General features: G+C 53.1%; 3 protein-coding genes across 5 annotated transcripts; all 3 read right to left on the bottom strand.

Moving 5' to 3' along the window:
- Window positions 1-5,866: 5,866 nt before the first annotated feature.
- On the bottom strand, window positions 5,867-37,995 carry DNAI2 (dynein axonemal intermediate chain 2). The gene is made up of 13 exons (XM_014789212.2): window positions 37,930-37,995; window positions 32,534-32,727; window positions 30,885-31,046; window positions 29,751-29,872; window positions 26,433-26,575; window positions 25,358-25,471; window positions 18,050-18,189; window positions 16,822-16,944; window positions 14,110-14,333; window positions 10,320-10,455; window positions 9,688-9,834; window positions 8,641-8,862; window positions 5,867-6,587 (listed from the first exon to the last, which is right to left on the bottom strand). The coding sequence occupies exons 2-13, from the start codon at window positions 32,714-32,716 to the stop codon at window positions 6,501-6,503; spliced, it is 1,803 nt and encodes a 600-aa protein (XP_014644698.2). The 5' UTR covers window positions 32,717-32,727; window positions 37,930-37,995; the 3' UTR covers window positions 5,867-6,500.
- A 7,420-nt stretch (window positions 37,996-45,415) lies between these two features.
- Window positions 45,416-86,393, bottom strand: TTYH2 (tweety family member 2). Of its 3 annotated transcripts, XM_004432713.3 has the most exons (14): window positions 86,228-86,391; window positions 78,302-78,474; window positions 72,227-72,338; window positions 67,068-67,288; window positions 62,133-62,228; window positions 61,491-61,563; window positions 57,265-57,334; window positions 56,921-56,976; window positions 56,315-56,407; window positions 56,012-56,104; window positions 54,281-54,423; window positions 53,392-53,577; window positions 52,818-52,896; window positions 45,416-47,401 (listed from the first exon to the last, which is right to left on the bottom strand). In XM_004432713.3, exons 1-14 carry the CDS (start codon window positions 86,354-86,356, stop codon window positions 47,321-47,323), a joined length of 1,605 nt encoding a protein of 534 aa, XP_004432770.1. In that variant the 5' UTR covers window positions 86,357-86,391; the 3' UTR covers window positions 45,416-47,320. The 3 variants fall into 3 exon arrangements, with proteins under 3 accessions (XP_004432770.1, XP_087297634.1, XP_087297633.1); XM_087441507.1 differs by lacking the exons at window positions 45,416-47,401; window positions 52,818-52,896; window positions 53,392-53,577 and adding an exon at window positions 53,655-54,003 and having other exon boundaries at window positions 86,228-86,393; XM_087441508.1 differs by lacking the exons at window positions 67,068-67,288; window positions 72,227-72,338; window positions 78,302-78,474; window positions 86,228-86,391 and adding an exon at window positions 64,191-64,373.
- Window positions 86,394-91,312: 4,919 nt separating this feature from the next.
- RPL38 (ribosomal protein L38) lies at window positions 91,313-97,770 on the bottom strand. Its single transcript, XM_014789210.2, has 7 exons — window positions 97,688-97,770; window positions 97,096-97,168; window positions 95,994-96,085; window positions 95,749-95,785; window positions 95,553-95,613; window positions 92,259-92,381; window positions 91,313-91,544 (listed from the first exon to the last, which is right to left on the bottom strand). Exons 1-7 carry the CDS (start codon window positions 97,768-97,770, stop codon window positions 91,519-91,521), a joined length of 495 nt encoding a protein of 164 aa, XP_014644696.2. The 3' UTR covers window positions 91,313-91,518.
- Window positions 97,771-120,601: the final 22,831 nt, after the last annotated feature.

Raw genomic sequence — 120,601 nt, 5'->3', positions numbered from 1 at the left:
CGTGGCTGTGGCTGGCGTCTCTGCCGTGGTGTCTTTACCCACTGCCCAATGACAGAGGGGTAAAGAGTTGTCCCTGCCCCGGCTGCCCACCTGAGTGGTGCAGGGGAGCTTCTAATATTACTTGGGGTGTGTCACACAAGAGCCGCCTCCGTGTACTCCACGGGCAAACAAGGCCCTTTCCGTAAACCCAGAATCTAGGTCAAGATGGTTGGGTCTGTGTGCCCTCCTGGCTCCCTGCCTGCTGGAAGAGCCACAACGCTGTGCCAGAAAGCGTAGGTCAAACGCAGCAGTCTCCATTGTCGGTGCTGATGACGGCAGTTACACACTCAGGGAGCACGCTGGAAAGATTCCTGGCCCCAGGAGGCCCCGGGAAAATAGGATTCTAGTTCCAGCTCTGCATCCAACTTGTCAAACCACCTGGAGCCAGCGTTTTCTGTCCCCCTCTGGGCCTTAGTTTCCTGGGTGATGGTGGGGTTCCTCTCACTTCTGATGGTCCATCTTTCTTGTCTTCTCCTACCCCCACTGAAGTGAGCCAGGCAGCCCCTGCAAAGAGTAGGCAAGGGGAGCCCAGTGGGGTTCACTTCTCGTGGAAGGAGCTGCGTAAGGAAGAGCCGCTCCTCCCCCGGGGTGTCTCAGACGGCCTGGCACACATCCAGAGGCCCAGCATGATGCCAGCCTGTGCCCTGGGACTGGCTTCCCCGGCTGCCCCTGAGGAGCTCCTGTCAGGTGTAGCTATTAATAAACAGCAGCAGGAAGCTGTCTGTGGCCTTGGATTTGATAAATAGATAAACCAAGTGAAGCTTGCTGGAAACCATACCCTCCCACAGGGGTCCCAAGGTTTTGTCCTGTTCTCTGGTCCAGGCTGCCCCGGAGGCTGCTCACTGAGGCTGGCTGGTTTGCAAACAGGTGTGCTGCAGTGAGAATCAGGTAAGTTTGAAGATGTGTCATTTGTCATGTGTCATCGCCCTCCTGGCTTACGTTTCAGACCCTGAATCTAATCCGTTCGGATCAGCCACAGGAGGCCCCTGGTCAACTGGACTATAGCTGTTTTTCTCTTTCTTTTCTGTTCCTCCACGTGCATAAATCCCACCCAGGATGGCCCATGGTGGTGAAAATAAGAGAAGCTCTAGGCAGGAGGTCCCAGCCCATCTTACTTGGAGACTCCTCACAAAGACCTCCCTTTCCCAAACCATTTCCTCTGCTTCACTTCTGTGTTTTTGTCATGACCCCACCGTCACCTATCGCCCCGTCCCTCTAAGGCATTTTTGACTTCCTTTTTCCCCTCCTCTGCATTCAGATCTGGGAGGTTCCACCTCGGTAAGTGTTTCTCCTCGTCCTCGTCTCCCGGCCACACCCCGGCTCCACCTTTTACCCTTCCCACCTGGGCAAACGCCACGGCCTCCTGCTGGGCTCCCCGCCTCGGCCTCCCCCACTTTCGAAAGGTGTTGCTCCGACATGGAAGTAAAAGCAGACACCTTGCTCTTCACCACCTCCTTTCAGCCCCTGCCCCCTCATCTCGCACCGTTCTGCTCTGCAGACTCAGGTGCCCCGCCACCTTGGCTGGTTGTTTGTTCCCAAACTCATGCTGCCGCTGGGTCCTACTTTCGGGCCTTTGCTCAGGCCGGTCCCTCGGCCTGGTACACCCCTTCCAACTGCCGTCAGACTTCTGTTCATCCTCCATATCAGACCTCTCTTCTCCGTGAAACTCTTACTTATGCCCTTAAAGAGCCATCAAAGGAAGCCCCAGAAGGGCAGGGACCCAGGCAGCTGATGAGTGCTCAGTACATTCCCTCTGTGTACTAGTACCGCCCTGGAGTCTGATCCCTCATCCAATCCCCTTGTTTCTGTCCCTCCTCTGCATCCCACTGCCACTGCCCGCAGGCTGAGACCTCACAGTGTCCCATCTGGATGGCCACAGCAGCCTGCGTGGTCTCTCTACCTTCCACTTCCACCGTCATCATTCTAGAAGACAGATCGGCCTCGTTCCCTCACTTGCCGTGGCTCCCATGGCCTTCTGTATGGTGTCCGCTCCTTGGCCTGGAGTCCTGGCCTTCCCGTCCCCCCTTTGGCCCGTCCCCCCTTGCCTGCTGCTCTGGCCGTGCTCAGCCACGTGCAGCCTTCTGGATGCGCCGCTCTCGTCAGTCATCCCTGGGCTCTGTTCCTGCCTCTCTGTCCTGGAGATCCGCCTTCTGCTTATTTGTCTGGCTAACTCCTTCAAAACTTATCTTACACGTCCCCTTCTGAGCTCATTGAGGGCTTCATTCATTTATCTGAAGTCTCCAGCAGGCAAAAGCTCCCTTACCTAACAAAAACGCTGCTGCTGCCCTCCTGAGTGTTGACGTCATCAATGACCATTATTCCCATGGAGCAATGATATTTTCAGTCAGAGATACGTGGTGTTCTCCACCTCCCTCCAATCCCACCCACGGAGCCCTGAGCGCTTTCTAAAGCCCTGTGACCCTCTAGGGCCCAAAGGACCAGTCTTCCCCTGCTTATGAGCTGGACATGGCTGCTTATAGTTTGGGAGTTGAAATGAAAGAGGCTCATTGGGAAACAAAGCATCCATTGAAGATTTTTCTCTTCAGAAGCCCCAGCATCCCCTTCCAGGTTTGGGGTTCAGATGCTGAAGGGCTCCTCCTGAGAAACCAATTCACACATCATCCTCGTAGCCCCTCTCACTAACCTAGAGCTTGCTGCCCATGGTGAAGGCTGTCTTGGATGGCCACCAGATGCTTCTAAGCAAGCGAGGTAATAGACCCTGATTGAGCATTCACTTTGAACTCAATTGTGGTGGTGTCATGTGTTATTTCATTTACTCCCCTAAATGATCCCCCAAGGTAGGTAAGAGAGATAAGTAACCCCATAGCCATTGCCTGGCTCCAAGCTGTCACCTTCTCTCACCCTACACCCCGACGTCCTCCCAGCCGGTCTCTGTGCTGCCTCCCTCCAGGCCATCATCCAGGAGCAGTCCAGTGATTTTGTAAAGATACAAATCTGATCACATCACTCCCCCGCTTCTCAATGATCTTAGAAGAAAGGTCAAAATCCTTAATGGGACCTTCACGGCCCTGCCCACCTGGCCCCTTGCGTTCTCCAGGCTCACTTCCCGTCTCTCCAGACTTCGCTCACCACACTGACTTCTCCCACTTGGTCAAACACAGCAGCACCAGCTGTCTTCTCTCCTCTGCCTGGAACGCCCCCTCCACTGTACATCCCCATAATCACAGGTGTGCATACACGTGCACACAGATGCACACGCACGTGCACACACACCACCTGGCTGCCTCAAACTCGTTCTGGCTCTCAGCTTCATTGTCACTTTCTCGCCAAGGGCTCCCCGACAGCTCCTTCCCCACTAGAGTCTAGGTTAGTTCCTCCTATTATCCCTCTCATAGCACCTTGTGCTTTCCCTTAAAATGTGACTTTGCACAACTGTCAATCTATATTTGTCTGTGTATTTGTCAGCTCTCTGTCTCTCCCATTAGTGTACAAGCTCTGGGACAGCAGAGTCTGTGTCTGGTTCATTCGCCACTTCATGGCCAGTACCTGTGGCTCTGTGGCCGGTACCTGCCATTCTGTGGCCAGCACCTGGCACAGTGCTGAGTGAGGGCACCGTTACCCCGAGGGCAAGTGCCTGAGCTGGACGCAGGCTTCAAATCCAGACCCTTTCGCCTGCCTGTAAGCTCCATAAAACCCCGCCTCTGTCCACCGTTCCCATTTCCATCCCGCAGGCCCTTAGCACACAGAGGTGTGGCTCCTGGGTCTCTGGTTCTAGGGACCAGGGAAGAGCCAAAAGGGGGTGCTGATTTGACCCTGTGGGTAACCAGCAGTCACCTTTTCCTCCCCCCAGGGGTCAGCGTCATTCTAGGGGTCTCTGGACCCCAGGGAGCGCTTTATTTTGTTTGTAACAAAGGCAAGGGGGCCCTTCTCCAGAGTCCTGCCCTAGGCTGTACCCAGTTGCCACACAGAAGGGAATGTGGGACGGTGAGTCCCGTCGTAGCCCACTGGGCTGTCACGGCTGCATGCTGAAGCATCATCAGCTAAGAGGCATATTTGTGAGTGAAATCAGCTGAGCAGAACAGGTCCAAGAGAAGGAGCACGCTCTCACCCAGGTGCACATGGTCAGGAGGGACCTAACGGTGCTGTGGACGCTCAGGTCTGGCCGCTGCTTCCACCACTTTTTGACCCTGCTTGGATGTGTCGCTGCACCCAGGCCCTGTCCACGGCATTCCACAGTCCACGCCCGCGGCGGTGGAGTTTTCCTGTGGCCTTTGGTTCTCCAATGATGCATTGTGGTTTTGTTTTGCTCCCCTTGGGAGAGACTAAGCAACAGGTTCCTGGTGAGGCTGGTGAATGAGGAGGTGAAGGTCATGGCTGTGAGGATGGGCAGCGAGGGCATCGCATCCACAGAGCTCACACCCCTCTTTGCCCAGCGATGTCTGCGGGCCCTCCTCTCCTCTCCCACGCCCATTCCTCAAATGCCATTCTGGCACAGTGGCGCTCTCTGTACCCACAGCGAAGGGTTTGCAGGCCCAGCAGTGGCCCGCCTTTGCAAGCACAAGCCAAAGGCCAAAATTCTAGTACAGCAAAAGAATGTTCCCTCTTGGAGCTCATCGTCCCAGCAGCTCACTGAGGGGTCCACTGGTGTGCCCGTGCTAACGCAATAGGGAGCTCTGACTTTCTCCTGAGACATTTCACTTGGATAGATTTTCTCTCTAAGTCAGGTTTCTCCACCTCAGCGTTAGTAACATTTTGGGCCGGATCATTCTTTGTGGTGGGGCTATCCTGTCTGCTGTAGGATGTTGAGCAGCATCCCTGGCCTCTACCCACTGGATGCCAGCAGCACCCTCCAACCAGTTATGTCAATCCAAAATGTCCCCAGACACGGCAAAGTGTCCCATCAGGGGCAAAAATCACCCTCAGTTGAAACCACCGATCCATGGAAGCTCTGGGGCTCCCTGTGTCCTCGCACAGTGAGGCCTATCACAGGAGACTGTGCAGAGCAGGATGTGTGATGTGTGGGCATCCTCTGCTTGGGTGGCAACGCGGGGCAGGGAGCGGAACCCCGGCCGGCCCACCCCTCTTCCCGGGAGACCCGGGAACGGAGCACGTACGGGCGGAAGCTCTAGGGCCAGGACTGTGGTCTGAGGTCCAGCTCTGCCACTCGCTCCCAGGAGATTCAGGCAACTTACTCCCTCTCTCTGGGTCTCGCTTGGCACATCCGTGACTCAGGGATTAAGACGGTGATAGCATTCCTTCTGGGGCTATTGAGAAGATCGAATGCTCAATAAATGTGACCTGCAATGATTATTTTATCAAGGTTTAGTCACAGTGGCAACTCAATGTTTTTTTTTTTTCCGTTGGGCACAAGGGGTGGCTGGCCCTGGCTCCCTCCCCAGTAAGATTCTTAACACAAGCATTTTTAAAAGGACACTTTGGGTCCCTGTCAGGACCACCTGACACCCACGGAATGAAGGTGGTCAGAGGACTTCTGGTGCAAAGCTGGTCTGAGGTGCCCTCTTGCCCTACCAACAGTTCTGGCAATGGTCACCGAGTGCCCTGCTGTGCCATGGTTTCAGGGCAGCTCACTGCCCATCCTGGAGCCCCCATGGGCCCTGCACAGCGCCCGGCCCACCGTTGACTGTGTAGGGGCAGCAATGAGCTTTCTGGGCTCCTGTACCCCCTCTGCCCTTCACTAGCTCTGTGACGTGGGCAGGTCCCCACACCTCTCCCGGAACCGGTTTCTTCCTCTGTAGAGTAAAGATCGTCAGAGTACAAACCTTCCAGGGACTTTAAAGAGACTTACATGGGATAACATGAGAAGCTCTTAGCGCAGGATGCGTAGTAAGCACTAATTGTTAGCACTGTTGTCATTAATTTAATGTTACAGGGATTAAGGTAACAGAAAGCTTGCGGTGCACAATAACAACCAAGCTTGGTTCACCCCCTTGGAGGTAAACATGCCCGGGGAAGTTACTTGGGAAGACATTTCAGAAGTGGACAGACTTTCTGTTCCTGAGGTGTATGTGGGTGGGAGGGTCACTAAGGAAGAAGGAGGGACCCCTTCCCCACCCACAGGTCTTTCCAAGGCCCCGCCAGGGCCGTGGTGAGCCCAGCCCAGGCTTCGCAAGCTTGTGAGAGAAAATGATTGCTGGGGAAGCTCTCGAGAAGCTGAATCCAAGAGACCATGCAGGGCCAGCCTGAAAGGCCGTGTGGGACCGAGTCGGCCAGGGTGTGCCCGGGGTGTGCTCGGGGTGGCTGAGACGAGGGGCTCCAGCTGAGGGATGAGCCCTGCCCCTTCCCTCCCTCCAGGGGCTCACTGGGGACTCGGCTCAGTGAGTCAGTGTGAGCCAGCGATCTGTGGGGCGTGAGGGCTGAGTCAGGGCCCTCCCCGCAGTGACACTTGGAGGAGCTCAGCCCCTACTTGTAAAACCAGGGCAGTGCCAGGGGTGGGAAACGGAGGCACGTTGGTGAGTGGGGCTGCAGTCAGGGCTGACCTTCTAGGCTGGAGTCTCCTCATCACCTCCTTCTTCCTCCCCTTCGTCCTGTCCCTCCACCTCCTGGTCTGTCTCCAGACTTGGCTGTTCCTGCCAAGAAAAGACAGCGCAGAATTGTGTGTGGGGTGGGGGCAGGCCTCCCCTGCACCCCAGAAAATTAACCCCTTGAGGCCAAAAACAGCTAACGGGCCAAGGCCTGGATTGCCGAGCGCCCAGAAGACCCTGCGGCCAGCGCCATGGCCGTGAGGGCCTAGTGGGTGCTCAGGGCCAGCGGGTGTGGACAGCGGGCACGGCCTTGGGCGTCCAACAGACTTGGGTACAAGTCCTGCTTCTGTCGCTTGCTGACTGGGTAACCTCGGGCTAGCTCCTCCTGGGTCTCCTTGGTCCCCTCCCCTGTAAAATGGACATGATTCTTCACAGGGCTGTGGCCGGGATGAGACATAATGGGTGTAAGGACCCAGTGCTGCTTTATCAGCTCTGACCCCAGAATTTCTGGCCAACTGCACAAAACTAGGAGAGAGGCGGGACTTGTGTGGCTGGCAGAGAGGGAGGGGGCCAGTTCTGTGAACCTTAACCCCTTCTGAGGCTCGGCTTCTCCGTCTAGAGAGTTCAGGCTGCTGTGAGGAGCACGTTCAGGACCTCCAGCATCAGCATGGTGTCTGTCAGCCGCAGCGCACCGCAGAAGGGGGTCAATGTCGGCATCATCCTCTGGGGGCTGGAGGGCCCAGAGGTGTGGGTGGGAGGAGCCCGCAGCTGCGGGTCAGAAAGCCAGGACAACAGTCTCGCCTCTGCCATAAACGGAGGGAACTCCCTGCCCCGCCTGTGTCACACAGATAGCATGAGAATGGAGCTGCTCGTCTCCAAGTACTTCTGGCAGAAATCACAGCCTGGCCCTACCCCATTGTGGGGGTGAGGGGGACAGAAGAGGGAAGAAGTCACGAGATGAAACTGATTATCTTCCCCATGTGCTCACCCGTCTTCCGTCACCCTGACCACTCCATTAGTGCCTGACAACGTGCCACACAGATGTGCAAGCAGGGCTGGTGTCGTGGGGTGGGGGGGTGGCCCATGCGGTCACATGGGGCCTGTGCTCACAAGGGCCCCACACTTGCTTTAACGTTCTGCTGCCATTATCTTGAACTTCTCAATCCTTTTTGTTTTTTCTTTTTTTTTGCTGAGGAAGATTTGCCCTGAGCTAACATCTGTTGCCAGTCTTCCTCTATTTTGTATGTGGGTCATCAGCATGGCCACTGATAAGTGGTGTAGGTCCACACCAGGGAACCAAACCCAGGCTGCCAAAGCAGAGCGTGCTGAACTTAACCACTAGGCCACAGGGCCGGCCTCCATCAAACTTCTCAATACTTTTTGAACACGGCGCCCCACATTTTCATTTTGCACTGGGCCATGCCCCCAAATTATGTAGTCGGTCCTGCTCACAAGGGTAGATACTGGCATACACTCGCTTGTTCTTTTCCTTCCGTGCTGTTCTCTCACTTGTTCACATCTTAGCATCTTGTCTGTGGGCCCCTAAAGGCGATGGCCCAGACTGACAATGCCTTTTCTTCCTCTGTCCCCTGGTACAGAGGACGGCCTGGGAAGTGACCAGACACCATCTTTATAGCTCAATCTCCTCCTTCTCCAGATGAAAATTCAGGAGCCGAGAAGTACAGTGACCGGGCCAGGCGTTACAGTGAGAAAGTGCTTTAAAGCTGGGGCCATGGGGATGAGCTCAGCACAAACCACCCCTGACACCAGGCAGGGTGAGCAGCACGCCCTCCACACGCCACACCACAGATTTCACAGTCCCTCCTCTGCGGGCCCCAAGGCTCACTCATCTGACAGCTCACTTAGCCCGGGATCCTCATTCAGGCGGTCACACGCATGTTCAAGGTGCCCACTGGTGGGAAGAGCATTCCAAGAAGCAAGGAGCACGACTCCTACTCTCACAGAGCCTGAAGTCTGTTTGGAGACTGAGGATTCCTCAGGAGGAAGAGAGGAATTCCTCCCATTTGCCAGGTGGACAAATGAAGGTCCACCTGGTAAGGCTACTTGCTCAAGGTCACCCAGGAGGTCAGCAAGCAGGCAGAACTCAGGCGCCCTGGCTCCCACCCGGCCCACCCAGGCCCCCGCTCAAGGCCCCTACAAGCTTGGACTTCATGGCTTCCGCCTCCTTCTTCTTCAGCTCCGTGAAGATGATGTCAAAGAACTCCTCCTCGGCCTTGGAGACCAGCTCCTCCAGGTTGACGGCGGGCTGCTCCTCCCTCAGGTCGTCATCCCTGCCCTCCACTTTGTCTTTCTCCTTCAGCCGCATCTCTCGGTGCCTCGCCTCCAGAATCTTCTCCCGCCGGGTCTCGCGCTCAAATATCTGGGGTACACGGGGAGAGAGAGGCTCGTGGGAAGAGGGTGGGCAGCCAGTGGCTCCCAGCACAGGGGCCAGGCTGGAGTCTCCCAGCTCTACTCAAGGCAGCCCCCAAAGAGGTCTATACTCAGGGCTAATAGCGAGAAAGGAGGGCTAAATATTGGGGTCAGAAGGCGGGAGCAGGGACGCCAAGTTACTCAATTCCAAGGAGTTCCCAGAACATGGACGACAGCGTGAAGAACGTCCTCTGGAGTTGTGCAACATGGCGGCCGTGGGCCCACGAAGGACCAGCTCCGCAGTGGGACCACAACCTCAGGCGGAGCCAGGGCTGTCAGCTCCACAGCGTGCCCCACGGTTCTGGGGCCGTGACGCCCCAGGGCTACCCGCCAGGGTGGGGTGCAGTGGCGGATCTCAGCCCCTGGCGCCCCGTCCCCAGGGCAGCCCCCTTCCCTCTGTCCTCTCTATTGCCATTCTCCCAAGCCTTCGTTTGACAGGTTCTGCTGCAAAAAAATATATTGTTTGCAACTAGACCAACTGACCTAGTCAAACCACTTTGATTTGCAGCTGAAAAATGGAAGCCTGGAGAGGAAAGGCGACTTGTTCAGGGCCACTTAGCTGCTTAGTGGCTGAGCCAGGGCAGATTCAGACACTCCTAACATCCGCTTACTGTGCTCATTTCAGGACACCACGCTGCCTCCCCGACAATGTCCACCCATTTCCCAGGAGGGGAAAGGGAGGGGCCGTATGTTTTTCTCTGACTGGCCTGCTCTGCCATGGGGCCAGGTCAAGACGTGACTGGAGTGCCCCTCGCCCCTGGCACCAGGCACTCACGGAAGAAGCTGTGTTCTTCTCATTCCTCTGGAGGGTGCAGAGCCCGTGTGAGACCTCCAGCAGTGTGGCTGTCCCGAGCTGGGAGCCACAGGCGATGAAACACCCGTTGTCCTGCACCCGGAGGCAGAAGAGGGCCTCGTCACACACCTGTTGGAGGGGTCAGGCAGACCCGGGTGGGGGAGGAGAGAGGAGCAGAGTAACCCTTTGTCTGATTACCTGCCCCTGGGGAGGCTTAGCCAAGCAGCCCCATTCAGACACCCTGGGTGACTCCCCCAGACCCACAGGATGAAGTTCACACTCTGAGATTGGCTGTCAAGACCCTTCGCCCCCAGCCTCTTCTCCCACCTTACCCCACCCCTTCAGTCCAGCCCACATTCTTCCCGCAGTTTCCCAAACCCCCTGCCCTCCATGGCCCCGGCCAGCGGGTCTAGGCTCTGGTTATGATAACTAATATGATAACATTAGCCCTGGCTGGAAGGGTCAGCTGCCAGGAGCCCAGGCCCAGGGCTTCTGAAGGAATAGGCCTGGTGGGAGGAGAGGCAGGCATCTGCTTTTTTAATTTCCCCCAGGTGATTCTGTCATGCCACCAGGGCTGGAGGGCCTGGATGCATGGGGAGGGAGGTGTACATGACCTTCAGGCTGAGGGCGGGGTCACACTGCTTGAACACAAAGTCCCAGATGTCCAGAGTCCCGTCCATCTTGGTGGTAAAGAAAACTGCCGGCCTTACCGGGCTCCAGGCGCCATCGGTGAGGTAAGCCATGTGGTACCTGTGGGGAGCCGGGGGCCACCAGTCAGGGACCGCTGTGGCTGTGGTTGGATGGACAGAGAGGCCGCGGAGCCTGCTCACCCAGCCTGCTCACCCAGCCCCTCTCAGGCTCCTGGGTCTCATTGCTGGGCAGGAAGTTCTTCCTTGTGTCTGACTTCTAGCCTTGCCAACCTCACCCACCCACAGCTCATGGTACGCACTTTAAAGGGCTCTGGGTATGGTCCTTCTCATGGGCTGGCCACTGGCGTTTCTCCACAGCTAACTTGAGGGAACAGATACTTGTTGCTGGATCTGGGCCCAGTTCCCCAGCTGTGGGACTCACTGAAAGGAGTCAGAGGAAAGACGTGCCCAGAAAACTTCATAATATTGAGATTAGGGGAGTGTTATACTTCCTACTTGATTTAATCTAGATTTCAAAGATTTCTGCAGTGGAGAATGAAATTGGACCCTTATCTTACACTATATACACAAATCAACTCATAATGAATTGAAAACTTAAATGTACGACATAAAACTCCTAGAAGAAAACATAGGGAAAAAGCTCCTTGACATTGGTCTTGGCAATGAATATTTGGATATGACACCAAAAGCACAGGCAACGAAAGCAAAAATAAAGAAGTGGGACTACATCAACATAAAAAGCTTCTGCACAGCAAAGGAAACAACTGACAAAATGAAAAGGCAACCTATGGAATGGGAGAAAATATTTGCAAACCATCTATCTGGTAAGGGGTTAATATCCAAAATATATAAGGAGCTCATATAAATCAACAGCAAAGGAACAAATAGCCCAATTAAAGAATGGGCAAAGGACCTGAACAGATGTTTCCCCAAGAAGACATACAAACGGCCAACAAGCACATGAGGAGGTGTTCAACATCACTAATCATCAGGGAAATGCCAATCCAAACCACAGTGAGACACCACCTCACGCCTGGTAGAATGCCTATCGTTAGAAAAACAAAAGACAAATGTTGGTGAGGATATGGAGAAAAAAGGGAGCCCTTGTGCACTGTGGGTGGGAATGTAAAGTGGTGCAGCCACTATGGAAAATAGTACGGAGGTTCCTCAAAAAATTAAAAATAGAACTGCCATATGATCCAGCAATTCTACTTCTGGGTATTTATCCAAAGGAAATGAAAACAGGATCTTGAAGAGATACCTGCAGTCCCATGTCCATTGCAGCATCACAATAGCCAAGATATGGAAACAACCTAAATGTCCATCGATGGGTGAATGGATAAAGGAAATGTGGCATATACATACAATGGAATATTATTCAACGTTAAAAAAGGAGATCCTGACATTTGCAACAACATAGACGAACCTGGAGGACATTACAAAGTGAAATAAGCCAGACTCAGAAAGACAAATACTGTATGTCTCACTTATATGTGAAATCTATAAAAGTCAAACTCATCGCGGCAGAAAATAGGTTGCCAGAGGCTGGAGGGAGGGAGAAATGGAGAGGTGATGGTCAAAGGGTACAAAGTTACAGTTATACGCGATACGTTCTTGAGATCTACTGTACAGCCGAGTGCCTATGGCTAACAAGACTGTGCCGTATAGTTAAAATTTGATAAGAGGGAAAATCTTATGTTAAGTGTTCTTAGTGCACACAGATAATTATAATAAAGGAGGTGGGATGGAGGTGATGGATGTGTCTCTGGCCTCCATGGTGCTGATGGTTTCACAGGCGTGTGCTTACCCCAGGCTCATAGAGCTGTACGCGTGGAGTATGGACAGATTTTTACATGTCAATTATACTTCAATAAAATGGTTTAGAATATATATATATATACATGAGATGAGACTGTCAGGACTTGGATTTAGATGGTGAGGCAAGAAAGATGTGAGAATAAGTCCTAGATTTCCTCTCATACAGCTGGATGGTAGAGCAGGAAATGGACCGGGCTCGGGGGCTGATGGTAGTGGGAAGCGGATATTGCAAAGATACATAACAGAGCCTGGTGCTTGGCGGCTGAAATTTCTTCTCAAGCATGTTTTCTGATATATCTTCTTGTTAATGCCACCATCCTCCTTGGAGCATAAAACTCTCAAAAAGAGAATGAGTATAATAAACATAATGATGTCTATGTCTAAAATTTGCAGTGATGCAGCTGGGCCCGTGGTGGCCGAGCCAGAGACCACATTTCCCAGCCTCCTTTGCAACTAATTGTGTGAACAGCTAGGCCACAGGGGGAGAAATTATCAGGACAAAAGAAACTATCTGGAGATTTTTGACGAACAATGAATAATTTTTGGTGTAAGTATGTCCTCAATATTGCATGGGACATAATCAAAAAATCAGTCTTTGTTTTTTCTGAAATTCAAGTTTAACTGGGCATCCTGTATTTTATTTGCTAAGTCTGTTCAGTCCTACACAGGAGGAGAGGGAGGGAGCCACACAGGCTGTAGGACACAGGCCCACCAACGCCCTCCAGGAACCGGCCTGGAGAAAGGCCGAAGGCGAGGGAGGGTGCTCTGCTCATCATCCACGGCTCTCCCCTCTCCTTAGCACATACCCTGAACACCTGCAGGATCCAAAGAGTGTTGGGAAGGCTCCACTTTCACCCAGACCCTGGGTAGGTGACACAGAGCCCTTTAACTTGCTATGTGACTTAGAACAGAGCGCTGCCCTCTGGGCCTCCATTTCCACCCCTGCAGAATGGGGAGATTGGACCAGATTTCTGCTCCAAAAGCAAAATTGCTGAATCATAAGCCTGGGGGAGCTCCTTAACACACCCATTCCTGGGCCAAACCCAAGATCCAATACAGCAGGACCTCCATGGCTGGGGATCTGGAATCTGGATTTAAATAAAGAACTCCTCCCAGGAGATCCTGATGCAACCAGATTTGGGAACCACTAGAACCAAAGAGGTCCATTCGGGTCCACGGCGGCATGGACATTGCAGGAGAGTGATTGCATGAGCTGGAAATGAACCCCAGATTCACACACATGAAGGCTAGGAGGGCACCCGTCCCCCAGCCCCACACCTCTGCTCTGGTCTCTTGGTTCTGCCAGCACTGCGGCATCTATGTGAGGTGTGGCTCTCTCCGGCTCACCCAGGGGCAGTGGGACTGTCCCCAGGGGTCTCAGTCTCACGGCATCCCCTTGGCCTCTCTCTGGGCAGGCTGGGCGAGAGCCCCAAGCTTCTCTGTTCTAATTACAGTCTCACAGCTCTGTCCCAGACTCCCTCTCTGCTCCTCTCCACCCACTCTCATAGGAGAGGAGACCCACCAGGCTGTCCTGAGGAGGTGCCCAGATTCTCAGTTCAAGCTGCCTGGGTTCAAACCCCAGCTCTGCTCCTCGCCATCTGGGAGACCAGGAGCAAGTGGCTTTGCCTCCCCGTAGTTCAGTTTCCTAACACAGTGAGGTGGTGAGAAGAGCGAGGCTACCTATGGCTGTCTTGAGGGTTACGAAAATTATCCCATGGCTGTTATCATTACTAACCCAGGCGGTTTGAAGCATATTCCTTTGTGAAGTGGCTGAATCAAGCCATTTCCTAGCATAAACTCAGGTGTTTGTGGAGGGGGCTTTTCTCCATTTTACGGGTGGACACATGGAAGCTCAGGGCGCTCTTGGGCTGGGCTGGGCCCCCTCTGTCCCCTCCACTCCTCACCTCCCCCTCCCATCCCCAACCTCCTCCATTACTTGGTCCACATGATGGACGACTCCCGGCTGTCTTCCGACCAGATGCGGGCAGTCCAGTCGCCGACGGTCAGGAAGTTCTTTGGGTAGAAGGGGTTTCTCTGGAGGGCATAGATGGGGCCGTGGTGGCCCGAGAAGGTGTACAAGATCTTCTCAGCCGACGTCTTGGCCTTGCGGTTGCAGGAGATGACGATGCCCTGCTCGGTGCCCACCATGAACTTGGTTGGCTGTGGAGGAGGTGACATAGGAGTGGAAGCCTCCATGAAACATCAGCTCAGGGCTTAGCCAACGTGGTGAGCGGCCCGCTGGGGAGGGGCAGGGGTAGGGGTTGCGAAGGTGCTGGAAGGACCCTCTGTTTAAGCCTTTGCTCAGGATGTGCCCCACCCCCTCCTAGGGAACCGCCCCACTCTTCCCAGCCTCGTCAGATCCCACCCTTCTTTAGAACCTATGGGCCCCATAGTTAATGAAGCCCTCCATGACTCTTCTAGTCCCTGGAGAGTCTCATCCCTCTCTTCATGTAGCACCACTGTGCCCACTAGGCATTTTGCCATAAAGATCCTGAATGTCTGGGGGCTGGTCCCACGGTGTAGCGGTTAAGTGCGCGTGCTCCTCCGCTGGCGGCCCTGGTTCGGATCCCAGGTGCGCACCAATGCACTGCTTGTCAGGCCATGCTGTGGCGGCGTCCCATATAAAGTGGAGGAAGATGGGCACAGATGTTAGCCCAGGGCCAGTCTTCCTCACCAAAAGGGGAAGATTGGCATGGATGTTAGCTCAGGGCTGATCTTCCTCACCAAAAAAAAAAAAAAAAAAAAAAAGATCCTGAATGTCTGTTTACAGATAAAGTAAATGATTGAATGAATGATATAAAACATGCATCTAGAAGAGCTCCCCCCAGCCTCTAGCTACTCCCTGCAACACTGGGCTACACTGTACACCTGTGTTCACAGCATCTTTATTCACAACAGCTAAGAGGTGGAAGCAACCCAAGTGCCCATCGACAGATGAATGGATAAACAAAATGTGGTAGGTCCATACAATGGAATATTATTTGGCCTTAAAAAGGAAGGAAATTCTGATGCATGCTATAATGTGGATGAACCTTGAGGACATTATGCTAAGTGAAATAAGCCAGTCACAAAAGGACAAATACCATATGATTCCACTTATATGAGGTACCTAGAGTAGTCAAAGTCATATAGACAGAAAGGAGAGTAGTAACCAGGGGCTGAGGGAGAGGGAGAGAAGTGGGGAGATGTTGTTTAATAGCTACAGAGTTTCAGTTTTGCAAGATGAAAAACTTCTGGAGATCCGTTGCATAGCAATGTGAATATACTTAACACTATTGAATTGTACACTTAAAAATGGTTAAGATGGTACATTTTATGTTATGTGATTTTTACCACAATTAAAAAGAAAAACAACTGGGTTACAAGTTGAAGATCAAAGGGAGGTGAAGACACAGCTTGAGAAGCCCAGAAAAGTAAGTAATGAACTACAGGGCTCCTGCAGGCTAGTAAGGGAGATGAGCTACCCAGATCTCGACGGCCCGTCATGCCTCTGGCCTCAGACTTCTTGGTGGGGTTGGGGTGGTGAGCCTGGGCCTTCGAGTTGAGCCCCAGCTCCACCGTGTTCTAGAGCACGTGACTTACCTCACTAAGACTCATTTTATTCATCTGGAAAGTCGAGATAATAATGTTACCTCACAAGATGGTCATGGATGTTCACACAAGCTCATCATGTAAGGCAGTTACGAGTGTCAAGCACACAGGGTGCACTCAGTGACAGGCGTCGGGGAGGTGGGGACTAGTGGTGGCAGGGTCATTACATCTAGCACTTGGCCTAGAAATCCATGATTCCGGAACAGAATGTTTTTCTGAGTCCTCCCATCCCGACCACATCTAGGGTTGGGGTCAGTTAAATTGTCTTCCATTTCACCCCATCAACACTCATCCCCCAGCCTAGGGTGAGGACTCCAAGGGCAGGGGGTGAGGCCAGAGCACCTCCACCTCCCAAAGGTCTAGGAATGATGTCACATGGCCCGGAGGCAAACCAGTGACAATCCTAAGGGGGAGCCAGGCCTGGGCCTCAGTGAGACATAAACCAGGAACTGGCCCAAGCCAAGAGCCATCTGGGAAATTTGTTTTCTTGCTTTGGAGGGAGTCTTCATTTGCTGCTTCTAGGAGCTTCCCTCCTCTAACGCATTCACATTACTGCTTTCATATTTCTTTACTGTTCCTTCTCAGTTACTAAATGCCTTAATTACGCCCGTGCTCTGGTTTTCCAAGGAGCCCCCTCTGATTTCATTTCCCTCTCCATCACCTCTTTCTTTCCCTACTGGAAGTGAAGGGACCAGCACAGGGTCCCACATGAGGCAGGGGCAGAGGCAGGGTGTGGCCTCCTGATGTTGGTCCTGGGCAGGCCTCTTCCCAGAGAATGAGGCTTTTCTGGAATCCTGTCCTGTCAGCAAGTGACTTTGTGGGACTCAGAGTGGCTTCTTTCCTCAAGAAGCTCTGCTGCCCCCTGCTGGCAAGTTGTTGTAAAGACCACAGAGGTCCAGGATGACCACAATGCGGATGGCCCTCCCTGGAGCAGTCCGGTGCCCCAGGTAAGAAGCAGCCCAGGGTCCACAGCATCTGATGCACGAGCCACAGCCTGCCCTTGGCTCCAGCTGCTCCAGCAGTGGAAGTCAGGGAAGGGAGAGGAAGGGACGCTCACCAAAGTAGACTCGAACTCCAGGGAGATGGCCCCCAAGGCATTTTCCAGCTGTTCCTTTTTGGTGATGTCCATGATCACCACCTCTGTGGGCTGGCTCAATTTTCGGATATCCCACCACATGACCTGATGGGAGGAGGGGGCGACTTTGAGACCTGAGGTCCCTTAATTCTCCTGGCTTTTGCCTCCCCCACCACCTCCAACTTCCTGGGGTCAGTCACTGGGGCCAAAAGAGTGTGTGACAGGGGCTACCAGCAACCTGCAGGAATAAACATGCTTTGAGAATCACTGTCCACGGTCCAAGCCCAGCTGATCATCAGAGTCGTGGGCAAGCTTCATAAAATCCAGATGCTGGGGCCTCACTCCAGACAGACTAAATCAAAATCACCAGGGGCGAGCCCTGGAATCTATCTTCTTAAAGGCTCCCCACAATATGGCAATAAATAGCAATGTTATAAATGCATATATACTTTGACCCAGAAATCCCACTGCCAGGAATGTATGCTGTAGATGTACCTTCACAGGTGTGCAATCATCTCTATACGAATACACTCGTTGCTACATTTTTTTAGTAACAACAAAATATTAAAACCTACTTAGGGGCTGGCCCGGTGGCATAGCGGTTAAGTGCATGCGCTCCACTTCGGCGGCCCGGGGTTCGCAGGTTTGGATCCCAGGTGCGCACCAACGCACCGCTTGTCAAGCCATGCTGTGGCGGCGTCCCATATAAAGTAGAGGGAGATGGGCACGGATGTTAGCCCAGGGCCAATCTTCCTCAGCAAAAAAAGAGGAGGATTGGCATTGGATGTTAGCTTAGGGCTGATCTTCCTCACACACACACACACACAAACTCCTTAAATAAATTATGGCATAACCAACGTAGTCCTTAACAGGTATGGGGCTGTGCTTTATGAAATATGAAATCATCTTCAAGAAATGCTAAATGAAAAACATCAAGTGCAGATCAATGTGTAAGGTGTGCAAAAAGAGAGTGAGGAAGACAGATTGTTTGCTTCTGTATGCAGAGACTATTCCTGAAGGCAGACTAAGCAATGGATGCAAGTGGGTACCTATGGGAGGGGGATGGGAGGCTTGCGGGCAGAGGTGGGAGGAAGGCGTTGCACTGTCTGCCCTTCTGTACCTTTTGGATTTTGGTGCATGCGCATGTGCTGTATTACCTGTTACTGTGCTCCCCACCCCCTCACCCCTACAGAGACTGGCCTGTCAGTACCTGCCCGTCCGTGGATGCTGAGAAACACTCAGTGCCCGTCTTCGACTGCAGCCAGATGGTGCTGTACACAGGGTCTCGGTGGCTGAACTCAATGGTGGACAGCTCCGCCACCAAGCTGCCCTTCCGGGTGTCCCAACAGGCTGGTGGGGGAGAAAGGGAGGGGGAGGTGAACGGGGGCACAGGCTCCCTTCCCTGGTGCAGGGAACAGAGGATAGAGGGATGCTGCTTCTCTTGGTTTGGGGGGTATGTGGTTTTTTAGAATCAGGGCTAGGTTCAAACCAGCCTGAGTTTCCAACCAGCACCCAGAGCCCGCTCCAATCTCTGTGGGAAGACTCCCTGAGTACACGCTTCCTTCATTCTGTTGAGCCCCTACCATGCGTTGGGTACCACACTGGGCCCTGGAGAAGCCACTGGGAATAGGACAGGCACGGTCCATGGGAGGCAGGGAGGGGACCTGCCAGTACTGTGATTGCTCTGGCTGGGGACACAGGGGGGTGGTCAGGTAAAGCTTCCCGGAGGAAGTGAGAGGGAACTAAGACTGAGGATGAGCCTAGGATGGAGTGCCAGGTAAAGAGAGGAGTGCCTCCACCACAGGGAGAGGCTCGGGAAGTAAGAACATTGGGGCAAATCTCTCCTGCTGCACCGACTCCCTCCTTTTATCCTCTGTACCTCTGCTCCCTCTGGTGGGAAAGAAACTCACAGAGGAAGCTTCGCCCTCTATTGCAGTCCATTATCAGTGCCCCACCTCTTCGGCTTCACCAGAAAGACTCGAAGCTTATCTATTTTTTATCCTGATAGATTTTGTTCTCATTTTCCCATAGTGTACAGTGAGGACCCACCCTCTTACTCAGAGCTGTTTCTAGGAAAGCTGGTTTTGTAAAACCACAACAAAATTACTGGATCCATAAGTCTTGATCTATGGAATCCAGGTCCAAGGAATTTGGCCCTGAACCAGCCTGGCCCAGAGATGGGTTTTTTTAGCTCAGTTTGCTCTGCTTGGGCAAAGCAGTGCTCAGGGGCGGGGCCCACTGTGGTCCATCTTACAGCTGCAGGGCCTGAGCCTGGGCTCGTCTGAGCTTGCATGAAAGGCCACTGAGAGGGGTTATGGATAATGAGCGAGGCAGGGCTCCTGAATAAATCATGGAAAAGTGGCTCTGCCTCAGCCTTTTAGAGCCCCAGCACCTAGATAATTTGGCAGGGAGATTTACGGGAGCCCACATCTATTCCACAGCCTGACAGCTCCCCTAGAGAGGAGGCAGCAGGTCTGAGAGGGAGATCAGAGGCCTCAGAAGGCCAGGAGGCAGCCTGGCCACAGAGAGTTTCTGAGAAGTTTCCTAGCCATTCTGGTTCCTACTCTTGAAGGAAAAAGGGGAAGTAGGACAGTGTGTGAAGGTAGGAGGGGTAGGGAACCCTTTTCATGCCTGGTTGAGTCTGGCCCCGGGGTGCAGACAGGAGGATTGAGTGTCTGGCTGCTTCAGGGCCAGAGGTGAAGGGCAGGCAGGAATGTTCAGAGCCCATGTGGGCAGGTTTCTTCTGAGTTCACTAGGGGTCAAAAAAATCATGGGGCTGGCCCCGTGGCTTAGCGGTTAAGTGTGCGCGCTCCGCTACTGGCAGCCCGGGTTCGGATCCCGGGAGCGCAGTGACGCACCACTTGTCCGGCCATGCTGAGCCCGCGTCCCACATACAGCAACTAGCAGGATGTGCAGCTATGACATACAACTATCTACTGCGGCTTTGGGGAGAAAAAGGGGAAAAGAAAAAGGAGGAGGATTGGCAATAGATGTTAGCTCAGGGCCGGTCTTCCTCAGCAAAAAGAGGAGGATTGGCATAGATGTTAGCTCAGGGCTGATCTTCCTCACACACACACAAAAAAAATCAGTTTTTTGCGTGTGCCATCAGTAAAAATGGTGGAGTAAGGACCTCCGAAAATTCTTTCCTCCATAAACCCAATGAGAAAACTAGCAAAAATCGTCAGAATCAGTGCCGGCCTGGTGGCGTAGTGGTTACATTCACATGCTCCACTTCAGTAGCTTGGGGTTAGCAGGTTTGAATCCTGGGCACAGACCAATGTACCACTCATCAAGCCATGCTGTGGTGGCATCCCACATACAAAAAAATAGAGGAAGATGGGCACAGATGTTAGCTCAGGGCCAAGCTTCCTCACCAAAAAAAAAAAAAAAAAATTTAAGTTAAAAAAAAAAGGTCAGAATCAACTTTTTCAGAACTCTGGAAATTAGCCAAAGGCTTGCTCAATCCAGAGAACGTTGATTCAAGAAAAACAGCAGAATCTTGGTGAGAACAGTGAGTTTTGTGGCATTTTGATCTGCCCTAGTTAAGATCTCGCACTCTCCAGTTCCACAGTAGCCTTGAAAAATAACACTTTGCATTCCTGGTGAAGACCAGTAGCCTGGCAGCCACAGGTGGGAGCAGAATGGGGCTGGAGCTCTTTCAAAGTCTCCTGTCCAAAGAACTGTCATTATCTGACCTGTCTGGTGGCTCCCCAGAAGATCCCACTTGCAAGGTTATCTGTATTTGACTTGACTCAGAGCTTGCCCAGTGAAAAAAGTCTTTTTATTGAGGTAATTGTTAAACATAATTATAATTACAGGCAATTGATTAACTTTGCAGCTTCCTAAAGTGGTGGATAACAGGTGGGGCAAACAGTAGGCCAACCAAAAAGCTTAAAAGGAAAAGCTGGAGAACAAGATGCCTATAGGGGCTTTGAAAAGCTCTGACATATTCCTAGGGATCTAGAAGGCCACATGCATGGGGAGGGATGTGTGCATGCCCAAGGCTCTGCACATGCTTAAGAAAGAACTGAGAAGGCCCGAAGCTCTCTCCTCTGGCTGACCTTGAGGCTCTGCACAGAGGTGAAGGCAGAGTGGACAACTGCCTGCCTGAGTGTTGAAGGCATACTCAAACACACACACAGAGGCCTTCAGCAAAGACTGGCAGAGTTATTGGCTCCAGGTGTTTAAGAGAATCTCTGTCCAATCATTAACTGACCACTAAGCTAACCAAGCAGAGACTGTAGTGGTCACACATGACGAAGAATACAGACTTCACAGAATTAGTTCAGAAAATGCACTGAAGGGCCGGCCCCGTGGCTTAGTGGTTAAGTGTGCGCGCTCTGCTGCTGGCGGCCCGGGTTCGGGTCCTGGGCGTGTACTGACGCACCACTTCTCCGGCCATGCTGAGGCCGAGTCCTACATACAGCAACTAGAAGGATGTGCAGCTGTGACATACAACTATCTACTGGGGCTTTGGGGGAAGAGAAGTAAATAAATAAAATTATAAAAAAAAAAAAAAAAAAGAAAATGCACTGAAGAAACCAACAATAACTACAAAAAACAGCAATACCTGAGGAGGTATGAGTATCTGGTTTCCAAAGTTACTACATTATATTATACGAGAAGAGCAGTTTTCAACAAAAAGTTACAAGACATACAAAGAAACAAGAAAGTATGGTCCATACACAAGGAAAAAAGCAATAGAGACTGTCCCCAAGGAAACCTAGATGTTGGACTTACTAGACAAAGACTTTAAAATAGCTATTTTAAATAGGTTCAAAGAACTAAAGGAAACCATATCTAAAGAACTAAAGGAAAGTAGGAAAATGATCTCACTAAATAAAGAATATCAATAAGAGGATTGGAATTATTTTAAAAAGGATGAACAAAATAGAAATTCCAGAGTTGAAAAAACACATTAACTGAGATAAAAATTCAGTACAGGGACTCAATAGCATATTTGAGCAGGTAGAAGAATCACTGAATCTGAATGTGTCAATTGAGATTATCCAGTCTGAGAAACAGAAAGAAATGAGAATGAAGAAAAATGAAAAGAGCCTCAGAGATCTGTGGGATACCATCAAACATACCAAGAAACACATGATGGAAGTCCCAGAAGGAGAGGAGAGAGAAAGGAGCAGAAAGAATATTTGAAGAAATAATGGCTGAAAACTTCCCATATTTGATGAAAACCCTTAATATACATATCCAAGAAGCAAAATGAATTCCAAGTAGGATAAGCTCAAAGATACTCCCACCTAAACATATTATAATCAAAGCCAAAGCCAAGGAGAGAATCACGAAAGCAGCAAGGAAAAATGACTCATTACACACAAGGGATCCTCAATAAGAGTGACAGCTGATTTTTCATCAGAAACCATGAAGGCCAGAAGGCAATGGGATGACATATTCAAAATACTGAAAGAAAAAATCTATCCACCAAGAATCCAGTAAAACTATCCTCCAACAATGAAGGAAATTAAGACATTCCTAGATAAACAAAAACTGAGAATTTGTTGCAGGGAGACCTCCCCTACAAGAAATACTAAAGAGAGTCCTTCAGCTGATGCAAAAGGACTCTAGAGAGTAACTCAAACCTACATGAAGAAACAAAGAGCACTAGTACAGATAACTACATAGACAAATAAAAATGTAGTGTAAATGTACTTGTTTTAGTAACATTTTTCCTCCTATCTTATTTAAAAGACAACTGCATAAAGAAATAATTATAAATATGTGCCAATGGGCACACAATGTATAAAGATGTAATTTAAATGAAGATAACAGCCTAATGGAGGGAGGGAGGGAACAGAGCTATATAGGAGCAAAGTTTTTGTATACTACTGAAATTAGTTCATAGTAATCCAAACTAGATTGCTACCAATTAAGATGTTAATTGTAACCCCCAGGGCAACCCCTAAAAATATTACTCAAAAATATTTAATAAAAGAAATGACAAGGGAATTAAAATAGTACACTAGAAAATATCTAACACAAAAGAAGGCAGTTATAGAGGAATAGAGGAACAAAAAAAGATATGAGACACATAGAAAACAAATAGCAAAATAGCAGATGTACATCCTACTTTATCAGTAATTATGTTACATGTAAATGGATTAAACTCTAATTAAAAGGCAAAGAGTGGCAGAATAGATTAAAAGGAAAAAAAAAGCATAATCCATCTATATACTAACTATACGCCATCTACAAGAGACATACTTTAGATTCAAAAACACAAATAAGTTGAAAGTAAAGGTATGGAAAAAGATATACCATGCAAACAGCACCAAAGAGACCTAGAATGCCTATATCAGAGAAGACAGGCTTTGCAACAAAAATTGTTTCTAGAGACAAAGGACATTATATACTGATAAAAGGGTCAATTCATTAGGAAGACAACAATTATAAACATGTATATGCACCTGTTAAGAACTGATGTTTGTGTCCCCCCACAAATTCACATGTTGAATCCTAATCCCCAGTGTGATGGTATTAGGAAGTGGGGACTTTGGGAGGTAATTAGGTCATGAGGGTGGAGCCCTCGAGGATGGATTAGTGCCATTACACTCATATGCTGCATAATGATGTTTCGGTCAATGACGACTGCGTATATGATGGTGGCCCCATAAGATCAGTACCATAGAGACTAGGTGTGTAGTAGGTATACCATCTAGGTTGGTGTAAGTACTCTACAATGTTCCCACAACAAAGAAATCACCTAACAACGCATTTCTCAGAATGTAGCCCCATTGTTAAGCAATGCATGGCTGTATAAGAAGAGCCACGAGAGAGCCTCTGTCCTCTCTCTGCTCTCCACCATGTGAGGATACAGCAAGAAGACAGCTGTCTGCAAACTAGGAAGCAGGCTCTCACCAGGCCCCAGATTTGCTGGTACCTTGATCTTGGACTCCCCAGCCTCCAGAACTGTGAGAAATAAGTGTTTGTTGTTTAAGCCACCCAATCTATGGTATTCTGTTATAGCAGCCTGAACCGACTAAGATAGAACCTAACAACAGAGCCCTAACATATATGAAGCAAAACCTGACAGAATTAAAGAGAAAAGCAGACAATGCAATGATAATAGTTTCCAACTTCAATATCCCACTTTCAATAATGGATAGAACTACTAGGTAGAAGGTCAACAAGGAAATAGTAGATTTAAACAAAATTAAAACCAACTAGTCTTCATAGACATCTATAGAACACACTATCTGAAAAGCAGAATACATTCTTCTCAGGTGCACATGGAACATTCTCCAGGATAGACCACATTTTAGGCCATAAAACAAATCTCAGTAGATTTTAAAAGATTGAAATCATGCAAGGTATCTTTTCTGACCAAAATAGAATAAAACTGGAAATGAATAATTGAAGGAAAACTGGAAAATTCATGAATACATAGAAATTAAACAACATTCTCCTAAATAACCAATGGATCAAAGAAGAAATCAAAAGGGAAATTAAAAAATACTTTGAAACGAACGAACACGAAATCATAACATACCAAAACTTATGAGGTGCAGCCAAAGCAGTGGTTAGAGGGAAATTTATAACTGTAATCACCTATATTTAAAAAAATCTCAAGACAAGAATCTAAACTTCTGCCTTAAGAAATTAGAAAAAGAAGAGTAATAAAGATTAGAGTGAAACTAAATGAAATAGAGAATAAAAAACAACTGAGAAAATCAAAAGTTGGTTCTTTGAAAATAAAATTGACAAACTTCTAGATAGACAGACCAAGTGAAAAACAAAGACTCAAATTACTAAAACCAGCAAAGAAATAGGAGACATTACTACCAATCTTACAGAAATGAAATGATTATAAGAGAATACTATGAACAATTATATGTCAACAAATCAGATAACCTAGATGAAATGGAAAATTTTCTAGAAAGACACAAACTACCAAAACTGATTCAAGAAGACATATAAAATGTGAAAAGACTTGTAACAAGCAAACAGGTTGAATTACCAATTTTTAAACTTCTAATAAGGAAAACCCCAGAACCAAATGACTTCACTGGTGTATTCTGCTGAACATTTAAAGAACAATCAATACCAACTCTTCACAAACTCTTAGAAAAAACAGAAGAGAGAACACTTCCCATTCATTCTGTAAGGCTGGTATTACACCCATTATCACAGAGGTTATATAGTCAGGACTGCCTCCCCCAAGATGGAGCCCCACAATGGTCTCATCATCCTTTGCCTCTGGCTCCCCTAGCCCAGCTCAGGGTAGGCACATAGTAAACGTTCCTTGACTTTACTTGACCTATAATTTTCTTAACTTTTTATTTTGAATGAATTTTAGACCTACTCAAACTATTACAACTGGAGACACTGCTGAGGTGTCAGCAAAGCCTGACTCACCTGGATGATTGGAATTGGTCATCTGCTGGACGTCCCCACCCTGCTTTGTCCTCCCTGGCAATGCCGGGGACAGCAGCAGGGGCCGGGCTGCCTCAGAGCCCAGGGGGACTTGGGTTGGTCCTGGTTAAGCACCCGGGTCCCCCCTTACCGATCTGCCCGTTGTAGCAGCCTCCCAGGAGCACGTGGGAGTCTTTGGGGTTGTACTCCAAAGTGACAAGAGGAGAAGACGGCTTCAGGGCAATTTCAGGCCTGTTGGGGTTTTCTACAGAGAAAAAGAATACATCCCACTAGGCCTGGAAAGAAAAAGACAGGGCCACACAGTTTAACCCCCTTGACAGGTGGGGTGGCACGGGGAAGCCCAGAAACCTTCTCCAGGCTGCAACCTCTGGTCCCCAGTGGCCAGAATGTAGCCCCAGTGGCTCTTCTAATGGTTTTATTTTTGAGGAATCTGGATTGTGTGTGTGTGTAATTGTAATTCTAGTCCACTTCTCAGGTTTGGTATAAAAAGAGGTTTTGACTCTAAGGTTTTTACATAAAGTCAACTGTCTCCTGACTTCTCCAAACCAGCTTCCTTGTCTGTGTACTGGCGACAATGACGGAGCCCACCCCAGGGGGAGGCTGTAAGAACTCGTTGAGCTGCTCAGGAGTGTAACGTGTTTAGTTCTGCGCTTGGGACCTACACCACACCTACTAATAACGCTAACGTTAATTTTCACAATGACAACAATGAGGGACGTCAGCGAGCCTGAAGCCCACATTGCCAGCTACCTGCCAGGCTTTGCCCTTAGAGTGAGCCCCTCTGTCAGCAATGGTCCGAGCTCCCAGGTGGACTCACTGCCCCTACTGGCCGTGAATTAAGGACAAGCGCCTGGAAAGGGGGCAGACGTGAGTCCCCCCCCCGTCCACCTTGGGTCTCTTCTCAGTCTGCGGGGGGCTCCTTCCGATACGCTTCTCAGCAGCCCAGGATTCGGACTCAGGGTCCGGTCTTGAACGCCCTGATCAAGGATCTGGAAATGAAGGGAGTTTTCTGCTTCTGATTTGGCTCCGCTTGGCTGTGCCTGAGCCCCAACAGGGGAGGGATGAGACTATGGCTTCCTCCTGGGTCCCTGGTGCCTCCCTGTGAGTGTCCCCTGCCTGCTGCTTCTACCTTCCTCCCCTGTGCTCTCGCTGGCCTCGGCCCTGCTCCCTCAGCCTTCCCTGACCACCGGGGCCCTGCTTCTCACCCAGGTCCCAGATGTATGATTCGTGGCTCATGCCCTCAGGCGCCCGTTGAAAATCCAAGCAAGAATACGCAACTGCCAACTTTCTGTTACCATCGGGGTGCCAGGACAGGTGCGTGGCTGGTCGCTTGATTTCCTGGGGATCCCTTTAGGGGAGAGCAAGACGGCATAAGACTGGAATGCAAGACCCTCCAAATTTCTGGTTTACTAAATTCTTTCTTAAAAGAATTCAAATATATTTAAGCATTTTTAAATATTCGCTAAGAGAAATTTATTTTAAAAAGAAAGTTTACAAGACTCCCTTAATTGGAAAACCTATCTCACCAGCCACAAATAAAAAGTAATAATAAAAATTAAGACCATGGAAACAAAATATTACAGTCTAGTCTGATGTTTTCATTTGCTGAAAGTTTTGAGCCTGAGGCTTGATTTCTCATTAATACCAAGATGAAAGGGAGGGCAGAGAAACCAGCAATTGTGCTCCTTGGTATTTACCCAAAGGAGTTGAAAACTCATATCCACACAAAAATGTGCATACAGATATTTATAGCAGCTTTATTCATAATTGCCAAAACTTGGAACCAACCAAGATGTTCTTCAGTAGGTGAATGGATAAATTGTGGTCCATCCAGACAATGGAATATTATTCCGTGCTAAAAAGAAATGAGCTATCAAGCTATAAAAAGACATGGTGGGGGCTGGCCTGATGGCGCAAGTGGTTAAGTGCACGCCCTCCGCTTCGGCGGCCCAGGGTTCGCAGGTTCGGATCCCGGGAGCACACCGATGCACCGTTTGTCAAGCCATGCTGTGGCAGCGTCCCATATAAAGTAGAGGAAGATGGGCACAGATGTTAGCTCAGGGCCAATCTTCCTCAAGAAAAAAAAAAGGGGGGGGGAGGAGGATTGGCATTGGATGTCAGCTCAGGGCTAGTCCTCCTCACACACACACAAAAAAAGGACATGGTGGAAACAATGCACATAACTAAGTGAAAGAAGCCCATCTGAAAAAGCTGCATACCGTACAACTCCAATATACGACATTCTGGGAAAGGCAAAACTATGGAGACAGTAAAAAGACAGCTGTTCCCAATGGTTTGGGGAAGGGAGGGATAAATAATGGGAGCACAGGGGTTTTTAGGGCAGTGAAACTACTCTGTATGATACATTTGTCAAAACCCACGGAATGCATGACAAGAGTGAACCCTAATGTAAACTATGGGCTTTGGGTGTGCTCTGGGCTAAATGTTGACATCTCCCCTAAATTCATATGTTCAAACCTAATGTCCAAGGTGACGGTATTAGGAAGTGGGGCCCTTGGGAGGGATTAGGTCATGAGGGTGAAGCCCTCATGAATGGGATTAGTGCCCTTATGAAAGAGGCTCCAGAGAGACCCCTTGCCCCTCATGCCATGTGAGGACACAGTGAGAAGATGGTATCTATGACTTAGGAAGTGGGTCCTCATCAGACACAGAACCGACCATGCTGGCATCTTGGACCTCCAGCCTCCAGAACTGTGAGAAATAAATGTCTGTTGTTTATAAGCCGCCCAGTTCATGGTACTAAGACGGGGTGATAACGATGCGTCAATGTAGGTTCATCATCGATTGTGACAAATTACCACTCTAGGGCAGGATGTTGATAGTGGGGGAGGCACGTGGGAACTTTCTGTACTTTCTTTTTTTTTTAATTTTTATTTATTTATTTTTTTCCCCCAAAGCCCCAGTAGATAGTTGTATGTCATAGCTGCACATCCTTCTAGTTGCTGTATGTGGGACGCGGCCTCAGCATGGCCAGAGAAATGGTGCGTCGGTGCACGCCCAGGATCCGAACCCGGGCCGCCAGCAGCAGAGCACACACACTTAACCGCTAAGCCACGGGGCCGGCCCTGTACTTTCTGATCAATTGTGCTGTGGACCTAAAATTGGTCTAAAAAATAAACTCTAATTTAAAAAAAGAGGCGAGAGGGAGAATGAACAAGAGTTAGAAAGTATTCAAGACTGAACAGCCCGAACTGAGACTTTCTGCTTGAAGTAATCAGAAGGAAGAAAGGAAAGTGGGCAACAAAATCACCTTTTCACCACGTGAGCCATCCACTTCACCCCTCCCTGGGAGCACTATCATAGCAGAAAGAGCACAGGCTGCGATCCAGGAGACCAGAGTGCCATCCCTGGGTGGGTCACCCACCCACTGTGTGCCCTGAGCACATCCCCTGCCAGGGGTCAGTTTCCTCCTCTGTCAAACGTGGAGGTTGGCTGGGGTGATTTCTAATGCACCATCCTGCTCAGATGTCCATGTGCAAGGTCAGACCCCAGCAGGGCTGGGGCAGCAGGGAAGACAGGCCCCACCCCACCCTGGCCCTCTCCTGCACGCTCCTTGCTGGCAGTCATTCCTCGTGCTCTGCATACCACCACTCAGCCCTGGATCAGAAAAGGGTCCTTCCCAGTCTTGCTGGGACTGGGTCAAGCACTTCCAGGACCCTCAGTGGGTCATAGCAGCAAAATGAATCCCCCAGAGTTGGCATTGGAGGCTAGTCACTTCCGAAATCACAGGTATTCTCTGCGTATACAAGCATATACACATACATGCACATATATACATATACATGTTACATATATTCCTGCACATATGCGTATATACACAGGTGTATTTTAAACAAAAGTAATGCTCTCTATACACTGTTCTGCACCTCGTTTGTTTTAGTTTGGTTTCACACAGTAAATATTAGAAACACTCCATACTGGCACATAAGGAGCCGCCTCCTTCATTTTGATAGCCGCGTGGTATTCCACTGTGCAGGGATACCAGAATTGCTAGAACCAGTCCCCTACCAATGGAGTTAGTTTGCTTCCAACCTTTGGCTAGCACACACCTTGCTGCAGTGAATATCCACGCACACAGTGATTTCACACACATGGACCTGTACGATAAATTCCTGTTGTCAAACTGCTGCCCTTGGAGGTTATTATTAGGCACACTCCGAGACTGTGGGACGAGGGTCCTGTTTGCCCACAGGGCTGCAGATCACTGATGCCCAGTACTTTGTCTTACTCTATATGGCATGAATTGACCCTACTAGTACACAGCTTTGCAAATTCACTTAGTCTTTCCCTGGAGTCTGTCCTCCCTTTCCATCAACCAGACCTGTCCCCAGGGGAGGGACCACTTGGCTGCTGGGCGCTTTATTGCTCTGTCCCTTATCAAGCTCGGAGCACAGAGGGCATTGTACCCACGCATGGAGTGATCGGCAAGGAGTCACCTTTGGAAGCACCCGCCCACAGGGGTGACAGAGACTGGCCAGACACCTGCCTAGCTATAGAGATACCTGAAAACATTGATGGTTTTAGCTGAAGGGGCCTCTTCTGTCACCTCCACTGCATCCTCGTCATCAAAATACTCCTGGTAGATGTCAATGGCATTATTCTGCTTGATGCAGTGCTCCATGATCTGAGGAGGACACATCGGGAGTTCTTATCAGTGAAGGGGGGTCCTTTCAACCTGACCAGGGCTGAGATGGAGTCCGGGAGGGACAAGAACTATCTAGTGGTCTTTCCCATCCTTCCAGCCCATACATTTTCAAAGGGGGTAACATCACCCCCAAAGGGGTGAAAATTGGTTCTGGGGGGTAAAATAACACTACTTTTTACGTACAAAGCACAGATACACATACAGTACGTAAACAATATATAGTACCCCTGTGATGTTAAAATTTCATGGGGGGAGGCAATTAGGAAAAAAATGTCTAAAAAGGCTCATTGAGGGACAACAATGAAAAAAAGGTGAAGAAACATTGCTCTAGCCAAACAGAAGTATTCATCACTCCATTCACAGCACTCCATCTCCTGGTTCCTCCACCCAGAGGCCCTCCCCATTACTCCCAAATGTCCAGCAAGGAAAAGCCCAAGCTCAAGTACCACCTCTTCCAGGCAGCCTTCCTGAATCCCTTCAGCAGGAAATCGACTCTCCCTCCTTATGGGGCATAATGGCAAGACGTCCCTTCTCTTATAGCATTTCTTTCTACGTTATATGGTGACATTTTTGTATTTGTCTTTCACATCCGGTGGACTATAAACTATCTGGGGTAGGATATATGTGAATTTCATTTTTGTGATCTCTACTGTGCCTGGCAGAGACTAGAAGCTCAGTCTGAATGTGTCGAATGATCCCTATTGGCAGGTAGCAGCTGTGTGGGGTTCTTCGGGGTTCTCTTTGGCCAAAGGGTTTCCCACTTTTCAAACTCCTCCTAAAGCCTGTTCAACCCTTGGACCTCCCCGCCCTCCCCTTTGGTAGGCTGTGGTGGACATGTCTGCCTGCTCCCAGACAGAAGGTTCCTTAAGGAAGCCGGTGCTCTTCCCTGGAGTAGCCACAGGAGCTGAGCAAAGGGATCTAGGGCTTGCCATGCAGTTGGGGACCAGAGTGACGGCTGGGGCTCTGTCCGCTGGACTGAAGGGAGCCTTACCGAGCCTAGCTGCATGATGGCATTGATGTAGTTCTCATCTTTCTCCACCTTCTTCCGGAAGCGGATCGTCTGCTCCAGCTCCAGGGGGTTCACATCCTTGGGCCAGCCCCCCTCGACGTGGTTAACCCCCCGGGTCTCCATTTCGAATCTCTCTGTGTTGGCCTAAACAGAGAGCCCCAGGGGAGAAGATGCCCATCCTGCTGTAAGCATTCGGCCACATCTGTGAGCCAGGATCCTGGGGCTCCCTGGCCCCTGGGCCCTGAGCGCTCAGGGATGGACCGATGAGGTGTCCCCGGACAAAGCCACAATATTTTCAGGTATCTGCAAGGAACTTTCTGGTCCTCAGGTGGTCACAGGCAGCCACGAAAGTGCCACCTGTGGAGCTAGCAGCTTTGCAGCTGATGCTAGTGGCTGTGGAAAATCCAGTTCTGACCTCATCTGAACCCTAACAGACCAGAGGAGCCAACTCATCTGTTCTGCAGATCCCAAAGAAAAAAGCAAATAATCCTTCTCCACCCAACCTCTTACAGTGACACAGGAATCGAACCATAGAAACAATTAAGAGTTTGGGTTTGCTTTGCCTATTCTCTGCCATAGGGAGGACGGTGTAGGTGCATTTTTACTCCTTCAACTTGCACTTTGCCTTCTTTCCCATTTTTTCCCATTTTTTAAATTGTGGCAAAATACACATAACATAAATTTTACCATTTAAATCATTTTAAAATGTACAGTTCAGTGGCATTAAGGACATTCACAATGTTGTGCAATCATCTCCACTCTCTAGTTCCAGAACTTTTCATCACCCCAGTGGAGACCCCATTCCCACTAATCAGCCACTCCCCTTCCCCTCTCCATTTGTAAGCCAGCCCTCACAGGAGTGAGAAGCCTTGACAGGGTGGAGCTGCTGATGGGAGGCCCTGACGTGAGGCAGCCTTCATGACAGCCATCTTGTTTAGTTGGCTACCCCGTGGACAAAATTGCCCTGGTCCCCGGGACAGCAATTAGCCCTGAGAAAGCAAGAAACTCAGTTCATCTGAACTGTAAGTTATTGGAACCACCCACAAAATGTTTTGGTCAAATCAAATGTGATTTCCACTCAGTTGATCTGGGACGTGATAATGGCTTATCTCCTGCAATCTGATTTTCTCTCAGCAGTTCCTGACATAACCAGGAGCCGATCACCTGGTTCAGACACACAGGGAACTCTCTGGGAGTTTGAGCAGCAACCTGACCCTCATTTCCCTTATCTTGAAGGCCCCTCTGACCAGAACTTTCTATGGGACCCTTTTCTTTTCACAAGCTGGGCAGTTGCCCGTAGACACGAATCCCTGCTCCCTCAGAATACCTCTCCCAGCTGCACCGAACGCCCCAAAAGGCTCTAGTAGGAGTCTTAGAGGTGAGGTGAGAAGAGAGAGAGCATCTTGACTGACATTCTCCTGGCCCAGGGAATGCTTGGTGCCAGGTCTTCTCCAGACCCTGGGCACCATGGTGGGTCTTGGGGCGATTCCGCCCTCACACTCCCAGCATCCGCATTGGTCCACTCTAGCTGGCTTCCAGGTGGATGGGACACCCAGTCTCACTTACCTGCCCAACCAGCCACCCCGCTGGACCACACCTTCACTGACCCAGGCGCTGGGGCGGGGACCCACCTCGTGTTCCGACATGCTGGTGGAGCACTGGATGCCCGTGTCCACGGGGTTCCGCTCCACAAACTGCTCGGCCAGCTCCGGGTTGGGCGGGATGTCGATGTTCAGCTCTGCCTGGCGGTCCGAGAAGTTGCATTGCTTCCCGAACTCACTGCGTTTCTTGACATACACGTACACGATCTCCATGGTGCCGGCTGCTGCAGGGGCAGAGTGAGGGGGTGCGGTGAGGGGCCCCACCTGGCTGCTTCCTGGGCCCCACGGGCCTCACCAGGGCGGCTCCAGGTTCCCAATCTGGTTAGGGGGAGGGGTCCTAGAGGATTTGTCCAGAAACTGCTTCTGCATTTAAAAAAATTGTTTATTGAGTAATGACATGCTAAGCATTGTCTTCTTTGGTTCTTGCAATTGCCCTCTGAGGTGGACAATAAAACTGCCATTTACTTTGGAGGAATCTGATGCTCAGAGATAGCCTGTGTGCCCAGAATCACATAGCTAATAAGTGGTTCAGCTGGTCTGCCTGACTCCAAAGCTCTTACTCACCAATGATACAGTTTTTACTGAGCTAGTATGTTTATTGGGAGGCAGGAGGAAATATTGATGGCGATTATGTTGGACTAAATTCACTGCCATGCACTGAATCTGATCACAGTACACAGATTTGAGAGCCCCAGGCCCCCGTGGAAACTCTCTCACTCAACCATCTGATTGTCCAAAAGGCTCACCCATTTCCAGAGTTCTAGGTTACCGGACTCCACCCTCCACCACTCTCTGGGGCCCCGCTGGAACCTCTTCCCTCCACATCACTCCACCCAGGACGGGGCTGGGAGTCCACCTGAGAAGGGGAGAAAGCCAGACCACTTCCTCGACAGGCAGAGCAGTTAGGCCTTTGGGAAACCCTCCAATCTGTGCTCCTGGTCATGAAAGGCAAAGTGGGGAACTGAAAGCACGCTGGGCTGGGTGCTGACCTCAAGTTCTGGCCCTGCCACTCACCAGCTGCTTGCCCTTGGCTGGGCCACTCAGTCATTTCAAGACCTGACACGCTCAGGACGCTGAGAAGGTGAAAGGCAAGTGCTCCCGCAGCAGCAGAGCCAGGGTTCAAATGCAACACGAGAGAGTGTTTTCTCACTGATGCTAATTGGAAGTCTTACAAATGTAATGCGCAGTCTGCACAAATTGCTCTTCACTCACCCCAAAAGCGACCTTGACCCCTCTGACCTTCTGTCACATCAATAGACACTATGGGATTTGAGTGCTGCTCAGTGGCTTAAATGGCTGCCATCTGATGGGGTCTGTCTATAATATTATACTATGCAGTCTAGTAGAGCTATCCGTTGGCTGGCCACTCCTCACTCTCAGGTGTGCCTGTGACGGCAAGCTCCCAAGGGCTCAGACTGTGGGTCTGTAAGGCTCCAGGGCCTGCATGGAGCCCTAGGAAAAAAGCTGCTGGGTGTATGGCTGGGGGTGGTGTGGGAAGATAACTGTGCAAGAGCTTTACCGCAGTAGGATGCACAACTGAAGGCCTTTCAACACCCACGACTTCAGGTTCTTACCTGAGACCAGGTGCCACTATCTGTGAACGAAAAGGGGACCTGGTGGGAAAACTTTTGGAGGCTGTGGCCCCTGCTTTAAGTAAAACCACAGACAAATACCAAACTTAGGAAACGGATGAAAAAATGCAATGGAAATGCGAGATGAGTGATTCACTTTACCAAGCAACTTTGTACTGGAGGTTTTGCTCAAGAATGCCCTCTGGGGCACCCCAAATTATTCTTTTTTTTTTCTTTTTTAAATCTAATTACATAGACTTTTCTAGGCGTGCACAAGTTTTTTTGTGTGTGTGTGTGGAAGATTAGCCCTGAGCTAACATCCATTGCCAATCTTCCTCTTTTTGCTGAGGAAGACTGGCCCTGGGCTAACATCCGTGCCCATCTTCCTCTACTTTATATGGGACACCGCCACAGCATGGCTTGATAAGTGGTGCATAGGTCCGCGCCTGGGATCCAAACCCATGAACCCTGGGCCGCTGAAGCGGAGCGCATAAACTTAACCATTACGCCACCGGGCCGGCCCTGGAATGCACAGGTTTTATGAACACCAAACTGCATGCTTTATAAATTTGTTCTGATTATAGTTTCCATTATTTCATTTACTTATTCAGCAAACATTTATTAAAACCATGAATAATCAAGACAGTGTGGTACTGGCATAAAGATAGGCATATAGGTCAATGAATGGAAGTGAGAGCTCAGAAATAAACCTTTATATTTCTGGTCAATTGCTTTTCAATAAAGGTACTAAGGCAGCTCAATGGGGAAAGGATGGTCTTTTTAACAAATGGTGCTGGGACAACTGGACATTCACATGCAAAAGAATGACCACAGACCCCTACCTCACACTATACACAAAAATTAAACTCAAAATGGAGCACAGGCATAAATGTAAGAGCTAAAACTAAAAAACTTAGCGGGAAGAACATAGAGGGAAACCTTTGTGACCCTGATTAGGCAAACATTTCTTAGATATGGCATCAAAATCACGGTCCATAAAAGAAAAGAAATGATAAATTGGACTTCATTCGAATCCAAAAACTTTTGTACTTCAAAACATTAGAATTAAAAAACGTTTGCGCTTCAGAAGACATTAAGAAACATTAAGAAAATGAAAAGATAAGCCACAGACTTGGAGAAAATATTTGCAAATCAGATCTCTGTGAAAGAAATTGTAGTTAGAATATATAAAGACCTACCGGGTCCAGGGTGCTGTGCCTGGCAGTTTACAGGCACTCTCACTGCATGCCTGCTACAACCCCCAGAACACTTACCACAATTCCCATTCTACAGATGAAGAAACTGATGCCCAGGGAGATGAAGTAGGTCAAAGGTCATAGTTCCTAAATCCAGGCAGAGCCAGGACCCAGACACGTCTGGCTCTAAAGCAGTGACTCTTAACCTTGGCTATTCATTTAGCAACATCTGGAGGGCTTCATCAAAATCTCATGCTCAGGTTGAACTGCAGACTAACTAAATCAGAATCTCAGCAGTATTTTTTAAAACTCCCCAGGTGATTCCAGCATGCAGCCGACGTTGAGAACCACCAGTCTAAAGTGAGGGCTCTTAGTCTCTCAACCAGTGTTTCTCAAACTTAGGACGTTCATACAAAATATAGAGACTCCCAGGCTGCCTCCTGCGAATGCTGAGCTCTATGTCCGGGGTGGAGCCTAGCAATTTGTGCTTTTCACAATTACTCAAGATGAATATTAGGACCAGACATGTGTCTGATCCACCTTCCCCCACCTCCAGGGCTGCAAGGAACCAGACCAGTGGGCCCTGGCTGCTGACCCCTGAGATGCAGGGCCAAGAGCCGTATGACAGCCTAGAGGTATGTACCTGAGGTGGCCATGGGCCCTGGAGCAGCTGGGGCAGGGGGTGAGGGGGATGAAGTGGGAGATTTAACTCCTAGGTCCCTTTGCATCCACATACATTGTTCCTTGAAGACAGCACCACCCCATCCTACTCCCAGCCCCAGAACATCTCCACCTGAACCAGACTCTTGCAGAAAGCAAGAGTGGTGAGGAAACATTCTTCTACCTAGGAAGGGTAGAAGCAATGGCTTGGAGGGCAGAGGGTGGGGACAGAAGCACAAATTGCAGCAGGTGGCCCTAATGTGTTTATTCTACATGGACAAGGATACGGCCTTGTGAAAAAGGATGCACATTCAATTAAATTTTCCCCCTCTGCAGCACATTTTTGAGGTACAATGGGGCTGCACCTGCCCTCTACCCCCCCCACCCCAGGACTGCCAGACTCAGGCAATTAGGGGCCGCCTGTCTCTCCTTCTGCTAAAAGACAATTGCTGTGAGACAGCCGGCTCCTAGGGGACACAAGGAGGCTTAAGAGCATGAGGAAACTCCAGGAAGACAAAAATAGTCTCTTTAGCCCAGATCATATTTTTAACAGCTTCACTTCCCTTCTTGGTGCTTCCCAAGGCCAGCCAGGAGCGAGAACAGAGGCATTGTGTGCCATCTGGAGGCAGACAGAGGGGACATTTAAAGGCTGGCCCGGTGATGGGAAGACAGCTCATTCAAGGACCCAGAGCGGGCTCCTTCTCAAGAGCTGGCAGGGCCCGAAGATGAATGGTGAGGTCAGAGCAGGGGTCTCAGGAGGTCTCTCCCTGCTCTGGTGAGAAAAGTACCACAGGCCGGGCTTCCCAGGCAGTGCTGCCTGCAGAGGGGGCTTCGGAGCGAGGCAGGAGCAGAACTGCTGCCCTCCAGGGGTTTTGGGGAGGAGATCGCCCACCTATGGGAACCTAGAGACCCAGAGTTTGCATTCGAAACTCTGCCATGAGTCTCAAACACAAGAACACACAGAAACAGAGACATGCTGGTCCACACACCAAAACCGCAGCGTCTCCTGCTTCGTGGGGCAGTCAGATGGGAGCCTTCACCAACCATAAAAACAAAACTCCTTTTGTGCAATGATAATGAGCAAAGTAATTCCTGGAAAGAACCTACCACGGCTTAAGAGAAAGTGTGTTTTCCAAGCTAGGAGTGAGGCAAGGGAGTGGTAGGAACGAGGAACGCAGTGTGGGATCTTAGCAGGGAGGCAAGCGGAGGGTGGTCGCCTTCCCTCCGCAAGGGACTCCACGGTGGTATAAAGACGAGAACAGTTTCCTCTTCCTCATGTCCCTGGGGCAGCCCCCAGTCTTTGTGCCAGGGACTGATGGGCTCTATGTGGCATCTGACAGGGGAAGAGTTTCCTTCCCTCTTTCTGTAATTTGAGAGGAGAAAACCCTGGGAGAAAGCTGGGAGAAGAACGCACTTCTGTGGTTCAAAAGAATGTGATAAACTTTGAACTTGTGGGAAGGAGGAACCAACCGTGTGACCTTGAGCATGATATAATGGGCACGAGAATGCCCACTCCAGGGTTGAGGAATATACGAAATGACGCCTTAGAGGACCTGACGGAGCAGGTGCTCAATCACTATTGATCCCCCTCCCTCCATTCTTATCAGAAAGCTATCTCTGCTCGGGCCTATCCTCCCACCACCCCAGCCCAGGCTGTATTTTCCATCCATTCAGCTGTAAATTCTTTAAAGGTCTCCCACCGCCGCCTCCAGGAGACAGATCATTATCAGGAACCGACTGCTTGGGAGTAGGGGGTGCAGGAGGCAAGGTGTTTAGAACTTGCAGGCTCCTGTGCCTCGGGGGGTACTGAGAGCAGGGAGGACTAACAGGGGACACTCTGAGCGCTAGTGCCGGCACCCACCATCTGGCAGAGCTATCCCAGAAGGACGCCCCCACGAGGGAAGTCTTGCACTATCGGTGATGATGACCCTCGGGGGCTCGCCCCTTCACTCTCACTCTCCTTTTCAGCCGCGGACGCCCTCCCCTCGCCCGCCCTTACCCTCGATCCGCTCCTCCTGCCGCTGGGTCTCTGGGGACGCGCCCAAGCCCCGGTTGCCGGCCCTAGCGCTTCCCAAACGGCTGGGAGCCGCGCGGTTTACCCGTTGCCTAGCAACCCTGGCCGGGCCCGGGACGCGAGGCTGCGCGGGAGGCGAGGGAGCACGTGACCTCCCCGTCCTGCCACGTCGGAAGCGCCGCCCGTCCCTTCTCCCTCTTCTGGAGGACTCTGGAGTTAGGAGAAAAATTAACCAAGAAGTTAGTCCAACAGCGGCCATGCTAAACGTTTGTAGGGGCTTTGTCAAGGCGCTTATCTAAGTCTACAAATATGCATTGGGCAAGATCCTGAGAAAATGGAAATTGTGGTCAGCGCCTCGGAAGTCCTGCGCCCTGGGGGGTGATGCTGTTTATTTACTTATGATCTGGCAGGTCGTTTTACCAATCCTTCCTGCACTAAATGGGAATCATAACCGCCAGCCTCCCCTTTGCTACTATATCCCCTGCACATTGTATGGTAACCCTAAATTTGACCACATCATCGGATTGGGAACTCCTGGGGAGGAGGGGCTGGGTGTTTCCACAGCTTAGCTCGTGGTTGGCACATTGTAAGCATGTATTAACTGTTGGTTGAATGAATGAATGAATGAACTGAAATTTCTCGTGGGCTTAAGACAATGAAGTGAGATAATGTACACTAAAAGAAGGGGATTTGGGGCTTGAAGCTGTGAGTTTGAACCCCAACTTGGCCAGTTACTAATAGCATGACCTTGGGCAAGTTACTTTCCTTTTCTAAGACTCAGCCTTCCTCATCTGCAAAATGTCTGGACAATGGCAGTACTTGGGATAATTGGGAGGATCAACTGAGATGACATGGCAGAGTGCCCACCCCCGTGCTGGTGGCAGAGTCGGGAACTGAACGAAGGCCAGCTCTGTCCTTCCCACGGCAGGGAGTCAGGCTAACCCAAGTTCAGGGATGGGGGCTGGAGACTTGGACTGGGCCAGACAAGGGATGCGTCATCTAAGAAGTAGGATTTGGGTTTGGAACTGAGCCTTGAAAAATGGTTATGAGTTGCAAGGGGAAGGAGTGGGGAGAGCATTCCAGATTGGAGGGGAGGGCATAGTGAGAGCAAGGGAGGGGCAGTTGTCATGGAAGAAAGGCATTTTGGGGGATGATTGGTGCATCATTGAGGCTGGAGTTGACAGTCCCTGCAGGGAGAAAATGAGAGAGGAATTTGCAAAGAGCAGCTGGGGCCAGTTTGCAGGGGGTCCCTAGAAGCAGGCTAAGGCACCTGCATGGCTTCCAGGGGGTTTTGAAAGTACAGGAAGAATGCAAACGTTCCCCCCTCTGGCTTCCCAACTTCTCCATAAATGAGTCTTTACCACTACCCACCTGCCTTTAACTGGGCAAGTGCAACAAAATTCCCAATGAGGTGGCAACTTGCCCAACCACACTACCCAAAGGCAAGCCCATAAGTGACGGCACCACCAACTCCTGGCCAACTCGGCTCCCGTTCCCACCAGCGTCTCTGAGCAAAGGGCTCCCTAGGCGTGGACGCTGAGGGAGGTGATGGGGGCTGGGTGGAGGAGCGTCTGAAAGCCCCACGGAACCAGCTTTGTGTGGTTTGAGGTGAATTAGACCCAGACAAAGCGTCCAGAAGCAAGAAACAGATCGGTTTCACCGTGGAGCATGGGCCGGTTGGGACTGCAATCATAGACGCCCTCCTCACCCCATGCCCAGCACTGGGAAGCGAGGCTCTCTGCACACACATCATTCCCTGGGTGGGGAAGTCGGGGGGGAGCGGGTAGAAAGAAGAGGAAAGTGGGAAAAGTTGGAAGGAAAACGGCAGCCACCTTTCTCATATTATCGCAATGATTTATCACAGGCTCCCCACCTCCACCCTCACTCAGAAGGCCTGCACGCTGCCAACCGCCGACGGCGGCTTTGTTCACTGGTGAAACAGTCATCACCCCTTGGCAGGCCCGACTCAGCTGCCCTGGGAAGCCAGTAGAAGCCAGTATGAGGTCATATAATTAGGAGCATACACAGGGATCCAGTTAAAAAACAGTTGCGGTGTCTCTCACATCTCCGCCCAGTCACAGCGGAACTGAACTTCTTGGCTGAGAGCAGCCCAGGCCCTGGACATGCCCCAGGCCAGTCCACAACCCATTGCTCTGATGTCCCCCCTTTTCTGTTTCCATTTTGTTTTTATTGTGGTAAAATATGAATAACACAAAATTTACCACCTTCACCATGTTTAAGTGTACAGTTCCGTGGTATTAAGTACATTCATCTTGTTGTGCAACCATCACCACCATCCATCTCCAGAACTCTTTTCATCTTGCAAAACTGAAACTCCATACCCGTTAGATAAGAACTCCCCATTCTCCCCTCCCCCAGCTCCTAGCAACCACAATCCTACTTTCTGTCTCTGTGATTTTGACTACTCTAGGTGCCTCATGTAAATGGAATCACAGTATTTGTTTTTGTGATGGCTTATTTCACTCAGCATAATGTCTTCAAGATTCATCCGTATTGCAGCATGTGTCAGAATTTTCTTCCTTTTTAAGACTGAATAATATTCCATTGTATGTCTACACTACATTTTGTTTATCCATTCATCCATTGATGGATATTTGGGTTGCTTCCATGTTTGACTATTGTGAATAATGCTGCAATGAGCATGAGTATACAAATATTTCTTTGAGACTCTGCTTTCAATTTTTGGGGAGAAGTGGAATTGCTGGATCATATGGTAATTCTGTTTACTTAATAGAATTTATTAATTTTTAATTTTTTGAAGAACCATCATGTTGTTTTCCACAGCAGCCATACCATTTTACATTCCCACCAACAGTGCACAAGGGTTCTAATTTCTCCACATCCTTGCCAACGCTTGTTATTTTTTGATAGTAGCCATCCTAATGGATGTGAGGTGGTATCTCATTGTAGTTTTGATTTGCATTTATCCAATGATTAGTGATGTTGAGCATATTTTCATGGGCTTATTGGCATTTGTATATCCTCTTTGGAGCACTATCTACTCAAGTCCTTGGCCCATTTTTGAATCAGGTTTTTTTGTTGTTGTTGAGTCCTCTATATATTCTGGATATTAATCCTTTATCAGATACATGATTTGCAAATATTGTCTCCCATTCTGTGGGTTGCCTTTTTACTCTGTTGATGGTGTCTTTTGATGCACAAATTTTTAAAATTTTCATGAAGTCCAATTTGTTTATTTTTTCTACTGTTGCCTGTGCCTTTGGTGTCGTGTCCAGGAAGTCATTGTCAAATCCAATGTTGTGAAGTTTTTGCCCTATGTTTTATTCTAAGAGTTTTATAGTTTTAAATTTTAAAAGTTTTTAACTTTTTAAGTCTTTGATCCATTTTGAGGTAGTTTTTTATATCGTGTGAGGTAAGGTTCCAACTTCATTCTTTTGCATGTGGGCATCCAGTTTTCCCAGCACCATTTGTTGAAAAGATTGCCCTTTGCCCATTGAATGATCTTGGGCCCCTTGTTGAAAATCATTTGACTGTATATGCAGGGGTTTATTTCTGGACTCTTTTCTATTCCATTGGTCTATATATCTGACTTTATGCCAGTACCCCTCTCCTTTGATTACTGTAGCTTTGTAGTAACTTTTGAAATCAGGAAGCATGAGTCCTCCAGCTTTGTTCTTCTTTTTCAGTATTGTTTTGGTTATTTAGGGTCCTTGAGATTCCATATGAATTTTAGGATGGGTTTTTCTATTTCTGAAAAAAGTGTTGGAATTTTGAAAGAGATTGCATTGAATCTGTAGATCACTTTGGGTAGTATTTTCATCTTAACAATTGCAAGTCTTCCAATGCATGAACATGGGATGTCTTTCCATTTATTTATGTCTTCTTTAATTTCTTTCAGCAATGTTTTGTAGTTTTCATTGTACAAGTCTTTCATTTCCTTGGTTAAATCCTAAGTATTTTACTTTTTTTTTTCCTGAGGAAGAGTAGCCTGAACTAACATCTGTTGCCAATCTTCCTCATTTTTGCTTGAGGAAGATTAGCCCTGAGCTAATGTCTATGCCAGTCTCCCTCTACTTTGTATATGGCTTGCTGCCACAGCTTGGCTGACAAGTGGTGTAGGTCTGTGCCTGGGATCCAAACTCATGAACCTGGGCTGCCGAAGTGGAGCACGCCGAACTTAACCACTATTCCATGGGCCTGGCCCCAGTATTTTACTTTTTTGATACTGTTATAAATAGAATTATTTTTTAAATTTCCCTTTCAGATTGTTGTTAGTGTACAGAAATACAACTGATTTTTGTGTGTTGACTTTTATCCAGCTACTTTGCTGACTTTGTTTATTAGTTCTAACAATTTTTTGGTGGAATGTTTAGAGTTTTCCACATATAAAATCATATCATCTAGAGGCTGGCCTGGTGGCATAGTGGTTAAGTTTGCACGCTCTGCTTTGGTGGCCTGGGGTTCACGGGTTCAGATCCCAGGTGCAGACCTACACATTGCTCATCAAGCCATGCTGTGGTGGTGTCCCACATACAAAAAAAAAAAATGGAGGAAGACTGGCACAGATGTTAGCTCAGGGCAAATCATCCTCAAGCAAATAGAGGAAGATTGGCAAGAGATGTTAGCTCAGGGCCAATCTTCCTAACCAAAAAAAAAAAAAAATTCATATCATCTGTGAACAGAGATAATTTTACTTCTTCCTTTCCAATTTTGATAGCTTTTATTTATTTTTCTTGCCTAATTGCTCTGGCTGGGACTTCCAGTACTACGTTGAATAGAAGTGGTGAAAGTGAGCATCCTTGCTGCCTCTCCTTTTTAAAAATAAACTTTTTGTTTTAGATTTATAAAAAAGTTGTAAAGATAGTACAAAGATTTCCCATATAGCCCTGCTGTGGTTGGAATGTTTATGTCATTTCCAAATTCATATGTTGAAATACTGATGCCCAATGTGATGTATTAGGAGGTGGGGGCTTTGGGAGGTAATTAGGACAGGAGGGTGGAGCCCTCATGAATGGGTTAGTGTTTTTTGTTTTTTTTTTTAAAGATTTTATTTATTTATTTATTTTCCCCCCAAAGCCCCAGTAGATAGTTGTATGTCATAGCTGCACATCCTTCTAGTTGCTGTATGCGGGACGCTGCCTCAGCATGGCCAGAGAAGTGGTGCCTCGGTGCGCGCCCGGGATCCGAACCCCGGTCGCAAGCAGCGGAGCACGCGCACTTAACCGCTAAGCCATGGGGCCGGCTCCTGGGATTAGTGTTTTTATAAGACAGACCCCACAGAGCTCCCTAGCCCCTTCCACCCTATGAGAACACAGAGAAAAGGTGCTGTCTATCAACCAGGATGCCTTCCTCGCCTATTTGTAAACTCCATGAAGTCAAAGACCACAATTGACTTAGCTGCTTCCATAGTCCCAGAATTGAGAGGAGCTGACATGCTAGGCCAGGGCCAGCAAACTGTAAACTACTGTAAAAGATAGTAAATATTTTAGGGTGTGAGTTAAGAGGCGAAGTCAAAGATATGTTGTAGATACTTATATGACAAGAGAGAAAACCAATTCCCACACATTTTTGATTAATGAAATTCAAAATATTATATTCATTGAGTATAATTTTTTTTTGTAATACAGGTCTATTAATGAGAAGAATGGAATTCTTTGGGGAGGAGATAACATTTTGCTTAATTGAGCTTCAAAGTCAGTGTTCTCTACCATCAAAATCAGTTGCAAATATTTGATTTTTTTAAAGCCATTAAAAAATGTAAAAACTATTCTTTACTCATAAGCCGTACAAGGCAGCAGTTCAGGCTGGGCTCACAGGCTGTAGTTTGCTGGCCCCTGTGCTAAGCAGTCAATACATTTTTAGTTAAATGAGTGAAAGAGAGAAGAAAGGAAGGTAAATTCTCCTGATCTGGGTGGGTATATCTGGCAATGAGCATGCCAGGCCTCTTGAGTGTTGTTACATCAGCAGTTTACAAGTCAAGAGGCTGTGAGATCATCCTTGGTACTTTGAACTACAAGACCGAGCAGCTTTGAAGGAGGGAAAATATAGAGCATGGCTCTGGATGACTGGAGATGAAGACGAACGAGCTTTGGAGAAGGGCCCATGCTGTTGGCCGCTCCACATGTATAAGTGAGCCCTGAATGACAGACTCAGACACATGCCTCTGCCTGGCAAGGCTCCGCTTACAGAGGGGCCGGATGGAGTTCATTACTCTTTCTCTCCAGGAGCAGGTTCCTGGGTCTGGCATCAGCTGCTGTTCAGAGATGTTTGGGGCTGGTAAGGCTGAGCAGGCAGGCTGGCAGGTGAAAGAGTGGCATGCTTGGCTGGGAGGCTACCCACCCCACCCCTTTCCCGTGGGTGAGAGACTGGTGCTGGCCGAGATAGGAAAGCGGGTGGCACACGTGGTGATGGAAACCACCTCTGAGCTTGTGCACTCCCACATGGCCTCCTTCGTGCAGGGCCTGCCTACAGCTCAGGTCTCCCTGCAGACCCAGAGAAAATGAAAGCCCCCAAAGCAAATTTTACTTGGGTATTAAGCTGCATTTACCTTAAAAAAATCAGATTAGTTATAGAAAAGAGTTTCCCCATTGCTCCAAGCCTTTCCCCCTCAGTATCCTGAGACAGGGGAGAAAGGAGGCCATTCTGTGAATGGGGAGGGCAAACCTTTCCACTCAAAGGAGCCCTAGTTGTGATGCTCAGCTCTGAGGGATGTGCAGCTCGGAACCTGGCATGTTCCACTGCACTGAACCCTCTGCATCTCACCTCAAATGCTCCCCAAAGATGCACAAGCTGCTCCCTTCAGGAAGCTCCTTGAAACGCATTCAGTTCCAGGAGCCGAGCTGCTGCACGGAAGAGTAAACAGTAGCTTAGGCCCTGGGCAAAGCTGGAGTCTGCCCTTCCAGGACGCCCCACGCTGGCTCGGCTGTTCACCAGACACATGAGATGCTGCAAAGAAAGCATGAAGGGCGCTGTGCATCTCAGGTAGCCCTGCCTGGAGAGGCGCCGAGTTTAGGAAGAGAGTGCAGCAAGGACCTGCTGCAAAGCTGGGGGAGGCATGCGGCTTCGCATGCCTCACCCCGGAGAGGCAGCCTGCTGTGTGACCACCGCTCCAAGCCCAGAGCATCACATAGAGGCACCCGGCTTGGGCTCTGGGTTACACTCCGGGCTCTGCCACTCGCTCCAACCAAGTCCTTACTCTCTCTGCACCTCTGTTGGCTTATTTGCAAAACAAATGACCTCATAGGGTTATTGTGAGTCTTAACATGAAGAGCAATGGCCCTTAGGAGAAAGGCTGGGGCAGAAATAAGACCTGTCCTTGGTCCTGAGTAGTAGAAGCCACGTGAGAGGCCCCGTGACATTCATTCAATAGCCCATATTTCAATCCTTGCACTGAAATCTGCTTTGAAGCCCCCCCACCCCATAACCCAGCCAGAAGGGACCGTTCAGTCCCCTCCTTATTCCCACAGCTGAGGAAGTTAGAGACTGAGTGCACATTTTAGTACAAGTGGTTTATTTCTCCCCCAGGTGAGGGTGCACATGGATCAAGCAGAGATGTGCCCACCTGGCTCCTTCAGGAACCACCCAAGGGATTCTGGTTTAGTTTACATGCAATTAAAAACAACTCTCTAGTTGCCAACAAAGAACGTTAAGAAGCAACACCTTGACGTCACAGAGTAGCTATCTGCACGCGATGTGGCCATCGAAGGTGTGTTTATGGTACACGATATGTACAGGTTAATGCAGGTGAGACAGAGTCCTGGCTGCCCTGTAGCCCCGTTCTATCGCAGAGGCTTGGCTGGGGGCTGAGAACCATTCTGCTGTCAGTGTTCTGATGAGAAGGTGGCTCTGTCAGAATGGAAACAGAGCCCTCGTCCCAAGCCACACCACCCCACATCCCTGCTCTGGTGTGCGAGGCTGTGGGGGCCTCAATGTGGCGCACTCTGAGCTGGCAGGAGGTTGGAAGCACCAAAGACCCTAACCCTGGGCCCTCGTGGGCAGGATGGGTCATTATTCCCTCCTGGCCAACAAGCCTTCTCACCTAGCAGGTGGGGTGCAGGGGCCCACGACAACAGGGTCAGGACAGGGTGTGGGGGATGTAGAGAAGACGCCTGTCTTCAGGTGAAGACACAATCATCCCATTGCGTTAAAACCTTTTACGACAAACTTGCTTGAAGACAAAAAGGAAGGGAAAGTTGACCTGGGCATTCGGCCCTTCCCCTGGAACAGGGGCCACTGCTCAGCTGTTGCTCTTAGCTTCTTTCCTCTCTTAAAGGGCCTCCCTCCGAGTGGGATGAACTCACATCCCCATCAAACAGCAGCTTGGGACAGGAAATCTCACTGATCTTTATTTTGTTTAAAAATCCCCACACCCCCACCTCCAGATCGATAAAGAACTGGCTGGTTAAGGCCAGCAAAATCTGCCAAGTCATGGTACACAAACCAGGTGTAAGGAATGAGCCCCAAATCTATCGTAAAAACTGGATGTGTTATGTTTCGATTCTTTGGATAATCAAAATATTTAAAACATTGGGAAAAAAAGAGTTAAACTCGCTTTCAAAGTGTCTGTTAATACCTGAGATGGTCCCTATCTGCAGCAAACAAGCTCCCAAGCATCTATTCTGGAATGGAGGGGAGGCGAAGGAGGGCTGCAGAAAGACAGGCAGAACGTGGCAGGCTTTCACCCACGTTCCCACCAGGTCTCACTGCAGAAGCCCACCAGGCATGAGGCTGTGGTCCCCCGGCCCTGGAGCCACCAGCCTCAATGCAGAGCTCTCCAATGCTTTCCCTCTGTGGCCCAGGAAGAGTCCATCTGGCCCCAGGAGACTAATCTGGACAGTGTCTGGTCTCATCGGGGACATCACTTCCCTTAAAAGCATCTGCTGATCAGTCCTCCCACCTATACCTGCAGGGACATGCTGCCTATCCCTGCAGCCAGGGGGAGAGAGGTGACTCAGAGAGTGGTCACCTGGGCTTCTGGCCGTGCTAGTAGGAGGCAGTCTTGGCAATGGGACCCTTGAGCCTGACCCGGCCCCTCCTCACTGCCACTCCCCACCTGGCGAGGGTGGGATGTAGGGGTGAGCTGAACCAGGGTCCCAGCTTAGGGACGGCCAAGCACCTGAGGGGCATTTCTGGTGTGGAGAGGAGGCCAGAAGAGGGAGAGTCTGGTCCAGGTCATGGGTCTTCTGCCTGCCCGGGGCTTTGGTCAGGAACCTCAGCCAACTCCAGGCTGAATCTCCCTGAATCTCAGCTGTTCCTCTGCGGCTGCGGGCGCCTTCCAATCCCGCAGCCCTGCATGTGGTCTCCAGACGCCTTTGGTTTCTATTAAAGAAACGCAGCTTGCATTTGCATTAATTAAAAACCAAAACGATCAAGGAGGCAGGAACCCCTGAAAGTGTTAGGCTGGAAAGTCGTTCCCATAGTGTCTCAGGTGTTCATCCGCCACGGACAGGTAGGTGGCCCTCATGCTGGGAGAGTACTGTGAGAGAGAGGAGAGGGGACAGTCAGAACAGGGTCACACAGGGTTAAACCAGACACTACCAGCAAAGGTGCAGGGAACTTCTGAGGGCGTGAGAGCCAGGCCAGCTGCAGCAGCCAGGCACCAAGTCTTAATGACAAGGCATCGTCGGGACTGGAGGATACTAGAGTGGCTTGGGCAGGCTTCATGGCTGGTGATGCTTTCAGCCCTGGGGCCATCAGGATACCTGGCTCCCAGTGTCAAATGCAAGAGACACACACAGACCAGCCAACCTCCCTCCACCATGGCTGCCACATCCACTCCAGTGCACACCAACAACACCAGGGACAGCGTCAGGGTGCACCAGTGCACTGAGGAGCCGCCCAGCCAGCAGGCTGAGGGCAGAGGCCCACAGACTCAGAGAGGCAGGGTCAAATCCTAGCTGTGCATCTTACTCATCCCATGACCTTGGCTGAGGTTCTCCAACTCTCCAAGCCTCAGTTTCCCCACTTGCAAAACGGACCGAAGAGCACTCAGCAATTATGTTGGAAGGATGAAATGGTATAGAGCAGGCAAGACCCTTCACACAGCAGTTCTCAAACTTGGCTGCCCCTTAGAAACACCTGGGAGTCTAAAACATCCTGACGCCCAGGCCACATCCACCAGTATTTTTTTATTGTTATGTTCATTAAAATGAACATACCATAAAATTAAGCATTTTAAAGCACCGCCCTCATTTTTTCTAAAGCTCTTCCAAATGCAGCCAAGTCAGAGAAGCAGTGACCTAACATGGAGTAAGCGCTCAACAGACGTAGGTTAGAGACACGGCTTCTCACATTGTCACGTCTCACGTCACAGGACCCGAGACTACAAGCTCCAGGAGCTGCTGACTGGTCTGTTGACTCCGAATACGGAGGGTCAGCAGGACCCTGACTGTCTCCCGGCCCCAGGGAAGTTCCCGGGGTCCAGGTCCAGGCCATTCACACCAGAGTGGGGAAGAATGCCTCCAGCTGGGGGGAGACATGAGACTCCCTAACCCAGTGGGAATCACCCAAAGGCGATTTTGCCCCCCAGGGACGTTTGGCAATATCTGGAGGCTTTTCTACTTGTCACAGTGTGGGGTAGGGAGCGGAGAGAGGCCAGGGATGCTGCTAAACCTCCGACAGTGCAGAGGACAGCCCCCATGAAATGGAATGATCCAGCCCCAAATGTGAGTAGTGCTGAGGGTGAGGGAGCCTGCCCCGGAGCAGGGGATCTCCAGGTGGGCTTCCCAGACCAGTAGCCTCAGTTTTACCCAAGAACATGTCAGAAATACAAATCCTGGGTCGTCACAAGTCCTCTGGGTGATGCCGAGGCACGCTCACGTGTGGGACCCTCCTCCTGGACGCAGAATTTCCCAAACTCACTTGATGGTAAGGATCCCCTGGGCTGCTTGTTACACTAGAACTTCCTGGGCGCCCTCCCTGGAGATTCTGTTTCCGCGTGTCAGGAGTGAAGTCTTGGTACTGCTGTTTTAACAACTGCCCGGGGCATTTTGGTCCATCAAGTCTAGGACATGGTGCCCGAAGGATAGGAGGGGTTCCTGGAAGGCAGAGCTAAGGGAAGACACATTTCTAGCCAAGGGAACGGGCAGTACATTCTGATACCTTGCTTGATATCACCCACCCAAGTGAAATTCCCCCTCTGTCCCAGAGACAGAGCTGGGAGAGGGAGGGATTTATCCAACATCAAATGCCCTGAGTACTAGTGAATATTTAGAGCAGGCGCAGGGGGAGGGTGGTCTTTACTGGGGTGCTCGTCCACACCTCCATGCTGTGGGCTCCTTGGTCGGTAGCATCAGGAGATGTCTCCTCATGCCCTGTGCATGGTATGAGGGTGGGGTCTTCCCCGGGGCAGGTTGAGCTGGGTGGGGCAGGGCAGTCAACTCTGCCAAAGCAATTAGGATTTCTGGGAAGGTTTTAATTATTGGGAGGAAGGTTGATTCTGTCCTTGAGCCTTGCAAATAAGGGCAGTTCTTGATCATCTCTGCTAATGAAACTGAAGACGAAGAAGGTAAAAAATCTTTCCTAGAGCAAAAACTTGGAGATAAGCTTGGCTAACTGCAGCTGTGCATACTCAGCATAATCAACTGTTGTTTAAAACTAACCAGGTCTTTCTGTCCCTTCTTAGTATATGAGTGAGCTGTCTTTCTCAGGAAGTCAAGGTCCAGACATCAAGATTCAGCCTCACAAGGCCAAACGCAGGCTGAAGATGAAAACTAACCAAAAGAGTCCAGACAGTCAAGGGAAAAGAAATTCAGTCTTCAAGGCCAAACACAGGCTGGTGGGAAGGTGCCAATCAGCACGGCCACGTGCTCCCTCTCCCCTACCTAAAAGCCCAGCACATGCTCCCCCTCCCCTCCCTAAAACTCCAGCACATGCTCCCCCTCCCCTCCCTAACACCCCAGCACATGCTCCCCCTCCCCTCCCTAACACCCCAGCACATGCTCCCCTCCCTCCCTAACACCCCAGCACATGCTCCCCTCCCTCCCTAACACCCCAGCACATGCTCCCCTCCCTCCCTAACACCCCAGCACATGCTCCCCTCCCTCCCTAACACCCCAGCACATGCTCCCCCTCCCTCCCTAACACCCCAGCACATGCTCCCCTGCCCTCCCTAACACTCCAGCACATGCTCCCCCTGCCCAACCTAACACCCCAGCACATGCTCCCCCTCCCCTCTCTAAAACGCCAGCACATGCTCCCCCTCCCCTCTCTAAAACTCCAAATAAAAACCCCTTTGAGGAGGTGGATCTGAGTTCTAATTAACTCCCATCTCCTCATCTGGCTGCCTTTTGATAGTAAGCCTCTTTCCTTGCCACAAGCCTGGCATTCCAGTTATTAGCCCTCCTGTGCGGCAGGTAAACAAACCTATGTTTGTGTTCAGTAACACATAGCAGGGAGAGTGGCCTGGATCTTTCAAAACAGAAAGTAAACCGGCCCTGAGCTAACTAATATTGCCAATCCTCCTCCTTTTTTTCCTCGTTTTTCTCCCCAAAGCCCCAATAGATAGTTGTATGTCATAGTTGCACATCCTTCTAGTTGCTGTATGTGGGATGCCGCCTCAGCATGGCCAGACAAGCGGTGCGTTGATGCGCACCTGGAATCCAAACCTGGGCCACCAGTAGCGGAGGGGGCGCACTTAACCGCTAAGCCACGGGGCCAGCCCCAGAAAATCACTTTTATTTGACATCACACTGCTCTGAGTAATTTATTTTTCACAGCAGCAGATTTCTCCTAATTATGTTGTGCTCAGATTAATATTAAAATCAATTGGCATTCCTGGGTCCACAGCAGCCACTGGGAGGAAAAAGGAACCCAGGAGGCTTCTGGTTAGAGAGAGCAGCCAGGTTGAGATTTAAAAGGTGTCGACTCTGAACGCAGGCTTCAACCAGCCCACTCTCCCCGCCTGAGGACCCCAGGATGCAAGGGCTGGGCCTGAGCTAGTGCTGTCTGTGAAAGGACAGCAGGGAGGCACTCTGGGCAAAACCAGCAAGGTGGCGTCATAGCAGGGAAAGATGGAGGGTCAGTGAGATTGGTTTCTCAACCAGGACACCGTGGACATTTGGGGCCGATCATTCTTTGTGGTGGGGGCTGTCCTGTGTGCTGTGGGTGCTTAGCAGCATCCCTGGCCTCCACCCACAAGATGCCAGTAGCAACTACCCCCAGTCATGACAGCCAAAACTGCCTGCAGACATGGCCAAATGTCCCCTGGGGGGCAAAATCGCCCCTGGGTGAGACCCACTGCTCTAAGGAGCAGCAGGGAAAGACCCCCCCCCCCCCCGTCCAGGTCCCAAAGCACTGTACGGCACTTATTCCAAGCAGCTTTCCTGAGTCTCCCCTCCTGCAGATTATACACTTCCTGAAGACGGGGCAGGGTCCCCCTCTCTATCTCCCCGGGGCTGGCACTATGGTTTTCACTGAGAGCACTCGCTGGACGCACGTGAGCGTACGTGAGCATCCTGGTTCTCAGGGCCCAGGCCCATGTCATCAGTCCCCTGTCCTTGGGTCACCAGTGCTCCTCGTTCACCACTTGGACAGCCCCTTCCAAACACCTGCATGGGCGGGTGAACCGCCTCGTGCAGCCGAGTGAAGGCAGGAGTTCCTTCCCCGACACACACCTGCCTCAAGAACTCTTCTGCCCACCCCTGTCGCAGACTTCTGGCCTTGTCTTAGACTCCCCCCTCTTCTTATAAATGCCACGCCTCTGAGAAGGTGGGGTGGGAGGAAGCACGTGTGGCAGAAGGAGGTAAAAAAAAAGCAGCTCACTCCCACAGCATCTACTGGGCCACACACACGGTTTTATAAAGACCAATTCCTCCAACGCTCAGACCACCTATGTGGTATGTGCTATTACCCTCCCGTTCTGTAGATGGGGAAACTGAGGCACACAGAGGCGAAGTGCTTGCCCAAGGTCACAGAGGTCATAAGTGACGAGCTGGGATTTGAGCCCAGGTATTTGGCACTGGAGTCTGTGGCTGAGCCTCGACAGTCTACCGTCTCCACTTGCAGCCATCTCTGCCCCAGCCAGTGTTCCTGCCACCCTCACACTTCTCTTGGAAAAGACAGCATCGTCTTTTCTTCTCAACTTGCCCACCCACCCCTCACACTGCAGCCTCCTGCCCTGATGCTGTGTCCAGGTTCCCCGTCTGCAGGCGGTGGGCGGGCGGGAGGCAGGGACCCCACTTGGGCACAGTCCTAGGGCCTCTGGGAGCTGAGTGGGGTTGAGGAAGGCCAGGTCTGGTATTAGCCCTCCCAGACACACCACAGCGGCCTCACCTTCCAGCCCAGAGTGTAAGGGTAACACAAATTGAAAAAGAAAAAATTTCCATGGAGCAAAAAAAACCCCCAAAATTTCTCTCTCTCTCTTCTTAGAGTGTTTCCTTTAGGAAACTTATTGTAAATTATTTCTCTGTCCCTTTGAGATGTATATAAACCTTTTTAAAGGGTCAACAAGGCTCCTGGCAGTTTTACAATCCAGGAACATTTTCCTAAGGGTTTGGGAGCCATCTCTCTGAAACACAGGCATCAAGGAAGATGCCCCCCATCTCTGCAGCAATTAGTGAACACTGATGGCCCCCCAATTACCAGGCGGATTTAGGATGGACTGGTGTGACAAATAGTGCTGCCTCTTCCTTGAGGATAGGCATCATTTATCTTGAGGACAGGTGTGCAGTGGGGTGTATCTGCTGGCTATCTAGGGCAAGCTTTCTGTCTCTGCAGTCTCCTTAGTGGAGTGCTTGTGATATGCATCGTGGTCTGGTTTAATGCTTATTCAATAATAGAACTCTTTCCTTTGTCTACCTTCCTGGAGGGGATTCACTGGGTTGGCAGGACGTCTTATCTCTATTTCCCCAACAAGGGTCATAGCGTGACTTTGCCTCAGGAGCCCAGGTTACCGTGGGAGGAGGGGAGCCCCTTCCGATGAGTGGCACGTTCTCGTAGCGTGGGTTCCCACCAAAGAGCACCGCCTGGTTCCTGGGGGCAGAGAGGAGAGCTCAGGAAGGGAAGGCAAGGGGCGGGGGTGGTGCTCAGATTCCTACAGGAGGGTCCCGGGGGTGTGCATATGGGAGTGGGGGTTGGAAATGGACCAAGGATAGAGTGGAGGGAGTGTGGGTGGGAAGAGAAGGGAAAGAGCTCTCCAGGAGGCCCAGGGGAGAAGCAGCAGATGGGGCGACAGGGGCCAGGAGCAGCAGGGAAATGCAGCTTTTTATCCCTGAGACCCCCCTGAGGGCTTGAGGCAAAAGGCTCGATATCTGCAGTGGGTTCTTCCTCCAGCACATGTGGGTGTGCAGGGGAGACAGAGGCACCAGGTATCCCATGGCTGCGGTGGGGCCCAGGGCGGGCCTTTGATGCCCTCTTCCCCACCTGGCTCTCTGGACCCATACACGCTGCCCACAGGGTCAGCTCGTCCAGGGCCAGCCCGGATATGTGGGGGGGCTGTCGGGGAGGCCCCAGGGAGCCCGGCCGTACATGTACTCCGAGACGGGGGCATTGGAGACGGTCTGGGCTGGGGGCTGCAGGCTAGTCTGGCTGCCCAGCCCGCTGCTGCGGCTGCAGAAGCTGCGAAGCTGCCCCCGAGGAGCGCTGTGGGCGGCAATGCGCCGGGCCTGGGGGTTGAAGGGGTCGTCATCGTCAATGTCATCATAGTCTCTGTCCCTAGAACGACATGTAGGATACAACCGGCTGTGAGGGGCAAGGGAGGCTCCGAGGCAGCGGGGGTCCTGGCCTGCTTCCCAGTCTTTGTCCCAAGACTCTTTCTCTGGCCACATGCGTCTCCTTGAGGTTCCTCCAAAACATGGTCCTCAGCCCTGCCTCACACAGATCACTCTGCCCGGTTCCCAACTTCATGTCCGCCTCCTCCAGGCAGCCTACCATGCTGCCTGCGGGCACACTCACCTTCTCTACCCTGCTTCCTCTTGTCTGATCTACTCTCGAGGCACGGAAACACCATCTCGTCTCTGTCTGTCTCCCCAATTAGACTGCAGGTTCCCTGATGACAGGGCTACAATCTGTCACCCCTGGTATTCCAGGGCATCCCTCCCAGCCCCGAAAGCTCTCCTCATCAGCTCACACCACACAGTCCTGCGGAGGAAGAGAGGACAAGCAAGGGATGCCAGGATGTGGCATGAGGGCTGTCGCCACCCTCAGCCCTGCTCCTGCCCTGGGCCCCTGGGAACCTCCTGTTGGGAGTCTGCCTCTGGACTCTCAGGGAAGCTTCTGGAGAAATCCAGCCAGCCAGTTGGGGCTGAATGCCTGGGCCCCCTGGTCCCCATGTCCGTCCCAGGTTACCAGCTCTCGGCTCAGTCACAGAGCAGAGCCCTGTACCTACTCCCCCAGGAAGCCCCCGCAGGCAGCCCACCTGGTGGTAAAGTGCTTCCAGGCCCGCGGCCCCGCGCAGATCAAGGTGGAGAAGGCCAGAGCGGCCAGAATGGAGAAGAGGCCGAGGTAGAGCAAGCCCTCGATGCCGTCATAGCAGATGCCAGCGAGGGCGTCCAGGTAGTCCTGGGGGAGGAGGAGGGACACACAGCTGCAGGGGGACTGCAGACACAGCCTGGCTCTGCGCTTATGTCTGGAAGCCCCTCCCCTCAGCCTGGACCTGGGATCTCCTATCCTTCCCCATCCCAAGCACCTTGTGCAGACATTAACAGTCCATGCTCCGGGGCTTGTTCACTCTACAAGCATTTTCTAGACACCTTCTGTATGCTAGGCATGGGAGGGTCAGCTGTGAGACAGACAAGGCTGCAAGGTGGGGGAGCCAGGAGACAGCCGGCATTTAATCTGGGGCCAGGAAGGCAAGAAGGTGTGGAATACACCTTGAGCAGAAGAGGCAGAGGGGCCAAGCTGGCACGTTCGAGAAAGAGAGAAAAGGCCAGCAGGAGACGGGGTGAGATGGCACGAGGTCACGCTGGGCCTTGCAGGGCAGGCAAGGAGTTTGCATTTTATCATGAGGGGACGGGAAGACATCGGAGGGTCTGGGGATGGAAGGGATGTGATCCATTTGGTTTTTAAAAAGACCGCTCTGGCTGCCGTATATGAAAGGTCATGGGTGGTAAGGAGGCCAGAGAAAGTTGAGGGACAGGTTAGGAGGCCCGGCTGTCACCCAGGGAGCAGGATGGTGCTTGGACCGCGGCGTAAGCTGTGCAGGGAGAGAGAAGCGGTCGCATTCAGGACACATTTGAGAGTAGAGTTGCCAGGGCTTGCTGAGGGACTGGGTGTGGAGGGGGAGGGAGAGAGGATACAAGGGCGACTCCCATGTTCTCAGCTCTGAGGTCAGACTGCCAGTGTCCAAACCTAGCCCTTGACTGGCCAGCTCTGGAATCTTCAGTAAGCTACTTTATAGATATATAGATATATACATATACACACCTACCTATCTATCTATCTATCTACCTACCTATCTATCTATCTATCTATCCACATACGTATGAAGTTTCCTCATCTACGAAATCTTCTATGAAATAACATGCATTTCATAGTATAGTGTGAGGACTAAATGACATATAGGATATAAAGTGCACAGAACAAGGTTGAGCACAGAACCAAGTACTCACTAAATGGCAGCCATGGTCATTATTAGGGCTATTCGCCCTAAATCCATATGGGATATGAAAGCTGTTGACACACACTGGCTTACTGCTTTGGGGAAGAGGTGCTCAGATACTCCCAATGTGTTCCCTGCATTAGTGTCTGATATTCCAAATTCCTGAAGAGATGACTCTGGCAATGAGACTGGGATGTCTACATGCAACCTACGGAGATGGATGGGTTGACTGGATGGCCGGGAGTCTGAACAATGGGGAAGAGCCTCCCTCCTATAGGTCAGGGTCCCCCAGTGTTCTAGAGGCAACCTGGTCCAATCCTCCTATCCCTGCCCCTGGTGCCTTTCACTGAGTCTCCCTGTCTCAGCGACTGGAGAGAAACACGAAGCCTGGTACCTCTTCCGTCTTCCTCTTGTCTTCTGCCCCATTCCCCGGGCCTGAAGGGGGCCCAGGCAATCACTCTCCCAGCCTCTACTGGCTTCTCTCTGGGAAAATGTGGCCGGCTGGGTGCCCCCCCGCCCCCCACTTGCCCCTCAGGGCCACCCCAGCACCTTGTGCAGCCCTCGGCAATCCAACATGGCTGTCAGCTGGTGAAGGCTGGACTCTGATGAGTTCAGCAGGAGCTGGATTCCGAGCAGATCTTTCTGGAAGCAGGGAGAAAGAAACAGGCAAACATGCAGACAGACAGAGAGGCAGAGAATGAGCAGTCGGGGGAGGGCTTGTGGACAAAGCCACAAACAGCAGCTTTTGCAAACAGGTCTGAGGGGGGGACACTCTCCACAGCCTGGCTGTCTGAGGCGCTGGCCCTGGGGCTCCCCACCTTCCAGCACAGATGCTGTGGGAGGCCGCCTTACCTCTGCTGTGGGAAAGAGGGGCACAGCAAACTGCAGCAGTCCCACGACCTGGATCTGCATGGTGGTCAGCGAGCGCTGGAAGATGGTCAGTGCCTGGGCCAAGAGAGATCACAGCCCTGCTGGGAGGTTCCATTTCCCAGGAGCCCCCACAGCTGTGAGGGCCTGTCCCCCTGCAACCCCTCCCCCTAGCTGCAGCTGCAGTCACATCCCTGATTACGGCCCTTCCTGCTTACAGGAAGTCTTCCCCTCATCCCGCAGGCTCCTCGAAAGCTGCACAGTCCTCTTGTTTCTTGCTACTCAAAGTGTGGTCCTCGGACCAGCAGCATTGGCCTCTCCTGGGAGCTTGTGAGAAATGCAGGATCTTGGGCCCCAGACCAGACCTACCGCATAGTATCTGCATATTAATCAGCCCCCTGGGCGACGGGCATGTGAGAAACACTGATCTAGAAGATGCTGACAGAGAGCACTGCCCCTTCAGAGGACCACAGTGAAGCAAAGAACACTCAGCCACCTCCACGTTACTGGTCAGTGCTGCACTTGGGGTCAAGAGGGAGTGAACTGATGGGCAGGGTGAAGGCTGCGCTGGGTGGGCTGGGTGGGCTGTACCTGCTGGAAGGGGCTGCTTAGGCTCTGACTGCAATACAGGTAGTAACGGGTCACCTCTGCAAGGCAAAGACATTGGCGTCAGTCGGGAGCTCACAAGCGACCAGGCCCTCATGCATCCTCAGTGGCCAAGCCAGTCCCCGACCTCCCAAAGGAGGTAGCTTCTAAGAAATGGCCCAGAAGCCCAGCTGGACCTGAAGTGTGGGTGTGTGTGTGTGAAGTGTGGGGGAGGGACTGGGTGACTCCAGGGCTGACAGAGGTAAGCAGAGGCACAGACTGGCTGGCCGTGGGCTTGGCTTGATAGCATCCAGAGCGCCTCTGACAACTGAGGCCCGAGAGCTGGTTACCTGTGTGGATCTGGCCCTCCGTGACGTTCAGGATGAAGGTGTCGGGAGCTGCGCAGAAGTCACTGGTGGCCTGAGCCAGGGAGAGATGGGACGGGTAGAGGACAGTCACGACACCAGTGGCCCCAGCCACTTGGACCCCTCAGCTCAGTCCCGGGTGGGCAAGAATAGTCAGGAGCCAGTTTCCCGGGTTCGAGTCCTGGCTCTGCCCCTTCCTAGCTCTGTAACTTTGGACAAGTGACTTAATCTCTGTGTCTCAGCTGCCCCTTTTATAACACGGAGAGAAAAACACTGTTCACCTGTATTAAACACTCTTATTTCCAAATGCTTCGTCTGGAATGGACCTCGGTGGGGGCCCAGCGAGCCTGGGCCCCGGGGAAGCTGCAGGACGTGTGTCGCGGAGTTTTTGCACCACGGCCTCATTTGCTCCTCTCTATTTAATTTTTGTTTTGCTGTTATCAAGTCCCACATGCTCTGAGCATGTCAATCTATGAGGAGAGTGCCCTGGACTCTCTTTTTAAAGAATTATGTTGGTGCTGAATCCATCTTTGAGCCTTCGGGCACAGGTCCAAGGACATGGGCCCTGGGCTCTGCCACCGATGACGTGGGGTCCTGGACCCTGCAGCACGGCCTGGCTGGGTGACCAGCTAGGGCCCACAGGGCTGAGTGGGAGCAGGTCCAGGCCCTGGGAGAGGTGGCAGCCATGATGCCATGCTCAGAGCCAGGCCCTCCCCAGATCTGGCCGGCGGGTGAGGTGGGGCACTGAGTAAGGGGGGCCTCCACCTTTCAGAGCAGCCACGGTAAGCTCTGGGCCTCCTGCCTGTTCCTAGGGCTGCCCCTGCTCCAGTGCACGCTCTCCAGCAGGAGACCCTTCCTCATGACCCTGCACTGCCAGGGCCCTGTCCTCCTTCAGGAGCGAGTGCCTCAGGGGTCCACACTGGAGCATCACTCATTCATTCATTGAGTCGATAAATATTTACTGAGTAGCTAGAGATGCCATGCCCTGTTTTAGGCACAGGATACAGTGGCAAGCTGTGTTGTGGTACTTAACGGTCCAGAAAATGTGTGTGTGTGGAAGACTGGGGAATAAATCTCCCTCCAGATCCAGAGCTTCCACAGAGCCACATCTGCACACACACTTGCGCACATGCACGTGCACACACACAACCATGCGCTCAGGACCCTGGGAGAACTGCTCTGCACACAAACCACTCACACACGTCATCAGTCAGACTGGTCTCTTACTGTAAATCAGAGCCACAGCACCAGTGCGCCCGGGTGCACCCCCACCCTGTCACTGGAGTGGCAGATGGGGGTGGCCGGGACCAAGCGGGGGGTGGGGAGGCCTTGGGAAAATAAAGAGCGAGGCCACCATCTTGGTCTGGGTCACCCCTCAGAAGTTTGGGATCCAAAGAAGGTCAGGAGGCGCCTGTCAGAGGCCCTGCCAGGGATGTGGCCTCCCACCCCTTACCTCCCCCTCAGTTCAGGCCTGCTCTTCAGACCCTGCAGTGAGGATTCAACTTTGTTATCAATGAAGACAAGGGCTTGTATGTGCATGTGCGCATGCATGTGCATTATTCGTGTGATGGGAGTGAGGATGGGGGAGAAGGGGGTACAGAGCACAGCTGGGGCAGGTGGAAAAGCCGCCCAGGGCCCAGCCTGGTTGAGAGCTCACCTGAGAGCAGAGGTGACGGTCCCTCACATAATGATAAATGTGTGGTAAAACAACGATGGCTACTGTTTATCCAACTTTTACTATACGCCTCCCACAGTTTAACCAGCCCTTCTCATCCCATCAACAACCCTCTGAGGTAAGGGCTATTATTCTCCCCATTTTACACACGAGGAAACTGAGGCCTGGAGAACCTCAGTAACTTTCCCAGGGTCTCCTGCTGGGCAGCGGTGGGGGGGATGTGGACCCGGGCAGGGGGTCCAGAGGCCGTGCTCCTGCTCCCCCACCCAACTCAGTGAGGTGGGCCTGCCGTCTCAGGAACCCCAGGGGGTGCTCTGCTCAGTCCACAGTGCTCTGCAGCCAAAGCACCTGGATGACTCTTCCCTCCCTCCTCTCCCCAATCTACTTTCCCCCTTCCTTCTTGGGCGCTTTCTCTCCTCTCTGCCCTGAACCCCTCCCCCTCTGCCTTACACTCCTGATCCCTGGTGGGCAGTGGGGGCAGCTGGGGTCACAGGAGGCTCGGAGCACTGCCCAAAGCCCAAGCCCAGCTCCCCTCATTCCCACTTGGAGCAGATTCTCAGGGGCAGGGCTCCTTCCTTGGGGAGGGCCTTTCTGGGGGACAGGGAAGGGAGGTATGGGAGGGGCTGCAGGGTCAGTCCTCTGGCCACACAGCTCCAAAAAAGAAAAACAACAACAAAAACCAGGCCTCAGAGAGCAGAGGCTGGCTGGGAGGCCACACAAAAGCTGCCCACAATAGCCTTTGCCGGCCGCCTCCCTCCCCTCCCGGCTCTTCCTCACCCCACTTCCTATTAAAATGCAGCAGTATCTCCAGCCCCATCAAAGGCCCATTCACACTCGCACTCGCACACAAGGGCCTGACTGAAAGAGTTAGGGAATGGCCTTTCTCTGCAGCTCCCTTGCATTCCAGGGCACCCAGCTGGCAGATTAAATCTCCTCTGGTTTCCTTGAACAGGGAGGCCTGGGGAGAGGGAGAAGCCCCTGCTGGGAGGGAGCTGTTGCCCAAAGGGCAGCTCCCGGTGGCAAGCTGGAGGCCTGCCCCGCTTCCAGAAGGCAGAGGCTGCCCAGGGGCAGGACAGCCCAGGGAAATCTCCACGTGCGAGTTTCCATGTGCTTACACTTGTCCCTGGAGGGGAGGCTGTCAGCCAGGCAGCTGTGCGTGTTGCTCTGGCCAGCTGGACTGTGTACAGCTCTCCCGGCTCCTGATGACATCAGGATGCTTTTGAGCATGACCTGGGCCCTCCCACCCGGCCCTTGCCTGTATATGGAGGGGCCCTAGCCCTTGGGACGTAGGCTCATGCCTGTCTAGTTCTCTCTCCTGCTCAAAGTGGACACTGCATGGTGGGGGGAGGAAACAAAACAGGAGATGCCCACCTCCTCTCCCTTCCGGACAGGCTCTGCCAAAAGCTGCTAGGATCCAAGCAGCACCAGGGTCCATTCATTCTGTGGGCATCCTGGAGGCACAGTCACAGCCCAAGGCCAGAGTGACTGGCCAGCCCCCGAGTCACTGGGCAACGCATGAGTTTGGGTAGAGGGCTTCCAGTACGGGCCCCATTCTCTTATCCCCAGGCAGCGAGGGCAGCACAGTTGCAGGTCATGGGTTTAGTGTGTGCCTTGGAATCAGCTAGGGGTTCCCTGAGGTCCCTGGTAAATCCTGCCCCTCTACCACACGCGCGCGCACACACACACACACGCACACACACACACAGCATGCACCTCCACTGTATGGATTCACATGGGGTTGTAATGATCCGCCTACACATCTTGCTCCTGCAGGCTGTGGCTGTGTCAAGAGCGAACATCATGTCCCCCTGGTTTTTGCATCTCTAGGCACCTGGCACCACTGAGTGCCACAGAGTCAAATGTCAGCTGAATGAATGAATGAATGAATGAATGACACATGCACACAGCTTAACTTGAGGATTAGGTCTATTAAAGACCAAACACCTACCTTGTGTTTTTTTGTTTTTGTTTTTGTTTTTTTAACAGTTTGAGGCACCACATCCAGAAACATACACCATTGTGTTTTAGACTGTGTGAGTCCAAGGACAATGGGACGGAAGGCAAGCTAAATGCCACATTCCACATTCCCACTGCCCGGGAAGCTGGCCAAGGAGGTGCTTCTGAAGCTGGGGGGCTCCTCCAGCCTGAGGTCCAGACCCCGCCCATCCTAGTTCTTCACACCCAGAGAGAAGTCACTTGGTCATCCATGCATGTCCTTACAAGCAGCGGCTGGGAACGGGCCAGTGAGGGGGAAAGGGATCCAGCATCAGGTGTCCTATCTTGGCTCTGCCCCTAAACACCTCGTGATCTGGGGCAACTTTCTCTGGGCCTGTGCCCCCATCTCTAGGGCGAGGGTGCTGGTATGGATGATCCAAGCCCCTTCAGTTCTGAGATGCTGGGATTCTAGGTTAGGGACTGAGACTGGAAGCTGGCCCTGCCCTGGGGACTCTGGACAGGACACGTTGGTGTACCACGTGTACACGTGTGGGGGTGGTCCTGGTCAGTCCACCCACCACCCCCACACTCCCCAACTTACCACTGCCACCGCGGTGTCAGCGGCCAGGGATGTCCAGCTGAGGAGCAGGGCCAGGGCCCCACAGCACAGCATCCTAGGAGAGAGGCAGCCACTGGTGGGATCAAGGCAAAGGCTGGCAGGTGGGGACCTGTGATGGCTGTCACCCCACCAACCTTCAGCACCCTTCCTCTCAGCTACGAACTTGCCCTCCTTGGCCCCCAAGACTCCTGCAGTGGCCCTGAGGGCAGCCTCAGTCCCTGCCCTGACATCGGCCCTGCTGACTGCTGGGAGAGGGATGGAACCCAATGCCCGGGCACAGGGCCCTGGGCTGCGAGGGCGCTGGCTAAGGAGGAGGTGCTGGTTAGAGATGGCGAGGGGCTCGAGTGCTTGGACTACATTTCTTCAGCTGCTCAACAGTCAGGCCCAGGAGGGAGGGGATGCCTGGAACAAAGCCCAGTCCTTGTTTGGTGGCCAGATGGTGAGTCGGTGGCTGCTGTCTCCCCTTAGCTGGGTGCTGAGGAGGGGGCGGAAGGCGGCTTCAGGCTGTTGTCCCCACCACATCCTCCGAGCCTGACTGGGCCCTGGTCTCTCTCTGACGATGGCACCATCACCCCATATGCTTGCCTAGCTCTTTGTCCCAGGCCCACAGGTGGGGCTACTCACAAGGCCAGGAGACACCTGGAGCGCTTGGCCAGTCCCAGGCAGGTGATGAAGCAGATGACCAGGTGCAGGATGAAGAGCAGGAGGTATGAGAGCCACCTGGGTGGAGGGGGAGGGCTAGTCAGGGGGAGCAGGCAGAACTCTCCGCCTGGGGCCCACCAGCAGCCTGAACAGCAGCCCCCAGGCCCCCTGGACCCTTTGTTACAACAAACAGCCCAGAGCCAGCAGCTAAGCAGACTGGATGAGGGTGCGTCCCCCGCCCTGAACAGGAAGAACCCAGTGTGCACAGGTGGACAGGCTCTTCAGGGGCCCTGGGGGCTGCACCCCCTTTTTGGCCTGGACAAAGGAATTACCTCCCTGGCTCCTGACTGAACATCTAAACCAGTACTGTCTGCTAGAACTTTCTGCAGTGATGGAAATGTTCTCTCTCTGCACTATCCATTCCATCTGCCACTTCCCACACGTGGCTGTGAAGAACTTGAAATGTGGCCTGTGCGACTGGGGCAATGGATTTCTAAATTTATTTAATTTTGATTAATTTAAATTTCAATGGCCACATGTGGCTAGTGGCCACACAGTGGACAGAGCAGGTCTAAACTGTCTCTCTGCAGCCTCCCGCAGGCATCTCTTTAAACCCTGGTTCCCATTGCTTCTAGAACTCTCACACGGCGTCAGACTAGACGAGGCCTGACATTTATATCCACAGATCTAAGAAAGCCCCTAAGATGCCCACTGCTTTGAGGAAAGCTCAGCCTGGCCTCCCCTCCCGCTCCCGGCTCTCTGGGACCCCCCCACTGTGGACGTTTCGATTTGTTTCCACCAACTTCGGCGCTAGGCACTGAGCCTGGCACCAGGGATGTGCAGATGAGTGGGCTTGGTCCCCAGACCATCAGGGAGCTCGAGGTGGGGCAGGGAACCCCAGGTTAGGACGTCCTGGGGCACCATGAACCTCCAGGCCTCCCGGCCCCGCACTCCTCCGGCCTCTTTGCCCCCTAGCCTGAGCTGATGGGGAAAGGCCATCACATAGCAGCTGGAGACCTTGGCAAGCTGCTTCAGCAACTTGGAGCCTCACTTTCCAAACCTGTAAAGGAAGCTGGAACCCTCCTCTCACAGGGCCGGTGAGGACTGAGTGCTCGCCAAATGCAAAGGGTCACCAGGCGAGGCAGCGAGGGATTCCGAAGTCCCCGCTCTCCTGCGTCTCCAAACCACAGACTCAAGAACTCGGAGAACCTGAAGTCCAAGGGCGCTGAGATCTCAAGCAAGGCGCCCTCGTTCCTTCCCTTCCAGACAGGATCCCAAGGTGGTCCTCGCAGCTCAGTGCCAACCTCACCTAGCAGCCACTTCCATTTGCCCTGCGCTGGGGGACCCGTCTGAGCAGCGGGGGCTGGTGCACAGAGGAGGCAGGGGGCAGAGAGAAGGGACTTCTCCCAGTGCCCAAAGAGGATAGTTTTGTGATCACTATTTCTCTTGGTGTAAGAGCCAAATAAATTCATTGACCCCTTCTCTTCAGCAAGGCTTTTCTGCGTCACTAACACCATAAGGAGGGTAACCAAGAGTTTGGAGGGTGGGTCCGCAGTTGGGTGGAGCTGGAAGAAAGTCACAAAGAGGCTCCAAGTGGCGGGGGCACGCTTGAAGGCCTCCTGGCAGCCAAGTAAGTTTCTTTCTGCCTTTGTGGATGGAGGCTTAATGCCGCAAAAAGGGGCTTTATCAAAACCCTGACTCCCTGCACAGGGTAGGGGCAGGCCCACTGTAGGTCTCTGGGGTTCCCAGGAGTGGAGCTGGGGGCTCTGGAAAAGTGCAGGGCCCACCCTCCACCAGGACGAGGCCACCAGGGAGCCAGTTTTCTTAGAATCAGAGTGAGAGGTGGAAGGAACCCCGGGAACCATCTAGTGTTGGGATCCCATTCTACAGACTGGAAAACCAAGGCCCATGGGAGGAGAGCCCGGCCCAGGAATTCCACACTCTCACCCATCTTTGAGCCTTCCTACAAGAGAACAAGCAGCCACAAGGCACCTCTCAAAATCCTGGTTTTGTGTTTCAAGCCTAAAGGGTTCTTGTTACCTCTCTCCCCTCCTCTACATGTCGGCAGGAAATCAAGTTACGATTGCTTCTCGTCACTCTCCAGATTGTGTTCCAACGGGCTTCTCTGTATCCACGCCTCATGCTGTAAGAGTTCCTGGAAACAGCTCTGCAACGCAGATGCATTTTCCCAGAGGAGCCCGGCCGTGACCTGGGGATGGATTTCTTTTTTTTTTTTTTTTTTTTTTTTTTTTTTTTTTTTTAAAGATTTTATTTATTTTATTTTTTCCCCCCAAAGCCCCAGTGGATAGTTGTGTGTCGTAGCTGCACATCCTTCTAGTTGCTGTATGTGGGACTCGGCCTCAGGATGAACGGAGAAGTGGTGCCTCGATGCGCACCCGGGATCCGAACCCGGGCCACCAGCATCGCAGCGCGCGCACTTAACCACCAAGCCACAGGGCCGGCCCTGGGGATGGATTTCTAACCAAGAACTTGGCTCTCCCCGGAGCCTCTCTGGCCTTCCTCCCACAGCTCCTTCCATATCCGCCTCATTGATGCACTCAGTTACACCCCTTATAAGCCTCTTGAAGAGGGCAGTCTGCTGGCTTTTTATTGCCTCCAATACTTAGCCTGGCCTTGTATAAAAGTGCTGAAAAGTATTTGCTTAGCTGGGTGGCTATGCTCTAGAGCTATCCAGAAAGCAAAGATGGGGAGGCTGTCCAGAGGATACTCAGCCCCCAAGGCTGGTTTGCTGGATGACAAAGGCTTGTCATAGGGCAGCTCAGGTGAGAAGGGGCGGACAACAGCAGAAGATGAGGGCAAGGGACAGAAAATCATGACTCTCAGGAGCCACAGGTGCTAACCTTGGACTAGACCTTTTCTGCCTCGACCTGAACAAAAATAGCTGCTGCTGTTGTCACCACCTTTCCCCCATTTTAATGAAATCACCTTAAAAATAGGTCTTTTTGATACATAAATTCTGATATTTCATCATCATCATTATCAAAATGTCCACATTAGCCCCTTAAGTGTACACAGTCCTATGCTAAGTCCACGTGGTGAGAATGGCAGGGTCAAAATGGACATCCACTGACAGACATCAATCAGATCTGTAGATATAACTGTCAGGCCTTGTCTGGTCTGACACTGTGTGCGAGTTCTAGAAGCAGTGGGAACCGAGGTTTAAAGAGATGCCTGCAGGAGGCTGCAGAGACAATTTAGACCTGCTCTGTCCACTGTGTGGCCACTAGCCACAAATTTAAAATTTTTACTGCCTTTGACCCCCCATGACAAAAGGATTTCAAAGGCTCAGGCAACGAATGGCCCTCATGTCACAGGACTAATCGGATGCCACTGTTTTGGGTCACGGGTCACAGGTCACAGCCAGCCCTTAGAGTTGGTGTTTCTTTCTGTTGCTCGGGAGAAAGGCACTTTTTTTTTTTTTTTTTGGTGAGGAGATCAGCCCTGTGCTAACATCTGCCAATCCTCCTCTTTTTTTGCTGAGGAAGACGGCCCTGGGCTAACATCTGTGCCCATCTTCCTCCACTTTATATGGGACGCCGCCACAGCATGGCTTGCCAAGCAGTGCGTCGGTGCGCGCCCGGGATCCGAACCAGCGAACCCCGGGCCGCCGCAGCGGAGCGTGCGCACTTAACCGCTTGCGCCACCGGGCCGGCCCCAGAAAGGCACTTTTGTAAGTGAGCATCCATCTCTTGGGAAGTTGACCAAGGTCTCTTTCAATCCAGGGCGTCTGTGACATCCTGGGAATGCAGGGGCTGGACGGGCTGGGGAGGGGAGGGACCTCATGAGCTTCCTCTGTCAGGGCCCTGCCATCTCCTACCCTGGGGAAGGGGAGAACCCAGAATGGGGAGGTCTGTGGCCAGAGGCCAACAGAAGCATTTTCTCTGGACTCAGTATTAGTTCAGCCTGGGGAGGGGCTTTCTGATAAAGAGGAAATGAATCCAGAAAACGAGAGTAGACTGTGCAATGTTGGATAAAGGCTCTGACCTTTGCTGGTGGCTTGAAGAGGAGCCAACAAATTGGGGGGTTGGGGGGTCCAAAGAGCTGATACCTGTTCCTCAGGATGCATTTCTCCACTCTACCCTAGCACCCCCCCGTGCTGGGCCCTGGGTGCACGAGACACACGTTTCCTGAGTGCCTGTCACCCTTCGGCGGGGAGCCACCCAAAGCCGAGACTGCTGCCTCCTTCCTTGGCTGTCCCCATCATGACCTTCACTAGACCTTGAACATGGAGGGAAGGCAGCCTGTCCTTGGTCAGCTGACTTGTGTCCAGAGCCTTCACCTGGGATGGGGTTTGGGGACTGGGGAGGCAGGGGAGATGTAAACAGACCCCCAAATGTTAGATGACGTTGGTATGAGTTTGCATACCGGAGTACGGCAAAGGTGGGGTGGTACCCCGCAGCTCCCCTCACTCTGGCTGGGGGCATCTCTGGGCTTGCTAAGAGGTTGCCATCAGGGGAAGCTGAGTGCAGGCAAAGAGGCCGCCATCCTCACTCCCCTGCACCCTGCGGCTGAGTCTGTAGGTGCAGGGAATGCTGCCCTATAACCCCTGGCAGGCGAGGAACCCGTAAACCACTTGCATCTCACCCAGCACCAGCCACTGAGAACTCTGGTCCTGGAGGAGCCCCAGGCTGTGCACTGGGAGGCCAGGTCCAGCCTCCAGTGCTGGGATCTTGGCACATCACTGTCCTCCTCTGGGCCTCGTGCCTGCCTATATAAGGATGCTGTTCAACATGCCCTCCTATGTGGCCCCTGCAGGTTGTCATGTTCTCTGATTTCAGTTAACAGCTTATTAAGACCTTTAGTGGCCCTTCCCCCCTCAGACCCCAAGATGCAGGCTTGGATGAAGGAAGCTGGTGCAGCCCCGTCACCCCTCCCTCTGCCCCCTCAGGCCCTCACCTGTAGTACTCCACGTGGCCAGCCTGGTCAGACAGCTCGGTCAGCTCGGCCGTGACCCCCCTCCATACAGGCAGCTCTGAGAGCTGGGCCACGATGGTACCTGCCATCTGCTGTATGAATCTCAGCGTCTGGATGTAATCGCCACGGGCGGCAAAGATCTCACCAAGCCGGGCCAGGTGCTGCTCTAGGTTCACCTCCATCTGCTGGGTGGTTCCAGACACCTGGGGAGGGGCTGGGGTTGTGAGTCTGGCCCTCAGCTGGGAGGAAGCCAGAGAGGTCAATTCCCTGACCCTGACTCTGGAGAAGGTCTGTAAGCAGCAGCAGACGGCTGCTCGGGCTTGAACGAGTGCACCACGCTCGCCGCCCCAGCCCTGAAGAGCTCATGGCGCTGCTGCCCAGATGGAGGATGGGAGACAGAGGCCCCCACTCCCTACCCAGCCCTCATGTCCCTCCATCCAGGGGCAGGCCCCAATCTGGCCTTAACCAGGGCCTGGGCTCCAAGACCCAGCACCTTCCTACCAAGAGAGACCCGACGGGGAAACAAGAGAATCCATTTTTCTTCCTTGCAGATTCTCCTAAAACTTGAAACACTTTGGATTATGAATTCTTTTTCAGAGTGAGGAATAAAATGTTGAAACCAAAGCATTCCTCTGTTGCTACCTGACCTTTTGTTCCCACACTAGGGTTGCTAAACGCCTCCCAAGAGAAAAGCTTTGCTGTCCTGAACCCGAGCGAAGGCAGAACAATGGAACTTTGAAAATAACAGGCAGACCCGATCCAGCCTCTGAAGAGCCTGGACATGTGACGGGAGGAGGCAATTGGCGCCTTCTTGGTGTGCTCGTGCCCTCCCTGGACGTCTGTCCCGCCAGGTGATTGGACAGGTCCCGTCTCTTGGCTGGGCCTTAAGGGCCTGGAGTTGAGTGGACCCTGAAGGCAGCAGTGGTCTATTCGAAGGTAGAGAAGGAAGGAGATGGCACAAGTAGAGCTCCTATCGGAAAGGTGCTTCCCAGCAGCCCAGACACAGGGTCCCCGCAGGGCCCAGGGATCGCCAGCGTGCCCCTCCGAGGACGGCTCTGAGCCTGTGTGTTGGCAGCAAGGGGAAGAGGGCTTTGTTGCCCTGAAACTGTCACGCTAAACCAGCACGCACAGCTGGCTGGAGGGGGGAGTGTGTGCTAATCCTCCCCCGGTGGCCGGCAGCTCCCACAGGGCTGGAAGGAAGATAAAAATGACACCGAGGACTGGAGGGAGCTTCCCACAGCCAGACTTCGCGGCCTTGGGGGACCTGACAGCAACTCTGTGGCCTTTCACATCTGCACTGCACTGTGAGTTCCTGGTTCCAGAAAAGAGAATGGCCCTCTTTGTTCTGTTTCCTTTTATTTTTTCAATGTCAGTGGTTTGTTCCATTCTCCGGCTTGCTCCTGGTCCTTATGAGCTGGTTAGGGACTACGAGACACCACAGTGCAGGGATGGTATACACCTTACAGAGCCAGCAGCTTGTAGCTTCACAAGGCGGGAAACATGTACAAGTAAATTCAGTAACTAAACATCACCCTAATACACTTTCCTTTTCAATTCAATAAGATGGATGGACAAGTGCTTTGTCGCCATTGATCCAAAAGGCACTATTATTAAATGCTAACATTAGAAGCAAACCCTGTCCTGTGTGATATTTCCACATTCCTATATTATATCTAACTCCAGAGCAAAGTGCTGTTGAAAATGATCTGTGAACTTTTCTCTGTAAGACCACTTTTTTCTCCTTCCATAGCTCTAAATCGTTAACTTCTCTATTTCTTAAATCCCTCCTTGAAAAAAACAAAAGCCAGTAAGTCTCTGGCAGTCCCTCTCTTCCCTCCTGATGTCTTCCCACAGGAAACAAAACAAAATATAAAACGTAAAAATCACAACGTTGACCTACTTACAGCCCCCCCGCTTCCCACTCCACCCCCAGTCCTTAGAGGTTCCGGACACAGGCTCCCCTCAGGAGACAGAGACAGCTTGCTCTGTGAACAAGAGCTCAGCTCCCCAGGCTGGGGTGGGGGGCGGGGCGCGCTGGCAGGTGGTGGAAGCTTGGTTCTCCAGGTGTGGTTCCTGGACGGGCAGCATCAGCACGATCAGCTGGGAACTCATTACAAATGCAAATTCTCAGCCAGGCCCAGACCTACAGGATCAGAAACTCCGGGGTGGAGCCCAGCACTCCGTGCTTATCAAGTCCTCTAGGGGATTCTGATGCAAGCTCAAGTTTGAAAACCTCTGGGTGGGAGGAGGCTCCTTAACTTAATGAGGAGGGTGTTCTAGAGGGCAGACATACCAGGAGACGAAGGGGTGGAGCCCCTGCAGGTCGTGGGAGAGGGCCCCCATCTCAGCTCCTTGAAGGGAAGGGCTAAGACCAGAACACCTGGGTTCCAGCTCTTGCTCTGAAACGTACTAACTTTCAACCCTGGGACAGGAACGCAACCTCCCTGTGCCCCAGTTTCTTCACCCAAGGGCTGCCCACAGGCCTGTTGCCTGCTCAGATGAGAGAGCCCAGAGGAGCCACCCTGGCCACTGGAACGCAGCGCTCAAACCCGCGTCGGCTGAGCCCTCAGGGGCTGTGGAGCCCAAGGCCCTTATTTTAAGCTCAGACTCCGAGCAGTTAGAGGTGTGCCTGGTCCCCTGCGTGAGTCGCTGGGGCCCAGAAGGGGAGCACTGGTTCAGAGAAAGGACTTACCCGGCACTCCCAAATAACCCTTTCTGACCCCCCACATCGCAGCGTGCAGCTGATCCAGAACCCTGCCAGGCCTGCCTGAGCCTTGAGCCTTGGCCCACGCCCACCGAAGCACAAGCCTCCCGCAGGGTGGGGTGCAGGCGTGGGGCTGCTGGTCCAGGAAAAGGGAACCCAGGAGGTCCACCTCACTCTGGCCCAGGTCTGACCCCGTCCTCCGAGTCCCACCCTCCCCCTCATCCAAGCCTCCTCTCTCCTCCACGGTGATTACAGTAATATATATAATTATAGTAATTATAATAATAGCACTCATTATCATAGTCACCCCCATCTGGAGGGTACTTTGTAGATTACCAGGCACTTTTACCACCATTATCTCATCTAACATCATTTATCTGATATTAGGCCTTCACCTTCAGATCTGGGGAGCCCTCTGAGATCTGCTGTCTCCCCTGGAGCCCTTGGGACTGGAAGTGTTGGCTGCCCACCCTGAGGCTCAAACCAGCCCAGTAGAGCCCTGTCCCTCCACCCAGAGAAGCCGTCGTGCCCGGGCCCCAGAGGAGGCAGCAGGTGCTCATCGTCAGGAGGGAAGCAGCTCCCGGCTGGCTGGACCACCACGAAAGCCTGGAGCTCCTGTCCTCACTTTTCAGGAATGGTGGAGAGAGGATGAGGGGCTGATGTCCCTTCCCTTGGGGAACTCGGGGGAATTTTGAGAGGTGGGGCTTGCTGCGAAATGTGCAAACCTGGCCCTGGAGCACTCAGCCCTCGGGGTGGATGAGCACAGCCCTGGCCCTGGAGCACTCAGCCCTCGGGGTGGATGAGCACAGCCCTGACGGCTTGTTCCCCGCTCATCTCCCTGCACAAGCCTCGCCCCGTTGGACAAGGACTTGAAGAATTCAAATTTTCCATCAGGACAGCTCTGGGACTTTCTTCTTCAGCTTCTGGGAGAGACGGGCGATTCCTTATACCGGTCACAAGTCAGCCAGTGAAGGTCACGGCTGTGGGGCTTCCCCGGGCAGGGGATTCTTTCAGGGCTGAGTTCCTCCTCCAGGGGCTCTGGTGCTGGGGATAGGGGATGGGGGTGGGGGGTGGGGTGTAGGAGTGGGGAGGGGCAGGGGGCGGAGCCTAGAGGGCAGTACTGTGGACCCCCTTCCCCACCAGGCAGAGGTGAGGGTGGAGGTTGTACCCAGGCCTCCAATGGCTGGTCAGCCTGTGGTAGGCCCCATGAGGCTGCCCTCTGCTTCCCCATCCCAGCTGCCCCACCGGCGCTCCATAGAAATGCCTCAGCCCAGTGTCCAGACAGCTCTCAGTCCCCAGGGACGGGTGCCAGTGGACATAAGGGCTGGACGGATGAGCTCTGCAGGAGAGCTGGGCCCCTGGTCTGGCACCTGACCCTCAGCTCCCCAGAAGGGCTGAGGCCAGAGCCACCTCCCCAGCCACCCTGGGCACTGATGAGCAGCACAGCTGTCTCTTTAAGGTGAGCCCCTCCTGAGGGGCCAGCTGAGGGATTAACGCCTTAGAAGAGCTTAAGGGAGAAGGAGAGGGAATGAGGTCAAATCCTCTTCCAGCGAGGGCCAGGGCAATGTCCACATGCTCCGGTTGGGGCTGGACTGTGGTTGAGGCTGCCTGACACAAAGGGGCCACCGGCTGGGCCACTCCTCTGCTGGGGACCTGGCCTAGAGAGGATCGGGAACAGTGTCCAGGGACTGGTTTCCCTGAAGCTGCCCCGGAGGCTGGCTCCTCGGGACACCAGGGCTGCCTGGAAAATCAGCCCAAATGACCGGCTGCTTACAGGGAAGGTGACACGCACTTGGGGGCCGAGGTCGGAGTCTGAGAAAACCCCGACTCCCGCCCTCTCAGTCTCTCACTCGGGCCAGAGGCTCAGCACAGTAGCTCTTTCCTTCCCTGCAAGTCTCACACCTCCGTCGTCCAACCCAGCACATCCTTCACTCTGAGCCCCTAGCGGAGTCATGGTGCCCGGACGCCAGACCCCGCAGGACACCTCGCCGGGTTTCGGGCAGAATCTCACCACTCCACAGGGCACTTCACTCGTTTTTGAAGAGTTTTCCTCCTTGACATCTCTCGGACCCCACAATACTCTGTCTGCAGCACTTAAAGCGAACATAAAAAGACCGTGGGGCTGGTTTTCCACAGTCAGGGTCTCCTTGGACAGACGGGAAAGTGTTCAGCTCTCCTTGAGATGAATGAGATTTGATCCCACAGCCGCCCCCAGGACCCATCAGCCCTTCTCCTTTGGTCCTCGCCCGATCCTGGCCACCTCTCCCGGCCCGGGAGCAGAAATTGCCTGTTTGCTCCTGGCAGGACCAACTGCAGCCCAAAGGCGGGTCCAGCCCCTCCTGGAGCCGAGCTGGCTGGGATCTGACTGGGGCCCTTGTTCTGACCACATTGACCTCACGGGTTGTGCCCCGCCCGGTCAGCTGCCCATGAGTCTTACCAGGGTATCAATCCCAGAGAAGGTGTGGTTCGCGTTGTCCAAGGAGTAGATCAGCTGGTACATCCCATCGTTGGTCTCGCTGTTTCCATAGAAGCCAACACCCACCGCAGCACTATGGGCAAGACCCCAAATAAGATTAGAGGTGACACCCAGAGGAGAATGTTTTTCTTTCTTTTATACACTATTTTTTAGACAGTTTTATTCTTTTTTTTTTTTTTTTTGTGAGGAAGACTAGCCCTGAGCTAACATCTGATGACAATCCTCTTCTTTTTGCTGAGGAAGACTGGCCCTGGGCTAACATCTGTGTCCATTTTCCTCTACTTTATATGTGGGATGCCTGCCACAGCATGGCTTGATAAGTAGTGCATAGTTCTGCACTTGGGATCTGAACCTGCGAACCCCGGGCTGCCAAGCAAAGCGCACGAACTTATCCACTACGCCACTGGGCCGGCCCCAAGAACAGGTTTTGGACTTTAGCTGAGCAACTCTTTCCTGGGAGTAGGGGAGAGGGGATGAAGCTAAAGCTCTGGCAGGTGCAAGGGGTGAGGGGTGAAGGCTCAGGGCCAGCCTGTCCCTGGCCTGGCCAACTAACTCTACAGCACATTTCATTTAGGCAGCGGGAAAATACTCCCATCCTCTATCCCATGGCTCTGAAGGGTGGAAAGTTGCTGGCCTGGCCCTAGGGACTCTACAGCGGTAGGTCTGGGTGGGGCCCAGGAAACCCCTCCCCAGGTGACTGACACAGGTGAACTTGGCAAACACTGACGTCTCATGAAACCACACTCTCTGGAAACCCTCAGGAGTTGGGGACATCCCCTCCATTCTCTACCCTTCCCCCTACCTCCCCATGGTACCCATGAGGCAGCCTCTCCTACTGAAAACTTCCAGTTTGTGGAAAGTGCCTTCTTATATATTGAGCTGATGCTACCTCCATGAACCACTCACCCACTGGTTCTTGGCTGTCCTCCGGGGCAGCCCAGAATGAGCCTTCAATTCTGCAAGACACCCCCTCAGACATCTGAATGTGGCTCCGTGTCACCCTTTCTCTCCTGCTCCCCGATTCAGGAGAGACCCTCATCTCCATCATTGCCACCCTCTAGGTTCTACTCTCTAACTGGTCAACGTTGCTCTTAAATGTGGCCTCAGAGTGAAGCACCCAAGCCCAGGCTGTCCATCAGCTCCAAGTGCAGGGGGACCAACGCCGTGGGTGCCCCCTCCCAACCACTGACCTTGTAGTCTACCAGCACCCCTGGATTTCTTCACAGTAACTGCCACTAAGCCCAGTCTCTCCTCTCTCCTACATGTCGCATTGAGTTTTGTTTTAACCAAAAGCAGAACTTTAAATCTATCCCTGTGAAATTTCATCTAGTTGGTTTTAGTCCAACATTCCACTCTGAACAAATCATCTCCAATCTTGCCTCTGTCATCTATCATATTTTATCTGATCCATACCACTGGGGGTCATCTGAAGATTGTTTAAGCAGCCTCCTGAGTTTTCATCCAAAACACTAATTTTAGGGGGGAAAGATGAATGCACATGTGCATACACTTACACTTTTTCTTTTTTCTTTAAATAGGACAAGACCTAGGACGGAATCCCCTGGGAGACTTATTCTTGACCCCTAAGTCAGCGTTTCTTAGGAAGTGGTCCATGGACCCCAGGACGGAATCACCTGGAGTGCCTGTTAAAAGTGTAGGTTAAGGGCACCCACTCTGGGCCCACTGAATCAGTGTGGTCTGGGAACATGCATTTTAAAACAAGGTTCCCACATGCTTCATGTGTCTAATACATGCACACACACACACACATGCTACAGTTAGGTGATCTACTGTGGAAATCAGTATTCTATGGATTCAACCAGTGTTGTTCAACGAGCTTCAATTCCACTCAACTGCACCATCGTCCTGTCCGTCTCTCTCCACAGCATCCACACGGAGACTGTGAGGACCTGATTAAATGCCCAGCTGAACTATTCATACATTAAACATATTGTATTTCCATGATCTTCCATTTAGTAACTTTATTTTAAAAAAGATTTTATTATGCTCTGAAAAATACCTTTTGTCTGCTCCTTGTGTTTATAACTTTCTCTTCCAGTTATCTGTGTTGTGATCTAGGGCTTTCTGGGGATTCAGCATCAACCAACGCCTTTCCATCCTTTTAGGTCTTCCTTCCCCTGTTTTCGAGAATGGGGCATTCTAGTTCTGTGCCTTCTAGCCTGTGGACCTATTGGAGATGCCCAGGAGGGGCTGTGCAATCGCGCCTGGTCTTCCAAGACCTGAAAGCGCCCTGCTGTTTCAAGAGGGTCCCTCAGCTCCCTCCTGTTGTCATTGGTCCTGCCCAGGCCATCCCCACCGTTCTGCTCGAGGGAAAGACCCAATACATGAGTTGGTGGTTCTGCCCTCTGTCTGGTGGGACAACACCACTATCTCCCCCAAATATAAAATCACTGTCCCCAGATAGAGGAGCACAGGATCTCTTCTCGCGTCCCTTCGCCTTTTCGGGAACCCCTTGTTCATAGTTTCTTCTATGGATTGTCTCCCTCTTCTTGGATCCTTGTTATCAGAGCTCAACTCTCCCTCCTCACCCCCAACCTCACCTCCCATCCCTCTACCTCTGCTTCTTCTACTCCTGCCCTGCCTCTCTCTCTCAGCTCACTCCAACCTGGCTCCAATCCTAGCACCACTCCAGCAGAGGTGACCGCTGACCTCCACGTCACCACCCCGATGGCACTGTCCAACCCCGTGCCACTCACAGTGGACAGTGCAGCTCCCCCTCCTCCGAGATGGCTGCCCCATGGCCCTGTGCCATTGTGGCTTCCCTGGCTCCCCCCTGTTCCCCGAGGCTTGGTCCTAGGCCCCCTTCCCTTCTCTCTCTGGATCCCACCTTTAGCAGATCCCACCCATGTCCATGCCCTCCATGCTGTCCACACTCATGAGCCCCAATTTCTAAGTCTAGCCTTGTCTTTCCATTGGTGCCCTTAACATCGCCACTTGGATGCTTCAAAGGCACCTTAAGCCCAACCTGCATCAAAGCTGTGACCTTCTCCCTCCCTCTGATTCTCTGCCAGCACATCGCACCTTAGTGGACGGCACCACATCACCCGTCCGGGTGCTTAAGCCAGAACCTCCTCCCTCACCTCCCCGTCCAGCTCACCACCGAATCCATGCCCTTGTCCCCTGTCTTGGTGCGAGTCCCATGGCTCTCCACCTGGGCCACCCCGAGAGCCTGTGCTTCACTCACGCCCCTTCCAGCCCACCCTCTGCCCTGCAGTCCGTGTGACAGTCTCATCACTGGACCCGTCCTGGGCCTGTTTGCCCTTTGATCTGTTCCTCCCCCTCGCTCTGCTCTCCATCACAGAGGGCTGACCCCTCATGGGGAAATCCTCAGGCTCCCCTTCAGTGGGCATCTGGTGGGTTCGGCCAGAGGGGGCACCGGCAGGCACTGGAGGCGGGAGGGGAGAAGCCGGGAGGTGGTGTGGCCCTCCCTCTGCAGCAGCTGCTGAGTTTGCCGTGTGGCTCCAGGCCCACCGTGGTTCACGCTTCTGCGGTGACACCGCCTCTCCCTTCTGTCCCTCTGGCCTGCAGGTGGTGCGGCTCCTGCAGCTGCTCATCTCAGAGGCTCTCCCCGCATCCGGCCTCCCAACTCTTCCATCACCTGGGCCACCACTTCGTCACATTCAGGTTTCTCTGTTCTAAACACTCCAGGGCTCTGGTTTCTGCTTAGACCTGACTTAGCAGGTCACCCTGTCTCCTTGCCAACCCCCCGCTTACAGTGGCTCCCAGTACTTTAAAATAAACCCTAACACAGCCTGTAAGCTCCTGTGTGGTTTGGATCCCGTCTGTCCCTCTTGTCTTCTCACACTATCATCCTACGCCCTCTGCCCTCCACTGCACCTACTGCCGATCCCCACCAACCCACAGCACCCCACCCCAGCCCCTGCATCCTCCCTTTCTGCTCCTGGCACACTGGCTTCTCTCAGTTCCTTAACCGCTCCATGCCCCTCCTGCCCCGGGGCCTTTGCACACACTCCTCTTCCCTCTGCCTGGAAGTACCTCCTCCTACCTTGCCCCCACCTGTGCCTGGTTAACGCCTCATCCTATGATCTTGGTGCCCTTGTCACCCTGTGACGCTGACTTGGTAGGCCACCCAACTCTATGCCTATTCCCTTCCTCCAAACTTCCTCCTCAGTTTGTAATTATTCCAATCAAATAAGTATACAATTTTCTGCCTCCCCAATCGACCAAGAGCTACCAGAAGGCAGAACTGGTGCCCCTTCTTCTTACCGCTGGCTTGCTCTTGCCTGGCACGTGGAACCTGTAGAATTTTGTAGAATGAGTCATGCCACATGCACCAGATGCATCCTCTGTCTTGAGTTTTCTTTATTTTTTAATTTTTTTTTTTTACAATTACATTTTACTTATTTATTTTTTTGAGGAAGCTTAGCCCTGAGCTAATATCTGTTGCCAATCATCCTCTTTTTGCTGAGGAAGACTGGCCCTGGGGTAATATCTGTGCCCATCTTCCTCCACTTTATATGGGATGCTGCCACAGCATGGCTTGACAAGCGGTGCTTTGGTGCGCGCCCGGGATCTGAACCCCAGGCTGCTGCAGCGGAGCGTGCCCACTTAACCACTATGCCACCAGGCCGGCCCCTGAGTTTTCTTTAAATGGCAGGTAATTATAACTTATTGGAATTGATCCTCCAAAGTCATTGTTACTGTTCCAACGTATTCTTCTGTCATTTGTGGTGTTTTAAAAAAATCTGAGCTCACACGAAAGAGCTTCTTGTGTGGTAAGCACTGCTGGGGTCGTTGGTTGTCTCTGTCCCACCTCACCCGGCCCACCAGGCCCCACCTCTCCCTGCCCAGGCAGCAGCTTGCTCCCAGCAGGGGGCTTTCTCACACCACAGTTACTGCCTTACTCCTCTCTGCTGGGAGTCACACTCCTCTTTGAACCCCCAACCTGGGCTAGGGCTCTTTCCTTTAAGTTCATGATTTAAGCCCTGGTCGCAGTCTCACCCAGCCCTGGGCCCTTCTCTGTGCTCAGGGCTTCGTCAACCCTGCCATGCTGCTTGGGTTCTTGCCTATCTTTTGGCGTTTATGACCTTCCACTGCAGGCAGGACGGGACTGGGAACACGCTCTAATGGAGAAGAAACTGCAGTGGCAAGGGGAGCTGCCAGGATGGGAACCCCAGCGTCCCCACTCCCAGGCTCCCTGTGTCCTGTCTGCCTCCGTCCTGCTGCCGAGACAGTGGGGTGAGTCCTGCTGAGGGTTCAGGGACATAATGGGCACTTAGCAATGAGGGATCCTACCCCTTGAGGGACCACCTCCAGGAGCATCTCAGGGTGGACCTGAGCCTTTTAGAAAAACCTCTGTAGATACGAAAACAAGAAAAATATGACAACTCCTGAAAACGGGGCCAGTGCGTGTACGGACACCACCTGGGCAGTGCGGGCTCTTCCACAGAGTTAGAAATCCTCACTTCAACATCCAAAGCAAAGAAGACCCGGCCAATGGCACTAAGAGTATTGCTCTTGTGAGAAGATGAACTGATCTGGAAGTCAGTTCCTCTGATCTCACTGACCCAGGGCGGCAGCGGGGAGGGGACAAGGATGCAGAGAGCAGAGATGCCCTGTTTGGGAATGCCGTCCGGTCAACTGCTCAGGGAGCTCCCTGTGGGGCTGCCAGGCACGCCCCACCTGCACCAGGGCAGGGGTTAGGGGCACACTAAGGAGACGCCCGTCACCACCCCAGGCATGTGATTCCCACTGCCTGGCAAGAAAAGGGACAGCCTTCACCCTGGGGACAGGCTCTCCCATCGAGGTACCTGGAGCTCAGCCAGGAGACTGTGGCCAGACAGCTGATGAGCCTCTTGGGGTTTGTTGGGGGGCTGGTGGCAGAGGGAGAGGTAGGGGTCTCCCGGTCACGGGGCTAACCACTGGCAAGACACAGACGGTCAGGCTCACCTGTCATCCACTGTGTCTGCCGAGTGGGCCCTGGGCCTGCGTCGTCCCCTGCAGACTGAGAACCCCTGAGCTGCACACGCTGGCCCAGGACAGAGGGACACTCACCAGCAGACGAGCCCGGCCACCACGGCTGTCCAGGTGACACAGCAGGAGTTGCGCTGCTTGGTCTGCACCGCGTCGTCCTGCCTGCAGCAGCACACGCAGACCAGGTGAGCCGCGAGGAAGATGAGGTTCAGGCCCAGGCAGACGGCGGCCACCAGCCCCAGGAACAGCAGAGACTGAAGCGGGAGAGGCCTGGGGTCAGCACTTGGTCCCATGGGAGGGGGTTCGGGAAGTGCCCTGCCCTCGGGCCCCGAGCTCCCGCTGGGGATGTGGGTGTAGGAACCAGACGGAGCTGTCGTCCATTCTCCTCCTGCTATGACTGAAGCTCCTGCTCTGTACAGAGGCCTGGGCCCCCAGGGTGCGGGTGTGGGGAGAGATGGAGCTCAGGCTCAGGTGGGAGCTGAGGACACGAGACCAGTGGATGGGCTGCGGTCAGCTGAGGCGGAGGTGAGGGAGGAGCAGCTGGAGGCTGGCCCCCGGGTCTGCGGCCTCCACCCCTGGACGAAGACCTGGGCCCGAGGAGAGGCTCCGAGCTGCTCAAGAGACAAGACAGGAGCCGTCAACCGACAGTGAGGGCTGGGGCGATGAGCTGCGGGACTGAGGGAGACAGACGGGGAGAGGGACATCCAAGCGGAGCAGAGCATCCGAGACCCCCTGGAGGAGACGGGGCTTGAGCGGGACGTCTCGGAAGCTAAGTGGGACCTGGGACAGAGCCAGGAAGGGACAGCCTGGCGTATCTGCTTCCTCTGAGCCTCGTTCAAGGTGTTGGGGTCCATCCAGAGGAACAAGAAGCCAGCTCCATGCTGGGGGCGGGGGGAGAAGTCAGGACATGCACGTGCGGAGTCCCTTTCACCACATCCTGAAAGGGACAGCTGAGCCCCAGGTGCCAATGGTGGCAGAAAAGCCCAGAATTCTGAAGGGGGCAGGAGGTGCCGTCTCAGGCCCGCCGAGCACCTGGGGGTCCTGCAAAGGGAGCTGCTGTCTGCCAGGAGCCCAGAGCTCCCCCCCACGCCCTCCAATCTCTTGATTCAGCCAGATGGGCACCAGATGGCACCAGGATTGGTGGCTGCCAGCCAGGCCTGGACCTGGCTCTAAGGTTCCTGAGCTGACAGCCTCACCCTGTTTCCCACGTGCCCCCTCAGTGGTCCCCCTCCAGAACCCCCAGCGCTCCAGTCTGGGCTGTTGGGGCGAGAACCTGTTTCAGGGGACCCGTATGCTGGTGGTGGTGATCAGCAGAGTGGGGGAGATGCCAGGACCCTTCCAGTCTAAGGGGGAGACAGGCCTTGTGCAGGAACACACACACCAGGAGATGACCTTGAAAATCAGAGGCTGGGGTCTGCAGTCCTGAGGCCCGGGGCCACTTTGGGGGGGGCGGAGCCTCAGAGTGGCGAAGGCACCTGCTAGGTCTGCCCTGCCCCTGTGATGGCTCAGGCTGGCCTTCGGACCCCTAACTTGAACTGCTCTGCTGGTCCCCTGGGCCAACAAGATTCTGAGCCTCAGTGACAAATGGCTGAAGTGGTGGGGACAGCCCAGAAGATGGCAGGAGCGATGACTCATTTGGGAGTGGGGGGTGGATCTGACTTAAAGTGTGGCTCTCACCTCCAATGGGATAGACATGTCATAGGTACAGCCAGGAACCTGCCCCCCCCCACCGCCTCCCTCACTTGCAGCACGGATGATAAGCCCTCCTTCAGGCAGCTGGGAAGGCCCAGGGGACCTGAACACATCACGCCTGCTGAAGTCGTCACGGTGTGGCAGGGGCGGGGGCTCTCCGGCCTGGACCACTAGGCCCGTCCCACGGACTGACCCAGGAAGCCCCTGCCCTGTGAGACAGCGGAAAGGAGCTGCCACCTTCCCACCCCCAGCCCGTGCCCCCTCACTGGAGGGGCCTGTAGCCCCAGGCCAAGGTGAAGGAGGCCAAGGAGAGATGGGGGGTTTAGAGCCTTGCTACTCAAAGTGAAGTTCACCAACTCCCGACCCCGCGGGGCACTGACATCTGGGAGCTTGTCAGAAATGCAGACTCTCAGGCCCCACCTTAGACCTAGTGAATCAGAACTGCATCCAGAGACATCCCAGGCGACCTGTATCCCGTTCAAGTCCAGGAAGCCCTGGATTAGTGTCAGCAGAAGTTCTCAAACTTTTCCCAGCAGCTTAACCTTTTCTTCCAACAGACTCGCTTAGTGGAGCCCCGAGATACAGAGCTTTCTCTGATGGAGGAGTGGATGGAAATGCCATGCTTTGTCTTGGCCACACCCTGACAGGCCCCTGAGGCCCCTCTGCTAAAACCCAGGGATCCCTTTAACAATTTGCAAATCACTGTGCAACATGCATAGCCCGTGACCCGGCAACTGCACTCCTGGAGAATTCCCTTACAGAAAGGAGAGCTCGTGTCCCCACAAGATACACACACGAATGTTTACAGCACTTAATACAGCAGTGATTGCCACTGGAAATAACCCAAACGTCCACCAACAAGAGAATGGACACGTGAAATGCGTTATAGTCATAAAATGGAATACTATGCAGCTGTGAAAAGTAAACTATGGCTGCACACAGCAATATGGATGAATCTCACAGATGTAATATCGGAGGAAACAAGCCAGACACAAAACAGCAGAGCCTATATGGTTTAATTTATATACAGTGCAAAATCATAGAAATTCATCTGTAGTGATTGAGGTCCGAACAGTAGCCACCTTTGGGAGGGTATCGACTGAGAGGGAGAGGGAGCCTCCTGGGGGTCAGGAATATGCTTTGATGGGGATGGTGTCACACACACACACATATTAAGATGTGCAAAAGTTTCCTGTAAGTTATTCCTAATGAAAAAAAAAGGTAACAAAAACCCAGACAAATCTTTTGTATCAATTAGAGACTGGTTAATATCCAGACTTCTCCCAGTGACCCTTGACTTTTAGCTTGCCTTCCAGACAGTCCCACTCTCAGTCTATCCTCAGACAGGAAAACCCACTGACTTTACCTTGTGTCCCCACCCAGCAAGGAAGGGCCTCCAAGAAGTGGTCAAGGTGTGGGTTGGTGCCATTTCAATCCCCAGACCACAGCCCATCCCCACCCCCGCTTCGTCCCTGCGGCCGGCTCCCCTATTTCATGCTCTCACAGTCCCCGCCAGCCCCCTGGCCTCCCGCAAGCCCAGCCCCACGGCAGGGCCCCTGGGATTCAGCGGCCAGGGGCCTCTCTGAGCTGGGCAGCTGGCCTCAATTAGATAACGCAGCTCAGTCCCGGGAGGCCACGCCCAGGGAAACCCAAACGCGGGGTCCTTTGTTAGCACTTCACCTTGGAACAGGGAGGACAGGAACGGGGAGGACAGAGCTGGATAGGGGCAAAGCGGGTTGGGAAGAGGAAGGGAGGAAGGTAGGGGAGGAGGGGGGAGGGGAGGGGAGAAAAACAGGAAGGAGGAGTTGGAGGGAGGAGGGAGTGGAGGTCTGACCAGCAGAACCATCTCCCACAGCCACCCTGGCTGCCGCTGTCTAACAGGCAATCATTTTCCTGCTCCTAATTAACACTGCAAGTCCCCGTGGGCATGGGGTGGGGGGAGGGTGGAAGAGGGAGACTCTCCTTCCAGAGGGAACCAGGAGCTCTGCTCACACGCCCTCCTGCTCTGACAGATAGCCTAGAAAGGGTAAATTCCCACATCGCCCAGCGCCTCCTCCCACACCTCCCCCTGCCACGCAGCCACCACCATCACTGCCACCCCCTCCTGCCCCAACCCCATGCCTGCCCCAACCCCGCGCCCACAGCCCCACATCAGGGCTCAGGCTCCAGCCTCTCCTCATCAAAGTGACTTCTATTAGTTCTGGTTTGTCACTTTGTAACCCAAACACAGAGCACAACCCGGGACCCAAGCTGGGGACAGCAAAGACCGATGGGCATTCTGGGGATGCCGATGCTGCAGCTGGACCCAAGGTGCTTCTGCACTAGGTGGGGCAGAGGGCAAGAGCCTGAGTGCCCCTCACCCCAAGACCCCAGGAGACACTGGAGAGTGAGCCAGCCCAGGGGTGACGCCGGGGGAGGGGAGCTGGGGCAAGTGGCAGGAGTTGGGGGGGGAGCTGGAGCACGAAGGGGGAACACTTCCCGGGGTGGTGTGGGGTGGGGTGGGGAGCAGGGGGCAGCGTGACTGTCCGATGACCATGACTCAGTGTTCAGACTGGATGAATGGGGCTTCCTCATCCCAGCTTTGGCTCCCCTCAAATCTCGCTGGCTGGGCTCCCTGCCTGGCCCATCCTCCTAAGACCTACCCCCAAGTCAAAGGGAGGGGAGGCCGGGGTGGGGACAGGGGGAGAAGCCTTGTAGTTCTGGGTGCAGCCCCCACTCCGTCCCCTCTCTTGGCCTGAAGACACACTCTTGGGGATCTCTGGGGAGTCTGTGAACTGAACCACCCAAAGCTAACACACGAAAATGCATGCCTAAATAGAAAAAGTTAAAAACATCCTCTGCCTCCTCATGCATGTCCCAAAAGAATGGTTGATCCACTGAGGCAGGGAGAGGAGGGCGGGACAGAAGGCACACGCGCGGCTGCTGCATATTGGCAGCAACAACAATTACCATTTGCGGGCACTGGGAGCTCACTAAGACACTTCAAGTCCATTAGCGCATCAGGGTCAGGTCTCTCGAGAGGGGTTGGGTGGACGGTGACAGGGGCACCAACACCCGAGGTCAGAAGGAAACTGAAGCTTGTTCTGCGAGACACAGCTGGATCGGCACCAGGTGCCCTTTCTGCTGTCCCCAGCTCTGCCCAGTGGACCCCTGGCCAGCTGGGGTCTCCTCCTTCCCAAGCAGCGCTTCTGGCAATTGATGACGGGCCAGGCGGCACTGGCTGCATGCTTTATACCCACTCACTTCTCGGTCCTTTTGTTATCTCTCTGAAGTAGGAAGCGTCTCCATCTCCACTGCTTCTTGTCCATCGAAGGTGAGGAGACCTAGGCTGAGAGGTCTGGACTGCTGCCCCTCCACATACAGCCCCGACCGGCTCCCTCCTCACCCTGGGGCTCACCTCGTCTGCCTCTGCTGACCCGAGGGCGATCTCCCCAGGTGCCTGGTGGACGCAGGCCAGGCAGCCTGAGCAAGGACTCGGGGTCAAGTCCACGGAGCAGAGGGGTGGAAGGTTTCACCATCAGGGGCTTCTCCAGCTCCCCAAGACCCCAGAGAGGGAGTGGACCCTCTGCTTCCTCAGGGAAGTTCTGGGGACTGAATTTGTGCAGGACATTCCGGTTCACCAGGTGACCTGCCCTTCAGTCACCGGGCTTCTTCCCTTTGCCTTTCAAATCCCAAGTACAGCCCGTCCCCTCCCTTGAGCCTGCACCTGCCTGTTTCCATTTCCACTAGCCTTTGGTGTGTACACACACACACTGTACCACAAGCCGGCACTGTTCATTCCTGCCTGTGTTTTCCAGTTTTCCCTGATCAGTGTCTGTAGCTCACTTTCCTCTGTAGCCCCTGTGGGGTCCTGGACTTGCACATGACGCTGGACCCCAGGGCCAGTCTGCCTAAGGATTTGTGTCACTGGGTCCCACTATGTGCTGTGGGACCCTCTATGCACTAAGCATGTTACACGGAATAGCTCCTCCAGCACTTGCAGACGAGGGAAATGAGGCTCAGACAGGTACAGACACCTGCCACGGTCACATAGTATGTGATAAAGCTGGGATTCTAACCCAGACAGCTGGATGGCAGAGCCCCAACCCCAGCTACTCAGCTGCTGTAGTGCCCAGCCCACAGACCCTGGCTGTCTTGGTCAACAAGTCACTCCACGTCTGGCACAGCGCTTGTTCCCGAGTCAAGTTTGCTGAATATGACTGACAGCAGAAGGTACCCAATCCATGGTGTTAAGTGATCTGCTGCCTGACTCTGGCACCCACTCAAGAGGGAAGGGGATGTCCAGGAGAGACCCATGGTCAGACAACAGGGGAACTTACCAAAATAGGAGCCGCCGTAAATAACACCCAGAGCCAGACTTCCCGTCCAGGCCCACTACACTCATCTCCCATTCGGGGCCCTCAGGAGCCTAAGCGGGACAAGGAGGGTGGGGTGGGCCCGGTGTCGGGCTGCCCAGGAGCAGTGGCCCACGGGAAGGGCATGCCCTCGGAGTCACTGGATGCCCAGCACAGTGTGCCAGGGTTCGAACCCTGGGAGGAGAGGGCCAGGGACTGTGAGTGGGTCCCTCTGGCTCAGCTGCCACCTCTCCACGGGGCTGAGGGGGGTGGGGCAGGCTCAGACCCTGCCAGCCACAGCTGCTGGCCAGACAGGTGCTGTCTCTGGGGGCCAGCGGGGTGGGGGAGTGCCCTACCACCCCTGCCCCCACCCGGAAGTCTCCTGACCCAGCCTGGACTTGAGATTTCCTGCAGCGGAGAGGAGAAAACTATGGCTAGAGACTCCGGGGGCAGGATCTGGGGCGCAGGTTCAACACACACACGTGCAACAACACAGCTGTCTCTGCAGTCATATCCGCCCTCCTCTTTTCATGCATTCACTGGGAGCGGAAGAGCCCCTCGAGCTATCCCCAGGCAGCCACATTCTCAGGGAACACCGACTTCCACAGGCAGGGAGGCAGGGCTGGGGGAGGGAGGGGCAAACCAGCCCAGTTGCGTCCTCCATCCCGGCCAGCGTGTTCCCGCCCGCCAGCAGGACAGGGTCCTGATTCTCCCCTCCCTTGGGGAGGGCAGCCACCATCTGCCTGAGGCCTGAGGGCGACAGGGACACTAGGGGTTATTATTAATTCCCAGTCACCGGTGCATTGCACACTCTCCAGGATCAGGATACTCCTGGCCCCGCAGGAGAAAGGCCTGGCGGGGGAAGAGGGGAACAGCTGACTCCCAGCTCAGTCTCCCGAGAGGCTGCACTCCGCCCCAGACTGGCCCCACACCGGGAGATCCTGCAGAGAACCTGACACTGTAGGCAGAGGCTGCCAGGGGTCAAAGTCCAGAGATGGGCATATAGCTCTGAACAAATGGGCCCGGCCTGGGCTTTCCAGCCCCTGAAGCTTTGATCCAACAGGGAACTGACCCAGCCAGACCACAGGGGCTGGAGCAGCTTGGCCAGACCTGAGAAGGCTGGGAGATTTTGCAGCCCGGTCTGGGCAAGGAGGCTGGGGAACCCCCACCACCACCACCAGGATGGTGTGCAGAAACCACAGAGGGAAGGGCCAGCAGGGCAGGGAAAGGGCAGAGTTGCAGGACGGGAGTGGCTGGCCAAGAAGCCAAGACCCTGGAAATCCAGGGCCTAGAAGGTGCGTATGTACTTGGAGCAGGGTGACGCTGGTGTGAGATGGGGCTTATCTGGGGCCACCTTCTTTCCCCCAAACATCCACATGTGGCTGTGGGTTCTCAGCGCTCCAGAGGGAAGTCGCCCCCTGCCGCTGCCCCTAGTCCTGCAGCCTTCTAGCAGAGGCCCAGGCAGAAATGTTGGCAGCGGCTCCCACCCTGCAGGCGGGGGCTGGGGAGGAAGGGTGCTGTCGAGACGAACTTGGGAGACTCTGGTCAGTTTCTGCCCAAACTTCTCCGAGGCCACCCAGCCCCGTAAAGAGAGCGCCCGTCTTGGAACCGCAGAAGGAGGAAAGCCCCCGGAGCGCCCCTCGGCGTCCCCACAGCTCGAGCGCCGGAATTACCCGGGTACGGGCACAAATGGCCCCCATCCCGCCCCGCGCTGCCCTCCCCCTCGACGCTCAGCCCCCGCCCCCCGCCTTCCTCCCCTTCCCCATCGGCGGCTCAACTCCCATCTTTCGAAGTTTCCCCGGCCCATGAGGTTCCCAGATGCGAGGGCTGTGGGCGAAGGGTCCCGGGAGAAAAAGGGAAGAGGGGAAGGGAAGGGGCTGTGGAGGAGAGTGGGAGGGGTCTGAGAGGGGGACGGGAGAAGGAGTGGCGCGGGGACTGGGGGCGCCGGCCGTGGCCCGGGAATAGGTCGGCGCAGACTCACCTCCTGGTAACTCGCATCGCGGGGGTTGAAGGTGCTGTTCACCGGCTGCAGGCGCAGGCCGACGTGCGGGACGCTGTGCAGCCACGCCACCCACCAGGGCGCGATGTACTCCATGCGCGCGGCTGGCATGGCTCGGCCCGAGCCCGCCCGCCCGCCCGCCGCGGCCTTAGCTGCCGCCGCCACCCGGCCCGGGACGCGCGCCCGCCTCGCCCCGTTCTGGCCCCGCCCCTCAAGGGCCCGCCCCGCCCCGCCTCGCCCGGGCCTGGCCCCGCCCCTCAGGGCCCGCCCCGCCCCGCCCCTCCAAGCCCGGTCCCTGGGCGCGCGCCCCTCCTCGCCCCCTCCGGGCCCGGTCCCCCGCCCCCGACGGGCCCTGGGGCTACAAGGGGTCTTGTCCAAGATCCCGCAGCCTTTTTCTGGTCTGGAATCTGTGCTGGCCCCACGGGCGAAAGAGGTGGAAGGAGAAGGGAAAACAGCGCAGAACGCTCCCGCATCTGTACTTAATCGCGGTCTGTAGGTCCGGGCCTCTCACGACTTATGATCCGGTCAAGGATATAAAGTGTCAGGGAGCGCAGCGGGCAGTCTGGCAGAAGAGGTGAGGCTGCCGTTCCGAGGGCTTCTAGAGGGTAGTAAGCCTCTTCCGTCCCCTTACGGGGACGGAAGGGAGCAGCATTCAGTCTCTGGGTCACTAGTTCTAAATTCATTCCCAATCACTCACTGAGCATCCATTGTGTAAACCACGTGGACGCAAGGAGAAAGACGACGCGGTCCTGCCCTCGCGAGCGTCCGGCCTGTCTGCCCAAACTACCTGATGCCGCCTGGAAGCACTGGGCCCTGAGAAAGCAGCTGGATTCTCCTTGGCAGGCGGGATCGGCGGGTCTCCTGGAGGAGGGGCCCCTTGAGCTGTGCAGGGGGGAAGGGAGGAGAGCTCTGCCAGCGCTGGCAGGGACACGAGAGCCGTCAACTTACACATGTTTCCTGAGCACCTACTCTGTGCCGCGCACTGTTCTCTCGGTGAACGGAAGCCGACGAAAACTCTTGCCCGGAGGGAGGCTGCCGCACTTTAGTGGGCGGGTGGTGACCGTGCACACCTAAGGGCGTAAACTGCGCGATGTGGCAGGGTGCTTCGGAGAAAAGCGAGAGCAGAGCAGGGTCAGCGGACCTGGACGCGGTCGGGGGCAGTCGCAGATCCGAGGAAGCCTGGCGGGCGCTTCGCCGAGTGCTCTGAGCACTTACGGAGGCCCCGGGCATGAAAGGGCCGCAGTCCTACGTCTGCAGACAGCGTGGCGTGACCGCACGACGCGCGGGCCGGCCAGGAGAGGGTGAGGCTGGAGACAGGTCAGGGCAGGGTAAGGGCCGGCCTAGGTTGGTGAGGTGGGAGCCCAGGAGTTAAGAGGTCGTGAGGGGATCGGGCTTGGGTTGCAGACAGCGCTCGGGCAGCCAGCCTGAGGGGTGGTAGCCAGGAGGCAGAGCCACCTGAGAGGGGACTCAGAGACTCCTCGGTTTCTGCCTTGGGTAGCCGGGTGGACGCGGGCGCCCTGAAAAGGCCCGCGAAAATGCGTGGCTCCTGGAGGGGCCGGTCCACGCACCCCTATTCTGGCCCCTGTCAGAGATCCAGGTGTCCTGTGGTCCAGGTCACATTCCCTGCGCCTGACTGCAGCCATCTCATCTGCACATGCCCAAAGCTAAGGCCGAGTCGGGCACAGAGCCGGGAGATCACTTGCTCTTCTCTCACAGGGGATTTTCTTTCACAAATTCAACAAATCTTGATTGAGCACCTTGTGCCTTCTAGGGCATACGGTGATGAAGAACACATCCACGCATGCCTGCATGGGGTCTGCGGTCTAATGGCCTAGGTGGGGCAGTCTTCATCCCACCCTGAGATTAACCACAGACTCACAAGCCGGTGTGGTATGCAAAAGGGATGTTTCCTGAAGGATGACACCTGAGGTGAGAGATGAAGGATGATGGGGAGTAACTCGGGGTGCCCTGGGGGGCCAGAGCAGAGCAACAGTAACTACAAGGCCAGGGACCAGGCAGAGGGTAGAGACCAGCCAGTGCAAACCTGAGTGAGGGGGTGACAAGGAGAGAGTGGAAAATCACAGGCACAGGAACAGATCCGCGGCTGGCTGTCAGGCTGGGGTGCGAGAGGGAACTTTGGGTGCTGGAAATAGTCTCTCTTGATTGCAGTGGTGGTTACACAACTGTGAATGTTTGTCAAAATTCATAGTACTGTGAACCAAAAAGGACGAATTTCACTGTAAATTATACCCCAATAAGCGGTCCTTTAAAATAAACACCTTTATTTTTTTAAAAAAATGAGAAAAGAGCCTGGCAATGCAGCAAGGGCAGAGGATACACTGCCCCTGGGAGGGGTTTTGGTCTTTGAAGCGGCCACCGCTGGTTGCTGAAGAAAATGGGCCCTGAGCGAGCACTGAGCCGGCAGGACAAAGAGGCCCGGATCCTCCGAGATAGGCACTGCCTGGTGCTGTGCACAACGTAGGCCACCCGAACCCCCCCCCCCCCCCCGCCCCGCGCTCCACGTCAGCAGCACAGAAGGCTACAGCTCTGATCCTTGCCACCAGGCCTCCCGGGTGACCAGGAAGTTATGAGGGTTTGGCACTCATCTAGGGAGATTACAGTCACAACTGTGAACTGTGAGTGCTGCAGGAGGGGAGGGAGGGCAAGACACCAGAGACCCCAGGTGGGAGGGTCCTGCCTGCTGGGAGTGGCATGGAGTCACCCACGAGGACTGATCCTGACCCTGTGCAGGGGAGCCCGGCTGGGGCTGGGGCTGGGCCCAGAGAGGGAGCGGTGGTGGAAGGGGAAGGCCTGCTCGCTGGAGGATGCTAACTGCACAAGCCCTCCCTCAGGGTGGGCACCTCAGCCACCTAGGTGCAGCCTGGGATCCCCAAACCTGCCTGGCCAGTCTGCATGCAGCTAGACAGTGACTGTTCTAGCTGCTTCCCCAGAGGCCTGCTGACCTAGACAGAAGAGCCAATGAAGCACAGCGGCAGAACAGAACCGGAGACCTCCCAAGGCCTTGTTAGGGCATTGAAGTGAGAACAGCACTGCCGCCTATTTCAGACTGGAACACCCACACCTCACCATTTACCTGGCGCACAGCCGAACCGGCTCTCTCGAGCTGACAAGCTGACCTCAGCAAGGCAGTGGCTGGCCCTGGTCACCTGGCGGCTTAAAAATACACCTATGCCTCAAACCAGCCTGATCAGAATCTCTGGAATCAGCCCTGGCGCCATGGTGAATTTTTTAAAGTGCCCCAAATGACTCGCAGGCCCAGCCAGGGCTGAGAGGCGCCCTATGAAAGGAGCCTTCTCTAGACACAGAGGCCAGACAAATGCCCGCAGCGTTTGTCTCCTAGGAGCTGGGGCTAGTCTCTGGACAATGTCCTGGGACAAAGGGAGCCCAAGTGGCAAACCCTCCCTCTTCCTGGGAAGCCTGAATGATGAGAGTGGGGAAGACTGGAAGCTGCCCCATCAGGGTCTGTCAGCAACCACTGAGGGCCCGTGTACCCCTCTCCCAAAGGAAACAACACCCATGCCTCTCATGACCGAATTCAAAAACTACCTCACACCCTTTACACTCCTATAGAAACAAGTTGCCTAATGATTTCCTGCACAGCTACTTGGGAGGGGATTTCATCACCATTTCCAGACCTGCAGGGTCGACTGCTCATTTCTTGTAGGATAGCGCCACCTTGTGGTCTGTCCTGACATGACTCCATATCCACCTCTTCTCAAATTTGACAAGTGCCAGGACCACTTCTAAACCCGTTAGCTCATTTAACCCTCACAATCACTGAAAACAGGTATTGCCATAACCATACAGAAACTGAGGCAAGTGTTGGGAAACACACTCAGCTGCCTAGGAATGGGCCTTGGGCCTGGAACACATCCTTGCCAAGGGCTACGGAGCCCACATGGCCTGTGCTGCACTTGTGACTCCTGTGGGATTAGCTTCCTTGTTTCAGGCTCAACGAATGTTTTGTCTGCTGAAAATGTGTGCATCATATGGCACCTGGCCAACCACACTGCTATCTGCCCTCCGAGAGGAGAGGAGGGGTGGGGGTCCTTCCACTGAGACGTGAGGGCGAACTGCCCTGCCACTGCACAGGGGCACATCCAGTGGCTGTGGAGGACCGACACCCACTACTGAAGCTGATCTTGCCGTCTAAGCGTCATCCCAACCATGCGCGACTGCGACTGTTTTCTCCTTGGCGACTCCCACACCAAGATGCAGTGGACAGTTTAGAGCCTGCCCCTGGGAATGCTAACTGGTGCATGGTACTCAACAGAGGTGACGGAATTTCTCCTGAAATTCTACTTCCTACCACAGTTAGCAAGTGGTAGAACCAGGATTTAACCCCCAAGTAGTCAGGCCTGGCTGGGACCTTAACTGCTATACCCATGTTAGGATCTGGGCCTTTAAGAACCTGTTTGAGTACTGTGCCCCACTCACTCGCCCACCACCCCAGGCAACTCGACCTCTGTCCCACAGCCCTCAACCCAGGGTCACAGCTCTGGCAGGCACCCGGGCTCTGCCCTTTAAATGTCAACGAGATGTGAGGCTGCTCTTTCAGTTCCAGGGGCTCCTCTCCTGTCTCGGGATGTCCTTTCCCTGGAACGCATGGCCCATTCTGCCAGGCTGACACCTACTCATCTCTGTTCTCAGCTGACAGGTTCCTTCTCTGAGCCCCTTATCTGCACTGTCCTTTCATCTCACCTCATCCCATACTCTTCCTAACCTTCACTTCATGAGTGGCACTTAGGAAACACACACGAGTGACGTTTTATTTCTCTGTCTGAGCACACAAGTGTCTTAGTCTGGGGGGAAAAAAAAATACTTACCCCTATCCCTGCATCAAGGAACACTTCCACATGGCAGACATTCCAAGGATGGGATGGCTTAGCCTGCAGCTATTTCCAAGAAGGCTCATCAACTCCTCTATTTAACTATCATTTTCCTTCTCACGGAGCTCATTTTACCCAAGTGACTTTTACATCTCACGAGTGCAGACTGGCTTACTCCCACAAATATCTGCCTATTTCTATCTATTTATTTTCAAACTTAGACTAAAAAAGGGATGACTTTATTTGTCCATTGGAACCACAGCCCAAGATTAGGGATACACGGAGGTGGAAACCAGGACACCCATCCTGTTCCCACCAGAAACCATAATCAAGGAACATTTCCCTTCCCGTCTTCAAAGACAAAGGACACCGAAAAAAGAAATTTTTTTTTGAATTTTAACAGTTCAAATCAGCGTGCTTGGTTCATTTCAGCTCCTTCACTGCCAAACCTAGAGGAAAAGATACAAAAGTGATTCATCCAGAAGATAACATTTTATCTGAGTTACTGTTCCTTGTCTGGATTTTGTTCTTAAGCTAAAGAGGCCTCACAAAGCTCAGAAAAGCCCACCAGGGAGGTGCTGCTTAAAATACGAAGTCAGTGTTTGATAACACAAATGCTCTCGTTCAGCCTTACAGAGGTGCCACGCAGTTCTTATGGAGCCGAGCAGTACTGGGTGGCTGTTCACTCTGAAGAAGCCTGCAGAACCCTCTACTCTCCTCTGGCTGTCTCCTCACAGCTCTCTGCAGCTCTCCTGGGCCTCCTGCACCAGGATGGGCCCCTCTGCCTAACCTCTGCTTGTGGCCTACTGTATTTCATCAGTTTCCCAACCTGTACACTGGGGTCATCGATACCAGCACCTCCCTGCAGGACTGTGGTGAGGATGAAAGGAGTTACACAGAGTAAGGGTTAGCTGTTCCTATCCTGCACTAGGAAAGCATGGAGGGGAGCGAAACAAACATCCCCTTGGCCAGGGAAACCACTTCCTATATGGGACAGAACCTCTGAGAAGTCACTAGTCCTTGCACCACCAACAGCAGGAGCAGATCTTTAGACACACCACCAAATGCACTTTTCTAAACCAGGGGATAACTCAAGAAACACGATGGCGACGCGTGCACCTTCCACAGTTCTGGCTGCCCCCCAGGGTTTCCGGATCACTCACCCGGGGGCAGGGACTGCTTCAGCTTCTCTGCCTTCTCTTTGTCTGTGATGACCAACGTATAAAGGTATCTGCTGCATCGCACTTTGAACTTCACATTATCCTTATTCTTCTTGATCTTGACAGCTACCAGAGACAAGAATCAGTAATTAGATTGTCTCACAGAAAACAGATGTCACACAGCTCACCTGCTTCATACCTATGCAGAACGTGGCACTTACGACTGCCACCACTGACAGAGCTGTGCTCGCCCCCCAGACTGCCCCTCTGTGGAATCAGAAAACAAGACTCCCCGTCCCTCCACGACCTCAATATTTAAAAATGGAGCCAGAAATCTACATTTCCCCTATTAATGCTCAAGAGCCTAGGGCTTAATCTTAATTGGTTTGTTTATACTTAAAACATAAGAATCTGGTACACTGAACATTCCAGAACACTCTATGTTCATCTTTTTTTTTTTTGGTGAAGAAGTCTGGCCCCGAGATAACATCTGTTGCCAATCTTCCTCTACTTTGTATATGGGACGCCGCCACAGCACCACTTGATGAGCAGTGTGTAGGTCCATGCCTGGGACCTGAACCCGCAAACCCCGGGCCGCTGAAGCGAAGTGTGCGAACTTAACCATTTCGCCACTGGGCCGGCCCCTCCATCCTTTTTTTGATGGGATGGAAGTAGTTCATTAAGTAAGCAGATGGATTATCTGCTGGGATCAAGACCTTTCTACCACTCTACTTCTGGAAATTAATTCTCTGCGTATGAGATGACATCCTGGGGCAATGGTAAAGCTCTTCCTTCAGGATCCCCCTACCCCACATAGCAAGCATGTGCTGAAGCTTTTCCTAAAATTTGTGTAGAACCCATTTTCTGGGCTCTTTACTGCTGCCAAATTCTATCTCAGGACCACTGCTCAGACAATAAAGAACCCCAGTGCAGGGTTTGAAATTTTCCAAACAGCCTGGTTATGTACAAGCATCACCGCATCTCCCTGAGGCTCTTAGCTGCTCTGGCTGCTGGAAGACACCCACTTCCCAGGAGTAGGCTAGTTATTTCATGTACCTGTCAAATCCTTCATTCCAACTTCTTTGAACAGCTCACAGACACTCCCAAGAACTTGTGGTTATAAGCGTAGGGAAGTGCCAGTTGAGAATCAGGTGGCTAAGGACTGACCACGGTCTTCATGGGCCTCAGCCTAAGTACCTGACACACAGCACTTAGCACCTTCCAGAAGCAGCACAAGGTTAACCTGTACGCACGACCCACAGCTCCATCCCTGCCAATGATGCTACAGGAATAAGGCACGGCACAGGAAGCAGCAGCACTGTGGCTCTGAGCCTGCCAAGGCCGTGACTGCCTCAGCTCATGTTTTATTAAATCCAGAAGCCTAGATGTTCATCAAACCAAACTATTTTGCTATCTCAACATTCCTCTTAAAGCTAAGTACACTGCACTGCCCCTGGCAGCCGCTGGGCGCCTATAAACTAAAGTGAACACTCGTAAACTTAAGACATGGATCTCCCAAAAAATTCAACATTGTCATACGATGCAGTAATTCCACTTTTGGGTATACACCCAAAAGAACTGAAAACGGGGGCAAGAAGAGATACTTGTACACCAATGTTCACAGCAACGTTATTCACAACAGCCAAAAGGCAGAAACCACTCAAATGTCCACCTACGGACGAATGGATAAACAAAATGTGGTATATTCATACAATGGATTATTCAACCTTAAAAAGGGAATGCTGACAACTGCTACTACATGGTTGCATTCAGTATGCCAAATGAAGTCAGCCACTCGCAGGACACACACTGTTATGACTCCACTTACATGAGGTACCTACAGGAGTCACACTGATAGAGACAGAAAGCAGAATGGTGGCTAGCAGGGGCTGGAGGGGGAGAATGGGGAGTCACTGTTTAATGGGCACCGAGTTTCCGTTTTGCAAGATGAAAAGTTCTAGAGATGGATGGTGGTGATGGCTGCACAACAATGTTAATGTACTTAATGCCAGTCAACTGTACACTTAAATAGTTTATTCAAAAAACACTCAGTGAACACTATTATATCCAGGGGACCACAACCCCTACTCTCATAGGCACACTGTCTAAAATCTGGCTCCTGAACAGAATTAAAATGCAAACAAACCTGATGATTTATTTGGTGGCATTTCTTCAATGTGCTAAGGTCTCTAACGGAACATCTGATCTGGTCCTTGAACCAATCCCATCAGACATACACCTCCCCCCCAGAAGGAACCGGTGGTGTCGTGTTGAGCACACCTACCTACTAGAGCTGGGATTTCAACCAGGCAGAGAGACCCAAATTTCCTGGTCTAAACTAAAACTGACGTGATAATCGCCTCTTTTATAGCACAACAGCATATAAGACACAAGCATGCGGTCCCCACAACCAGGGCAGGGCAGACATGCCGGATGCTACCTGTTCCCACAGGTGGTCGCCAGTTCACAGTATCAGAGGATCAAAGGCAACAAACAGGTAACGGGGACACAAATACGACTCTCCCGACCCCCTGTGAACCCACAAAAAGGCTCTCCTACGCCCCACAGTTTCATCCTATCACCGACATAGGGTATTAGAGATGACCAGTGTCTTAGCCCGTCCCAACACGTCCGCCCCAACAGTGCTCCACGTTCACAAATTATCTGATTTTCTCTATACCAGAGGAAAAGGAAGCGATCAGGAGTATTTGATGCAGCAGAAATCAAGATGACTCCGCGTATGAATTCAAGATCTATCTTGTATCAACAAAAGCCCCCAAACCTCCTTCAACTCTAACAAAGAGCCAACAGCAAGACTCCCTCCCACGCCTGGTGTGAAACACGAGAAGACACAGGCAGCGGGGCCGGCACCTATCTGGCAAAAACTTACTATTTTTTTCGACGCATCGATTCCTTTTGCCCCTATCTATAGACTAGGAAACGGATACACGCGGGAGGGCCGTTCCTCAGGGCACCGGCAGCGGGCCTGCACCCAGCCCCAGCTCAGGTTCACGGGCCACGCGGTTCCCCAGTCACCCCGTGCAGAGCACCTACCACCCGCGCACCGAGACAAAAACGAGCTCAGGACGGTTTCTCACGTGTTCGCCATCAGCCAAGGAAGGTTACACGCGGCCCAACAACGTTTGTCCTGGAGAAGGCGTGGTGGAGCCGCTGCTCCCGGAGGCCGGGCACGCGCGTCCGCCGCCTCCCGCCCACGCTCGGGAGGACGCCCCAGGGCGCGGACGGCCCCGCAAACGCACCGCTGTCACCCCCATCTGACCCACCGCCGTCACTTACACTTGGCGTCCTTCCGCCGCGCCGTGAGCAGGAAGTCCTTGATCTCCTCGATTTTGCGAGGCTGCAACACAAAGACACGGAACGACCCGCAGACGCGCTTTACCTGGCGGTGATCAGCGCACCAGCCCCTCCCGGAGACCCCCGCCAAGCCGCTCCTCCCCCACTTCCCCGGGAAGTCCCGGCGCGCCGTACTCACCATGGCTGCGAGGGGCGCGGGACAGCGCGGCCGGCACCTGCGGGAAGAGAAGCGTTGGCGTCAGCGCAGCGCGGGGACCGGCGGCGACCCCGCTTCCGCTCCCCGCAGCCCCGAAATGCCGGCCCCATCACACTCCGTCCTTTTCCCCCGCACCCTCGGCCCAGACCCGGGGTCCCTGAATTTCACCCGGCCGTGGATTACGCTGGATTACCCCCTAGTTCCCGAGTACCGCCCGGAACACTCACAGCGAGCGAAGACAAGCGAAAAGGACGAAAAAGAACGAGACTTCCGTTTCCGGGCAGTTAAACGCTCCCCCGGAGGAAATTGCGTACGGTGTCTGCAAAGGGTCAAGAAGTATTAGGCGTTCGCCCTTCCCATTGCAGCATCTCTGCCCCCTTCTGGCCTAGATTGGTAGTGCAGCTCCACGAATGCAATGGGCTGCCTCCTTCTCCACGCTCTGTCTTCTTCTCCCGCCCCCACCCCCCAGACCCTGCCTCGGCTTTGCTAGGTTTTATTTCAGGTCCAGTTCGAAGACCTAACACTTATTATCTACTACTTTCATTAGACCTATGCATTGGGCATCTACACAGATTTTCTCATTTAAATGAAGGGACCCTCTTATGTACATTTTAAAACCTCTTTCTAGGGGTTCCCCACATTTCCTTCCGGTCTCCTTTTCCATGAATATCTAATCTGTCATGCGCAGGGCCCATTTGCTCTCCTCTTTCCATTTAATGGAGCTTTTCCACTTGCTGCTTCCAATTCCTTAAGAACTGGTGTACACTACAAACAAGTTGATACTTCCAATAGCTGACGTTTATCCAGCACTCACATCGGGCAGCCCCCGTGCTAAACACTGGACTCACAGCCTCTGTGAGTCTCAGGCGCACCTGGAGAGGAGGCTCTTGCTACCCCAGTCCTACCCACGGGGGAATGAAGGCTTGTCGGAGCTGGGAGAGGTGGAGTCGGGACTCGAACAAGCGGTGGTTGGATGCCCCAGCCCAGGCTCCTGCCACTTTACGAGGCTGCGCACCTAAGACGGGCTGGCAGCTCTGGGGAGGCAGCATTTCCTTTGTCCCTTGGTTCCTCCCAGTCTCCATCCCACGCCAGATAGGATTTTCTCCGCACACGTTTACCCTCAGCTCTTATATAACGTCTCCTCCGGTGGCTCCGAGGAACCTGAGGGTGTGGATTTTATTATCTTCCACTTTTATCTTTTAACCTCTCTACAAATGTCTACATTTTATTATTTTTGTTTCTTTCAAATTTAGTAACCGCACAACAGAATGTAATTGCCTCGTGCTCATTATTACCGAGCAGACCACCTGAAGAGATAGAGCACTGCACCCTGAACTTGACTTTGAACTCCTGCTCCTCCCTCCTGCTCGACAAGCTCAGGGCGAGCATCTTCCTCGGGGCGCTGGGGATACAGGGAAGAGTAAACCCACAGTCCTTGCCCCAGGGAGATCACAAAATCCTCTAACTGTGCTAGAGAGCCTTTTAAAAGAAGCCTAACTATTTTTCTGCAGCTGCAGAGGCATCTGCGTGTTAACAGTGGGAAAAGTTAATTGGTGGGAGCATCATTTTAGATTGTCTGAAGGTCGGTGTCCGGTCTGAGAGTCACTGGTGCCTCAGCCCTGACCTGAGAAGGACACCCCCAAATTCCTCAGCCTGCCTTTGCCAGCCCTCCTCCACCTCAGGCTGATGTCTTGCTGTTTTCTACCCTACTGCTCTGCCGTAAACAACCATCCTTTCAGCCCAACCAACTGGCCTCTTGATGTGCTGGGCACATCTTGACTCCAGGCATTGGCTATGCTGTCGCCTCTAAGACTAAGTCCTTCTCTTTCTTCAGAGCTCATCTCCCACTTCTCCTTCAGGCAGGACCTTACACCTCCATCTCCTGTCGCTCGTCACTCCTGTTGCAGTTACTCACACACACCTCTCGATAGACTGTGCAGCAGTGTTAAACCTTTCATACGTTTGTACTGACTTTTCTTTGAAGGCAACAACAGGGTTCCGCATTCTGTTGATAACTCTTGAAATGAAGTACTCATATATATATAGTAGGTGCTCACTGTGGGCGTCACAGGATTCTCAAGCTGGATGAGCTTCTGAGATCACTCACTATATGAAGGGTGGATGGACTGATGGAGGGATGGATGGATAAATGAATGAAGGGATGGAGAGAGGGATGGATAGATAGAAGAAAGGATGGGGAGATGAGAGAGGAAGAGATGAAGAGATGGAGGAGGGAGGGAGGGAGAGATGGAGGGATGGAAGATGGATGGAGGAAGGGATGGAGAGATGAGGGATGGAGGGATGGAGGAAGAGATGGAGAGGGGGAGGAACAGATAGATGGAGGAAGGGATGGAGAGATGGAGGAATACAGGGATGGAGGAATAGAGGGAGGGATGGAGGAAGGGATGGAAGGATGAATGGAGGAAGGGATGGAGAGATGAGGGATGGATGGATGGAGGAAGAGATGGGGGGGAGGAACAGATGGATGGAGGAAGCGATGGAGGGATGGATGGAAGAAGGAAGGGATGGAGAGATAGAGGGAGGGATGGTGGAATTATTTGGACAAAGCAGTGCTTGGCACATAGTAGGGCCACACAAATAGTTGTTGAGTAAATGCCTGGTGCTTCTCCCCACTGCAGGACCTACAGGACAGGGACAGGGGACGGGGAGGAGCTGCACCTCCCTTTTGGCAGCGATCCCAGAGAGACAGATGTTCGCCCTCTTGAATCGTATAATAAGGGAGCACAGATGTGTAGTAACAAAACACAAAGGCCAATTTGTTCAAGTACCGAAGGTTTTCTCCAGCTCCCCATGGGGGACGAATAGCAAAATAAATGGCAGCTACTGAGAGGTGGAGCAAGGAGCCCGGAGAGAACGCTTCCCATGCTGCAGGGAAGATGAGCCCCAGATGTGATGGTGTGGCAGGGACTGTTGGAGGCAAAGGGCCAAAGGCCTGGCCTTGAGTGAAACAGCCTCTGAGAGTGGAGCCCAGGATGCTGCATTTGACAGAAGCTTCTCCAGTGGGGCTGATACACACGCAAGATGGAAAACTCTACAAGGGCCCAGGGTGGGTGGAGATGAAGGCCCCGGACTTGAGAGCAGGGAATACACGGTCCAGTTTGCCTGTTACAGGTCACAGTGGCTGTGAAGCATTGAGAATGGGTTGGAATGTCCGAGACTGGTGGCCATGGGAATGGTGAGGGCTACTGCTATTGTCCAAAGGCCGGGGAGAAGGGTCTTAACCAGGGTGGTGGCAGTGTGGTCAGAGAGCTGGAGACGGACAGAGGGCACGGCTAGAGCTGTGGGAAGCATCCACTCCTTCCCTACCATCAACCTGCTGGGCTCAGGGCCGCCTGGCTGGCTCGGCAGCACGTAAGGCACACAGCCTTGGCCTCCCCCAGCAGGCACGGCCCCCGCCACCCCTGAAGGCTAACCTGCTTAGATTTCTCCTCAGCCTTCAGGGCACGTTGGAAGCAGGACCAGGACTGGGCAAAAAACTAGCAGCCAACCTCACAGTGGGGCAGAGGGACAGTATGATACAGGGCATGGTCGGAAGGGGCTGGGAAGACCTCCCCAGCCTCCAAGTTTTCTCTCTTTCAGTTCACTCCATTCATTCAGTTAACGTTTAATGAACTCCTACTCTGTGCCAGGGCCTGGGAATAACCAGAGCGTGGGGCCTGCTCTGAAGGAGCTCACAGGCTGCTGCCATCCTGACAAGATGGGGGGCGGGGGGCTGTAACTGCTCCTGAAGGAGGTGTGTCTCACTCACCCCGGGCCGCCATAACAAAATACCATAGACTGGGGGACTTAAACAACAGAATTTTATTTCTCACGGTTCTGGACCCTGGGAAGTCCAAGATCAAGGTGCCGGAGGATTCGGTGCCTGGTGAGCACTCTCTCCCTGGCTTGCAGATGGCTGCCTTCTCCTTGTGTCCTCACTTGGTAGAGAGAGCTCTGGTCTCTTCCTCTTATAATGACTCTAATCCCATCATGGCCCCCCCCCCCCATGACCTCATCTAACCCTAATCACCTCCCCAAGGCCCCACCTCCAAATACCATCACATTAGGGGTTGGGGCTTCAGCATATGGATTTTGGAGGGACCCAGTCAGTCCATAACGAGGTGACAGGAGAGCTCAGCCTCGAGGGGTGAGCAGGAGTTTCCCAGGAGAAGTGGCGGGGGAGGGGCTTCCAAGCAGAAGGAGGAGAGAACAGAATCTGCTCAGGGTCAGGAGGGCACAGGGCATTCCTGGACATAGGAGTTCAGTGTGGCCGGAGCAGAGGCGAGTAGGGTCTGGGGGTGGAGGACAGGGAGAAGAGGCTCAAGGGGGAATTGGGGGGTCTGAGACCCTCAGGCGTTCCCATTCCAGCCTCACCTACACCCTTGGGGAGCCGGACTTCTCCCCATCACAGAACCACTTCTTGGCCTCAGGAGCCCTTTCAACCCTGCGGGAAATCGGTGAGCTGCCCGCTCACTGGGGGATGCGGTCAAGAGGTCAGCAGCGAAAGGCTGGTGGGGTCCCGAGCACCAAGGGCTGTGCCAGGTGGTAGGATGGTGAGCGAGCTCCGCCCTGGCCCTCCGGGGCTTCCCGTGGGGGAGCTCATGGTTTCCATGAGCGCCGGGAGGCAGGGGTAGAGGAGCGGCACCGCGCACTGCCTGTCCCACTGCCGCTGCTCTGCGGGTCCGCCCGGTCCTCCGGGCTTGCCCCCTGAAGGCATCATCGTGCAGCAGCGGGTGGCTGGCTCCGGCCTCGCCTCCTTCACTCCCTTGTGTCTAAGGCAAGGTGTGTGGGAGACTTCCTCTCCTCCCTCGGGGCTGCTGTGAAGCCTAACTGGGATCATTAGAAAAGCCAGTCAGTGCCGCCCTGACTTCCTCCAGGAGGTCTGGAAACAGCTCCTGCCCTGGGTGTAGTGTCCACCAGTGGCCACACGGGGGCGCCAAGGCCGTGACTGGAAATGGGAGGTGAAGGAACCAGCCCCTTTCTGCCTTGAATCCTAAAATCTCAGGCTGAGAGTAGTTACAGAAATTAGAAGTAATATCTTGTATGCTGTTTCATACCTGACGGGGTGCTTTCATATCTACCATCTCATATAATCTCCAGGAGGTCCCCAGGAGCCCCATGTCTTTGGCTGCTGGCAGGGCTGGCCTTTAAACCATCTCAGAAGGGAGTTAACTAAACCTTCAAGGTTGTCGGCAGGGAGAGTCTGGAGTCCCTCTGGCTGAACTTGGTTACCTGGGAGAAGGAGGGGAGGGAGGAAGGAGGCAGGGTGCAGGCATTGGGGCTAGTGATTTTTTGGGGGGGCCCAAGATGACTAAAGGAAGGCAGGTTACTCCCCTCCTCCAGCCCCAGAGTCCATGAGAACCTCAGGTGTCCCTGAGGGGCACATGCGTTTAACGTTCTCCTGGCTGCTGTGCTGAAAGCTCCAAAGCACGACTGTGGGGCTGAAACAGGGCTTCTGAAACTCGTCACGGCTGCCCGTCTGGACCAGATCATTCTCTGCCGGGTGGGGGCGGGGGGTGTTGTGAACACTGTAGGATGTTAGAACTCCCTGGTCTCTACCCGCCAGATGCCAGACCTTCACAACTGTGACAAACACACACATCTCCAGACATTGTCAAACGTCGCCTGGGGGGTGAAACTGCTCCTTTTTGAGAGCCGCTGGACTAGAAGGACAAAACCAAGAGACTGTTCTTTATATAATGGTGTCTGTTCTGTGCCTGTGGCCAGAACTCCTGGGCCCAGGCCCCCGTCTCCACACCCCGTGGCCATTTCTCACATTCGTGCCTAGCCCTTTCTCTGGGATGTTCAAAGGATCAGCATCCCCTTCTGCTGCCTCTGCTTGGTGTCTGGCCGCTGGCAAGGTGGGGTGTGGGTAGGTAGTCACCAGGAGCACATGGCAGCCCCATTGGCCAGAAGCCCTGAATCTTAGGAGCAGTGTGCTCCTCCTCAGCAGGCAGGAGGACCTTTCCCAGCGGGAAGACCTTTCCCAGCAGGGGGCCATGTGTAGGGGTGGAGAGGCTGGAATGGGAGTGGGAGAAAGTGCTCGCTGTTAAGGGGCCTGTAAGAGAGCCGATGCTCACCCGCCCAGACAGCTCACTGACTGATTAAATGGATTCAGCCCATCTTTAGAGAGCTCTTTCTGTCAGCCAGGCACTGTCCTCAAGGCCTTCTCTGTCACAGCAACATCCTTTCAACACACCTTTGTGTTGCTGCAGCTTTGTGCCAGGCCCTGGGCAGGTGGTGAAGACACAGAAATAAGATCCTGTCTGCATCTCTGTCCCCGTCTCGAGGAACCACAGACTAGCAGGGAGGCAAGGATAAGGCAGTAAGTGCTTCTCACTGTGGGACCCGAGGGGGGCTGTGGGGACTCACCCAGCCTGGGGATGGGGTGGGTCCAGGGAAATCCTCCAGGAGGAAGTAACAATGATGCTGATTCACAACGAAGAGAACCCACCCAACACGCTGAGAGCCGCCTGCCAGCAAGTGAGAACCCTCACAGCAGATATGTTCCAGGGGGACTAGAACAAAGGAGCAATCAGACTGGGTGGCATCAATCCAGGAGGTCTTCCTGGGACAGGCACTGTGATAGGATAGGAGGAAAACTGTTCCTAGAGACGGGCAGTCTTGGATTCAAATTCCCTGTCTGGCTGGGAGAACTTGAACGAGTTTCCTGGCATCTCTGAGCCTCACTCTGTTGAGGAGGGTTATGATTCCCCACTTCCAAGCCTTCCAGACCACTGTGCCAAGTGTGCGTCGCCTGCACAACCATCTGTGGCTGCCCTGCCTTGCTTGCAAGAAACCAGAAGACATGAGGAACAGAAAGTGCTCACCCCGAAGCTGGCTCTGTGACTGTTGATTGAATGTGAGTCCAAGGCAAGAGTTGCCAATGGATTTGGAGAACTGTGACCCGGAGAAGAGGTGGTGGGCTGGGACGGCGAGGGTCCTCCCTCCCCCAGACTTTGGAGAGGCAGGCGGGGGACCCCTGGGAAAGCCTGCCTGGTCTTCTCCAGCGAGGGCACAGTCAGGTCTGACAGATGACACCTCCTCAACGTCCCTGCTTCCACTGGCCCCTTCACTCCAGGAACGGCTTCCTCGGTGTCCAACCTGCCACCGTAAAAAGGACAGATTAGACGGCGTCCGCCAGCAGCGAGGAAAATAATATTGGGCCAGAGGAGAATCCATCGTGAGCATAAGGGATAAGCACCCCTCCTATATATCAACATGTGCCAGGGTGAGGGGACAGGAGAGTGAGAAGAAAAAAGGGCACAGTCCCTTCCAAGTAAGGGCCAGGGGGCCAGCCTATCGGCTTGTATATATCCTGCATTATGCAGTGGAAGAGAGGAAATCAATAGAGCTGTCAGCAGTTTAATGCATGCAGCACTGCACACGTCCCCCTCTCAGGATGCTCCAGACGGTGCCTCAAATTAAAAATCAGGGAGGGGGAGAGGGGCCGAGGAGGTGGGAGATAAACACCCTGACAGACCAGAGGGAAAGAAGGGACACGACTGAGGATTTGGGAAAATTAAAGCCCATAAATCATGCAGCTTGGAGAGCATGCTGGGGTGAATGACAGGAGACCCTGTCAGCAGCGGTGTCCTGGGTCTTGGGCCTCCTCTGCCGGGGAGAGTCCAGGGACGGAGAGGAGAGTGTGGGTGTTAATGCCGGATGGGGGTGAGGGTCGGGCTGGACTGGGGGTGAGGGGTGTAGGGGGTGGAAGAAGCAGGATGAGATGAATGACAAGCTCATAACCCCGGGGTGTGGGCGGGGTCCTTTGGGTTGGGGGCGGCCCGTGGGTTGCAGGACCCCCACGGGAGGCAGCACTTGCTCCCTATTAACAGCTGCCTCCCACCAAGCTCTGGTCTTCACTGGCTCCACCCCCACTCCCTGCCCCACAGAAATCCCGCCCCCCACCACCTGTGCTTAGACTCTGCCAGCTGAGGCCCGCCCATGTCTCCTCTCTGTCCCTGTCTGTTCGCTCCTATTTCTCTGGGTCTCCCTGTCTGTGAGTCTGTCTTGCCTGCTGGACGCCTGCTGTTCCCTCAACCTCAGAGCCGCTGGCCTTCTGCCCCCCTCACAGTGAGTGCTTCTCTTCACTGGCCCCGCTGGAGTGGGGGGACTGCTTTGGCCCCTCCTTTGAGCCCCTGGATGGTGACCCTTGTGGGGGAGACTGAGTGGTCCAGGTGTCGTTCCCAGAGCTGGCTAGCTGGTATGGAGACTCTGGGAAGGATATGTGCCTGCAGGGTCCCCATCCCACTCCTGGAAGGCAGCCATGTGCTCTCCGCCACAGCCCCCCCAGGACCCACCTGCCCAGGGTGGGCCAACAGAGAAGAAAACCAGCCCAGCGCCACGTCGGGGTGTGGAGGGCAGAACAGTGCTGGTTCCAGGAGGGAGCCACTTCCCACCAACACCGTCCCCCACCACCCTCGAGATCCTTCCAGGTCCCAACAGGAAACAGGTGCAGCAAGACTGGGTGACTGGAGGATAATTTGAATAAAGGGACTTGTTTTGAAGGTGTGGGCAGGTGAATGAAACCAGAGGGACACCTACCACTGGGCCTGAGGGTGGGAGGGGTGTCATCTGCCGCACAGCTGGGCTGTGTGGAGGGAGGGGCTGCCTGACTGATGGGGGCTGGGGCCTTCAGCCAAGGTCCTGCTCTGCCTGTGGCAACCTCTCATGGAGACAGCTGGGCAATGGATGCCTTGGGCTCACTGTCTTTCCTCCCTCTGTCTCTCCTTTGCTCCCTCCTTCCCTCCCTCCCTCTGATCTCCTGCCAGGGCACCCCTATAGCTGAATGGCTCAACTCAACAGGTTCATGGCGGTCACCCTTGGGGCAAGGAGCAGGGTGGAGGCACGGACCTGGAGGGACAATGGAAGATGTCCTATCCACCCACTCCTCCACATACAGGGTCCACCTCCACCCCGGGGTTGGCCTTATGTCCTAACACGGCCGTGACACTGTCTCCTTCATGGTCCCAAGGCTGAGAAGCACCCAGTGCTCACTCAGCTCCCTTCTGTCCTGTCCATCATCCAAGCATCCCCTATACTCCCTGAGCCCCCAAACCCAGGCCATGTCTTCAGGCGTTATGTGCCTGTCAACAGGTTCACACACGCTCTGGCTGGCACATCCTGCTCACAGGTGAGCCCGCCTGCACACACAGCCACACACGGCCGTGCTTCCAGAGAAACACGTAGGCCGGAGGTTGCTTCATCGTGTTACACAGCCCAGGACAAGTTCTACCAATTACACCGGTAACCGCATTTCCAAAAGCAATTACCGGGGTCCTGCAATACATCTCAAGGTGAGAAGATTAAAGAGACCGCTCAAGGCTGAGGCACCAGGCTGGAAGCTGGCGGAGGGGTCTGTGGCTGCACCACGTGCATGCGCACGTGCACCTGCCTCGGAGCACGTGCGCACTTAGAGCCGGAGAGAGTCTCGTGGAGAAAGCCAGCGTTGGGGGAGGGGGACGGCCCGGGGTCGCAGCCGTGGAGGCCTGCAGTCCCACCGTCAGGGGGGGAAGTGGGTCATTATTCCCAAGTCCTTCCTGTTTCCTTCTCCGGTGTGTGTGAGCAGGGAAAATCAATTTGTAGGAATCTAGACTCCCCGGGGGGACAGGGAGGCGGCTGCCTCTTTGTCAGCAAGGAGGAGGCAACGGCAAGGGTCTCCGTGGGGAGAAACCTTTGCCACCATCTCCTCCCCGAAGGCTCACCTGCAGCCGCGCCGCTCCCATGTCACAGGATTCGCAGCATCATTGGAGAAGGAAGGATAGTGGCCCCGAGCAGCCTCCTGCCTGGCTGAGCCTTGGGGAAGGGAGGTTTCCACAGTGGGCATGGCGGCTCCCCGCAGTCTGCTTCTCCAAGTGATGGCTCTGCTCTGCCCCCCACCCCCACCTGCTCTCCGGAGCACCTGGTGAGGTGACTGGGCTGTTCCCTTCGCTCTGTCATCCCTCCCCTTAGGCGTAGCCTGTGGCTCTGGAAAGAGTCAGCCTCAGTGGCTGAGGGGTGTAAGCGCTAGAAGGTGGGGAGAGGTGGAGGGGCAGGCGGGGCGCTGGCTGGGTCATGCCCCTGCTCCTGTCCACTTCCTACTTACCTCCCTGTCGGGAGTGTCTGTCTCAGCCCTTGCCTGACGGGCTGACCTGCTATTCATGGAGCAAGACACATGCAGGGCTTGTTAATGACAGCAGAGGAAGTCTCAGGCAGACCTCCTGGGAGGGCTGGGCAGGCGTGGCTGCAGTCCGTGGTCAACAGGGCCCTACCCTTGGATCTAACCCTTTAAGGGGCCTGGGTAGGACTGCAAGAGTGTAACCGTGTGTGGCTGACTGGAGTCACATCAGACCTGGAGAGGAAGCCTGATGGGAGAGCCCTGAGAGATTGACCCTGTTCTGTGGGTTCAGGATGGAATGGGGACAAAAGCCATCATTGTGTTGACTGCCTCCCATGTGTCAGGTGTCACACCAGCTGCTCCATGAAGACCATCTCCTGTAATGCTCACGACAACCCTAAATCAGGCAAGATCACAGCCCCATTTTACAGATGAGGCTCCTGAAGCACAGAGAGATTAAGGGACCTGCCCAAGGTCACACAGCTAGTAGCTAGAGGAAAAGGATGCTGCATTACTTGGGCATGAAGTGTTTTCTGGTTGAATTCCTCAAAGCCTTTTGCCTCCCTTTCCAGGGATGAACTGGGTTACAGGTTGCTTGAGAGAAGGACCAAAACTGTGAGGTGATTCATTTAATCTACAAATATTTCTCAAGCACCTCCTCTGTGCTAGGACTGGGGATCTAGAGATGAATAAACACGTTTTCTGTCCTCATGGAGCTTGCCCTCCAGCCTGGGAGATGGGCCAGCTCTGCCAGCCATCCTTCTCAGAGCCAGCCCAACAGCTCCTGCACAGGAGGCAGTGGCTGTGTCACCCTGCCTGATGACTGCGTGACCCCGCCCCATGACCGTGTGACCCCGCCCCACCACCATGTGACCCCGCCCCATGACCGTGTGACCCCGCCCCATCACCATGTGACCCCACCCCACGACCGTGTGACCCCGCCCCACGGCCTCAGATGATTGGACTAACCCTGGACAATGCTGGGTTTGGAATGGGAACTGAGAGACTCTGGTTTGTGGCTGATTGGTCTGGGATTTCATGCAAACCAGGGGGCAAGGGGCACTTCTTTGGGGGAAGCCACCATGCGGGTGTGTAAGCAGAGGTCAGAGACCAGGTGGCTCCTGAGAAAGAGCAGCTGTTGGACAACTTCCTAGTGCCTGTGACAGCAGCTAAACTTTCTGCCCCTGGGAACTGTGAAGTTCACTTCCCCCCACCCCCCCAACATATTTCTACCTTTTCCTGTAGCTGGTTTGAATTGGTTTCCATTTTTGGAAACTGAATGATCCTTAAGGTAGAAGTCCTGGTTGAGGCACATGACCCCTGCTCTGCAGGAGCACAGAGGAGGGGACTGGGCTCCTTCCTGGGGCCTCAACAAGTGACTGGGCTTTCAGCAGGCGGAGAAGGGAGACAGAGGAGGCATTCCACGGAGTGGGGGAGATCCTGGCAGAGGGATCAGCCCATACTGAGGTGGGGACATACGCAAGTCATGGGGACATGACTTCCAACAGGGGAGTGTAACAAATGTTTAAAATCTGGCTTTCTGACCAGAAAAAACTCAAATTTGTAGCATTTGCTGATTCCTGTGGTGTAAATACTCCCATTATGGCCGATTTCAAGCTTGCCAGTGTGATGTCAACTTTTAAATATGTAACCAGCAGCTCTTGCCAGCTGGTATGAGCCAGTTCCAGCAGGCCACAAAGGAGGTCATCAGGTCATTGCCTAAAGCAGGGGACATGTGGGGAGGATAGGAGAGGAGGCTGGAGAGGTGGACTGAGACACGATTGGGAAGGGTTTTGAATGTCACATTCGGGAGTTTGAGCTTCAGTGTGAAGTGGCAGAAGCCCGGGCCCTGATTGGGCAACTTTGGTTGTGTGTGAATCAGCAGCTGTATGCTGTTTGTTGTCCACGGTGGCCTGGCCTTCCCTGAAGCTTGTCCCCTGAATAACCCTGGGGGGTCTGTTCAAGCCTGGTATTAGACCTGGAAAGGGGTGCACAGAATGTAAGGTGCATTATTTTCTAATAAAGAGAGAGGAGTTCTAACTCGCCCCCAGGCAGCTGCACGTCGGGGCCATCCCTCATCTTAATGAGCCCATCCAAATCTCGTTTGCTAATGAGGAATTTAATGGTCACAGACTGAGAAGTGAGACTGAGAGGGGAGACAGGAAGGTCGTTATGAAAATGAAGTGTGTGGCTAAGTGCCACGCCACTGCCATCCCACCTGCCCACCCAGACTGCCAGCCCAGAGGAGGTGAGGTGGGAAGCGGGGACTGGCTTGACCTCACCTCCAAACGGGGCTCCTGGCTGGGCCTGAGGGTCAGCACCATGGACAGGGGTCAGCGTTGTTCTATGCTGCCATCATCTGGAACGCCCTGTATGCTCCTTTTGTTCCTTGATCATGTTTGTTTTTCCGAGACTCAGATGGGACTTCCCCTCCACTTGGAAACCTTGCATGCAGCCCCATATGGGTCAGGGTCCATGGTGTCTGCGTGGAAACCTTCGCACATTCTTGTAGGACCCACGTCAGGGTGCTGAAATGCTACTTCTTGGCTGTTTTCCCTACCAGTTCGTAAGCAGCTTGAGTGCAGGGTCTGTGTTGTCCTCTCCATATCCTGAATACTGACCACGTGCCCAGCACTGTGCAAGTCATAGGGAGAGAATTTGTGGAGAAATGAATGAATGAATGAACAAATGAATAAACGAGTAGATAGAGGAGTGAGGGAAAGAATGCATGAATAATGTGCTTGAAAAAATAATCAATGGATATAGAATCCATGGCCAGGCTATTGAAAGAGTGGGTAAGTATTTGGGAACAAAAGAAATATCCCATCCCTTAGGTTGCATATACAAGACAGACAGGGAAGTTAGAACTGAGATTTACAGAAATCTCCACATCCATTCCCCCATTCTTCCGGGATATGGAGTTATCCAGAATAAAAACTACACATTCCAGCATCCTTTGTAGTTATTTTTGGTCATGTGACTAGCTTATAGCCAATAAGGTGTAAGAAAAAATGGTGTAAAAGAAGGGGGCATACCTTTTTCCTTCCCTTCCTCCTTCTTGTTGGCTGAACTGTGGGGGTGATGGCTGGAGCTGGAGCAGCTGTCTTAGACTTGGAAGCCAGCCAGCTTGGAGTAATGTGATAGAAGAAGGGAGAGTCTTTTGAGGACTGTGCAGAACAGAGCTTCTAGACCAGTCCTGGGCTGCTAACACCCAGACTGCAATGGGAGAAAGAAATTAATCTTTAACATTTTTTCCTCTTATTTTAAGTTTCATTGCTCAGCTGAACCTAATCCTAAGTAATACATGCACCATCATGAAAGAGAGACTCAAACATAAGAATAAAGGGCAAATCAATACAACACACCATGGAAGCATTGAGCAGGGTTGCCTGAGGTTAACCCAGGGTGACATCTACGCCAGGTCTTGAAGGACAGAGGAGGCACAGGAGGAATATGGTGGGGTAATTGTTAGAATGGTGCCTGGGCTCCCAAATCCTGGGCCCCTCTCCTCGTCCAGCCTGGAGGAGCTGCTTGCGTGTCCCCCTGTGCTCAGCATCCTGAAAGAAGGAAAGTCGCTGGTCAAGGCTGCCAGGTAAGGGCAGCTGGGAATCCTTGCCAGGGCTTTGGACATAGAGAAGACCAGAGACCAGTGAGTGCAAACCTGGTCTGGAGGAAAGAGCACTGGACAGGGAGTCAGATTGTGTTAGATCTTTGGTTGTTTTCTCCACTTCCTCTCTCACGTGGGGAGGCCCTCAGTCATCGTGGTGGTCACTGCGTTGTTTGATGGGGCAGTCCATCAGGCCGGACTGCGGAGGCCAGTGGATGTAAAGCTGGCTCAGGAAGGGACATCTTCCCATGGCCTGGCTCTGTGAATTCAGAGAGGAGAGCTTGGAAAACGAGCTCTGATGGAGGATATGGTAGGCAGAATTCTAAAATGACCCCCACTGACCCACACCCTTGCATGATCTTCCTTTGAGTGTAGGTGGGACCTGTAACTTGATTCTAACCCTAGAATGTGGCAAAAGTGAAGGATTTTGAAGATGTAATTAAGGTCCCTAGACAGTTAACTTTAAGTTAATTTAGAAGGAGATTATCCTGGGTGGGCCTGACCTAATCAGGGGAGCTTTTTAAAAGAGGGATTGGAAATCAGACTCTCTTTCTTAGTGGCCTTGGAGAAGCAAGCTCACAGGAGTTCTATGGCTATTAGGAAATGAATTCTGCCAAGAACCATGTATGCTCAAAAGAGGCCCCTGAGCCTCAGAGGAGACCCCAGTCCCAGCCGACACCTTGAGTGCAGCCTGGTGAGACCCCGGGCAGAGGCCCCAGCTAAGCCATGACTAGACTCCTGACCCATGGAAACTGAGATAATACATGAGTGTTGTTCTAAGCTACTAAATTTGTGGTGATTTGTTAGGCAGCAATAAAAAATTCACACAGAGAGTCAGATGTGCCTGGACCGGCCCTGCTTTGGCCCAGCCCACGGCCTGCCTCTCTCGAGCTGGGAGACGAGGCTGGAATCATCGCTCGTGGAGACGTGACAATGAGAGAGAAAATTAAAACCCAAGATGGAGCGATTCAAAAACTGTAATCTTGGCAAACAGTGGCACTTAGATTTCCCATTATTGATCCCCTCAGTGGATATTCTCCAATCTCGTAATTACAGGAGGACTTTTTCAATTTGGGCTGAATTGCCTCCCCTTCCCCCACCCCCTCCTTGATTTCTTTAAACTCACAATAACTCACAGTAGATTGTATGCAGCTGTGGCGTCTAAATAAACCCGGCTAATCATTTTAATTGAAATCCGATCCCAGCAGCGGGCAGGCTCCTCCGAGTGGCTGTCTTTCTCTTATCTCCCTGGAGCAGGGAGCAAATCCTTCCCTTGGCTTGAGGCTCCTCAGGGACATTTCCTTCCCGGGGCGCACGCCCTGTGAATTCCCAGGTTCTCCTGGTTGCTGGGAGACGCTGACCAGTGCTGGGACCTCCTGAGCCAAACTTTATCCCCCTGCTTCCAAGTTAGGCCAGGATCCTCCTGGGGGTGCAGACCAAGTCCTTTATTCACTGCTGCCATCGGCCACCTGGCCATTCTATTGAACAGCCAACGCACTGGTTCTTGACGAGAGGGTGGGCGGATCTGTCCTCCTCCCCCAGGGGTATTGGGCGGTGACTGGAGGCATTTTTGGGTGCTACATCTTGGGAGGAGACTTTCTACTGGCATCTTGTCTGTAGAGGCCCGGGATGCTGCTAAAACCCTATAGTGCACAGGATGGGCCCCACCACCAACAATGATCTGGCCCCAAATGTCAGTAAATAGTGTGGAGGTTGAGAAAGCCTGAGCTAACCTGAGTCTTTCTTGAACTCATTTCTTTTCACAGAACAGAAAGATCAGTAGCCAGAGGTGGGAGATTTGGAAACAATACACTTGGATAATAACACGCCTGCTTGCACACACATGTGTACACACACACACACACACACACACCTGTTTTTCACTTTTGCCTTCACCCTGTTCATCCTTCAAAATTTGGTTCAGATGTCACCTCCTGGAGTCTTCTCTGCGCCGTGGGCTGTGTGACACGTCCTTCCAGAGTCCCGCATGCACACGGTTCCACTGGCATTATCATCCCCAGGTAAAATCTCGTTGTTCGGGCAAAACTAACACATGATGACAAAGGTTGGGACAGTGGTCACTTTGGGGGGGTAGTGACAGGAGAGGACAACAAGGAGCTCTGGGCTCCTGGGGGCTGTTCTGTTTCCTGCCCTGAGAGCTCACGGTACTGTCCACTTTGAGAAAACGTGCCCTGCTGTACACATACCGTCAGTGCGTTCCATGTGTGTGTTTTATAATTCAGTAAAAAGTCTCCTTAAAAACGGTCTGGTTTCTGTTTGGTCTGGTCCACCCTGCCCTTGATGGTAACCTCATCCAGCTAGAGACTGTGTCTTATTTATCTCTGTGTCCTCTGTATCTTTAATCCGGAATTCTCTAACTCCTCTGAGACACAGTTCCTTCTTTTGTCAGGGGATAATAATGATGATATCAGCGGCATACAGTTTTAAAATATTTTTTGTATTAAATAATGCCTGTGAAGTGTTTACTTAGCACACTGTCTGGCACAGAGGCTTGACTTATATTATTATTAGCTGCTTAGTTAAGGTTTGTTGAATGACTGAATAATCTAACTTGAGGCATTCAAGTTAGCCTCAAGTTAGATTAGGTGCATCCAAAGCGCATCCGCTTTGGCTGCCCAGGGCTCTGGTTCCCTAGGCCACTGCCATCCTAGCTGGGTCCCTGTGTGGGCTGACCTGTGTCTCTCTCTGCTTCCTCCCCTCAACTTCCTCAAAGGGATGCCCTCAGCCACAGCTTCCTGACCCGGTCCCTCTGTCCAGAGCCCCTCCCCGCCTGTGGGCCAGGAGCACGGTAGGGAGAAATTGTCCCGCTGAAGTAATTACCGCTGTGGGCACCAGGGAGACATTTACCACTCACTAAAAAACATTGTTCCCAGGCAGACCCACTAAAGCCGGCATTTAACCAGGAACCACAAATCTTGGCCCCAGGGAGACCCTGCCACTCCGTAGCCCAGGAACTTGGGAAGCCACTGGCTTTACAGTTTTTGCTTCTCATTGCTCTGTTCTCTAGTATTTAGCAGGGACAGGTGACTCCCTGGCTGGCCGACTAACTCCCTCCCGCTGGTGAGAGGCCCAGGAATCCTTGGCTTCTAGGAAATCTAATTGGGTGTTGCAGAGGCATTGAGGCCCGCTCTCCTTTATTCATTTGACCATCGCTCATGGAGTGCTTACTAGGTTGGGTGCTGGGGGTACAAAGATGATAAACTCAGTTCTGGTACACAGTCTGAGAGACTCTAAAGTATGGGATCCACTCGTGTCCCCTATCTGAAGTGAGGGGCCACAGGGGGTCCCTGCTTCTCTCATATTGTGCTCTCCATGCCTCTGAAAACGTGGCCATGGCTGTTGGAACCTGGGGTCAACATCCAAGCCAAGAGCAAGTGTGTAGATAAGCCTGGAGGAAGATTGTCTGCTTGGGAGGAGGGGCGTGGTGAGGCTGCTCGGGAGGGGTGACACATTCCGCACGTAGAGAAGGTGACAGCAGCACAGGTTCCCAGGACAATGACCAGACCAAGGACCTGTGAGGAGCAGCAGGTCCTGAGTGAGGGGCCGCGTTGCTCTAGCCCTCTCCAGAGCCTGCCATTTTCTTGTCTCTTCCCTTCCCTGTGTCCTTTCCATAGATCCTTCCTGTGACTCAGGTTCCTTGACAGAGTGACCACATGTCCCCATTTGCCCAGGAGGGTTCTGGTTTATGCCTAGTGTCCTGGCATAATGATTAATGGCTCCCCCTTTCACTCTAAAAGATGTTCTGGCTCAGACGTAAATTACCCGGGAAGGGGCCACAAGGACACCTGGGGACAGCATGGACGTGAGACAGGCTGGAGAGCCACGATAGGGGTGTGGTCTGTGGGCCCAAGCCAGCCTGACAACTGTTCCTTACCTGCCCTCAGCCAAGTGCGTGCAGAAATTGAGAGGAAGCATTTAGAAACTTTCATGGCAATTGACAAAGTAATTTTATATCTGTTGATTTAATAGTAATAAAAAATAGGTTCCAACAGTCACGGCCAAGTTTTCAGAGGCACGGAGAGCACAATATGAGAGAAGTGGAGACCCCCTGTGGCCCTTCACTTCAGATGGGGGACATGAATGCACTAATTCCAGAAGTACTTCAGAGTTATTTAAATTTAATTTTTCTAATAATTCATTTTTATACTATTTTTACAGAGTATTAATGGTACAGCCACTTTGGAAAACAGTTAGGCAGTTCCTAAAACAGTTAGACTTATGACCCCTATGTTTAAAGTTACCATGTGACCCAGAAATTCTAGGTGTATATATGCCCAAGAGAATTGAAAATATATGTTGCACATGAATGTTCATTGCAGCATTATTCACGACAGCAAAAAATGGAAACTGCCTAGATGTCCATCCACTGGAGAATAGATAAATAAAATGTGGTGTATTCATACAGTGGAATATTCTTCACCTGCGAAAAGGAATAAAGTCCTGACATGTGCTATAACATGGATGAACCTTAAAAATATTAAGCTAAGTGAAAGAAGTCAGACTGAAAAAGTGTATGAGTTGATGAAATGTCCATAATAGGCAAATCTATAGAGACAAAAGGTAGATTGGTGGTTGCCAGGAGCTGGGGGAGGAAGGAGCGGGTAGTGACTGCTAGTGAGGGCAGGGTTTCTTTTTAGGGTGATGAAAATGTTCTGGAATTAGATAGTGGGGATGGTTGCACAACCTTGTGAATATACTAAAAACCACTGAATCACACACCTTGAAAAAGTGAACTTTATGGTATGTGAAGTATATCTTAAATTTTTTTTTTTTTTGGTGAGGAAGATTGGCCCAGAGCTAACATCTGTTGCCAATCTTCCTCTTTTTGCTTGAAGAAGATTGTCCCTGAGCTCACATCTGTGCCAATCTTCCTCTATTTTGTAGGTGGGACACCGCCACAGCACGGCTTGATGAGCAGCGTGTAGGTCTGCGCCTGTGATTCGAACCTGTGAACCCCAGGCCACTGAAGCAGAGCACATGAACTTAACCATTACACCACCGGGCTGGCCCCTTAAAAAAATTTTTTTAAAGTACTGATCTACCACTGATTGGATACTAAAAAATCAGTGGTCCTGCACTGCAGATGCTGAGAAACCCTGACCTAGCTCACCTTCAGATGAGGACACTGAGTTCCAGCTCAGGGGAGAAGCAACCCAGATTCATTCCAGTGGGTATAATGGCAGGGGGCCCAGGCCCACGTCCCCAACTTCCAGCCAACAGGCTCAGCATTAGGGTCATCAACTACATGTCTGTTGTGCTCTGTGGTGGGCAGTTCTGGACATCAGTCAGCTCATGAGAAATGGGGCACTAGGGGTATCCTGACAACTCTGGAAGTCTGTCCTCCATACCTCCCACCAAAAGTCTCAGAATAAAACTGCTACAAGAAAATACTTTCAGGGGCTGGCCCAGTGGCCTAGTGGTTGAGTTTGCACGCTCCACTTTGGTGGCCCAGGGTTCACAGGTTCAGATCCCAGGTGTGGACCTACACACTGCTTATCAAGCCATGCTGTGGCGACGTCCCACATATAAGATAGAGGAAGATGGGCACGGATGTTGGCCCAGGGCCAACCTTCCTCAGGAAAAAGAGGAGGATTGGCACCAAAAAAAAAAAACGGGGGGGGCGGGCTTGGTGGCATAGCGGTTAAGTTCACGCATTCTGCTTTGGTGGCCTGGGGTTTGCCGGTTTGGATTGGGCCTACTCACCGCTCATCAAGCCATGCTGAGGCGGTGTCTCACATAGAAGAACTAGAAGGACCTACAACTAGGATATACAACTATGTACTGGGGCTTTGGGGAGAAAAAAGAAAAAGAGGAAAATTGGCAACAGATGTTAGCTCAAGGCCAATCTTCCTTAAAAAAAAAAAAGAAAAGAAGATACTTTTTCTGGGAGAGGACAGGTGTGGACTGGCCTTCTCGACCTTGTCTCTCCTTCCACTTCAGCTGGGAGTTGGCCACCCCAGAGACTGGGTCCTCTTGGTCAGACAGAAGGCATGCTGGGCTGCTGGGATCCAGGACCAGGACTGCTGCCTCTGCCAGCAGAAGCGGAGACCAGGAGCTTGTTTCCCTGCTCTGAGAGGTTCCATTAGTTCCCACGGAATCCGAGGGGGCTGCAGCCATGAGAAGGTGTGGGCAGCACCAACAGCCAGGGCTACGTGCCTGATCAGCACTGGGGCTGCTCGTCCGTGAGCAAAACAGAAGGAGCCTAGAGCCAGGGTGAGTAATGACAACCACAACAACGATAATCACTAGAGTTTAATGGGCTCCCATCCTTGGCTCTATGCCAAGAGCTTTACAAATGCTGTCACCAAATATCCCCAAACCTCTCAGGTGGGTGTTAGTATTGTCTCTAAGTTACTGCTGAGGAAACCGAGTCTTTGAGAGAAGCTGAGACTTGACTGGGGTCCCCCAGCTGCCCTGTGGTGGAGCCTTGAATGCATGTCTACTCACCTCACCCCTGCACACACTGTGCCCTCCCGGGTGCCCGCACATGGAATGGAGCGCTGGCAGCTGATGGAGGGCAACGAAGCCTGCAGAGCGAACAGGGAGGAAGAGCCGTGTGCACGTGGCGGGGCTCGCGTGCTGGAGGAGGGTCACCACATTGTCCCTCTCACAGCCCTGCCTGGGCAGACGATGAGAGGGAGACTGGCCCGGGAGCTGACCAATCCCAGGGCCCTGGGAGGGAGGCAGGGGCGTGGACCACATGACCCACAGTCCTTCCGCACTCAGGAGTCTGCTGTTGTGTGGCTGACGCGGGGATGGGCCGGGACAATCCCGGCTTGCAGGCACTCTCTCCCGACTTGTCCATGCTTGGGGGCTGGCTACTGGGCGTGTGTTGGGTGGGCCCTGGGCTCTTGGTCCAAATGTGGAGACCCAGCCCTTCTCAGGGTTTCAGGGAAACCTGAGGGCATGCTGAGGTCTTCTGCAGAAGGTACTGCAAACAAGAGCAAGCTGAGGCCTCTGAGGAGCAGCTACTGGAAGTGAGCGCTTTGAGGCAGGGTCTAGAAGAGAAGGGAAGGAAGCCAGCGGGAGGGGAGGGCTAGAGGTGGGGGCGGGGGCATTCCAGGAGGTCTACTCCATCATTTAACTTTCATTTCTGACTCCCCAGTATCGGGCACTCTGAATGCAGATCGTAAAAATTACAATTGATGTTTCAATTAGTTATAATTTACAGAGCGATTACGTTTAATTTCTCTTTTATTGTATTTTAATGGCTTCAAATTTCTTGTTGATGAGATTCAGCCCCATGCTCTGAAGCCACCGGCCAGAGGGTGGGGAGGGGGCTCGGGTTCTTAAGGGGGCAGGTGGGCGAGCGATGGCTCTGGGGCCCCTTGTTGCATTAGGTCTCCCCGCACTGGCCCAGTAGTCTCACCCTAGTCTTTGCTGTCTGGGTGGGCAGTGGGGTGGGGGGAGCGAAGTAAAAAACCACAGGGCAGAGGGTGGGTGGGTGGGCGGGGAGGAGACTTGGGGCCCCCGCCCTGTGAGCATCTGTTGAAATTATCCCGCTAATGGAGAAGGAGCATTTGCATCTTCTTAACTAAGGATCTGGGGGAATGAGGCGGAGACAAGGGGAGGGCCGCTGAGGAGGCAGCGGGAGAGAGCCTCGCCAGGCTGTGGCGGAATCAATGAGCCGCGCCCCTTCCTCTGGCTGCCAGAACCAGACACCGCCTGGGGACGGGGCTCTGAGGCCAAGCCTCAGGCAGAGAAGGGAGAAGCCGGGGAGAGCAACAGTCGTGCCCTGCACAATGTTTGCATTCTTTGGCATGCCTTGCTCAGGCAGCACGTGGTCACCCCCAGCGCTTAATAAATATCAGATCTCTGGCATCCGTTTTCTTGGCCCCAAGCTCTGGGGCAGCTCCAGACGAGAACTCCTCGGGAGCAGTTCTTTTTGAAGCTCCTGATTATTTGGAAGAAGTTCACTGCACAGACTCCTCCCTTCTTCCTTCTCTGGAGTGATGATGGCTGGAGCGATGGGGCCGCAGACGAGGGCCCATGGATGTGCTTTCCTGAAACTGTGGCCTCTCAACCCTCACTTTGTCCCTGTGGGACTGACTCACGCTCGGGCCACAGCCCTGCTGCCGGGGTTACCGTGCGGTGAGCAGCAGCCGGCTGTTCCTCCGCAGGGCTTGGTAATTGGAGGCAGTCCAGGGGCACGGGGTCTTTCTGCCACTTGGTGACTGTACACAATGCCGCCTGCTTTGAAGAGGCTTCAAAGTGTTTCCCAGGAAGGCCCCCACATGGCCTGAGAAGCAGCCTGGCCTCTGCCAAGTCTGTGAGCAAGGAGAGAGGACGGATCCCTGGGGCTGCTCTCTCCTCTAGGCTTCCAACGTGGGAGGCAGGAGTCACCACATCAAAGTCTGGGGAACTGGGGACCCGGAGTGGGTCAGAGGTCCTGGATCAGGCTGCTGCCCTGAGAAACTGCTCCTGGCCAGTGGTTCTGAATTTCTATGTAGGAAGGGGCTGGGAGGGCTGCAGTCCTGCTGGCCCGGGTGAGGCTGAGGCTGCGCTTGATTAACAATGTTCCCACCTGCCCTGGCGCTGGGGGCCGATGGAGAAGATGGAGGAGGGGTCTGACCTCAGCAGCCCTGTCCTCCACACCTCTGGGTGCTGTCCTGCCCCTGGTCCAGGTCTCCTCGCAGGGGCAGAACCTGGCCGACTGATGGGAGTGGGGAGGCCACAGGGAGGCTGTGCAGAGACTGCCAACCAGCATGGAGGTTCCGGAAACACTATCAAGGAAAGAAAGATGTTTCGAGGAACAGAAATTTCAGGCTGGAGAAGAAAAGAGCAGAGGGTGACTGCACTTTCTAACTTCCAAACAATTAAATCAACCGAGGAGGGTGAAGCCCTAGCAGGGGTTTTACGTCCTTCTGACCCCGTCATAATTTTAGGCCAAAAGCACGGCAGCTGTGTCTCCAGTGCTTCCCCCCATACCCAGAAGCATTTAGCTTCCCGATGGTTCTGACGTTCTCAGCAATGACTACCAAACACTCCAGTTTTTCCTAATTAATCAGATTTAAAAAAAGAAATAGACGGTTTGTCAAGTTTACTGAAGGATCCTTCCCTCTATTCGGAAGTCCTTTAAACTGTCTGAATGGGGGCAGGCTTTTTAGCTTTCCTGGGCCTCAGTTTACTCATATGTGGTGGTTGGGGGCATTAAACTGGAAACCCTCTAGGACCCTTCGGTCTGCATGGTGTACATGACCTGGACACGCAGCTGAGGAAGGAGTCGCCTAATCCGTGGCTCCAGCAGCAGAACCATAGTCAGTGGGTGCGGCTTCAAGATGATCCGGGTTCTTCATCAGGAGCTTTATAACCCCAGCCCCATCCAACCCCCAGGGAGAGCACAGTGGCCTCTCTTGTTCTTGCTTCCTCTTGGTTGGTTTCCTGTGGCTTCCATAGCAAATGACCACAAACTGGGTGGCTTAAAACAACAAAAATTGATTCTGTTACAGTTCTGGAGGCCAGAGGCCGCACTCCCTCCAAAAGCCCTAGGGGAGAATCCTTCTTGCCTCTTCTAGCTCCTGGCATCCCTTGGCTTGTGGCCGCATCACTCCCATCTCTGTCTTTATCTTCACACGGCCTCCTTCCCTCTGTGTCCGTGTGTGTCCTTTTCTGTGTCTCAGGGACCACCCTAATCCAGTATGATCTCATCTCCATCCTTACCTTAACAACCTCTGCAAAGATCCTATCCCCAAATGAGGTCACGTTCTGAGGTTCCAAGTGGACATGAATTTTTGGGGGACACTTTAGCTCACTGCACCTCCATAGCCTCTGCCCCTCCCTCTCCCTGGTAACACACTCTCCTTCATTTGTGAAACTCCTATCCCACCCCCCACTGCACATGTGGGCAGACGGTGACAGCGCCCTTCCCTGTCTGGCCATAGGGGTAGATGTGTGACCCCCAGGTAATTGTACCTGTCCCCCAGGCCACGGGAATGGATCGAGGGCAAGGGATCTGAGCTGGCCCGGTCACAGTCATCCCTGAGATTCAGATATTCCTCAGATATCTTCAGTGGGAGGGGGAAAGAGAGCCCTCTGGGACCCTGAGCTAGGCCCACGCACGCCTGGAGGGGCCTGTTGCCATCTCCCTTCCTCCTGCAGCATGGAGGAAGCCGGGATGCAGAAGGACAGGACAAGGCCAGCGGCAAAAAGAAGCAGAAGCTGGAGATGGGGATGCATGGTCGCGGTTAAGTCAGAATGAGAGAAATGGGAAAAAACCTGACACCATCATCCTGGGGTCCAGGCCTGTGCACACCCAGCTCCCCCGTTCCTGTCCCTACACAGTTATGGGGGCCCCTAGCCCCGCTTCTCTGCTCGAGTGACTTTGAGTTGTGTTTCTGTCACTTGCCACAGAGCCCTAATGAACAGCGCACGAAATAATGAGTGGCCGTCAGCGGCGGTACTGAGGAGGGCTGGGTGAGCAGCCATCAGCGACGTTATTAGGAGGGATTCCCGCTTTGGGCAGTGAGCTGGACTGGATTAATGGTTTCAATAAGCACACATTAGGCACCTCCTGTGTGCTAGGTCCTAGGGGTGCAGAGATGAAAGACGATGGTGAAGTTGTCTTGCATCTATGTAAAGTAGGTCAATGAGAGGATAGGTGTGAGGGCGGATGAGGCCCGGGCAGCTGTCAGGAGGCAGGGTGCGGGAGCCCTCTGCAGCTCTGGAGGCCGCTCCTATGCTGGGTGCACAGCAGGTGCTGGGGAAGTATTTGTTGAATAAATGAGTTTAGATTATTTTACGGTTCACCTGCTTATGTCTGCCAGTAATTCATGCTGTGTACATCCTCTCCTTCCTTTGTATACTTGCTTCCCAGTGTGGACACACAAGCGCACATGGGCACGCATACACACACACACACACCCACACACACACACACACACACACACAGGCAGCTGCCTGGTGTGGCGCTGGGCACCTGGGAGTCCTGAATAAGCATCTGTGGTCCATATGACAGAGTGGCTGGCAGATGAATGATTGGCAGAAAGGTGCCTCCATCCATCTTGCTGTCTGTGGCCCTCCCCGTGGCGGCAGTGGGGGCGGGGCCCCTGCGTGGCTCTTGGAATCTGGGTTTGTACTCCCCTCTACGGTTCACTTGGTAGATTATCCAC

The sequence above is a fragment of the Ceratotherium simum genome, chromosome 16, assembly GCF_057802395.1.
Source record: "Ceratotherium simum simum isolate JZ-2026a chromosome 16, ASM5780239v1, whole genome shotgun sequence".
Classification (NCBI taxonomy): domain Eukaryota; kingdom Metazoa; phylum Chordata; class Mammalia; order Perissodactyla; family Rhinocerotidae; genus Ceratotherium; species Ceratotherium simum.
This window is presented reverse-complemented; position numbering and strand designations above follow the sequence as displayed.

Coding starts and splice junctions, on each gene's coding strand:
- DNAI2 (XM_014789212.2), bottom strand. CDS start 32,716: ATGGAGATCGTGTACGTGTATGTCAAGAAACGCAGTGAGTTCGGGAAG. Junction 31,047..32,533: donor CCAGCATGTCGGAACACGAG/GTGGGTCCCCGC, acceptor CTCTCTGTTTAG/GCCAACACAGAGAGATTCGA. Junction 9,835..10,319: donor ACCCCGCCCTCAGCCTGAAG/GTCATGTACACC, acceptor CCCCTCCAACAG/GTGTGTGACGAGGCCCTCTT.
- RPL38 (XM_014789210.2), bottom strand. CDS start 97,770: ATGCGGAACCCTGTTGTTGCCTTCAAAGAAAAGTCAGTACAAACGTAT. Junction 95,786..95,993: donor TTCGCTTGTCTTCGCTCGCT/GTGAGTGTTCCG, acceptor CTCTTCCCGCAG/GTGCCGGCCGCGCTGTCCCG. Junction 95,614..95,748: donor CCGCGCCCCTCGCAGCCATG/GTGAGTACGGCG, acceptor TTTGTGTTGCAG/CCTCGCAAAATCGAGGAGAT.
- TTYH2 (XM_004432713.3), bottom strand. CDS start 86,356: ATGCCAGCCGCGCGCATGGAGTACATCGCGCCCTGGTGGGTGGCGTGG. Junction 56,105..56,314: donor CCCTCTTTCCCACAGCAGAG/GTAAGGCGGCCT, acceptor CCCTGCTTCCAG/AAAGATCTGCTCGGAATCCA. Junction 52,897..53,391: donor GCCCCCGTCTCGGAGTACAT/GTACGGCCGGGC, acceptor CTCTGCCCCCAG/GAACCAGGCGGTGCTCTTTG.